Here is a 107,550-nt window from a genome sequence, read left to right as displayed (position 1 = left end):
GCATTGTATTTCAAATAAGTAGAAAATAAGTTAGCAAACCATTTTTGAGACACCACCAATGAGTAAAGAAGGACCGCTAGCTAGAAGGTGCCTACAGGAATTGGCAAGAAGGGTAGCCGCCCCCCCCCCTCCGTGCACAAAAAATACATAACAGACTTAAAATACCTTATTTAGAAAAGAATCTGACACTTTTTTTATGCACAAACTGAATGTTCCCCTCCCCCCAACCCTCCCTAAAAATTATGGTGCTCTTACTGTTCTTGGTGTTAGCCATAAATCGTGCGACTGACTCATAGAATAGAATTTATTGACTCAAAAGCCCAAAGGATCGTGGTCACAAGAACAAAGACACTTTCATACCAGCATAAATTGGCACAAAACTATAATCTAAGCTAGTGAGTTATCACCCTATTCCCTAATCTTCAAAAAAAATAAACCTTTCTCTATGCTCTATACCCATCGTCAGGAACCTTCCGAGTCTCTTTATACCTCCCATATCTTTTCGTGCTAATAAATCTATTATCTCATCTCTCTCCCAAACTTCAACTCCAAACAATTCTTTCCTTAAATCTATTATTTCACTACACTTCCCCACAAAATGAAACAAATCTTCCTCTTTCCCGCATATGGGACAGAAGTAAGGACCAGAAGCTTGCCTAATCCCTCCCAGATACTTCCTTCTCTCACCTAGTGGTAACCCATCTGACCTAACACAAATAATCAACTTGTTGCCTCTTTTGAAGCTCCGCCTTAAAATACAATTCTTCTCCTCACTGCTCCTTAGCCTTTGCATATAACTCCAATGATCGAGTCTCATTCACTCGTGCATGCCACACCTGGATCTCCTGGTCCCTTAACCTCTCCCTGACCCTATTTGCAACTGCTCCTTCCTTTATTCCAATCCCTAGCCCACCAGTCCATAGCTCTGTAAATCCCCAATCATCCAATATCTTCTTTATATGAGATGGTCACGTATCACTCTCTGGGATCCTCAGACTTTCTAAATATGCTGTTTTTGTTATCCTTACTACGTGCATACTTACAATTGTCTCCCATAGTCTTATCATCCCTACTAGCCTATTAATTCTTAAAGAAAACAAACCTAGATCTCCTCTCGATACTAAACTATTCGTTGAAAAATGTAGAACTAAAACTCTTAAAATACTGAAGCTGAATCTTCTCCATCGTCTCACCAGGTATGTATCCCCAAACTTCAGATCCATAATGCATAGCCGATTCAATCTTTACCTGAAATATCTGCTTATGCATCTTCAAGCTCTGTATGTTTGCGAGTTGGCTAGCAGTCACAGCATAGACGCAGGACTTTCCTTTAGCAAGACTTAGCTTCAGCTGCTTTCCAAACTTACCATTTGACGAAAACTTACGTCCTAAGTACGTAAACCCATCCCTACAATCTAAATCTATTCCCTCCCATTTTACTCTCTCCCTACATGTAATCTTACCCCCTTTTCTAAAAACAATAACTACCGACTTCTTTACATTCAGGCTTAGTTGTTTCCTATCTATATAATACTTAGTTCTATCCAACAAGAACTGTAAATCCTCTCTAGACTTCGCCACTAGTGCCAGGTCATCTGCGAACATCAGCATGCATAGTTCACAGACATCTAATGACACCATTGGGGCTGCTTACTTCCTAAGAAAATCCGGCAAATCATTAATAAACAACGAAAATAGCCGCGGTGACAGGGGGCAACCTTGTTTAACCCCCTTTCTAGAACAAATTATATCTGAAAATTTTCCTGCAACCCTACTAACAGACTTTGCAGCTTCATACATACTTATTAAAATCCGTACAAGTGGGTATGGCAGGCCAATATTTATACAATCCTTCATTAACAGTTCCCTCTTTACATTATCAAATGCCCCTTTTAAATCCAAAAAAAGCAACACACAATTTACATCCCTTCTTATTTATAAATTTATCACCTAAACACTTTAATATAAAAATTTGATCAATCGTTCTATGTCCCTCTCTGAATCCTGACTGCTCCGAGGGTAGCCTTTCAGTTTTCTGGAGCCAACTTCTAAGTCTGTTATCTAATACCTTCGCCATTAGCTTTCCTAGTGTGTTACCTAAATGTATACATCTGTAATTTTCATGTAGTTTCCTATTCCCTTTCTTAAAAATCGGCACTCCTACTGCCAGGTTCCACTCACTTGGCCAAATTTCAGATCGAACTTTTCCAAATTCCAGACTTTTCCATTCTTCTTCTACCCTAACTGGCTCGATTAAAGCATCATCTTCTTCCTTCATAGGGCCATAAACTTGATCTTTGATACTCTTCTTCCAATTATCTTCAAATACACTCATTTTCCGTTGTCTCCTGCCTCTTTAATTCAATCGACCAGGTGCCCGCGGGGGGGGGGGGGGTATCTTGGCTTGTCTCCCTTCTGGTAGAACTTGAAACCTTCCAAAAATTTTTCTATCCTTATCCTTTAATGCCTGCTCTATCTCCTTAATATTTTCTTCTTCTTTAATGTTCTTACACTTTCTTACTACTGTCTTATGCTCTCTCCTAATTATTGGGTATGCCAATAACTTAGTATCAAAAGTTACTGGTCTCTGGAGCCTGACTACATCTTACGCTTCTTGTAGCCTAGCTTTTAACTTTTTCCTTTCCATATCCAATTCCCTCTCCTCTGAATCCCTACCTTCAATTTTATCACTTTCTCCTGCTCCTACGCAAATATCATACACTACCTTATTCAGTCCCTTTATACTCTCCTCCACCTTTGTTTTGATTTTGGATTAAAGGTTTCTCTTGAGCCTTTAAATTTAAAAGCATGACTACGAAGTTATCCCATAAGAGAGATTCAGACACAGTCGTTTGTGACAAGAGAGCAGAAGAGACAGAAACAAAAGGATCCATGTCAATCTTTGCATAATTTGTCAACTGAGCGAAAGTAAGTATCTTTTTTACTTTTTCAAGGGACTAATTTTGTTCAAGGTTTTTAATTAACGACGAAGTAGTAATAATAATTCTGTAAAAATTACAGTGTGATGGTAAATAATGGGGCTTTAATGTGGTATATAGCGTCTAAAAATTATGTGTGCTTGCTTCTGAGCTAAAGGTGCGCTATTTTCAATATTACAATTATGGCTAGTCTCCTCTATTCTTAAGAAGTATATTCACCTGTCCAAGTTCAAACAGTGGGTACCTCTAAGGGAGACCTATCTCACTTTCGAAAAATTACATTCTAGATATGTCGTTTCGTTTTGAGCACAGTGATGTGAAGCAAATTATTCACAACTCCAAAATCAATTAAAAGTTAAATAATCAATAAACATGTTTTATTACCGTGTATTATTGCGTAGCCATATTCACGTAGTGAGGTGAGAACCTCCTCTGTAGGATTTTGCTATTTCCTGCTTGGTTAGTAAGCACCATCATGCATCATTACGAGAACAGAATCAACGGTATGACAAACGAACCTAGTATCCTAATGCAACTAAATTGTTTGGATCTCAGGTTTGTCACCAAACTCTTTATCACCATTGAATGCGTCGTCACAAAGCCAATAAAATATTTCAGGAAAAACGATTTTGGGCAAATCTTACGATATGAGGTTAGGATGCGGAAGTGTCGATACATAATTCTTCCTCAAGCAAAATTGTAGCGATAAGCCATATGTTTCACACTATCTAATAAAATGTGGCTTTACGCTTCAATATCATTATAATTGTTTGGAAACTCTAATTCTTTTTTTAGGGGGAGGGAAGATACTTGGCGATCATGGTAGGTTGTAGTTATTTGTTGTAAATAGGATTGAATGGTAATTGGGGAGTATAAACAAACGTTTATGATTACGAAGGATGTAACAATAATGTGTTTTACTATTTATTGCAAAAAGCCACACGACCATGACAAAAAAAAAGAACAATAAAAACAATGGTAGGCTGAAAGTAGATGTTCCATATAAGTTAGATTTTTTTGGTTTGTAATAATGGGCTGTTTTGCAATTAACGAAGTTGATACAGTTTGAGTTACAACTTGTTCTTTTCATCAGTTGAAGTACTTTCCCACATCAGGAAAGATTCTAAGTAATTGCCCCCCCCCCACCTCTTTAAATTTTTTTGCGAGTAACCCTGTTGATAATCAAAGCCAATGAAGTATGCCACTTACAAACTTTGTCTTTCATTAATAAAATCAAAATTCATATGTTGTACTTGTACGTTTCATCATCATTGGATCAGCTAAATATCACATAGTCGATGTTTTCAACAAGTCCTAGTCCTTCTATGTTCCTTTCCAGCTCTCCATTGGTCATATCCTAAAAATGAATACAGAATTGAATGAACTAAAAATCGTCTACTTTTTTTCCGGTAGAAAGGGTAGCGTTTGAAAAAGTCAATTCAAAACAGAAATGAAGAGAGGTATTTGAATAAAAAAATTCAGTCACAATATTCGGAATAAGGTATAAAGCCACCTTCCTTCTCCCTCCCCTTACTCTTCATCTGAACACGACATTGAAAGGTTTTCTAAAATGGTTATTGCAAAAAAAAAAACAGGCTTCCTTCTTCGATTGATCTCTAACATTTCAAGCTCTAGTAACTATCAATTATATTATTAATCAAAAGTATTTTTAATACTGAAGCAATGAAACCAAATTTTAGCATGGATTAACGCTATATTGAAAATTGTTAATGCTAGATTGAATTTTGAATCTGTGCCAAAGAGAAATACTTTTCACCGTTTTGAAGAACAAGAAAAAGTTGAGGTAAAAAAAAAGTTCCCAGGCAAGTTTTGAGACTGATATCCACTATAGGTACACCCTATTCTTAGTCCACTGAAACTTCACGCTTCACATTTTGTCTTTTTCACGAAAAGAAACAAATTGAAGCACTTCGGGGGAAAACGATTTTTAACAACCCAGTGTTTTATCTGACTGAAAGCTAGCGGAGGACAGATTGCGCTGCACTCCATTTTAATGCTGGGTGAACACTGAAAAGGAAAAAAAAAAAATTCTTGGCCGCGAAAGAGAGGCTTCTGACTTAACCTAACTGTAAGTAGAAGCTTTGCAGTTTGCAACTGTACGAGCAGATTGATCGAGATCTTTGATGCCAGAGGATACTACTACTGCTGTTAGCTCATCGTAAAATCAAGCTGGGTGAGGAAAACACAGCTGCGCACTCTCCATTCTATTCTATTCATGGCTTCACTCTTTATTTCCTGCCAGGAATTTTTATTCCTTTAAATGTTTCCTTATTACCTCATTTCACCCCATTTAGGGACGTCCTGCTTTTCGTTTTACCGTAGTTGGATTACCAAAAGGAGAAATTTTGACAACCTGTCTTCCGTAAAGTGAACCAAATCATGTTGATCTTTCTTTCGTTATAGCCTCCTTGACATCAGACTGAAATCGCGCTTTTCATATAGCTTTATTTTTGACGTACATCGGTAAAGCTATCCTTATACAATTCCTCTGAAAAAGTTATCCGCACCCGTCTTCTAGCGTTCTGCGGATGAAGGACGACTGATTCCCAAAGATTGTGTTTGTCGGCCAACCAACTAGGGGTAAACGAAAAGTAGGTCGTCCCCGAATGGGGTGAGAGGATGTCGAAAGGAAAGATTTAAGGGAAATAATTTTTCTATTGATTCCAATTTAATTATTATAAGGAGCGGCTTAATTTCATCAAAATCCTGGGGTTGGGGGGGGGGGAAGCTGGAGCCAATTTTCCCAAATCAAGTGAAAATGACAGTAACAAATGAAAGCCATATAGTACCACACAAGCAAAGGTATACTAAAGAAAACTGACCCGTTTTTTTCGATGCCTGAAATCGCAGGCTTATCTTAGTATTGACAAGATTTTTGAAGAAACAAAGTTTCAGCTGGGGAGGGGGGGGGCAAACTTGGGTCTGAAGGGGGTAGTTATCTCCCCCTGCCCCGTAGAAAATTATGCCCCTGATTGTCTGCTCTTGATTTCGACTTACACTTAAAATCTTGCCACAAGGCCCCTCATGCTTACCTCTGCCCCGTAGCAAATTATGCTCGTGATTTCGACTTACAGTTTAAATCTTGTCATTAGGGGCGTCCCAAGGCTCATTTTATTGGGGGGGGGCGATCTACTTGAATTTTACCGAATCGCTACCTGATTTATGCCAAATGTTCTGCAGAAATCAAAAATTTCTGCCGATTTTGCAAAATTTCTGCCAAAATTTTCGCCATCGGCGAAAATTATACTAAATGCCAAAAAAGTTGGGGGTGCGCCCCTCCCTGCCCCCCCTCGGGACGCCCCTGCTTGTCATTCCAAGGCCCCTCGCGCTTACTTTAAATGACAGATTATAGCATATGTTTTGAATCTAGCCACGAATTTACTTCAAGGGTCCATGATGATTTTATGATGTGATCTCTTAAAACGAAAGACTCCAGAGGTAATGTGTGCCACAGAATCTCGTGTGATATATTATTCTTTTCCTCAGTAACAGACACATTGATCCATATCGGTCGCATTGTGGTTCAACTATTATGTTTTCTGGAAACTCAAAATCTCAGAAACTAAGACAAAGAAAGAAACTCAGAAACTACAAAATCTTACCAACTTAACACAAATTACAAAGGGTGGCTCCCCATCCTTGAAGTGAACAATTGGTATTTTGGGCCTAGGTATTTGTTTCTCTGCTTCAAAAGTGTAATAACCTTGTGCAATTTTCCTGGCATCTACGTCACAAAACCCTTTGACCTGAAACCCATGAAAATACAAAAACAAAGAAAATATAGCTATGACTATGCAACCAGAAAAGACATGGTAGACTGTATTTTATTCAATAGTCTAATTATCGGAAACGATGTTATAGTTGTCACAGTATCTTAGTAATCGATAATGAATTGTGATTAATGTGTTCCTGTTATTTTATTTTTTTTTTCCTTTTTATGCTTTCTATAATACTAACCAAAGTGTCAAATCCTTGAACGAAGTTGAGATGGCAACCTTATAATTTTCTCATCTTCTTTTCCCCCTCCCAGCGTTAAGGCAAAATGCAATTAAAAGTGGGTGTGTTAAGGCACACCGTGAAGAGAATTTGAAAAAAAAAAAATTCTGTTCAGATTTGCCGATTATAGCCTTGTAAATAAAGAAGAAACTTTCAACAGAAAATATCGTTGTAAGTCAAATTGACCCAACACCACCTCTGAAGTTGAGTATAGATTAATACAGAGGCCCAATATTAGTTTATTTTCGGGTTCACATGCCTGAAATTACCGTTAAAATCAAAAGTATGCCAAAATTATAGATCTTTTACCTCGCTCTTTCTTTCGTTTAAGATAGAAATGGCGAAATGAATGATGAAATGTTTTATTGTGTCATTTCCAATCCCCCTGGGCTTGAATCAAGTAGGAAGCGACCTACAAATCTAGAAAATACGGCACAAATAAAAATTTTGATTTTTATCCAGTCATATGTTACTTGAAATAATTTGGCTAACTACGAATATCAACATTGACCTGCGCACCATAACGTAATTATAGAGGAGAACGCAAGCCAATAAGAAAAAAACCTGGCGTCACTTGTCCTCGCTTACCCTCTTGCAAAACTTCTGTGCTTAATTAATCCTTTCATTTGTCCATCATGTCTCAGGTTAGCAGCACTTTTAAGATTTGACGTTATCATTGCATCTGAAACGCTGAGAAAAAGCTACTCGGCGGCAGCGTATCCAACGCGGTACGATTGTACCGTTTTTGGTACAATTTAGAGGTCCTGGTACAATGCGGTGCTTTTGAAATTTTTTTGGTACAATCCAAATTTTAAGGTCGGTCACATTTCGTGAACGACGTTATTGTGAAGTTGGTTTCGAATATCTGTGTGAAATCATCAAGAAGTAGAAATTCTCGATGATAGTTGAGGAAAGCACAGACTTGTGTAACAAAAAGAGCCTGGTTATAATTGTTCGCTATCTTGATCTGAATGGTGTTGATCGAGAAGATAGTTTTCCTGGAAGAGACTCCTTCTTGAGACTTATAAAAGTTCAGCAATGTGCAGCCTAAGACATTTACCGGGCGATAACTAAACTACTTTTTTTTTTAATTGGAGCTCCATAGGCAAACCTAATAGGATTTTCACAGGCAATGCTTCGGTTATGATGGGGGAGCAAGGTGGTGTTTAGGCGAAGCTGTCAGAAGACTGCTCAAGTTATTTTGTACTTGGTTGTTCATGTCATTCCCTTCACATATGTGCTCATGCTGCCGGTAAACGATTGCCAAAATAAATTGAAGATTTTTGTCAGGATGTAAACGGCTATATTTGTCGCAGCCCAAAACGGGCCAGTGAGATTTCAGAATTGCAAAAGTAAATGGAATGGAAAAAACATCTAATTTTGATACATAGGTATAGCAACTCGATGGTTGTCTAGACAAGTTGTTGTAGCTCGATATTTGGGGCAGTGGGATTGCTTGACTTTATTCTTCCGTGCTGAAAGTTTTAAAGAGACCAACAAACCAGGGAAGGCCACTGCCATACTAAACAATCTGCTGTCAGCAGTTTTCCGGGCTTACTTTGGCTTCCTGATGTATATTTTGAAGTATATCGAAGACCTAAACAAGCAATTTCAGGCACAATGCACCCAGATTCATCTTGTCTATAATTGTTTTTCTGAAGTGTACAAGACAATAGCATCCCACTTTTTGTTGTCTAGTTATACCTAAGAAAGTGATTCCCGCTTCGTAAACCAACATGACACCAACAACTACGTCAATTTCAAGGACGTAGATTGTGGGGGTCGAATGGAAGTGATTTTGCCAAAGAAAAGGTATCTATCTGCTGCAGTTGATTTTAAAAAAGAGTGTAGGAAGTTTTTGATCGTGCCCTGTGATGAGATGAGAAAGCGTTTTTTTCCACTCCAGGTATTCATCGGTAAGGAACTTCGATAGGCTTCATCCCCGCTATGCTATGGGAGTTGAGTAAAATCAGCCAAACCTGGCACCGCTTCTGGCTCAGCTTCCAAATTTCCTGAGTGACAATGATCTGTAAGATATCGTCCAAGAGTGGAAGATTACCATTTTGCTCTGAGCTTGGTACTTCGATTGACTCAGATCCAGCCGTGTTTTGGACTTTGGTTTACAGGCAAAAAGATGTTAATGCGACAAAGCGTTTTCTTCTGCCCTGGCGTTTCACTTTAAGACTACTTGTTCTCCCACACGCTTCCGCTGCTGCTGAGCGACCTTTCTCAGCTACCAATCTGAACAAAACCAGCATTAGAAATCGTCTTGGTTTCACCACCTTGAAGGGGCTTCTCAGTGCAAAACTTATTGTCTCAAAGAATTGGAAATCAACTTTGAAAATGGTTCTGCATCCAATGAGGAAAAACTGTGGAAGAGGATATGAAAAAGCTGAGCTACAAGAAGAAATAGCGGAAAAATGACCTAGCAAAAATGTTCCTCTTTTTTTAATGTTACAGTTTTATTACCTTTGTACGGTTTAACCTGATTTAAAGTGCAATAAAGTCGACATACCTCTGTTAAATTAATTTAGTTGTGATTAGTAGAATTGATCAAGAACTTATGTGAATTATGTGTTCAACGCGTAACTCGCCAGTGGGTTGCCTAGTCCGTGGACCTATGGGATTCTGTGGGCTTAGCCACTTTCATGGCGTGATTGCTGATATGTTGGTTGTTTTTTTTTGTAGCTTCTGGTGCTCGTTATTGGCTTCCTTACTTTATCCATTATTCGCCTTAATGCCCAAAATTTCGAAAGAAAGGATTAATCCCAACAATCAGCTTCGAGAACGCTTTCAGAAAATTTTACTGAAACCTACTTCTAAAATGCTTTTAGCGGTTTTGGACTACTATTTTGTTAAGCTGAGAAAGTCTATAGAAGCATTCTTCATATTTCAAGATATGAGGTTGCTATTGCTTTGGGTTTATTTTTCCTGTTCTTGCCCTAGAACTTTTTTTCAGTTTTCAGCGAAATCAATTAAACATAACTACCGGCTAGCGTCGCAAAGCGACGTGAGCTGCGAAATTTTAACCTACTGTTCAGATCTTACAAATAAGTCTCTTGTGGTACAACTTTGGTCGGAAAACTGGTACAATTTATCTCAAAGCGTTGGCAATGCTGCTCAGCGGAAACGTTGCATAGGAGACTGATATACTCAGCGTTATGTAATTAAGTTAACTATAATAGGAAAAGTTAATTAATTTCAAAACTTAAACCAGATATCAGAACTTAAATTATTCTAAGAGATATAATAGTAACTGAAAATGGTTGACCAGGGTGCCATGTAACGCAGTGCCCTTTTGATATATTGAATTGGACTTTTCACAATTGCCTAGTGCTAGTACAACAAAAAACGTTTCTTTGATCCCAGTTACAAAAAAAGGTTTATGCGATAAACTGCGCTCCTAAAATATGATCTTTAGGTCCAAAATTACCAACCTTTTTTCTTGAAATTTCAGAAATTGATCTATACAACTGCCGGCCTTGCTTTCCTGCATTCCAGATAAAAAAAGATTCCCAATTCAATATAAAATTTTCTTCCAGACGCTTAACTCGCAAATTCCAAATTGTTTTTCTAGAAATAAAAAATTTGTCATTTGTGTTAACCAAACACAAAATTCAGCCTAAATCAAATCTTTTGTGTTTTTTTTTTTTTGAAGTCCCACAAGTAAAAAAAGAAAATATTTAAAACTGCTAGGCCAATCAAGCATAGCTCAATAATAAACGGACATGGAAAAAGAATAATATAAGTTGACCACTAATTGGTACAGGCAGAGACACAGGGGTGGGGTGCAGACTTTGGCGTGATCTTTCGATTCTACTATGATTAATAATACTTCCAGACGACTTGCTGTTTTTGCATTCTTTTTAAGAGCTCCGCTCTCATTCAGAAACAAGATCATGTGTCTGAATGAATCATATTTCTAGTTTTTTTTGTTTTGTAGGATAAATTTAATGTTTAAATGATGAAAATGATTAATATTATAATCCAAAAAATTTAGTTTAATGCGGTTGAATGATTAAAATATCATAGTCCAAGTAGGTATGTACACAGGTAGTCATTTCTGGGGGGGGGGGCATAAATAAAAAAAAAAAAACGTAGGATCAGGTGAATAATAAAGAAAACTTAGATTAAAAGAGAAAAGCCAGGCAACTCCATATCCAGTCGCGTCAATTGGAGGGGGGTGCCCCCCACTACATTTCTGTGAATTGGTGGCACTGTTCATATAGTCTCATCAATCCGGTCATTCAAAATTAAAGGGTCGTCCAAAATCCAGTTTTAAGTAAATTCACTATCCTGATATACTTAATACCGGCAAATTGGATATGACGTAAATACAGAATATACAGACCAGTTTAATAATCTATCCTAATATACAGATTGGTGAAATCGAAAGTATCACTGGAACGTCCTTTTTTATTTACTCCTGCTCAAAATAGGGGCCGGAACCGTTTCGTTTTTGGCCAAACTAAAAACAAATTTATAACGAACAGAAATATACGGAATTGCGTTTCTGTTGTTTGCTCTTTTTTTTCGTCCATTTTAACAAATATTCCAATTTTTCAGTTTGTTAAAGTATATGCGAGTAAAGAGCACATTCTAGTTAATGAAGAAAAGATTAATAATAAAATGACCACATAAATTAAAATTTATCACATAAAAACATTTGGAGTTCATGTGACTTGGCAGTCATTCGTGAGCACTGCTTTGCTAAATGTCCAGCAATGCTAAATGTGCTCTCACTTGTTACTGAAGTTGCAGGCACTGAGAACTATATTTATTCAATGCCACTTAACTGTGCGTAAGTGCAAAAGAAGTCAGTACAAAATTGTAGTGGATCAGAATGATTTTTCTTGATCTTTATCTCTCGTTTAAGAAGACAGGGCCTCTCTCCTCATATGCTCTGACAATATTTGCTGCAATATGGGCAATGTTTAAATTAATTAAATTGTTCTCATTTTGCCTGGAAGAGTTAATCCGTTGGCCAGTCGTGTCGATAAACTTAACAAAAAAGCTGTCTTCTTGATCAGTAGTCTGATGATCCATTTTTGTTAGTCCCCACCTGAGTAGGAGCGACGTCAATGGGGAAAGATGCAGAGCTAAATTAGATTTGAGAAAGTTGTTCTGTACTTCTCTGTTCGGAAATAGCTGGAGAAGTGAGAAGATGGATGGACACGCTAACTCTCTGTCTATATGGTTCATTTTTCAAAAATTCCAGGACCCAAAAAGTGAAGAGCATCTTATCAAACTTATGACTAGCCGAAAAATATCTACTGAGCTGAACAGCTTATAGTTCCTTTAGGCCATTGATTGACTCAACCATGATATCCAGAGTCTGAAAAAAACAACTATAATGCCTTGATTATCAGCATAACTTTGCTTGCCGAAACATAATTATACCCACTAGCTATTACCGTTGCTCGTTGAACAGGCGAAGAACCTCAATGACAATTTCCACGATGCTCATTGATGTGAAGTTCGAACACTTATGCAATTAGTCGTTCCAGACATAATGCAGATACGTGTCACGAAGATTTCGCTGGAAGAAGTCGCACAATAGCTTATTTTCGGGCACAATCCATTTCTACCATGGTAAGAGTTCTGTTCCATTGAACATTCATGTCCCTTTTGATGGATGGACTAAAATTATATGTCTTGTAAATAGCTTCAAAAAGATCATGCGATATGGAAGATACTTTCAGCATCCGTATTTTTACCAGTAATCCTGCGAGTGCAAATAAGAGTATAAAAGAAGAACAATTCAAGGAAAAAAGACACTTCTCTTACAGAATACAATTTTATTCCATAAGCAAGCTGCCCCCTCCCAAATCCAGGATCTGCCATTGCTTATAAGGTGTCCAAATGAGAGAAATATACCTTTTAATGAAAATATTTTCATAATTTCTAGTCACATGGAGGTCAAAAATTTTCCAGTTGAACAATACTAACTTATCTATTCCCTCCTGGGAGGTTAATTAGGTTGATACCCAGAAAACACCATAAGTATAGCCTCATTTGCTGCAGCAAATCAAGTTTTATCAAAATCCAAGTGTTTATCGTGAGCCCTATAGATATGCTGAACGAAGATTTAGGGACGATCCGCATACACCATAAGTATATCTACCAAACTTGGTTCCAATCTAGGCACTCTCAAAGGGTTTAGATGAATTAAGATGACCTACTGAATTTTTTTTTACCTATTTTGTTCATTACAAACACAGGCTTCTTTGTATATCCTTCAGATTTCTAAGAGCTCTGTAATGGCTGCCCGAGGAACCCTTAGGGTAATGGAAGTTTGCCAATATCCCTGGTAACACAGAAATACTATTTAAGATGTTCATTATTTATGGCAAACGAACTAGAAATTTTGACTCAAAACTAGCTTCTTGCAGCTATCTTATAAAAATTCTTGGAAAAAACAGTCCTTTTTCTCAGTGACCAATTATGTTAAAACAAGCACAGTTTGTAAGTATGGTTGATAAATAAATGGCACTGGGTTGACGTCTGCGGTCTTGCAATAGATTTTCTCTGTACGTTGAGCTTCTCTTTCAAAGACGCAAAAACAAGTAGAAGTGAAATGCTCACTTGCCAAAAGAATTAACTCCGAAAAACAAACAACAAGAAAAATAAGCAAATACACACTACTAAATTTGGATCGAACAAACTGATAATCTGTTGGAACTCATATTTTGAATTATTTTGTGTTTGTTTATCTTTTAAAGTTCAGAGAAAGTTTACGTACAGATCAAAACATACAATTAGTCAAATTCGTATGGCCGGAATTTTGATCACTTGGGGATATATAAAGCATAGCAGTCCATCAGGAACACAGAAGCTTTAGAGCCAATCGAATGCTTTGACAGTTTCACCACATCAAACTAAAATGCTACTAAAATCAAATTATCATCTTTCCAGGTAAGTATTATGATAGATTGAGCACTTTATCAAGCAGTTGACAAGTGATGATTAGCCAGTGGTCGGTCACACAATACAATTGCATGTGTATATGTAAAGTTTTGGCAACACAACGGCTATCTTTCATTTCCATTTGTCATCAAACAGTTCGTGGTAACGAACTGTAAGTAAGGAGCGACCCGGCTCAATAGTAACCAAAACTCTAAAAACCGGAATCTTGATACCAATAGATACATCAATAGAATTTTATGCTGATTTCAAATATATAAGTTTCATTAAGTTTAGTCTTACCCATGAAAAGTTACCCGCCTGAGAAAATTTGCCTTTCCTTTATTTTCGAAGAAAAGAGGGAAACAACCCCTAAGTCATAAAAATTTAACGAAAATCACACCATCAGAGAACCCTACTATAGACTTTTCAAGCTCATATCTGCAAAAATGTGGATTTTTTTTTTTTTTTTTTTTTTTTTTTTTTGCCAGAAGAAAGATCACGGATGCGTGTTTTTTCTTCTTTTTTTTCCCAGGGATGATCGTTTCGATCCAGTAGTCCTAGAATATCGCGAGAGGGCTCATCTGAACGGAAATTAAATGTTCTAGTGCCCTTTTTAAGTGACCAAAAAAATTCGAGGGCAACTTGGCCCCCTCCCACGCTCATTTTTTCTCGAAGTCACCCTATCAAAATTTTCAGATAACCATTTTGTTCAGCATAGTCGAAAATCTAATAAATATGTCTTTGAGGATGACTTAATTCCCCACAGTTCCCGGGGGAAGGCCTGCAAGTTATGAACTTTGGCCATTCTTTACATATCGTTTACAGTATTGGTTAATGGGAAGTATAAAGACGTTTCAGGAGGACTTTTTTTCTGGTGTGTGTGTGGGGGGGGGGGGGTCGGAGGAGGGTGTTACGGAGGAGAATCTTTCCATGTAGGATGTTTCCTTGGGGGAAGGGACATTTCTATGAAGGGGGCGCCGGATTTCCCAGCATTATTTAAAAAACGATCAGAAATTATATAAAAAAACAAGTTTTTTCAACTGAAAGTGAGAAGCAATATTAAGACTTAAAACGAACAGAAATTATTGCGTATATGAGGGGGTTCGCTCCCTAGTCAATACCTCGCCCTTTACGCTAAGGTTTTTTTTTTAGTACTTCAAAAGAGCTATCTATTCTAATTAACCGGCCTTTGTGATTCAGGGGTTTGTGATTCGAAGAAAATTCGAACTTTAGCGTAAAGAGCGAGGTATTCACTAGGGGTAAACTCCGTAATATACGTAATGAAAACATATAAATATAGAAGTTTGTTCGTGCCCCCTCCTCAACGCCTTGCTCTTTGCGCTAAAGTTTGACTCTGTCAAACAACTTTATTTTTTAAAACAATAAAAAGCCTTAGCGTAAAGAGTGAGGCGTTGAGGAGGGGACAACCCCTTTCATATACGGAATAATTTCTGTTCGTTTTAAGTTGGAATGTCGCTCCTTACTTTCAGTTAAAAAAAAAACTTGTTTTTTTTTATTTAATATCTCCTAAATTCAATCCCGAGGAAGCTCATGAAAATCTAAAAAATAATACATCTTGAACAGTGGTGGACCATGGGCAACATATGGACCCTGGCTTAGTAAATTTTTGTCCAAGATGTTATATATTGATAATAAAGATTTTAAAAAAACACCCAAAACAAGAAAAGTAAAACATTTTGACAGGATCGAAGTGTATATGTAAGACTATGCATCATTTTTTTGGTTGGACTGCCTCCCAAATCGATTCCTGAATACATCAATGATGGTATGATAAGTTAAATGTCCAAAATAATGGTGACCTGTCGGTGGACCAATGGCAATATATAATCTCCAGCTTACCACACCATAGCCCGTGATGTCCTTTTTCATAATAAAAGAAAATACAATATAAGGATTATTTTGAATAAAAACAAATTAAACACAGCCTTTAGATCCCTTGATAATCTTAGATCCTTGATGTGGTATTTGGAATAGAAAAAAGCCCACAATTTTCTTGGAAACGAGCTTATGTTCCTGCACAAATTGTTATTAGCTTTTTATGCCAACTTTGAAATATCAGGTTCACTCTTTTCGGCATTCGAATACTAAGAAGCACAATTAATTGATTAGCTCAGCAACAACAAACACAATGAGTTTCTTTCTAGTTTCATCACTTCAAAGTGATAAACTTGTCTAAAAATAAACAAAATCTACAAATAAACTTGTATTACTCTGAGATTCCGAAAGTCATAGCTCCAGGATGATACCTGTAAATTAGCAAAACTTCATCGACTCGACGAATATGTCCTCCCAAATCCAAGTGCTTGTAAAAGAATACCAGGTCTTCAGGATGGCTTTTGCGAACTTCAGTAAAACCACCTACTCTGTAAAATATTCAATAGTATATGCAGGGTCAGACGAAGATTTAACACGACGTCTAATGACCAATTGTACTTTTTTCTTTGGGGGGGGGGGTCTTAGGTGCAAAGGGGAAATGGTTTAATTAATGTACTTGAATTTTTGATATATGGCTTTTGAATATGGTTGATCACAATATCTAAGTCAGCATATACGGTACACAGGACTGAGACTCCTGATTTGAAAACTAGGATTTCAGGACCTTTAAGCTAAAAAATTAGTCTCAAATAAGGGGCTGAAAGTTGGAGCACTTCTACTGTAGATAGTTTTCTTCCTTAAGTAAGCGATTCATTATATTTTAAGGGAAATTTTCGATTCTCTAAAACTTTACAACATTTTATTTATTTCTTGGAAACTTATAATTGTGTTTAAAAGAGCAATGGTCGACCCCTCGAGCTTGAAGACAGACTACACTAGCCTTTTGGATGCTACGATCCTAAGCCCCTGACTAGAAGACCTGAAATAAAAGAAGTATATTGATTGGACAAAGTTACCCCCCAAAAAATAATAGATACTGTTATTAAGAAGAGAAAGCATATTTTATGTAAAGAAATTAATAATGAAATAAAAACAAAAGAAAAAAAAATTACGTCATTCCCGTTTGTACCAGATTTTAATCAGAATTTTAAAAGGGAAATAAAAAAGCAGAGCCATAGTATAAATTTGAAAATAAGACCGACAATAAAGCCACTTATGAACCAAGGAAAGCCTCAAATTACAACGCTTTAATTAAGCCGTGCAACCAAATACCGTGTGGTTGTGTAACTTTTATTTTGGAAGACCTGGACACAAATTTAGAATGAAGAATCTTTCAACTTAAAGATTAAAGAGACATATCCTTAAAATCTAATAATAAACCTGAATTTTTCCTGAAAAAAAAACTTTCCTCGTCGCAATATTCTATTTAATGAAAATACATTGATAAACGCAGAGAATTGGGTACTGTGAAATAAAGGGAATGATAAAAGTAGAAGAATCGAGGAAAGGTATTTGAAAATAAACAAAAACGAGGGGATTTCAAAATGAATTCTAAAATAAACCAGTAACTACTATTCGGGCATCTCAAAAAATTACGTCAATCCCTAGGTAATTTGAAGGTAAATTCTAATATGTTTTATTATGATATAGCCCAATGTTTTATGACACTTTTTATCTTTGTGCTTTTAGGATGGTTCTATTTGAGATGTGAATTTCATTATCTTTTTTTTCCTTTTTATTAAGAAAATTGAAAATAACTGATAAGTTTCTGAGACCCACCTGGCTAAGCATGATAAAATGAACAAGTTTGCAACAAACAAAAAGCGAAGAGAATGATTCCAGCCATTTAAAAAAGGAGAAAGCACGGTATGCAAATATTTTGAAACCTCGGCTAGCCACCCTCAGTGCAAAAATGGAAGTGGTCAGTAAACAATACAGATAAAATTCTGCCGAAAAAAAATAAAGCAAGACGAACCTTTTAAACAAACACTAAAATGAAAGAGGCCCTATCCAAGTAATGGTGTACGGGTAACCTAAATATTTGCATACTATTCTTCTTTTTCTCACTCGTTAGAACTATCCTCGACTTTTTTTCGTTACACGATTTTTTCATTTTGTCTTCCAAATAACAAAAATTGAAGTATAAAGAAAAAGAAAAAACAATATTGACAGCAGCATACAAAAAACTGGCAAAAAATGCCTGAAGCTTTTTAGGTAAATAGAAAAAAAATTTCAGCATAGCCGCATGCACAATCTAAGAAACAGGGAACTACCAACGGATGTTACAACAACGGCTTATATAAACGAAGAAACTTTAAAAGGACTATAGCTTTTTGAGCCGGGAGGACGATTGGGTACGTGCCAAACAGCCTTAACATTTTATCGGAGGCCAAGTTGACAAAGTCCATTCTGAAATAGCCTTAAAAACATTCTTTATACACTAGAACAGAAGCATTAAAACAGAATCAGCAAGGAATCTCCTATTTAAGTTCTACTATTTGTTTATGGATTTACCAATTTAGCTTCAGAGTCTGTCATTTATAATAACGGTAATGCTAAATTTAGAGCAAAAGCTAAGAACAGCAAACCAAAACAAAGTCAGTGCTGCCCTGACAGAAAATCTGGCATTTTTACAGGACTTAAGTAATTGCTAAAGTATCCGGTATCCTGGGAATTACTTAAGTTCGCAAATGCATTGAAAAATACCCGAGCTCTAGCTATTGGGTACTGACACTTCGAAAATGTCGACAAGTGGTTTTGCTTCATGTTACGACTGGATCTTCCAGTTATTTGTAAAGACATCTCTTTACCTGTCGTAAACAGATCTGTGGCAAAACCATGTTGGCATGATAACAGTCGGTCCATGAGATGTCAGGACCTGAACTTCCAGTTTGTCAGAAGGAAGGGAATTAACCCATCGAGTGTAACGCAGTGTGGAATTATACGGGTGACGAGAAAACTGACAGCCAATAATCTGTAATAGACAAGAAATCTGTAACAGATTTAATAAACCTAAAACATCAATAGAATTTATTTAATTCGAGTTAAATTTAAGTAAATAATTTATTTTTAAGCACACATTTTCAATAGTGACCTAATTTAAAGCGATACAAAAAATATTTTGGAAACTCCGTATGTCCTACATTTATGTATAGTGCGCTGATTGCATACGTGTGTCATGTCTCAAAAATCATGTATTTTATTTTGTAGATTCCAGTGATGTATGCCACCATTCTAAAGTGGAAAATAAATCGGAATAGAAGGAAATTTCATCTAATCCTTTAGAGCCTTTTTTGATGGAAAAAATCTTGCAAGCAGATCTGCAATTCATTTTTTCTTAAACAAAAGTTTTAAATTCCTTCCCTAGTACAAACTATACAATATTACTGAAATACTGAATAGATTCCCTTATTATGAAATCGTTTGTATTATTGTTATGATGACAAATCTAGCTTTCCGCACTACCTTTACGCTTTACAGACATAAAACAACTCTAGCGTATACTATTCTGTGAAGAATGGAGAAAAAATGTCTCCCCCCAACACGAAATTCCAGGTCACCTTGCCTCAACCCCCCCCCCCCTTCCTCAAATACACAAAACTATCCTTAAAAGGTTCAACTCAGTTTTAAAGTCGTGAAACAAAACAGGATGGAGTTACCAAGACTATAGGTTCGGAAAACTCATTTACGACCCCCCCCCCCCCTAACTTTTCTTTAATAAAATTATTTTTCCATTCGCAAGCGTAAAATAGTTTAAATTATTTTCGACGTAACACCTCTAATTAGGTGTTACGGTGTTACGTCGAAAATACGTCGTATATATGGGGAAATGATACCAACCCACTAAACAACTATAAACTCAACATATGGTTTGCAATTAGAAGACACGGAAGGCTTTGCCACCTTCATTGGAAATTTGTTTTACATTCGGATAAGATTAAAGAAGAAAATTTACATCCAGAACATTGAATGAACTTTGTCAATGAACTATCTCTGAAAATGATCTAGTGAATAATCCGAAAGTTCATTATTTTGTGAATGACCCAAAAAGTTATTTATTTTGTTGTATATAAATATGCTAGTTTTAATTTTATTATTTTAGTATTTCTACTGAAGACGGTCCCTGTATATGTAATCGAAATATCTGGACTTTTGTAGCCTACCTGTTTTTTTTTCACTGTCTAAATAAATGGATTTATCCCCATTTGAAAGTTTATTTGTTCGTCATAGTTTAACTTCGATTTTTACTCTAAAGATATAGCTTCTACGTAAAATAAATAAATTCACAATACCCTACTTTTTACCAATGGAAAAAGCCCATAAAAAAGCTCGAACCCATGACTCCAACAAAAAGATTGTTTCCAGAGTTGTCCGTCGCCAATGTCTTTATTTTGAGCCACCAGGCCTAGTAACGCAGCTGTAATAGACACAGTTGTCAGGTGCAAAAAAGACACCTGCGCTTCCCCTTATAAATTTTTTTTATAGATATTTGTACATTCAGATTTGTTGAGTCACTTCCATGCTCACATTTTGTAGTAAATATTTGAAAATGACTTTATGAATGAAGCAAAGAAGACAGGAGACTCAATAGAAAGGAACCTTCGGCATCTACAAATAGGCTTAATAGGAATGAAAACGACTAGTGACATTAATAATAGAATGTTACCGAGCAGAAATAGTAAAAATTCAAAAAAAAACTTAAAAAGAGTCTAATTTTATTTACTAAAATTAGAACTTTAACTAAAAAACTAATTTTATTCGGATTCTATCTAAAGTTTTCTAAAAGTAAACACATTGTTTATATTTTAAACACTTTCTAGGTCATAAAATATTTGGGGCTGTGTTAGTCAGCAGAACATCAAGTAATAAAGAAAAGTTCATACATGTAGTTTTTCTTTCTATTTAGAAAATTTGAATTTTTTTTGGCCCAACGTAAAACCAAGTTATAGATAGAATAAATAAAACTAAAGTTTTTATTTAGGTTTTCATTTAGATTTGAGTAACAAAAGATGAGGCTAGTTTTTTTTCTCACAGATGAAATTGAGTTTCCTCTCAAAGAACAGGGGCGCAGCACCAGCATTTTTATTGGGGGGGGGGGACAAGAATATTACTCAAGCACTACTGAAGAAAAGTTGCCATTTACCGAAGACACTACTAGGTTAAATTCAAAATAATTACACAATACATAATAAACAATAAACACACATTAAATAAACGTAAAATTAAGTACTGGTAATCAAGCTTTTACTAAGATTATCAGCAGTGAGTTGCTGCAGGCGACAGTAGTATAGCTTAAAAAAGGTTTTGCGTTGGCTAAGGTGAATTTCATATACATTCGGCTTTTTTTCAGCAGGCTTAACCACTAATGTTGCAGAACCTATCCCCCTCCACTTCCCTAACCTCCCATCCGAGCACAGGATGCTGTGGCTTATAGTTGAACCAAGCACCATTCTAACAGCCCCGTGTATTGCACTATTTAGTTGCACGCAATTTTGAACAGATTTTGACTCAGTAAGATTAAATTTGTTGTGCTACACTTTTACTATGCGTGATTCATTGAAATATTTTTTATGACTTTTTATTAAATTGATTTGGTGGTGTGTTCACTGCTTTATATTGATAAATAGCATTGAAATAAGCGAGCCACATAAATCAAATGCAAAAATAAAGGATAATTCCAAGTTACACAGACTTGTTACGAAGATTGTAATCCTCTATGTTTTCTCTTTCAATAAACAACAGTGCAAGTGAAGATCTTTCTTGGCTCGTGGCGTTGCGGCAGTACGTCTCCAGTCCAACCATCGAAGGTAAGAATATGGTCTTTCGCACGACGCAGAAGTCATAGGAATAGAGAAGTACTGTTTAAATAGATCAAATATCAGAGGAAAGACACATTTCAAGCGCTTCTCAGCAAAAACAGATACTCTTTCTGGAATGTTTTTGTTTTTTATATCCTCAACTCCGTAAAAACACTGTAGCTCAGTCATGCAGTGTTCAAAATCGAGCTTATAGCATTCACACACAAAGCTTACACTGTCTTTGTTCATTTCGTTTGCACCTAGCATTACGCTTAAGTTGTTCAAAACGTCCAAACTGTTCTCTTCAAGCCTACTTTCAATTTCTGTAGTTAGAACATCAATAACAGGATACAACACTATTTTTTAGAAAAACTCTTGCGCTGTCTCATATGGAACTATTGCACTTTCACCTAATTTCACTGCAGCTTTACGTTTCCAGAGCAATTCAGAACCTCTAAAACCACATTTATTAGCTAATTCTGAGCTGTGAAGGCAATCATAAAGTGCCATCTGACACCCACAACGCGTACTTCTGTTTAAAAATAACTTGCTTTTCTTATTTAATATTTATCTTTAACATAGCAGCTGCAGTCAAAATGTATTAAGTACAATCATTCTACACAATAAGAAGTAGGTCTAAGAATTGTTTTTTAACATATTTCCTTCTCAACCGCCTCAATTCTATACTTATAAAAAATCTTAGGAGGGGAGTAATTTTTTTTCGCCCTTTTTCCATGAAAATACCAAATAAAAATTTATTTTTTAAATCAAAGGATGGGGAAAATCCAGGAGACCAAATACACCCCCCCCCCCAGGATTGGCGCCACAGGAACTAGTTTCAATAGCAACAAAAGCGTAAACGCATTCAATACTCGGGATTTTAAGTTCTTAGATCTCTGTAGTTCTGAATTCCTTCGGCACTGCCGTATGGGATAGCCTAGACTAAGCATCAAATAATTGCTTAATCTAGCTTAAAACGCAAAATTAACATACCATAGTCTAATTCAGATATTGAAAACAGTCGAAATTGTTTCTGACTATAATATATTTCAAGCACTAGACCTGCCCTGCCAACAAGAGCGAAATCCTCCCTAGTTGATGTTACGCTGAGCTTTTATAAGAAGTAGATGACCCATTTCCTTAATGATAAGACATAAATGTCGGCCTATTCGAATAAATATTAATGAGGAAGCGCAATGGACCGCTATTTTTCGCGTTTTTTACATTAAAAACGAGCTGGGATTAATTTTAAAAAAATATCTGGTCGAAGTAAAGAGCAAATTTAAAGCTTAAAACGAGCAACCGTTTTAAAGTTACTTAATGAATTATAGTTTTTTCTCCAAATTATTTGTGGGGAGGGGGGGCAAGCCCCCCCCCCTTTGATCCCGCCCCACACGACGCCACTGTCAATGGAAGAGGGTATTTTCAAAGACTATACTGCCTTTACATGACGCATAAATACCAGTTTTATTTCTATTAACAGTTAAATAACGGTGCTTCAAATTTTAAGGTTAACTTTCATAGACAGCGCAATAGCGCTGCCTAAGTAAAGAGCGATGTGGGCGCAATGTATTTTTCTTGTACCAGGGCACTTCGTATCGAAGGAGTTGTCATAAAAGCTTCGACCCTACCCCGCCCCCCACAGCCCCCAGGGCAAGAGTTGTAAGCGATGCCCTGGGGGCATTTAAGGTTCATATAGAAAGGTGATCGTATAAACTTCACAGGAGGCTTATTGAAGGGCTAATCAGAAGTTCTAGTGCCCTTTTTAAGATTCAGAGTTATGGAAAAGAGACTGGAGGAGAACTAACTCCCCTCCCACGCCCACCATTTCCCCAAACACACCCAATAAAAATTTTTAGATAGCCAATTTTGTTCAACGCAATTGATTGGTCTGGAAATTTTGTCTTTGAGAATGACAACACCCCCTCCCCAGCCCTCAGGGTAAGGGTTGTAAGTTATACCCTGGGGGCATATAACGTATATATAGAAAGGGTGACAGTATAACCTTTGGAGGGGACACATTGGATTGTTAATCAGAAGTTCTAGTCCTCTTTTTAAGATTGAAAGTGATCAGAGGGTGGATACCACCCCCACCTCGTATTTTCCCAAAATGCATCTGATTTTAATTTTGAGACGGCCATTTGTTGTCGTAGAACCTTCGAAAACAGCTCATTCAATTGGAAATTGAAAGGGACAGTGCCCTTTCTAATAGTCAAAAGTGATTGGAGGGCAACTAAAGCCCCTCCCATCCCACCATTTTCTCAAACACATCCAATAAAAATTTGAGATAGCCATTTTGTTCAACATAATTGAAAGGTCCAGAAATTATGTCTTTGAGGATGGCAGCCCCCCCCCCCATGCCCCTCAGGGCAAGAGTTGTAAGTTATGCCCTTGGGTATATTTCTAAAGGGTGATCGATAGAAACTTCGGAGGGGGGCTTATTGAATTCGTAGTCCGAAGTTATAGTGCCCTTTTTAAGACTCAGAGTGACCGGAGGGTGGATCTCACACCTCGTATTTTCCCGAAATGCATGTGATAGAAATTTTGAGATGGCCATTTGTTGTCGTAAATACTTCGAAAAAAGCTCATTCATTGGAAATTGAAAGGGACAGTGCCCTTTTTAATAGTCGAAAGTGATTGGAGGGCAACTAAAAGCCCCTCCCACGCCCACCCTTTTCTCAAACTCATCCAATAAAAATTTGAGATTGCCATTTTGTTCAACATAATTGAAAGGTCCAGATATTATGTCTTTGAGGATGCCCCCCCACGGCTCTCAGAATAAGAGTTGTAAGTTATACCCTTGGGTATATACAGAAAGGGGGGTCGATATAAACTTTGGAGGGTGCTCATTGAATTCCTAGTCAGAAGTTCTAATGCCCATTTTAAGATTCAGAGGGATCGGAGGGTGGATCCCCCCCCCCCCCAAAAAAAACTCATTTTTCCCATAATGCATCTGATAGAAATTTGGAGATGGCCATTTGTTGTCGTAGAAACTTCAAAAAGGCGCATTCGATTAGAAATTGAAAGGACTATTTCCCCTTTTATTAGTCAAAATTGACTGGAGGGAAACAAGCCCCCCCCCCACCCATCAATTCCCAAAACATGTCTAATAAAAATTTTGAGACAGCTATTTTGTTCAGTTTAGTTGAAAGGTTTGGAAATTATGTCTTTGACAACCCCCATACCTTCTCAAGACCAGAACATAATTATCACTTTACTGAGAAAAAGATGGCTGTGGACTGTCAGTTTAGTATACATATACTGATATATATTCCTTAAAGTTTTAATAATTTTTAATTTATGAAAGTTAAAAAAGTTAAAAAATTTTAAAGGTGTTTTGTTTATTTAAGTCATACAATACATAACCGAGTAAAATTCAAAACGAGCAAAAATTAATATGAGTAGGGCTGAAAACCCCCATGCCTTCTTCAGACAAGAACACAATTTGCACTTTACTGAAAACAAAGTACATTTAAAATGTTTTCAGTTTGTTTTTACTGGATATATGAGGGGGGAGTCCTCCCCCTTGCACTCCAATTATAGCACGAGTGTCTGGTGCCCTTTTTAAGAGTAGCAAGAGATTGGAGGACAAGCAGTCCTTCTCTCAAGCATATTCATTTTCGAAACACATCCAGTCAAACTTCTGAGACAGCCATTTTGTTCAGCATAGTAGAACGGTCCAGCCGTTATGTCTTTAGGGATATTAGGCATGTCAACCCCCCAGAATCATGCAATTGGGCGATTATTCTTTAAAACTAAATGTTGCTTTAAAATAAATTAAAAGGCATTGATTTAAATGGTTGCCAATAAGACACTTCAGCAATGCATCGAGAACCACTGGGGTTATGAAGTCGAAACTTTTGGGGATACTATACTACTTCTGCTCTTACAATTTAAATAAATAAAAAGATTGTAAGAGCATCCAGGTTGTGAAAGAGCATAGATAGAATCCTTTGAGAATGAAGTTACGTTTTATTTTTCAGGTCAACTTCTGAAGCTATAAAATTAAATTAAATATTATTGTATGTGTCAGGATTAAAAACTGTTGAAAAGGTTTCTCCGACGTAAAAATAGTAGCCCTTACCATGGATTTTCCTTGAATAAAACTGAAAAGATATACAATATCATTTTTCATGGAAAAAGACTATGTCAATAAAAAACGAATAGAAATTAATTTCAAAAAACTTTTTCCTCAAAAAAGTTTTTCAAAGAAACGTAAAGAGCTCCATTAAGCCAAGAATGAGCAAAAATAAAGTCAAATAATCTTCCAATCGTAAAAGTACCACAAATCACAATCAATAAATAAATGTAACTTAAAACGAACAGAAATTACAATTAAATATCCGAGTCAAACCCAAAACGAGCAAAAATTAACATGAGTAGGGTTGATAACCCCTATGCCTTCTTAAGACCAGAACACAATTTGCGCTTTACTGAAAACAAAATACGTTTGAAATGTTTTCACCTTTCTTTAGAAAGGTGAAAGAATTATCAAAACCCTAACGAACAAATGTCAGTATATTTCAATTAACCTGACAATCCACGGTCATTTGTTTTTTGTTTTTTTTTTCAGTAAAGCGCAAATTTTGTTCTGGTCTTGAGAAGGCATAGAAATTATCAACCCTACTCATATTAATTTTTGCTTGTTTGGAGTTTGACTCGGCTATTTATTGTAGTTTCTGTTCGTTTTGAGTTTCATTTATTTATTGATAGTGGTGTGGGGTAGTTTTTGCTCATTCTTGGCTTAATGGAGCTTCTTACTTTTCTTTGAAAAACTTGTCTCGTGAAAAGTTTTTTAAATTGATTCCATAAGAAAACAACTTGTAATTTGGCTTATTAACAAGACATATAAATATTTAAGCTAACAGATTGGTTTCAGAATCCAGATGACAGTGCCTTTCCTCTTTTTCACCCTTCGAAGTGAACAGTTCTCTTAGTTGAAAGCTTTACTAACTTCACTTTTATTAGTTCATATTGCACTTCAATTTTAGCAGTCGAACAATTTAAAGCGAGGGCTCCCCGCCAAAAAGCTAAAGCCAACAATGGATTAAAGTGAATTTCCATAGAAAATCGAATAGCTGACAAAACAATAGTTTTCTAGTAAAAACAAAGTGCTTAAGGGGACAATTAATAATTGCTTGAAGAAAAACATTTTTCAGTAGTCCGCCTTAGAGTTGTTCGTTATGATTAGCCACTTGGTTTAGAAGCTAGTCTAAACTCCTAACGTTTGTTCAACTCAACAGACTAGATACGTCGAAAGGGTACCTAAGGCAGATGAAAAGAAAACTTACTGCATCCTTGTACTCTGAGGCTGCTTTCAACTGTTTTTCTATTCGTTCTGGCTTCATAGTATCATCCTAAAATATAAAATAAAACTATATATCTTGTTATAAAGACTATAAAAGAGGGAGGAATAAAACAGAGGAGGGAGGAATAAAACAATCACAAAGAAAAAGACATTTCTAGCAAAGTACAAGTGCGGATCCTTTCATAAAAATTACTGATAATGTCCTCAAGGAAATAAAATATTGAAAAATCCGACAGCCAAAACTTCCCTTAAGCAAAAATGAGATGGATTCTCCCTTATTGCTCAGATAGTTTGTCAGAAAAGCTTTCTTAACTCCTAATTTTTACGTAGTGAACTGATTAATACTTTTTCCTGAAAACTGCTGTCTTAAAAGTTACAGATGAGAAAAATCCTCAAACTAAATATCTCACTTGACTAATAAAAATTCTGGCCTTACGATGGCACCATTTATTTTGGAAATTAATTGTCTTTTAGGAACGGCTTTCTAGGAGTCACGAGGCTTTCCAGTTTTGTTCATCTTATGCACTTTGTTTAAGCTAGCTAAGATTTCTTAAATAAAAAGAAGACTTTGTGATAAATATATAATACATATTTTTTACGTAATGTTTTAGTATTTATCAATTTTAACTAATATATATTTCAACTATTAAGGTAAAACAATGCAGTTTTTTAAATTGTTTTAAACTTTCTGGACTTGATTTCTTTCTAGATTAGACAGAAGTAAATTAATTGTACATTGAATACCACTTTATTTTAATCACCTCCTGGATTGGTCAGAAGTAACTTTATTGCATATTCGGTTTATATATTTGTGATTTTTTTTTAAATAAGATTTCAATATTGTGACGAGAGAATGCCTTAATATATTTTAGCATACACTCCTCCAAAAGAATTTTTTTTAAAAAAAAAAGGTGCACCTTTATGGCAAATCTGGTAGCATAATCAAGGCCACCGTGTTAAATATTATATTATACTTCATAGATTTAAATTATTTGAAGCACGGATCAAGATTGATCATAAAAGTGAACACCTCCTGCTTTAACAGAGATTCTAAGAAAGGAGCTTACAGCTTAAATAAAGGGATGCCTTTGTTTCGACAATTGTTCTAAAGATACCAATTTTCTTCACTAACTAACAAAAGTTGCCCTTTCAGAAATTCTACATCCAAAAGATTAACCAGTTTTAAATTCTAATATAAATTAACAATATTATAATCAACTTGAGAGGAGTCAACACAAAGTAGATTTTTACAGGAATAAAGATATAGTATTTGTAAAACTATCAAGATTTTCGAAGTTCGGAGGTCTTTCAGCAAAAAGCAGCAACGAACCAGTAGCATTGTAGAAAAAAGAATAAATCAGTGTTACCAAAATTCCGATCTTCCGGAAATTCAAGTAAATGGGCATTCCAATAAATGACAAATATATTCGTGTCAGCAGCAAAAACTGCCACTAGAATCGAGAAAGAATCGGGCAAATTTTGAAACTCCCATTGAGAAACTTCTTCGGAATCCTGATCCGAAATCGATTTACAAATCGGCTATTAATTAACGCAATTTTATACATTCCTGAAAAAGGCTTATGCCAGCTGGGCCTCTCACTCATACTATCTGTCTTGGCTTTTTCTCCTAAGAACCATGGATTGTTGGCAACTTGAATTTGAAGGACTCTTAACTGCTTGAGTTCAAAGAGATCCCTTAGAAATGAGGGTTAATATTTCAAAATGACAAAAAATATTTTGTCCATTGAATACTAGATGCATAGGCAGAAGTTTGTGTCAATGCCTCAGGGCCCAGAACTACCTAAAAAACCTTCATTCATCGGTCATTCCCCTATTCCTTTATCTCATAGCCTATTAAAAGCTCAAAATAGTTTTACAGTATATGTGAAATGTTCACTTTTAGTAAGCTGCAATTAGTTCAATCCAAGAAGTCTCCCCCCAACAAAAACCTTGCAGGCATGACCCAGTGATTTTTTTTAGGAAGTCAATTTGGCTAACAGAGCATCTCCATTTTCGTATTTGCATACAAATCCAGTCCCTGGGTGGCAGTTTTGAGAATTATTATCAGGACTGAGCTGTCAAACACAAAAAGAATACGTTCTCAGGCCACAATTCTAATTATTTTTCCCATGAGGCGCGTCTTTGAACATAAAAAGTACATATGAAAGGTCATAGATGAGATAAATATTATTTCAGAGTTTCCAGCCGAACCTTGCCAAACCAATAATTATTTTTGGCCACATATTTGATATAACAATGAAGTCTTCAATCAATCCACATGGACAGTTTTTCAAGGATTCAGGTAAGACAATAGATTGATCACGGGGCTATGCCATATATGTTTGATGCTAATCTTAACCCCAATTCTCTTAATAAATCGGTTCTAATAATATGCCTGATTTTGATTCAAAGAATATGTATCATTTTTGTTCGGTTGTTTTTTTGATTTTGTTTTTTTTATATGGCACAAATTTTACAGACTATAGGTATAAGACTATTGGTATAAGATATATTTCTGATGTTAACTATTGTATTATTCAATGGCCGTTTCCAACTTTCTGAGTTAAGAAGTTATACTGAAAATCACGCTCAAAAGTTATTCGAGTGTCAAACCGTCCAAGTTTTTTTATTTTTTTGCGTCACTTTCATAGGAAAGACCACAATAAAGGTCTTCTGAGGGCTATATTTTTGGCACAAACCTATATTTATTTTTCCATGAAGAGAAACTAAAGATAAACATTTCTATGTCGGTAGCACAGCAAATATAGAGAAAAAGAAAGATTCTCTAGTTTTTTCTGCCATATGTCATGATTCATAGCATAGCTTTTGTTGTATATTAAAAGTGTAAAATTCCCGTAATAACTAAATACTCTCTTCTATAACTGTTCCATCGATTCAACAGAACTTACAATTTGCTTACTAATAGTTAACAAGGGACGTACGAAGGGGAAGAATCTTTCAGGTCCATAGCCACCCCAACATTAGGATTCCTGCCATTTTTCTACAATATTTTCCATATAATTCGCCTCTATTTTGTGTGGTTTTTTTTCAGTTGCGTTCCTGTCCCAAATGCTTCCCCCATTCGAGATATAGCCCTGTTTACGCGCATTGTCGTAGTTATATAAATTTGAACATTTATGAAAACGATTCTAAAGTGCTGTCAAGATACATTAGAACATAAATTAAGCGAAAAAAAGGTACAACCACAAAACCAGACTAGATTTATGTTGCCGAGGCTACGTGAAGAGTTGCAGGGCAACATTTGTTGGCTTCGCCAACAAGTGCAGCATCAGCGATAATTTGGTCAATAATCCAAGGAAGGGATCTAAAAATATTATATTGACTTTGCAATCAGTTGAACCTTTAATGCATATATATAATGTACTCTCAAATGTATCAGAAACGAAAAAGTCAAATGTAAACAAACTGGCACAGTTATCTAAGCCCTTGCTTTGGTTTTTTTTCTTCATGGCCGATTACCTGTACACAGGACATCCCAAAGCATCAGCTCATAAAACTTATCAATTTTCAGCAGGGTCGATACGGTAGTGCCCTCTCAAACTTCAACCATCGAGGTCAAGTCCCGCCGGGACACTAAAACAAAGGTAGACTAATTTCCACAGGTTTGTAACGCCCCATTCTTAAAAATGACCGTCCTCTAACAATGTATCCTAGGTTGCACGTCCCTCTCCGCAGTGGACAAGGAATCGAACTTTCCATAACCTCCGATGCATCAGAAGCCAATAATACGCACACTCACTAGCAATAGATGTCAACCCCTCATCGCCAAAAACGGACATGGTATACGAAAGTATTGTAAAGAGATATATATTGACCTTATAGCCATTTGAACCTTATACTTTTTAATCGTTGAACTCGTTACGGATTACAAATTAGGATATTATTTTGCAGAGCCTAACTAATACTATATATCTATCCCTAGCTATTCACGATCATATTGCTACAGCTATTTTTTTTTACTAAAACCCCATTGTGATAGATTTTGTTTATAATCGCTGCGTAGCGGCAAGAAGAAAAATTTTCTTACCATCAATGTATAGGAAACAAAAAAAAATATATAAAAATGACCTGTGTTAAAACACATACCCGGAACTAATAATAGATACACTAACTAGGGAAGTGTGCAAGAGCCTCAGCGACAAGGATGATCAGAGTTTAACAGCCGAATCTTATTTTAAAGTTTCTAAACTGTCTCTGAGTTTTAATCTGGAACCATTATTTCAATGTGCAAATTAAAACTGAAGTCGCTAATCCCTGGAAGCCTTTATATATCTCATGAAGAAACTCAAAATTTACAATATAATGTTATCGAACCTATTTGGTGCTATAAAGCAATTCGTCATTTTTCATAATCATGCTATTATAGATAGACATAGCTAAAAATAAAAGATAGGTATACCAGTCAGTAGAAGTAAATAGCCCTGATTCCTGAAAACAACCATTGTCTAACAGCCAATTCTTAACTGAAACTCCCTTACTTGTCTCTGAATCGTGTTTCCTGATTCTTTTGAATTCTTGTTTAAATCTAAATATAAATTCTAATAGAATTTATAAATTCTTTTTTAAATTTACCTCAATTTTCTCTGAATTCTGTTTTCCGGAACATATAATAGGCACATCAACTAGGGGTGTGCACATGGTCTTAATTAAAACTACCTCACTTGTCTCTGAATTTTGTTTTCAGGAACCAATAATAGGTAAGCCAACTAGGGAATTTTGCAATCCCCTCAACAGCAAAGATGAACACGATCTAAGAGCCAAATGCTATTTTCTAGCCTCTAAATTGTCTCAGACTTTCAATTCGAATTCTTTCTTTCAATGTGTTCATTAAAACTGAAGCTGTTAATCCTTTGAAAACATTTAAACGGTGTATCAGCATATCTCATGGAAAATCTCAAAATTTACAATATAATCATTTTGAACCTAGTTCTATAAAGCTATTTCTGATCATACTATTATAGATAGACCCTGCTAAAATTAAAAATACTTATACCAGTCATTAGAAGTATATAGCCCCTCATCATTGAAGACGACGGTCGTCTAGCAATCAAATATTAATTAAAAATCCCTCACTTGTCTTTGAATTGTACTTTCCCAATAATTTTGAAGAAACATAAGATAAACTAACTTATAGAAGTTTCAAACCCCTTAACCGAGAAAATAACCAACCTACATTTACTTGCACGTCCCGTGCTCTGTAGCGAACACGAAATCAAATTTTTCAGACAGTTTCACATACATCAGAAGTAAATAATAGCCACACCAATAGCAAAAGATACCAACCCATCAACGCTAAGATGACCGATGTGTAACGTTCAATTACTACCTACAATTTCCTCCCTTGTATTAGACTTTCAATCAGACCTTTTTTTTACAAGTATACCACAATATTAAAGCAATCAACTCTGTAAACTTTAAAAATGTCAAGAAAAAAATAATGTCGTACACACTGATCAGATCATCAAGGATTACTGATTAGCGTCGAAAAAAGGAACCTATCCATCTTCGTTCACAAATTTAATCTTCTTGCCGCGGGCCAAATTTCTAATATCAAGACTAAGAGAGAAAAGGGACAGCTCGAGTCTCTTATGTGATGGGCCCAGGTAACCGTCGCACATCTTAAGCACTTTCCGATTTTAGTTCAATTTTAATGTGAACCAGGTACCTGCCAGATTGCCTGCTAGAACTCAGCTTCCAGTCAAAACTACATAAGCTTACTTGCATTTAGCTTCTAAGTTTCATACTATACGTAAAAACCTCGGAGTTTTGACCCTTACTACTTTTCAGCAATAGTGTGAAACCAGGTGAAGAGGAAAAGAAACAGGACAAAACCAAAGTATCGTTCCTACAACACAATAAAGATACCGAACTTCATTAACGGATTGAGTAAATAGAGCTTTCTTAACAAAGCAAAAAAAATTTATATTCATATAAAAGAATTACCCTTGAAAAAATTGTTTAAGAAACCAGAATAATAAATAGAAGGTAGTTCATTCAGTTCAAACTACCAATACGCTGAATACTAAAAAATAAAGTTGGAAATTAAATTTCTCAAGTAAAACTAATCAAAATAAAACAGATAAAAACAAGCCTTTATTAATTTATGTGTTTCACAATAAGGCTCAAACTTCTGCAATAATTGCCAAAAATTTTTTGCTGACAGTTTGCAAAGGGAGGATCAGCAGGGTAGTGTAAGCTCAACCACACTTCGACCCTGCTGATCTACATTACGCTCCTGATCCTCCTTTTGAGAACAGCTGAGTAGCCAGTTTTTCAAAATTACCTGAGAAGACTGAAAATATCGAGAACAACCTTTATGTGTAACAACAATGATGTTGTTATGCTGCAGAAGCCGGTAAAAATTAAAGCGAGAAACTAGAAAGGAATTAGGATTCGCCTAGGCAGAATATTTAAGCTTTCGTTTGTTTCCTTATTTATGTTGAACTTGAGCTCATTGAGCTTTCACACGTGTTATGTGCCATTTCCCATCAAATAGAGATATTTCATATCGAATTCCCTTTAACTGAACGTTTAACGAAAGACTTCACTGGGCTGACTTCGTTAGCAACCAGACTCTCCTGTCACGTACCGCTCAAACTCCTTTCTCGACGTAGCTCGCCCAGCGTATTATTCGATGGTAAGACCACCTCCTTCGCATGCCGCGCGGCGCCCACGCACAGGTCACCGTCGATTTTGTCCCAACCCGCCACAGATGGCCGCGTCCTAGAGGACCTCCCCCCACTAGTTGTAAAGACAAAGCCGATGAATTCCTCACCCAAGCCAACATCCCAATAGAAGAAGCTACGAGCCTGGCAATCGATAGGTCAACCTGGAGGCGCTTAGTCTCATCGGTCTCTACGCCGAACCCTCGGCAGGAGTCTTAAGTCAAGTAAGTCAAGCCTTTAACTAAAGACTTCATATTGTCACTGTTACGCCTAAAGGTCGTATCTGACATTTCCAAGCTTCTGAAATAATCACCAAAAATCGTTTTCTGAGCTGTTCGCAAAGGGAGGATCAGCAGGGTAGTGCATGTTCAGCAACACTTCGACCCTGTTTATTTCTCTACATTACTCCCCTGATGCTTCTTTTCAGAACAGCTAAGCAAACATTTTTTGGGAATTAATCGAGAAGATTTAAAATATCAAATATTGCATTAAGGGGTAACAGCAGCGATACGTTAATTATTTTCGGGATCCATGAAATATGACTCAACATATAAATTATGGTACTTGTCTGTTATAGCACCTATGTATATAGAAGCTAAGTAGAACCGGTTTCTCTGACGCTCATTCCTAGTGAAATATCACAAAATATACAATGTAGGCTATATATATATATGCACATTAGGGGGGTGGGGGTAAAGTATTTGGACAGTATGAAGTTAGAAAACAATCTTTACTTCATAATATGCAGAATAATTGTACCCAACACATTTTGCATGGATACCCACTATACTTTACCCCCGCCCCCTAATGTACAAATACGTAACCCAAATTTGTTTCGAAAAGTATTATATTTTCATCATACAGATCGCAAACTAAATAAATTTCATTCAATACAGATCAGAAACTCAATTTAAAACGGTTCTATTTAGATTCTATATACATAGGCACTATAACATATGCGCTATAAGAGACAAGTACCTAAATTATTGCACACATGGCACCAGGGCATTATAATGAATAAAAACTTACACTATCTAAGAAACACAGATACTCTCCACTGGACTGTTCTATGCATCTGTTTTTTGCAAAGCCAACTGAAAAAAGTAACAATAGAAACTTTTAAAAGGTTACAGGCTAATAGGAAATGAAACTTTTATTAGTCCGTTAGTGCTAAGATTGATTTGTGAGAAAATTACAAAAACTGTTGAAGTAGATATGATAAAGGTCATTGAACAGTTTACTATTGTATGGAAATGTCAGTTTTTTTGCTAAAACTAAACAAATGTTTGAAAAACGTTAAAAATGAAATCTCAAGCATTTATATGATTGTACTACTAAATATTCACAATTTATATTTCCAGCATAAATTATTGTTTACTAAGTTAGTCATGGAATTTGAAATTAAAGTTTTACGTTGTCTAACATTGAAAGTTTTTATTTCAACAGTAAAAAAAAATCGAAAAAAGAATCTACCAAGCTAGCTTAACAAATGCTGGTGACCGGGGTTGCCACCACTGGTGATTTATCACTGAATTAGTTTCGTTTTCATGTTTTGTTAATTTTTCACGGAGTTTGCAAGACTAGGTGATTCTTGACGATTTTCCTTCAAGTAATGAGTTAGTTGTCTACATCCAGCCATACTGCATACTCCAAAATTAAAAAAAAAATGTATAAGTCGTCTGTACGTTCACTGTCTGTTTTAAACAGATATGCTGTTCCCTCGGCGTTCTTAAGAAATTATTGTATTCCGACATCCATAAATTATTCTACTTATGAATAGAAAAGAAATGCTAGAAAATCTCGCCACCAGTAGGAGACGAAATAAGAGCCTTCGGTAATAAACTGAATCTTCTACCATTAACCTAGACAGTCACCTGAAAGCCGTTTCATACATTTAACGTGAACTTTATCATCAAGACAAATACGCCAATAAATTGAGTTGATGGTTTGAAAACAGAGGATATAACGATTACCAAACAACTTAACGATTAACGATTAACGTTTAACGATAATGTTTAACGATTAACGTTTAACGATAACGTTTAACGATAACGATTAACGGATTAACGATTACAAACAACTTAACGATTTGCAAACAACTATTGTTTTCTATATTTTAGACAAATACCTCGTAAGCTTTTAACTATCAAGCTGTTGAAACATTTAATACTATTAGTTTTTACCAATGTATTGTAATTATGATTACTGTTTCTTATTCAGAATTATTTTACCTACTGGTAAACTTCTCTCTTCAAAAGGTTTGAAAAGCTCACATATAGATTGTTCAGCTTTATGAAAGTGAACTTCCAAAATCGAATTGAGCTGTTTAACAGCAGAATTGGAGCTTGGGCTGTTTCGCGTAACAGATAACAGATTTGAATAAGACCATACTCGAGGGCTATTCACAGCAGTTAACGAAATGTAACTTCACAGAAAAATACAGTAGACACCAAAAATGCTTGTGATAGTAGCTTCTTCTTCGATGTCCATGAACTATCTCGAATTTGCCACGTTGTAACAACACGGCTGAAAGAATTTTTTCTGCAATGCGAAGACTTAGAACTACCTTACAAATTCCATGACAGAAACTAATCTCTATGAAATTGCAAATCAAACTACTCACAGAGATAATCCTTGTAACACAGAAGAAATGATCCCAGCAAGAATCAACAAAGGAAACTAAATTTACTTTTGTAAAATATAAAATTGAACCTTAGTGCATTTCTATACTCGAACAAAACGCTACAATTGTGTATTTTCCATAAAAGGTTGGATTTGCTTCTTCTGGGAAGTCCTAATCCTTTGTATTTATTGTAAGTGCTGGCGTCTTCAGTACTATTTGTGCCAAATGTAATGAGCTCATTGAATTATAAATGAAAAAAGAGCAGCAAATATCCAATTTCAGGCATCTTTAAAGCAGTTATTCATAGTGCTTTACAGGTATTCTATTGATCATGATGAATAAAACCCTATAGACTGTTTCACCAGGGCTCTTGACAAATTCAGGAGGTTTTAAGTTAGGAGTTTTATACAAATATTTCTCTTTTCCGGCTTCATGTATCATCAGTGGTTTTCAAGTTGATGTATTGTTATTATTATGATTTATTTCTAACCCACACTATACAGAGGTATAATACGTGGAGTATCACGAAGAAAAACACCAAAAAATGCAACGCAAACCAATATAGAAATCAAAGAATACCAGTTACAGAGTAACACATAAAATTTAAAAGAAACTAAAACAAAAGGTGAATAACATAAAAGGAGGGGGAAAAGAAGAAGAGAAAAAAAATTACAAATTTCAGAATCTAATAAGCAGTAGCATACAGAAATATTGACACAAACTGCTATTATCGTTATCATTATTTGATTTTTACTCACTCTTTACGGTACTAAAAAAGCTGGACTGACCAAAGAGAGAGAAACAAACAAACAAATTAAGGAAAAATAACTTACGACAGAAAAAAACCTGATAAAATAATGGTGCGGAAAAAAGCGGATACAAGCGGTATTTGAAAGCTTTCTGTGTAGTGCCTCCAGTTTTGCAGAATACCAGGAACAAGAAATTTGTTAATAATTACCCAGTTTTAAGTCCAAGGTGGAAAAACAACAAAAAATTACAAAATCTAAAATAATTATTCCAGATTCTTTTTAACTCTTTTTCTTAAGAAGGGGAAAAAACCAGAAGCAAAAAGAATTGAATGGTCACAAAAAGTTTAGTAGAGCTTGGCCAACGCGAGTTTATTATATTTACCTCTATTGGCAACAATCTTAGCATATCCTAATTGAATTTTTTTATTAGTATCAGAGACTATGCGCTGGCGCAAGCTCGGAAGACTATTAGTAATAGAAATACTGAGCCATCAAAGAGAATCTATGAGAGGTATAGTAAAGCCACTACAACGAAGGGGAGTACTATAATTTTTGTTAAAAGAAAGAAATTTACATTTATCTACATTAAGAGAAAGGCCTACATCTGAAAAAAAAGTAACAATACGAAAAACCATGTTATAGACAGCAGTTTTAGTACGGCTTATAAGAAGCAGGTCATCAGCATAGGCAAGATATGAATTACTATCCATGCATAGATGGAATAAATGTTGCTGCTATTAAATCAAACAGTATTTACTACTGACTTAGCTACCAAAACTGGTGGTAGCTGTATGTATGAACCAGGAAAGTATTTTTCCTCGCTCCATTTTACTTATCATGTATTTTTTTTTCCTCATACATTCACTTTGCTCATTTGGTTACATATGTTCCAGTATTATCTTCAATCTCCAAGTTCTGCAAAATTATAAAAAAGTAATTATAACTGATGAGTATAGTGGTGTCTACATCAGAGCATCAGAGCAGCATGATTAAAATTATCCCAAATTAGTTTTTTTTTTCAAGCAATGATGAACTTGTGCACTTAATTGTGAATAAATTGGAAATTAATTTTGTTCATATTTCTTTTTGTCATTGATTTTCACAACATTAATATACCAAATTTTTAGCATTGATATCAAAAGATCAAGATACCAATATCATTGTCAGAACGTTTTGAGTACAGTCCCAAATGATGATCCATAGTTTAGGATGGTACAAGTCATATTGCGACATGGACCAGAGAAGGGGGGGGCAATATTCCCTGCCCCAGAAACAAAAATACATAAAAATAGGAAAGTAAAAATTTTCCTGTTTAAATTTTGGTAGAGAAATATCCATGTAGCACTTGCTCCACCCCACCCCTGGAAATTCCCTAGCAGCATTTGTATACTACCAGCTTTAATTATTTTAAACAAAGCTACAAAAAGATAATGCTGCATTGCATTTGATGGTTCCACTCCAGGGTTTTCCTTTGTATAGTAAGAATTTAAGTTATATTGTGAGCGTGCATGTTTACAAACTTGAAAGTTTAGAAAAACTGAATTGCAGGGCTATCAAAATCTTTAAACTTTGAATTTTTTTTTTATTTTATTTCAAGTTATTTGCTTCTTCGGCCACACAGCCTTTTGAGAGCCAAATGGATATTCATGGTTTGGGTTTATGTTCCTTTCATTATTAGGGACAAATTATAGTCCATACGCTTCAAAAATACCTAAACAATTACAGAGAATAGTGAAAAAAACATGAAATTCTTTGGGTGATTGGACCCATGGCCCCTATTCTCTTATATTTGTAATTGGTTATAATACTAGACGTCTAAGATAAAGATAGGATTTCAAGTTAATTTGTGTGAAAATGAGCAAAACGTTACCTCCCCCAGGTTCTAACTCAGTGTTTCTACTTAACTTCATTGGTATTCCTTCAGTTTCAAACTTCTTCTTCCATGATTCCAACTTTAAATAGCTACCGTCTGTGGAGACATCATCGTAAACACAAACTTCTAGGCTAATTGCACCTCTAGCAGTTTGATTTAAAATTGATTCAAGACAGTCATCAATCCATTCAATTGAGTTTCTCACTGGAACAATTACTGACTAAAAATAAAATCATGCTTTATTCTGTATGTGTTCCAACTATACACATAATTAAATATTCTTCAAACTATATGCACAAACAGTGTTTGGAACATAGAGTATGCTTGAACAAATTTAACTAAAATAAAATTGAGAAAAAAACTAAATTGTTTGATTAATTCAACACCTAGTTTTATTTGAACCCAAATTGGTGTTTTTCTTAAAAGTTTTTACCTATATATTCCTGAGAAATAAGAGGGAGCATAAAGAATCTAGAAAGTGTCTTTTATGGCTCAAGAGTGCTTTGAACTCATCTTGGGGGCCATTTCCACAGCAAGTGTAGTTCCTGTAAATAGCAAACTATTTACAGCGTGATCTTGAGGAGTAGCGCCCTTCGAGGAAACTATAACCTATTAAACAACATAACACTGCACTGGATTCTGATAAATGGTTTGTTTTGGTGGGCTTTTTTGGGCTGACAAACCTCTTGCTAGTTAAGTTATCTGTCATGGGCTGATTCCCCATTCTAGTATAATGCTTGTAGGCATGAATATATAATGAGTCCGAGGTAATTGACTTCAGATCACTTGTACAGACCATGAACTCTTATTGATAGAAGAGCTTCATAAAATGTGGAAAATAATGTCATGAGCAAGATGGGCCAAGGATTGCACAAAACCTCCATTCAACTGAAGGTCCCAGCAACTTCTGGATTTGAACTGGATCTGTGAGGAATTTATATATATATATATATATATATATATATATATATATATATATATATATATATATATATATATATATATATATATATATATATTTATATTTAATTTTGTTTTTAAATATATATATATATATATATATATATATATATATATATATATATATATATATATATATATATATATATATATATATATATATATATTATTGTTTAAAAAAATAGAGTTGTGAGAAAGTCAAACTTTAGCGTAAAGAGCGAGGCGCTGAGGAGGGGACAGCCCCCTTCATATACGGAATAATTTCTGTTCGTTTTATGTTATAACGTCGTTCCTTACTTTCAGTTAAAAAAAATAGTTTTTTTATCTAACTTTTGAACGTTTTGAATTCAAACAGGTTTTGATCTTGGCTCACGGTACATTAATAATTAAAACAAAATTTATATATTAAGTTGACTTTTAGTTGGTTAAATGGCTTTCTCTAAAGTTGGTTAATTTTATTTACGAACGTTTTTCTTAGTTATAAATATACGTAAATTACGAATTAACTTACGTAAAGAACTTCTATATTCATAAGTTTTTAACACGTATATTAGGGGATTCGCCCCCTAGTCAATATCTTGCTCTTTAAGCTAAAGTTCAAATTTTTTTTCCAATTCTTTAAAAATGACCCCTTAATCACAATCTGTTGATCAGTTAAAAAACTTGTTGTTTTTTATTTAATTTCTGATCTTTTTCTTTAATAATGCTGGGAAATCCGGCGCCCCCTTCCTAGCAATGTCCCTTCCCCCATGAAAACTTCCTTCATGGAAAGATACTCCCATATAACCCCCGGCCCCCCCCACCTACTAGAAAAAATCCCCCATAAAAACGTCTGCATACTTCCAAAAACCAATACTATATGTTAACATTAAGTAAAGTTCATAACTTTCAGCCCTCCCCCCGGGGACTTCGGGGAATTAAGTCATTCTAAAAGACATTTTTATCATATTTTCGACCATGCTGAACAAAATTGCTTTCTCAAAATTTTGATTGGGTGACTTTGGAAAAAAAATGAGCGTGGGAGGGGGCCTAGTTGCCCTCCATTTTTTGGTCACTTAAAAAGGGCACTAGAAATTTTAATTTCCGTTCCAATAAGCCCTCGCACGATATTCTAGGACCACTGGGTCGATACGATCACCCCTGGTAAAAAAAAATAAAAAAAAAATAAAATAAACACGCATCCGTGATCTTTCTTCTGGCAAAAGATGCAAAATTCCGCATTTTTGTAGATAGATGCTTGAAACCTCTAAAGTAGGGTTCTCTTATACGCTGAATATGATGGTGTGATTTTCATTAAGGTTCTATAACTTTTAGCGGGTCTTTCCCCCTTTTTTCTAAAATCAGCCAAATTTTCTCAGGCACGTAACTTTTGATGGGTAAGACTAAACTTGATGAAACTTATATATTTGTAATCAGCATTAAAATTTGATTCTTTTGATGCATCTATTGGTATAAAAATTTCGTTTTTTAGAGTTTCGGTTACCATTGAGCCGTGTCGCTCCTTACTTACAATTCGTTACCACGAACTGTTTGATATAAGCATTTCTTATGACATTATATATGACTTCATATAAGCATTTTCTTATATGATTTTATGCATAGCAAAAATGAGATTGGTGAGCTTCCAACGCATCAGTTATATACATAATATAATGTCTGTTGGAAGGCTTAAAAAACGAAAATTTGCATCTTCAATTGCGACAACACCTTTACGGGCAGCTAAAGCAAAGGCTATTGCTAAATTGTCTGAAGTAATAAAAATCAAAAAACGTGTCAAAAATGAAAACGAAGAGCAAAGACATGGGCGGTTAGAAGACATGCGAGAACGACAATTAGAGTGTGTCAAATATGAAAATGAGAAGCAAAGACACACACGGTAAGAAGGCATGCGACACCGAGCATGTGAGCGAGTCAATGAAAATCAACCTGGACAGAGAGAATCAAAACGCGTAAAAATTGAAAATGACAGTGATGATGATTGGATGATTGGTAAAAATCAAAAACCTGGACTAGATAAATCTCCAACAGAAAAAGAAGTTTGTGTCCCACCACCTGAACAATTAAAAGAAACAAAGGTTCGGCGATATGTCTTTGATAATGACAAAAGACAAGCCGAGGCAAAAGAAGAAGTTTTTTGTCCCACCACCTGAACAATTTAAAGAAAAAAGCTTCAGCAATATGTCTTTCATAATGACAAAAGACAAGCTGAGGTAAAAGTTGAAAGTACAGTAACAACAAATATAATTTTACAAAGACACTACTTCTAATTTAAGGTCCATTTGGATGTCATGGCATCAAGAAAAGTTCAAATTGTCTGCGTTTAGAAGACAAGCGACAATGAGAATCCATATATAGAAGCCTGCCATGACCCGAGTGCCGGGGCTCAGCGGCGAGACCTGGCCCTGGCACTCGGCCCGGTCCTATATATATATATATATATATATATATATATATATATATATATATATATATATATATATATATATATATATATATATATATATATATATATATATATATATATATATATATATATATATATATATATATTATGTAATATAATACATGATTGCTGTGCTTATGGTTCTAGTGCTCGTATATGCTTGCAGTTGCTTAATATGCTTTTTGCTCTAGATGCCTGGGTTTAGTGCACTAATTATCTGGTAGAACACTGCATGGTGTCAGAAGATGGAAACGAAGCCATCAAGTATTGATTGGGATTCGGCTTCCCTCGCTGATGAATGGAAACGTTTTGAACAACAAATAAAACTCATGTTTCTGGGACCCCTGTCTGGAAAGACACCGGAAAGCAAATTTGCCTACCTTTGGGCAGGTAGGCTCATTTGGGCAGGAGAAAAAGAACACCGGATATCCAACACTTTTCCGCTCACTGTTGCAGAAACAAACAACATAGACACTGACCTGCAGAAATTCCACGAATATGTTGCACCAGTCACCAACAGTGTGTTTGCCTGACACGTTTTCCGTAAACGTGACCAATGTCAAGGAGAAAGTATAGAAAATACATCACAAAACTGAAAATTATGGTGAAAGCTTGTAACTATACTAGTGCTGATGAAATGATTCTAGACAAAATAATAAGTGACAACAGAGACCCGAGAATGAGAGAGATACTTCTTCTAGAAGGTGACACTCTAATATTGGTACTAGCTGTTATTAAATGTCGTTCCTACCAAACAACCCACGCACAGCTAAGAACATTCAAACAACAAGAACCACATCGAATAAAGAAATCGATTGATGCTATCCAGAGGTGCAAATATCCAGTCAGGAAATACGAAGATGCATCTGTATCGTCCGGAAAAACTAAGGAGTGCTATTTCTGTGGAGGTACATACTGCCCTAGCCACATTTATCCTGCAAAGGGCAAAACCTGCGCAAAGTGCAAAAAGCTAAGTCACTTTACACGTGTGTGCAAAAGCAACAAATCAGTTAATGATGTGACTGAATATAACGAGAGCCCAACTGACAACAGTGATAAAGATGACAATGTCTTCATATATGCCATAGAAAACAAAACCCATAAGGACAGGGACGAGACTCTTATTACATTGGAAGTGAACCAACCCCTACCTATGAAATTCAAAGTTGACACAGGAGCACAAGCAAACATTTTACCTGCCAAGTATTTTGGCGCCTTACCACATCCGTCATCACTGTAACAAAGTACTCAGAAACTCACTAGCTACTATGGATCCGAAATTCCTATTAGAGGCGTATGCCAGCTGAGATGCAAGCACAAATCAAGTAGAGCTGAAATCTTAGCAGTCTTTATTGTTGGGACTGACTCAGTGTGAATTCTTGGATTCCAGTCAAGCATTGATCTAAACATACTGAAACTTGTCCTGAATGTCAGTAAAGTCGAGGAAAACACTTGCAACAACATACGTGCATTTGACAGGACAAAAGGGAATGATATAGTAAGCAACTACAAAGATGTTTTCCAAGGAATAGGAAAACTAGACGCAGAGTGCCTTTTGTACCTGAAGGACAATACAGTCTCTTCAGAATACACAGCAAGAAGAATTGCATCATCACTTTAAGGAAAGCTAGAAGCAGAACTTAATTGCATGGAAGAACAAGGTATAACTGAAAAAATCTCCAAACCAACTGACTGGGTTAATTCGATGGTCGCCGAATAAAAAAAAACGGCAGTCTACGAATACGTATCGACTCTGTTGATTTGAACAAATCAATCCAAAGACCATTCTACCCTATTCCCTACCTGGAAGATGGAACATCCAAACTCCATAGATTAAAGCACTTGAGCAAGTTGGATACAAGATCGGGGTATTGAGCGCTAGTCTTAGATGATGAATCTGCGGACCTAACCGCATTCAACAGCATCTTTGGCAGATACCATTTCAAACGGATGCCGTTTGGAATCATATCTGCCCAGGATGAGTTCCTAAGAAGAATTGAAGAGGCTTTTGAGGGACTAGATGATCTCACTGTCATCATTGATGATCTTCTATTTTTTGTGTCAACCCTCGATGAACATAATAAGCGATTGACAGCTATACTAGAAAAAGCCAGAGAAATAGGCATCAGATTCAACAAATGGAAATGTCACTTTCGTGTGACAAGTGTGACCTATTTCGGACATGTTATTAGTGAACAAGGAATGCAGCCAGATGCTGATAAACTCGAAGCCATCAACAACACACCTACGCTATCAAACCAAGAAGAACTTTTATGTTAAACTACAAATGGAAATGTTAAACTACCTTGCAAAATACGTTCAAAACTTATCAAAACAGAACAAAATCCTGCATGAACTTAGCAAATCCACAGAATTCACATGGACCAAGGAACATGACGAAGTCTTGAAAACCATCAAATATTCAACAGTTTCGAACTTAGCATACTCTGACCACTCATGCAAGTCCATCGATATCACCGTGGATGCTTCGTCACATGGTCTAGGAGCATATATCTAGCCAGATGGTAATGTCATGCGTCATGCTCTCTTAGCAAAGCTGAACAGACACACTCACAACTGGATAAAGAGCTATATGCAATAGTTTTCGGTTGCAAGCACTTCTACCATTTCATATATGACAGGCATGTAAAAGTAACAACAGACCACCATCTACTTGAGACTATCCTCCAAAATATACTTCAAAAAGAACCTACCAGAATTCAAAAACTTCTGATCCTTGCCATATTGATATAAATAGTAACCTAAATAGAATCCTGACAATAGATTTTAAGTTTTGTAACCTTCTTTTTCATATTTCACTTTGGACAAAAAACTAGTTTCTTGTGATAATTCCGACATTTCTTATACAGTTTTAAAGTTAGAGACACGCAGAAAAGCGGAGGAAACTCTCAAGTAAAGCTTATGCACACTTACCCCATTTCCCATTCACCTTTATTTAGAATTGTATTATATGGTTTCTGAATAAATGAACCAATTTCATGTGCTACAGATATTGTTCTCCAGTAAAGCAGACAATCATAAAAAATCATTGCATTTAACTCAGATATTTGGATTTATAATGTATTAGAGAAGATACCAGGCTGGCATTGGCGCAGAGACAGAAGTTTTTGGCTATGACACACTGATGTCTCGAGATTTTTAAAGGCTGTCTCATCATTCCATTTGTGAATAGCATAATTGTTCTGTTTTGTTTGGTTCCATTCGAATCCCTCTCCCCACTATGCATGTTTTCTGCCTCAAAATGCATTTGAGTACGAGTGTGACACTAACTTATTACGGATAGTAGCACTTAAACATTAATTCTCAAACCGTGGGTTCAGTGAATTTACTATTTTCAAGGCATTTTGATAAAATCTAAAACAGTCACTTTATCCAAAGGACGTGTTTTTTCTTCTTCTTTTTTTAGGGTGGTAATGTAAAAAGAGGGGTCACCTACCCCAGGTTGTTCCGGTATTGTGAGATGGTTTGGGGCCTTCGCTTTGTCACAGGCTCTTTCTTCAATCCCTATCTAAAGGTAAATCCGGCTTACGTAACGTCACAGTGGCATAAAGATGAACGTTTCACGAGTTTGCCTAACTATAACATTGACAGCAAACGACAGTGTAGGGTAGCATTGAGGAGGGGCGCTTCCAGAGAAAATTATAGCCTAGTAAACCACACAGAATTGCACTGAATTCTGATAAATGGATCATTCTTCTGGGTTTTGTTTATTTAGGTGGGCTTTTTAGACTGAAAAAACCTCTTACCAGCTAAGTTATCTATTAGTTATCTATTTGGAGCTGCCTCGCTTTTATGCTCCAATATTTGTAAGTATGAATGTAAAACAGGCAGCGCAATAGTGTTGCCTAAGTAAAGAGCGATGTGGGCACAATACATTATTTTGTTTTTGGGTTTTTTCCTAACCAAGGCACTTCGTACAAGGCACTCAAGGGTCTTATTACAATATGGTGACGCTACGCAAACTGCCCTAGTTTGGATTATCCTTTCGGCTAACCGTCTAGGATTAAATGGAAAGCAGGTCGTCCGCGGTTGGGATGGAAGAATGTCAAGAAAAAAGATTTAAGGGAAATGGGAACGTCCTGGGAGGGTGTAAAGAGGGAGGCTCTGAATAGATTGGGATGGAGAAGGAACGTGGTTAGCTGTGTTAGCCTCAGGCGGCTTGGTGCTGCGGTGATTTGTTAGTAGTAGTAGTAATTATGCCCAGAATTTTAGTTTTCAGCTCTCATCTCTATTCTTTCTCTATCTCTAAAGCTTAGAAACAGCAAAGAAGGCATGTATTGCTAAACTTTGAGTTTTTTCTATTACTCAGCTACGTAGAAGGTAAAGACACCACTCAATCCATCTTTTTATGCTTTTTGTAAATACATTAATCATTTCCTTTGCCAATTTTTATTTTGAGCCCTGAAAGGAACCCCTAAAATGAAACCTTGTTCCTTATTGTTTCCGGTAGAAATGGTTACCAAAATTCTGAAAACTACCTTACAACAATTATAATTATTTACTTGTCTCTTTCTGAGCTATTTAAAAACACTTTACGAAAAAGAAGTTTTACAAAGAAAAGTAAAGATCATATTAAACTTAAGATCAGCAGAAACAATCTATAATAATTCAAACTCCAAACGACCAGAAGCAACTATCAAAGAATAAATAAAACCCAAAACGAACAGAAACTAAATAAACAATCGTAGCAAACAAACATACAACAGGTACCACATAAATGAATAAATAAGTCTTAAACTGAACAAAATTTAGATTGAATAAGCAAATCAAGCTTAAAACGGACAAAAATATTTTACTGTTAAAGAATAAATAAAACCCAAAACGAACAGAAATTAAATAAACAATCGTAGCAAACAAATATATAACAGGTACTAATATAAATAAATAAATAAATCTTGAAACGAGTAAAAGCTAAATTGAACATGCAAATCAAGCTTAAAACGAACAAAAATCACTACAAACAAAAGTTTGGCTACTGTCCCCTTCCCCAACGGTAAAAGTATAAAGCCAATTGCGTCATTGGCACTTCATTACAAACATTTTCTTTTGTACTTATTACAACGTTGAAAATAAAACGAAAATTACAGTATAATGAAACAATGAACTGATGAGCTTTCAGCAATTAATATCATTATAAATCAAATATTGAATTTAATTTTATTAATTTCTTTCCAGGAATGTTCGAGACACATATAGCTGTAACTACAAACAAGATTTTGGCTATTGCCTGTTTCCCTAGTTGTAAAAGTCTAAAGCCTACTGCGTATTTGGCGCTTTGCTAAAACAAATTTTATAACAAATATTTTCTTGTGTACTTATTACAACATAGAAAATAAAACGAAAATTATAGTGAAATAAAATCTTGAGCTGATGAGCATTCAGTAACTAATATCATTTTATATCAAATATTCACCTTAATTTTATTGGTCCTTTCCAAGACTGTTCAAGACACATACAGTTTTCAGTAGAGCACCGATGCTGCAAGAGGCTTCATTCTTTTACAGTTGTAAATGAAGAAATAAATCTTAAAGCGATTAAAAATTAAATTGAATATTCAAATCAAGCTTAAAACGAACAAAAATAACTACAAACAAAAGTTTGGCACCTGCCCCCTTCCCTAACGGTAAATTATTAGTTCTTACCAAGACTGTAGAAGACAGATATAGTTTTCAGTAAAGCACCAATGACGCAGTGGACTTTATAGTTTCCAAGTTAGAGAAGCGGGCAGTAGACAAACTCTTGTTCGTAGGGATAATTGTTCGTTTTAAGCATGATTTACATATTAAATCTAAGCTACTTTCACGATTGATTTATCCATTTATATTAGTACCTGTTGTATGCTTGTTTGCTATGATCGTTTGTCTAATTTCTGTTTGTTTTGGGTCTTATTTATTCTCTAATAGTACAAGGTTTTTTTTTGTTCGATGCAAGCTTAATTTAAATATTCAATTTGAGGTTTACTCATTTATTCTTTAATAGTAATTTCTGGCCATTTTGAGTTTGAATTATTATAGATTTTTATTTCTTCTGACTTTTCCTTGACTTTTCTTTGATAAACTCCTTTTTCAGTTTTTTGTATTCATTTCTGTTCGTTTTCTATTGCCAAGATTTCAGGTTTTTAAAAATTCCCTATCTCAAAATCCAATTTTGTTCAACATCAAAGTTTTATCGAAGTATCAAAACTAGTATCAAAGTAATAATATCAAAGAAACAAAGTTTCAAAGTAAAGAAAGAATCAAAGTAAACGAAGTATCAAAGTAAACAAAGTATCAAAGTAACAATAAGCAACTTGCATAACTCACAGCCCTTTCCCTAGAGGCTGGGAGGGCGGTTCAATGTTGGAAGTGTAGTAATTTGGCCTTTGGACTATTCTGAACAACATGGCCATCTCAGAATTTTGATTGGATACTTTTGGGGAAAAGGGGGCGGGGGCGGGTACTGGTTGCCCATTGATCCCTTTTGACTCTTAACAAAGAAACAGAAGTTTCAATTTCCAATCAAATGAGCCCCTCCAAAGTTAATACAACCACTCCTTCCACAAAGACCTTATAATTAGCAATGGGCAACTTGCCAAAGTTACAAACCTTGCCTTGGCGACTATGGGGGAAATTTTAACCCCTAAGTTTTAGTTATTTGAATTTTCAACTATTTTCAACAAAATGGCTATTTCGGGCTTTAACCAGATGCATTTGGGGAAAAAACACGGGAGGGGGGGAACAGATTACCCTCTGATCACTTTCGACTCATAAAAAAAGCAAAATCATTTTCGATTTACAATTGAATGAGCCTCCTCCAAAGTTTATACAACCACGCCTTCCATAAAAACGTAATACGTTAACAATGGGTAACTAACATAATTTATAATCCTTTCCCTGAGGGCTGGAGGTCAAGGGGATTCAAACCCAGAACCATAGTTTTTTAGCTTTGGACTATTTTGAACAAAATGGCTATCTCAAAATCTCAATCCGATATATTTAGGGAAAATAGGTCATGGGAGCTTGGGGGAGCTATTTGCTCTCCAATCACTTCTGACTCTTAAAAAAGGAACAAGAATTTTCAATTTTCAATCAAATAAGCTTTCTCCAAAGTTTATACATGACCACCACTTCCAAAAACACCTAATATGCTCCTGAGGCATAACTTACATCCCTTGTTCCAGGCTCTGGGGATTTTGTCAATCTTGAAGGCATTGATTTACAGTCTGTTGACTATTTTGAACAAAATGGCTATCTCAAAAGTTAGGTTAGATTCATTCGAGGAAAAGACCGCGTGGGGGCTTTTAGCCCTCCAATCACATTCGACTTTTCAAAAGGGAAATAGAACTTCCAATTTCTAGTCAAATGAGCCTCCCCCTAAGTTTATACAACTACCTTTTCCATAAAAACCTTGCATACCTCCAGGAGGGTATAACTTACAACCCTTGCCCCAGGGCTCTGGGGGTTTTATCAGCCCCAAATTTATTGTTATATATTCTTCGGATTAAATTGAACACAATGGTTATTTCGAATTTTGATCAGATACAATTAGGGAAAAGAGGACGTGAAGGGAGCCTGGTGCCCTCTGATCACTTTTGGCTCTGAAAAAGGGTACCTAGTATTTTCAGTTTCCAATTAAATGAGCCTCCTCCAAAGTTTGTACAACCATTCCCTTCCATAAAACCTTATATGCCTCCGGGGAATAACTTACAATCCTTGATCCTAGGCTTTGTGGGGTTGTGTCAACCCCAAAGACATAGTTATATGTTTTGTTATCAAAGACCCCAATGTTTTTGTTACCTGATCATTGGACTATTTCAAACAAAATGGCTGTATCAAAATTCATATCAGATATACTTGGGGAAAAGAGGGCATAAGGGGGGGGGTAGATGCCCACTGATAACATTTGATTCTTAAAAAGAGAACTACAACTTTCAATTTCCAATAAAATGAGCCCCCTCTGAAGTTTATATGACCACCCCTTACATAAATCCTCATATTCCCCCAGGGTACAAAATAAAACACTTGCCCCAGGCTCTGAGGGGTGGTGTCAACCCTGGAGTTTTGTTATCTGATCTTTGAACTGTTTTGAACAAAATGGCTATCTGAAAATTTTAATTGGATGCATTTGGGAAAAAAGGGTTTGGGCAGGGGCTAGTTACCGTCTGATTACTTTTGACTCAGTAGAATAGGTCTATTGAATTCTGAGCCTCCTATGTACCAAACAGGTTTTTCTAGTAGTTACAGAGCAACACACTCTTTGCCAAGAGGGACGACGTAGTTTCAAAGTTCACTACCTTTTTGGTGATAAGCTCAAAAAACCAGCACGTCTTGTTTCATTGTTATGCAATTATTTTTGTAATGAAAAGGGTAATTACTTCTTTAGTTTACGAGATTTGCGAATTTTTTGCGAAAAGATATTTGCGTAGACGCTTACAAGGGACATTGCTAGAAAGTATTCAATAGCTTAATTGAAAAGTAACGATAGAATGAAATTGTGACTTTACCTAGCTTTACCTCGCCGATGTGGTCTTTATAATACGTAATTAACGTTGTAAAAATATTGTAAATTTAAAAGTAAATGGCTTAAACGGGGTCGGCGGGGGGTGGGTGGCAGAGCGGGGGGAGTTGCACGAGGGGTCAGTTACAGGGGATACAGTTGCACGGAGGGTTTCGGTTATACACGGGTTCAGTTACAAGGGGGGTTCAGTTGCACGGGGGGTATCCCTTTTTTTTTCGTAAATCGGGCTCCCTGTTTTCAAAATCCCTTTTTCTTCTGAGGCTTGGAGCATTTGGTGACTAGATATACGGGGTTTCAGTTATACAGGGGTTCGGTTACATGGGATTGGTGGTTGTTATAATACACAAGTTCTATTTGAACAGTGTTGTGAGATCCCCTACCACACCCCCAAAGGACTCCGATTCCCCCATCCCGTGTATTAGCGAAGTTACTCTGTGGTCGTTATAATACACAAGCTTTAGTTTACGAGATTTGGGGACTTGAGTTGCACGAGAGTTCAGTTACATACGGATTCACTTACACGGAGGTTTAGTTAAATCTTCGTCTGAAAAATAAGAGTTCACACTTAAAAAAGTTCTATTAAGAGCTATTTTTATGGAAGTGGTTCATTTTTGAACCAAAACTATGCTTTTCTGACTGAAGATACACATTTGAATCAGAAAAGGTGAAAATGTACACATCTAAAACAGAAAAGTGTGTTTTGACTATATTTTCTATAATTTAGTCTGAAAAATAGGACTTCACACTTAAAAAGTTCTATTAAGAGCTTTTTTTATGGAAATGGTTCATTTTTGAACCTAAACTATGCTTTTATTACTGAAGATATACATTATAATCAGAGAAATTTTTTAAAAATATGCTAAAAGATGATTCCCGTGAAGCTATTTTAGTTTTCTATAAAAAATAAATTATTTTCAAAATCAAAGAAAATGGCCCCCCCAGCGTTAGCAAATATAGACTTAGCTAGTTAAAAATGCTCATAAATTCTTGATTTTCAATCTAACTTAACTTGTAGGAATAGGACTTCATTCAAACAAGTAAATCGGCTTTATTTAAAATATATTAATTGCACAAAAAAGACTATTATTTTTCATTGTTTTTCCTTCCAGGTGCTAAGGCTTCCATCTCGCTTTCAGTTAGTTTTTTTCTAAGTATACGATAGTAACGATTATGCCATCTCCATACTTCATAGTAGCCATCATGAGTTATATAATAATCATCATCCAATTTAGGCTCCCGATCTAAAAAAAAACAAAAACAATTCAAAATAGAACTAGATCTTAACTAACAATTGTTAGTGGTAGTGTTACAATTGTTACCATGTAGAACTACAGAATGATTTAAAACTGTATTAAAAGTTCAGAAACACATCTATACTATTTGCTAACAAACAGGGGTTCAGTTACATGGGGTCGATGGTCGTTATAATACAAAATTTATAATACTTAGACGCGCGCGTCTAAGTTAACCTAGATTAATCCCAAAGGGGGGGGGGGATCCCCTTCGTATACGGAATAATTATATGCGTTCTAAGTTTTTTAATTTTGCTCCTTACTTTCAGTTTAAAAAACTTTTTTTAATTTATTGCATTATAGTTTTATAAATAATTACAGTAAATCTGGCCTCCATCTCCACTGAAAAATCCCCCCCTCCCCCTTCAAAAAAAAAGTTAGTCTGAAGTTGATTGTCTGAAAAGTATTTTTTCGGGGAGATACACGATTGGCTGAAACAATTTATTGTGTTCGTGGTAACGAACTGTAAGTAAGGATCGACACGGCTCAATAGTTCAGATTTTTCTCAAAGAGATGAAAAAATTTAAAGTTCTGTTCCAAATATTTTCCTGGAAGAAGAAAAGTTCAACTTTGATTCTGAATTTTCTTAATGAAAATGAAATAAGTTATTGATCAATTCTATTTTCCCAAAATAATATCAAAAACAAAATTGGCTTAAATAAAACCGGAAAAAAAAAGCACTTAAACGAACTTTTTAATTTTTACGACCTATTTTACCCAATATATTCGCTAAATAGTCCCGGGGGGCCCGGGCGGGGGGAGGGGGATCCCATGATGATCATTAAAAAGTAACGGCTGTATAATTTTTAATTTTTATAAAAAATTTAATTTTACAAAAATTTTTTTAATTTATTTATTTATATTTTTATAAATAATGCAATTAAATATGGCCTCCATCTCCCCGTAAAAATCCCTCCCTCCCCCTTCAAAAAAAAAAAATTTTTAATGTCTTTTAGTTTCTGACAAGTATTCTTTAGGGGGGGATACACGATTGGCTGAAACGATTTATTGTGTTAGTGGTAACGACCTGTAAGTAAGGATCGACACGGGTCAATAGTTAAGATTTTTCTCAAAGAGATGAAAAAATTTAAAGTTCTGTTCCAAATATTTTCCTGGAAGAAGAAAAGTTCAACTTTGATTCTGAATTTTCTTAATGAAAATGAAATAAGTTATTGATCAATTCTATTTTCCCAAAATAATATCAAAAACACAATTGGCTGAAATAAAAGCGTAAAAAAAAGCTATTAATAGAACTTTTTAAGTGTGAAGTCCTATTTTTCACACTAAATAATAGACCCAGTCCCTGGGGTCCCTGGAGGGGGGGGGGATCCCCTAAGTATACGTAAAAAGTATCTTCGTTCTAAGTTTTAATTTTGCTACTTAATTTCATTTTAAAAAACTTTTTTTAATTTATTTTTTTATCTTTTTATAAATAAGGACATTAAATATAACCACCAACTCCCCGTAAAAATCTCTCCCTCCCCCTTCAAAAAAAAAAAAAAAGTTATTCGTTATGGTTTGTACTTTAATTAATTTTTTCGGGGTAGATAAACTATTGGAGGAAAAGATTATTGTTTTTATTGTTACCGACAGGGACGTAAGGATTTACACGGCTCACAATATACCGAAAAACTCTAAAAACCAATAACCCTACTTCGGAAGTTTCATGTTCCTATCTGCAAAAATGTGGAATTAATTTCTTGAAGTGATTGATGCTTAATGGAGAAAAATGTTGAAAATTATAGTTTTTATGAAAAGGTGTTATGGATTTGTCAAGATTTAAATGTTAAGAGTGATAACATTTTTTGTGTTTGTGCTAACGAAATGTAAGTAAGGAGTGACACGAGTCAATAGTTACCGAAACTCTAAAAACCAATAACCCTACTTCGGAAGTTTCAAGCTCCTATCTGCAAAAATGTGGAATTAATTTCTTGAAGTAATTGATGCTTAATGGAGAAAAAGGTGAAAATTATAGGTTTTATGAAATTGATCATAAGACTTAAATTATTCTATCAGATACGTTGGCACTTTAAGATGAAATAATGCCAGTAAATCTGGCCTCCATCTCCACGGAAAAATCCCGCCCCCCCCCCTTCAAAAAAAAAAAGTTAGTGTGTCGGTGATTGTGTGAAAAGTATTTTTTCGGGGGAGATACACGCGTGGCGGACACCATTTTTTGTGTTAGTGGTAACGACCGGTTAGTCAGTATCGACACGGCTAAATAGTTCAGATTTTTCTCAAAGAGATGAAAAAATTTAAAGTTCTGTTCCAAATATTTTCCAGTAATAATAAAAGTTCAACTTTTATTCTTAATTTTATTAATGAAAATTAAATAAGTTATTGAAAAAGTATAGTGACCAACACTAATAACAAAAACATACTGGGTCCCTGGAGGGGGGGGGGGAACCCCTGCATATCCGTAATAATTCTATGCGTTATAATTTTTAATTTTTATCATTAATTTAATTGTAAAAAAATTTTTTTAATTTATTTTATTATCGTTTTATAAATAATGACAGTAAATCTGGCCTCCATCTCCCCGTAAAAATCCCTCCCTCCCCCCTTCAAAAAAAAAAAAGTTAGTCTGAATTTGGTTGTATGAAAATTATTTTTTAGGGGGAGATACACGATTGGCTGAAACAATTTATTGTGTTCGTGGTAACGAACTGTAAGTAAGGATTGACACGGCTCAATAGTAACCGAAAAACTCTAAAAACCAATAACCCTACTTCGGAAGTTTCAAGCTCCTATCTGCAAAAATGTGGAATTAATTTCTTGAAGTAATTGATGCTTAATGGAGAAAAATGTTGAAAATAATAGGTTTTATGCACAGGTGTTTTGGATTTGTCAAGATTTAAATTTTAAGAGTGATAACATTTTTTGTGTTTGTGCTAACGAACTGTAAGTAAGGAGTGACTCGAGTCAATAGTTACCGAAACTCTAAAAACCAATAACCCTACTTCGGAAGTTTCAAGCTCCTATCTGCAAAAATGTGGAATTAATGTCTTGAAGTAATTGATGCTTAATGGAGAAAAAGGTGAAAATTATAGGTTTTATGAAATTGATCATAAGACTTAAATTATTCTATCAGATACGTTGTCACTTTAAGATGAAATAATGCCAGTAAATCTGGCCTCCATCCCCACGGAAAAATCCCTCCCTCCCCCCTTCAAAAAAAAAAGTTAGTCTGAAGTTGATTGTCTGAAAAGTATTTGTTCGGGGGAGATACACGTTTGGCTGAAAAGATTTATTGTGTTCGTGGTAACGAACTGTAAGTAAGGATTGACACGGCTCAATAGTTCAGATTTTTCTCAAAGAGATGAAAAAATTTAAAGTTCTGTTCCAAATATTTTCCTGGAAGAAGAAAAGTTCAACTTTGATTCTGAATTTTCTTAATGAAAATGAAATAAGTTATTGATCAATTCTATTTTCCCAAAATAATATCAAAACACAATTGGTCCCTGGAGGGGGGGGCGGCCCCGGCGTATACGTAAAAATTCTCTTCGTTCTAAGTTTTAATTTTGCTCCTTACTTTCATTTGAAAAAACTTTTTTTTAATTTATTGTATTATCGTTTTCTAAATAATGCCAGTAAATCTGGCCTCCATCTCCACGGAAAAATCCCTCCCTCCCCTTCAAAAAAAAAAAGTTAGTCTGAAGTTGATTGTCTGAAAAGTATTTTTTCGGGGGAGATACACGATTGGCTGAAACAATTTATTGTGTTCGTGGTAACGAACTGTAAGTAAGGATTGACACGGCTCAATAGTAACCGAAAAACTCTAAAAACCAATAACCCTACTTCGGAAGTTTCATCCTCCTATCTGCAAAAAATGTGGAATTAATTTCTTGAATTAATTGATGCTTAATGGAGAAAAATGGTGAAAATTATAGTTTTTATGAACATGTGTTTTGTATTTGTCAAGTTTTAAATGTTAAGAGTGATAACATTTTTTGTGTTTGTGCTAACGAACTGTAAGTAAGGAGTGACACGAGTCAATAGTTACCGAAACTCTAAAAACCAATAACCCTACTTCGGAAGTTTCAAGCTCCTATCTGCAAAAATGTGGAATTAATTTCTTGAAGTAATTGATGCTTAATGGAGAAAAAGGTGAAAATTATAGGTTTTATGAAATTGATCATAAGACTTAAATTATTCTATCAGATACGTTGGCACTTTAAGATGAAATAATGCCAGTAAATCTGGCCTCCATCTCCACGGAAAAATCCCCTCCCTCCCCCCTTCAAAAAAAAAGTTAGTCTGAAGTTGATTGTCTGAAAAGTATTTTTTCGGGGGGGATACACGATTGGCTGGAACAATTTATTGTGTTCGTGGTAACGAACTGTAAGTAAGGATTGACACGGCTCAATAGTAACCGAAAAACTCTAAAAAACCAATAACCCTACTTCGGAAGTTTCAAGCTCCTATCTGCAAAAATGTGGAATTAATTTCTTTAAGTAATTGATGCTTAATGGAGAAAAAGGTGAAAATTATAGGTTTTATGAAATTGATCATAAGACTTAAATTATTCTATCAGATACGTTGTCACTTTAAGATGAAATTTGACCCGCATATGCTTGTGGGTATTAAGCGTTTGAATCTGATAAGAGAGACTTAATTTCAAAGATATAAGGTATAAAATACCTTAAGAATGGGATGATATACGTTCAGTTCCTTCTTACAATTTGGAAGATGAAGGGGATTGCTGCAAATAGACGTTTTTATTTCGCTAAACTTGGTGAGCAGCTTTTTTAACTTAAATTTATAGAAAATTCAATAGTTTAAACTCAAATTTTTCTCACGGAGATGAAAAAATTTAAAGTTCTGTTCCAAATATTTTCCCGGAAGAAGAAAAGTTCAACTTCGATTCTGAATTTTCTGAATGAAAATGAAATAGGTTATTGATCAATTCTATTTTCCCAAAATAATATCAAAATTTTCCACTTCAGTTAAAAAAAAAATCTGGTTAGTCTGAAGTTGATTGTCTGAAAAGTATTTTTTCGGGGGAGATACACGATTGGCTGAAACAATTTATTGTGTTCGTGGTAACGAACTGTAAGTAAGGATCGACACGGCTCAATAGTAACCGAAAAACTCTAAAAACCAATTAATAGCTTGCTCGCTTGCTGTTACAAAACTCATGGTTAATACAAAAATCGCGAAGACTAAAAAAGTTCAACTTCGATTCTGAATTTTCTCAATGAAAATGAAATAAGTTATTGATCAATTCTATTTTCATAAAATAATATAAAATTTTCCACTTCAATTAAGATTTTTCTCAAAGAGATGAAAAAATTTACAGTTCTGTTCCAAATATTTTCCTGGAAGAATAAAAGTTCAACTTTGATTCTGAATTTTATTAATGAAAATGAAATAAGTTATTGATCAATTCTATTTTCCAAAAATAATATCAAAATTTTCCACTTCATTTAAAAAAAAAAATTCTTGTTAGTCTGAAGTTGATTGTCTGAAAAGTATTTTTTGGGGAAGATACACGATTGACTGAAACAAAAGCAGAACTTTTAAAATCACAACAACTGAAGATCAGTAAATAATTCCATTTTTTTTTTTTTGTTAAACACAATTGGCTGAAATAAAAGCGTAAAAAAAAAGTCGGAGTCCTTTGGGGGTGTGGTAGGGGATCTCACAACACTATTCAAATAGAACTTTTGTATTATAACGACCATCGACCCCATGTAACTGAACTCCTGTTTGTTAGCAAATAGTATAGATGTGTTTCTGAACTTTTAATACAGTTTTAAATCATTCTGTAGTTCTACATGGTAACAATTGTAACACTACCACTAACAATTGTTAGTTAAGATCTAGTTCTATTTTGAATTGTTTTTGTTTTTTTTAGATCGGGAGCCTAAATTGGATGATGATTATTATATAACTCATGATGGCTACTATGAAGTATGGAGATGGCATAATCGTTACTATCGTATACTTAGAAAAAAACTAACTGAAAGCGAGATGGAAGCCTTAGCACCTGGAAGGAAAAACAATGAAAAATAATAGTCTTTTTTGTGCAATTAATATATTTTAAATAAAGCCGATTTACTTGTTTGAATGAAGTCCTATTCCTAAAAGTTAAGTTAGATTGAAAAACAAGACTGTCTGCACATTTGTAACGAGCTACGGATAACTTATCTAAAGATGGGGGGGGGCCAAATTCTTTTTATTTGAAAATAATTTATTTTTTTTATAAAAAAAAAAAAGCTAAACTGGAAAAATATTTTTTAATATTTTAAAAAAATTTATCTGATTATAATGTATATCTTAAGTCATAAAAGCATAGTTTCGGTTCAAAAATGAACCATTTCCATAAAAAAAGCTCTTAATAGAACTTTTTAAGTGTGAAGTCCTATTTTTCAGACTAAATTATAGAAAATATAGTCAAAACACACTTTTCTGTTTTAGATGTGTACATTTTCACCTTTTCTGATTCAAATGTGTATCTTCAGTCAGAAAAGCATAGTTTTGGTTCAAAAATGAAGCATTTCCATAAAAATAGCTCTTAATGGAAATTTTTTAAGTGTGAACTCCTATTTTTCAGACGAAGATTTAACTAAACCTCCGTGTAAGTGAATCCGTATGTAACTGAACTCTCGTGCAACTCAAGTCCCCAAATCTCGTAAACTAAAGCTTGTGTATTATAACGAGCACAGAGTAACTTCGCTAATACACGGGATGGGGGAATCGGAGTCCTTTGGGGGTGTGGTAGGGGATCTCACAACACTGTTCAAATAGAACTTGTGTATTATAACAACCACCAATCCCATGTAACCGAACCCCTGTATAACTGAAACCCCGTATATCTAGTCACCAAATGCTCCAAGCCTCAGAAGAAAAAGGGATTTTGAAAACAGGGAGCCCGATTTACGAAAAAAAAAGGGATACCCCCCGTGCAACTGAACCCCCCTTTTAACTGAACCCGTGTATAACCGAAACCCTCCGTGCAACTGTATCCTCTTTAACTGAACCCTCGTGCAACTCCCCCCTCTATGCCCCCCCCCCCCCTCATAACACTTTTCAGCCATTTCGTTTTAAATTGACAATATTTTTCAAACGTTACTTACGTATTATACAGACCACATCGGCGAGGTAAAGCTAGGTCAAGTCACAATGTTATTCTATCGTTACTTTTCAATTAAGCTATTGAATACTTTCTAGCAATGTCCCTTGTAAGCGTCTACGCAAATATCTTTTCGCAAAAAATTCGCAAATCTCGTAAACTAAAGAAGTAATTACCCTTTTCATTACAAAAATAATTGCATAACAATGAAACAAGACGTGCTGGTTTTTTGAGCTTATCACCAAAAAGACAGTGAACTTTGAAACTACGTCGTCCCTCTTGGCAAAGAGTGTGATGACCTGTAACTACTAGAAAAACCTGTTTGGTACATAGGAGGCTCAGAATTCAATAGACCTATTCTACTTGACTCTTAAAAAGGGCACTAGAACTTTCAATTTCCTATCGAATGAACCCCATCAGAATTATATATGACCATCCCTTCCATGAAACTAATATATACCCCTGGGGATAACTTACAACACTAGCCCCCAGGCCCTGGTGGATTGTGTTGACCCTGGAGATTTTGTTATCTGGCCTTTGCACTATTTTTAACAAAATTGCGATCTCAAAATTTTTGTTGGATCCATTGGGGAAAAGAGGGCATGGAGGGGGGGGCTAGTTGTCTCTGATCATTTTTTACTCTCAAAAAGTGCACTAGAACTTCAGATTTACAAACAAATGAGCCCCCTCCAAAGATTACACAACCACCCCTTCCATTTGAAATGCCTCTAGGAAAAATTAATAAATAATAAAACAATGAAGCTAATAAACTTTACTACAGGCAATGCTATAGTGTTGCCTCTGAAAGTGTAAGCATAAAAGTGAAAAGTTGCTTTATCCCCCCCCCCAATGGATGAATATAAACTCAACTATACATATTCAAACTACATTTTGTCCATAGTGCAACTCCATTCTACTTTACTATTTTATGGCAATTGCTAATCACTTCGCAGTAAGCAAGAAGTCATGCTATTCTAACAAATAGCATGAATATTTATAGTAGGTTGTTTATCCGGGTTGCAGCGGTAGCTAGCAACCTAGTAGGAGACGATCACATCCCATAGTAAAAACTAAAATAACCCATAACTCCTAAAAATGAGTCAGATCAAAATAGGAAGTAAACTATTAGAACCGCCTTGTAGAATACCCCCATATACAAATTTTACCGTCTCTTGGCTTGAACAACAAGGAAGTTATATTGGCTTGAAAATCAAGAAATTTGGCTGAAACCAGGATATTCTGCATATACGGCATCTATTTTTTTCTTTCCGATTTTTTCTCTCTCCTCAGCTAGCTGGGCACTGGAAAATCATAGAGAGCTGTACAATGGCTGGTTTTAAAGAAAATTGCTACATCTAGTGCCTTTTGTAATTAAAAATATATTTTATTTATTTTAGTTTTCGTTTCAGAATTGTTTATAGTAAAGAAAGAACTCTAGAACAAACCACGGCACATAGTTACTAAAAGTTAAGGCAATACAAGCATCTTTTGAAAAGTTACTTTTCTGGGGCATATTGCCATACTGAGGGTCGCTTCTTACTATTAATTAAAAAAAAAAAAAAAACTTTCCTAAAAATAAGTTGTTAAAAGAAAAGTAAAGGTCATTTTAAACTTAAGCTCAGCAGATACAAATACCTGTTAAAACTCAAACACAAAACGACCAGAAATTACTATTAAAGAATAAATAAAACCCAAAACGAACAGAAATTAAATAAACAATCATGGGAAAAAACATACAACAAGTAATAATATATATGAATAAGTAGATCTTAAAGCGAGTAATGCTTAGATTAATTACGAAAATCAAGCTTAGAACGAAAAAAAATATTTTGCTATTGAAGCATTAATGAAAATTAAAACGAACAGAAATTAAATAAACAATCAATGCAAACAAACATACAATAGATAGTAAGGTAAATGAATAAATAAACCTTATAACGAGGGAAACTAGAATTGAATATGCAAATCAAGATTAAAACAGACAAAAATCACTACAAACAAGAGCTTGGGTATCGCCTCCTTCTCTCATATTCATGAAGGGCGTGGGGGGGGAGGCTAGGTGCCCTCCATTCTCTTTTGACTCTTTAAAACTGAACTAGAACATTCAATTTCAAGTAAAATCAGGCTTCTTTGAAGTTTATACGAGCATCCGTTCAATGGGAGCTACATATGCCCTTAGCGCATAACTTACAACGCCTGCCCCGGGGCCCTGGGGGGTTTTGTTGACACTGGAATTTTTGTTATATGATCTTTGAACTATTTTTAACAATATAGCTATCTCAGAAATTTTTATCGGATGCATTTGGGAAAAAAGGGCGTGGGGGGGGGGCGGGGCTGGTTACCCTCAAATATTTTTTGACGCTTATAAAGTGAACTAGAACTTTCAATTTCCAATCAAATGAGCCATCTCCGAAGCTTATAGGAGCATTCCTTCCATAAGAACCATATATGCCCCCAGGGCATAACTTATAACCCTTGCACTAAAGACCTTGGGGGAAAGTGTCCTGCTCAAAGTTATAATTTCCAAAACTTTCTACTACATTGAACAAAATGGATATCTCAAAATTTTGATTGTATGTTTTTGGGGAAATGATGGGCGTGGAAGGGGTGTTAGTTTTCTTCCAATCACTTTTGACTATTAAAAATGGCACAAGCCATTTAAATTTCCAATCGAATGAGCCCTTTTTGAAGTTTCTACGACAACACTTTCTATAGAAACTTTATATGCCCAAAGGGCAAAACTTAAAACCTTGCCCTGAGGGCTCTGGGGGACTTGTCATCCTCAAAGACCTTAGTTTCAGAATTTTCACCTATGTTGAACAAAAAGGCTATCTCAAAATTTTGATTGGATGTGTGTGGAGAAAAGGTGGGTGTGAGAGGGGGTTAATTGCCCTACAATCACTTTCGACTATTGAAAAGGGCATTAGCCCTTAGAATTTCCAATCGAATGAGCCCTTTTTGAAGTTTCTACAACAAAGTTTTCTATAAAAAGCTTATATGTCCCCAGGGCATAACTTACAACCCTTGCCCTGAGGGCTGTGGGGGAGTGTCCTCCTCAAAAACATAATTTCGATCTGGAAATCAACTACGTAGAACAAAAGGGCTAACTCAAAATTTTGATTGGATGTCCTTGGGGTAATGGTGCGCGTAGAAGGGGTGTTCGTTGCCTTCCAATCACTTTTGACCGTTAAAAAGGGCACTAAAACCCTCGATTTCCAATCGAATGAACCCCCTTTGAAGTTTTTACGACAACCCCTTCCATATGAAGTGCCTCTAGGGAAAAAAAATAATCATAGGCAGCACAATCGCGCTGCCTAAGTAAAGAACAATGTTGGCACAATGTATTATTTTTTTTTGTTTTTTTCCATACCACGGCACTTCGTATCGAAGGAGTTGTCATAGGAACTTCGAAAAGGGCTCATTCGATTGGAAATTGGAGTGGCTAGTGCCCTTTTTAATTGTCGAAAGTGATTGGAGGGCAACTAGCCCCCCCCCCACGCCAATCATTCCCCCTAACACATCCAATAAAGATTTTGAGATTGCCATTTTGTTCAGCATATTTGATTTCCAGATGGAAAATATGTTTTTGAGGAGGACACTCCCCCAACGATGTTGGCACAATGTATTATTTATTATTTTGTTTCCTTTAAAGCAGGGCACTTCGTATCGAAGAAGTTGTCATAGAAACTTCAAAAAGGGCTCATTCAATTGGAAATTTAAATTGCTAGTGCCCTTTTTAATAGTCGAAAGTGATTGGAAGGCAACTAAAACCCCTTCCATGCCCACAATTTCCCGAAACACATCCAATCAAAATTTTGAGATAGCCATTTTATTATACGTAGTTATAAGTTCTGAAAATTAGGTCTTTGAGGATGACAAACACCCCACAGCCCTCAGGGAAAGGGTTGTAAGTTATGCCCTCGGGGCATATAAGGTTTTTACAGAACACGTTGTCGTAGAAACTTCAAAAATGGCTCATTCGATTGGAAATTGAAATGGCTAGTGCCCTTTTTAATAGTTGAAAGTGACTGAAAGGCAACCAACACCCCTTTCACGCCCACCATTTCCCCAAACACATCAAATGAAAAATTTGAGATAGCCATTTTGTCCCACGCAGTTTAAAGTTCAGAAAATTCAACCTTTGAGCAGGACACTCCCCCCCACAGTCTTCAGGGCAAGGGCTATAAGTTATGCCCTGGGAGCATATAAGATTTTTATTGAAGTCTTTGTCGTAGAAACTTGAAAAAGGGCTCATTTGATTGGAAATTCAAAGGGCTAGTGCCCTTTTTAATAGTCAAAAGGGATTTGAGGGCAACTAACCCCCCTCTCATGCCCACCATTTACCCAAACACATGCAATCAAAATTTTGAGATATACATTTTGTTCAACGTAGTTAAAAGTTCTGGAAATTAGGGCTTTGAGGATGATAATCCCCTCAGAGCCATCAGGGCAAGGGTTGTAAGTTATGCCCTGGGGACACATAAGGTTTATATAGAAAGTTGTTGTAGAAATCATAGGCAGCGCAATCGCGTTGCCTAAGTACAGAACGATGTTGGCACAATGTTTTTTTTTTTTTTTTAATACCAGAGCACTTCGTATCGAAGGAGTTGGGCAAGGGTTTTAAGTTATGCCCTGGCATAACGATGTCGGCACAATGTATTATTTTTTTTCCTTTAGACCAGGGCACTTTGTATCAAAGAAGTTGTCGTAGAAACTTCAAAAAGGGCCCATTCAATTGGAAATTGCAGTGGATTGTGCCCTTTTTAATAGCCGAGTGATTGGAAGGCAACTAACACCCCTTCCACGCCCACCATTTCCCGAAAGACATCCAATCAAAATTTTGAGATAGCCATTTTGTTCAGCGTAGTTGATTTCCAGATAGAAAATATGTTTTTGAGGAGGTCACTCCCCCACAACCCTCGGAGCAAGGGTTTTAAGTTATGCCCTGGGGGCATATAAGAACGATGTTGGCACAATGTTTTATTTATTATTTTTTCCTTTAGACCAGGGCACTTCTTATCGAAGAAGTTGTCGTAGAAACGTCGAAGAGGGCTCATTCAATTGGAAATCGGAGTGGCTGGTGCCCTTTTGAATAGTCGAAAGTGAATGGAAGGCAACTAAGACCCCTTCCACGCACACCATTTCCCGAAACACATCCAATCAAAATTTTGATATAGCGATTTTGTTCAGCAAATATGAGATTTCCAGATAGAAATTATGTTTTTGAGGAGGACACTCCCCCAGAGCCCTCAGGGCAAGGGTTGTAAGTTATGCCCTGGGGGCATATAAGGTTTTCATAGAAAGCGTTAGAAAGCGTATTCAAAGGGTTAGTGCCCTTTTGAACAGTCGAAAGTGATTTGAGGGCAACTAACCCCTTTCTCACGCCCACCTTTTCCCCAAACACATCCAATCAAAATTTTGCGGTAGCTATTATGTTAAACTTAGTTGAAACATCTGGAAATTATATCTTTGAGAATGACAACCCCCCACAGCCCTCAGGGCAAGGGTTGTAAGTTATGCCATGGGGGCATATAAGGTTTTATAGAACGCGTTATCTGTGTCGTAGAAACTTGAAAAAGGGCTCATTCGATTGGAAATTCAAAGGTCTAGTACTCTTTTTAATAGTCGAAAGTGATTTGAGGCAACCAACCCTCCTCTCACGCCCAACTTTTCCCCAAACATATCCAATCAAAATTTTTAGATTGCCATTTTGTTCAGCATAGTTGATTTTCAGATAAAAATTATGTTTTTGAGGAGGACACTCCCCTACAGCCCTCAGGGCAAGGGTTGTAAGTTATGGCCCTGGGGGCATATAAAGTTTTTATAGACAGAGTTGTCATAAAAACTTCAAAAAAAGCTCATTCGATTGGAAATTCAAAGGGCTAGTGCTCTTTTCAATATTCAAAAGTGATTGGATGGCAACTAACCCCCCTCTCACGCCCACCTTTTTCCCAAACACATCCAATCAAAATTTTAATATTTCCATTTTGTTGAAAGCAGTTGAAAGCTCCGGATATTAGGTCTTTGAGGATGACAACCCCCCACCCCACCCCCACAGCCCCCAGGACAAGGGTTCTCAGTTATGCCCTTGGGGCATATAAGGTTTTTATAGAAAACGTTGTCGTGAATACTTCAAAAAGGGCTAATTCAATAGGAAATTGAAATGGCTAGTTCCCTTTTTCTTAGTCGAAAGTGATTGGACGGCAACTAACACCCCTTCCACGGCCACGATTTCCCCAAACACATCCAATCAAAATTTTGAGATAGCAATTTTGTTCCACGCAGTTAAAAGTTCAGGAAATTATACCTTTGATTAGAACACTCCCCCCACAGTCTTCAGGGCAAGGGTTATAAGTTATGCCCTGGAGACATAAGTTTTTTTTGGAATCTTTGTCGTAGAAACTTGAAAAAGGGTTCATTTTATTGGAAATTCAAAGGGCTAGTGCCCTTTTTGATAGTCGCAGTGAGTTGAGGGCAACTAACCCCTCTCACGCCCACCTTATCCCCAAACACATCCAATCAAAATTTTTAGATAGCCATTTGATTCAACGTAGTTGAAAGTTTTGGAAATTGGGTCTTTATGGATGACAACCCCTCCCCCACAGCCCTCCGGGCAAGGGTTTTAAGTTATGCCCTGTGGTCACATAAAGTTTTTATTGAAAGAGTTGTCGTAGAAACTTCAAAAGGGCTCATTCAATTGGAAATTGAAAGGGCTAGTGCCTTTTTTAATAGTTCAAAGTGATTGGATAGCAACTAACGCCCCTCTAACGTCCACCATTTTCACAAACACATCAAATCAAAATTTTGAGACATCCATTTTGTTCAACGTAGTTGAAAGTCATGGAAATTAGGTCTTTTTTTCCATACCAGGGCACTTCGTATCGAAGGAGTTGGGCAAGGGTTTTAAGTTATGCCCTGGGGCATATAAGAACAATGTTGGCACAATGTATTATTTTTTTTCCCTTTAGACCAGTGCACTTTGTATCGACGAAGTTGTCATAGAATTTGAAGAAGTTGTTGTAGAAGTTGAAGTACTAATCTTTTTCACTCCCAACATTACTTTACGACTTTTTGCATACCACAACATCAAGCAATACTTTTCAAAAGGCTTTATTATACTATTTCAGAACAAGTTCTTTTCTTAATATTCCTCCTAAGAAATTTCAAAAAGGGCTCAGTTGATTGGAAACTGAAATTGCCCTTTTTGATAGTCAAAAGTGAGTGGAGAGTAATTAACTTCACGTCAATTAATTAATGAGAGTAATTAATTAATTTCACGCCCACGATTTCCCTAAACACATTCAATCAAAGTTTAGAGTTTAGTGAGCCATTTTTTTCAAAGTTGAAAGTTCTGGAAATTATGTATTTAAGGATGACAAACCCCCCAGAGCCCCCAGGAAGAAGGTTGTAAGTTATGCCCTGGGGACATATTAGTTTTTTATAGATAGAGTTGTGATAAAAACATCAAAAGGGGCTCATTCAATTGGAAACTGAAACGGCTAGTGCCCTTTTTAATAGTTGAAAGTGGTTGGAGGGCAACTAACCCCCCTCTCACGCCCAGTATTTCCCAAACACATCCAAAGAAAGTGTTGTCGTAGAAACTTCAAAAAGGGCCCATTCAATTGGAAATTGAAAGGGCTAGTGCCCTTTTTAATAGTCGGAAGTGATTAAAAGGCAATTAACTCCTCTCTCTGCCCACCATATCCCCAAACACATCCAATCAAATTTTGAGATAGCAATTTTTTTCAACGTAGTTGAAAGTTCTGGTCTTTGATGATGACAACCCCCCAGCCCTCAGGGCAAGGGTTTGAAGTTACACCCTGGGAATATATAAGGTTTTAATTGAAAGCGTTGTCGCAGAAACTTCAAAAGGACTCATTCGGTTGGAAATTGAAAGGGCTAGTGCTTTTTTAAATAGTTGAAAGTGATTGGAGAGCAACTAACGCCCTTCTAACGCCTACATTTCCCCAAACACATCCAATCAAAATTTTGAATAGTCATTTTGTTCAGCGTAGTTTCAAAGTTCTGAAAATTAGGTCTCTGAGGATGACCAGCCCCCTCACAGCCCTCAGGGCAAGCGTTGTAGTTTTTGCCCTGGGGGCATATAGGGTGTTTATAGAAAACGTTGACGTAAAAAATCAAATAGGGCTCATTCGATTGGAAATTGAAAGGGCTACTGTCCTTTTTAATAGTCGAATGTGATTGGAAGGCTTGACATTTTTATAGTAAACATTGATGTGGGTATAATGTATTATTTTGTTTTTGTTGTTTAGACGAGGGCACTTCGTATCAAAGGACTTGTCGTAGGAACTTCGAAAAGGGGTCATTCGATTGAAAATAGAAAGGGCTCGATGCCCTTTTTAATAGTCGAAAGTGATTGGAGGGCAACTAATCCCCCTCCCACGCTCAACCCTCCCATTTGCTCTTTATGTTTGAAAACTAAATGTTGCCTTATGATTAAATCAAAATGCACTGTGTTAATGCTATTTCCCAATAAGGCATCTCAGCAGTATCCCAAGAATGCCAGAGGGTATTATGTCCAAACTTTTGGGGCTACTTCTGCTTTTAAAATTTAACCAAATCAAAATAGCGTAAGTGTATCCAAGCTATCAAAGAAAGTCAACAGATTTGTTTGCAAATGGTATCAAGTTTTCTATTTCAGGTTAACTAGAGGAGGTATGAAACTAAATTAAATACTACTATATGTGTCCAGATTTTTATATGGGTGTGTGTTGTTAAAAATTGCTGAATTTTTTTTCCCAGCTTACAAATAGCAGGCCAAACTATAAAGTCTTACAAAAACGAAAAGATTTAAAATATTATTTTCTTTTTCTGTGAAAAGACTATGTCAATATAAAAAGAACAAAAATTAATTGAAAAAAAAATTTCCACAAAATAAGCTTTTTCAAAGAAAAGTAAAAAACTCCATTAAACCAAAAATGAGCAAAAATAGAATCAAATAATCTACCAAGCGTGAAACTACCTCAAATCAGCATCGATAAATAAATGAAACCCAAAACGAGCAGAAATTACAATAAAAACCGAGTCAAATTCAAAACGAGCAGAAACTAACATGAGTAGGGTTCAAAACCCCTATGCCTTCCCAAGGCCAGAAAATAATTTGCACTGTACTGAAAAAAAAATTAATGTGCATTGTCAGTTTACTGTGCATATACTGATATTTATTAATCAAAATGTTAATATTATTTTATTTATTAAAGTTATAAAAGTAAAAACATTTATATTATTTTCAGTGAAGTTCAAATTATGTCCTGGCCTTTTGATGGCATAGTGGTTTCGAGCCCTTCTCATGTTAATTTCTGCTTGTTTTGAGTTTGAATCGGTTATTTATTGTAATTTCTGTTCGTTTTGGGTTTCATTTATTTATCGATGCTGATTTATCGTAGTTTCATGCTTGGTAGATTATTTTACTTTATCTTTCCTCATTTTTGGTTTAATGGATTTCTTTACTTTTCTTTGAAAAACCTATTTTGTGGAAAAAGTTTTTTTTTTAATTAATACTATGTAAATACCAGCTTTGCTCCTGTGTACACTCTGTGTCAGGACTTAGATTGTGATTATACCGATGCAATCTGTAGTTTAGACTTATTTCATTTTTGTGCAGGGTCAGAATTTACCTGGATTTACATGGAGTCAAGACGCAGCTTGTCTTTGTCAGAGTCAGGACTTAGCTCACCTTTGCACCGAATGGGTGCGTGACTCTCTTTGCCCCGAGTAATTCTGTAGATAACTTAGGTTGCCTGGTACCTAGCCAGCGTCCAGCTTGACCTAACTCCTTTTTCTTACCAACTCAGGACTTGGAGTGTTTCTGCGTCAGTAAGCTGCTTGGAATTGCTTATATTTACATTGGGTCAGGACTCAGCTTGTTTTTCTACCAAGTCATGACTTAGCGTCTTTATGCACCTAGTCTCTGAATTAGCTCGTTTTTACATAGATTCCGAAATCTATTTATTTTTATACTGTCATAACTTAGATTGTCTTTGCTCTAGATTACGCCTTTGCTTGTTTTGTACCAAGTCAGCCCATAGCTCAAACTTAGCTAGTTTTCAACCGAGACTGCAAATCCTTTCTTGATCTCAGTTTCAACAAAGTGAATATGTTTTTTCTAGAAAAGGATTGTCTTTTTATAAAGGTGTTTGCAGCTAAAAGAAGGCTATCTGACCCAGTAATTGGCCTGATTTGCATCAACGATCATACTTGTTTAAATTTTTTTGTATGGCCTTGGTTTGAAAAAGTAATATCATTCTTACCAATTCTTTTAAAAAACACTTATAGGAATAACAGGTCATTTTTATCATTCTTGATCCTTGCCGTGGGACTATGGTATCCATATCCTACCCGAAGGCCCGTTTTTGAACATTTTAAGTGAGATAACTATTTTTAAATTTGTGTTAAATACCGTTTTGGGTTACATACCGATAAGGCTCCAGGTGCTGACAGTGTGGTAAATGAGTTTTTTAAATATGATGGCTCTGAGGTTAGAAATAAGTTACTGAAGATTATGAATAGCGTTTTGAAAAAGGGGAAGTACCTAGAGATTTTAGGAAAACCTTAGTTAAACCACTGTATAAGAAAGGTGATAAGAGTGAGTGTGATAATTATCGAGCCATTAGTCTGGTCTCAGTAGGTAGTAAATTATTTAGTAATGTGATACTTTTTAGACTGAGAGATGCCGTAGACAAAAATTATGAGAAGAACAGTGGGTTTTTAGAAGATAGGTAGAGATAGTAACTCGAAAATTTCTTTTGGGTAGAGGACACCCATTCCAAGGTTAAAGATTTGCAGGGGAAAAAATTCCCGCAATGGGCTTTCTGAGGGGGAAGCTTAGAGGATGTGTCGACTAAATTTTCACTATCAGAGGCACGCTGTAGCGTTGCCTATAGTAAAGGCCATACGGCTCCAATGTTTTATTATTTTTTTTTCCCCAGAGACATTCATATAGAAGGGGTCGTCGCAGAAACTTCAACGGGGGCTCATTCGATTGGAAATTGAGAGTTCTAGTGCCTTTTTTAGTAGTTGAAAATGATTGAAGGGCAACTACCCCCCCCCACGCCCATCTTTCCCCAAGATACATCCAATCAAAATTTTTAGATAGCCATTTTGTTCACCGCAGTTGATTTTCAGATAAAAAATATATTTTTGAGGAGGATACTCCCCCACAACCCTTAGGGCAACGGTTTTAAGTTATGCCCTGGGGGCATATAAGGTTTTTATAGAATGCTTTGTCGTAGAAACTTCAAAACAGGCTCATTCGATTGGAAATTGAACAGCTAGTGCCCTTTTTAATAGTCGAAAATGATTGGAGTGTAACTAGCCCCCCCCCCCACGTCCATTATTTTCCCAAACACATCCAATCAAAATTTTCAGATAGCCATTTTGTTCAGCGTAGTTGATTTCCGGATAGAAAATATATTTTTAAGGAGGACACTCCCCCACAACCCTCAGGGCAAGGGTTTTAAGTTATGCCCTGGTGCATATAAGGTTTTTATAGAAGGCGTTGTCGTAGAAACTTCAAAACAGGCTCATTCGATTGGAAATTAAAGGGCTAGTGCCCTTTTTAATAGTCGAAAGTGATTGAAGTTCAACTAGCCCCCATTCCACGCTCATTATTTTCCCAAACATATCCAATCAAAATTTTGAGCTGGCCAGTTTGCTCAGCGTAGTTGATTTACAGATAGAAAACATGCTTTTGCGGAGGGCAATCCCCCGAAACCCTCAGGGCAAGGGTGTTATTTATGTCCTAGGGGCATATAAGGTTTTTATAGAAGGCGTTGTCGAATAAACTTCAAAAAAGGCTCATTCAATTGGAAATTAAAAGGGATAGTGCCGTTTTTAATAGTCGAAAGTGTTTGGAGGGTAAATATCCCCCCTCCCCCCCTACGCCTTTCATTTCCCCAAACATATCCAATCAAAATTTTTAGATAGCCATTTTTGTTCAGAGTAGTTGATTTCCAGATTGAAAATATATTTTTGAGGAAGACACTCCCCCACAACTTTCAGAGCAAGGGTTTTAAGATATAACCTGGGGGCATATAAGGTTTTTATAGAAGGCGTTGTCGTAGAAACTTCAAAAAAGGCTCATTCGATTGGAAATTCAAAGGGATAGTGTCCGTTTTAATAGTCGAAAGTGATGGGAGGGCAACTTCCCCCCCCCCCCTCCACGCCCATCATTCCCCCAAACACAACCAATCAAAATTTTGAGATAGCCATTTTGTTCAGCATAGTTGATCTCCAGATAGAAAATATATTTTTGAGGCGGACAATCCCCCACAACCCTCACGGCAAGAGTTTTAAGTTATGCCCTGGCGGCATATAAGGTTTTTATAGAAGGCGGTGTCGTAGAAACTTCAAAAAAGGCTCATTCGATTGGAAATTCAAAGGGCCAGTGCCCTTTTTAATAGTCCAAAGTAATTGGAGGGCAACTAACCGCCCTCTCACGCCCACCTTTTCCCCAAACACATCCATTCAAATTTTGAGATAGCCATTTTATTAAATGTAGTTTTAAGTTCTGGGAATTAGGTATTTGAGGATGACAACTCCCCCACAGCCCTCGGGGCAAGAGTTGTAATTTAAGGATTCTCCGAGTCCTTCCCATTATTTCTTATGGAAGGGATGCTTACATGAACTTTGAAGAAGTCTCATTTGAGTGAAAATTGAAAGTTCTTGTTCACTTTTTAAGAGTCAAAAGAGATTGGAGGGTGACTAGCCCCCCTTCCCCCTCCTCCACGCCCTAATTGTATTAGGTAAAAATTTTGAGATAGACATTTTGTTAAAATAGTTCAAAGTTCTGATAACAAAAACTCCGGTGTCGACACAGCCCACCAGGGCCTGGGGGTAGGCGTTGTAAGTTATGCCCTGGGGCATAACTTATTAAAGGGGTTTTTAACTTATGGGAAGGGGTTTTGTATGGGAAGAACACATAGGAAATCTATTATAATTATCCAATTATAAGGTTAAAATACATACTCTGAGATAGATGTAAGATTGCTTTGGCACACAGAATCCTATTAAGGTCAATTCCAAACAGACGTGATCCCTTTTTGTCAGCAAGTGAAATGGTCTAAACCCCCTTATTGGAGCTATTTTTCAATGCATTCATTGTTGTCAATTGCTGTCCACAATTTATGCAAGTTGTCTATTGTTCATATATAAGGTTTTTATCAAAGAGGTAATCTTATAAACTTTGAAAAAAGCCTCATTCGATTTAAACTGAAAGTTATAGATCCTTTTTTTTAAGTCAATAATAATCAAAAAATAATCACCCCCCCCCCATGCCATAAAAACTTGAAACATTTTGCAATCAAAACGAACAAATATTAATTTAAAAAAAAAAACTTTCCGAAAAATAATTTTTTAAAAGAAAAGTAATTGCCATTTTAAACTTAAGTTCAGGAGATACAAATACTTGTTAAAATTCAAACAAAAAACGACCAGAAATTACTATTAAAGAATAAATGAAACACAAAACCAACAGAAAGTAAATAAACAATCATAGCAAAATAGATACAACAAGTAATAATATAAATGAATAAATAGATCTTAAAGCGAGTAATGCTTAGATTGAATATGAAAATAAATCTTAAAAAGAAAACATATATTTTGCTATTAAAGTATCAATGAAACTTAAAACGAACAGAAGTTAAATAAGTATCAATGCGAACAAAGATACAATATATATTAATGTAAATGAATAAATAAATCTTAAAACGAGGGAAACTTAAATTGAATATGCAAATCAAGTTTAAATCAAATAAAAATAACTACAAACAAGAGTTTAAGTATCGCCTCACTGCAGAAGCCTAAAACCTACTGCGTCATTGGCTAGAAGACGTTGCCGTAGAAACTTCAAAAAAGGCTCATTCGATTGGAAATTCAAAGGGCTAGTGCCCGTTTTAATAGCCGAAAGTGATTGGAGGGCAACTAACCCCCACCCCCCGTGCCCCACATTCCCCTAAAAACATCCAAACAAAATTTTGAGATAGCCATTTTGTTCAGCGTAGTTGATTTCCAGATAGAAAATATGTTTTTGAGGAGGACACTCCCCTATAACCCAGGGGGCAAGGGTTGTAAGTTATGCCCCGGGGGCAGATAAGGTTTTTATAGAAGGTGTTGTTGTAGAAACTTCAAGAAAGGCTCATTCGTTTGGAAATTCAAAGGGGTCGTGCCCTTTTTAATAGTCGTTAGTGATTGGTGGGCAACTAGCCCCCCCCCTCCCACGCCTATCATTCCCCCAAACACATCCAATCAAAATTTTGAGATAGCCATTATGTTCAGCGTAGTTGATTTCCGGATAGAAAATATTTTTTGAGGAGGACACTCCCCCACAACCCTCGGGGCCAGGGTTGTAAGCTATGCTCTGGGGGCATAAAAGGTTTTTATGGAAGGCGTTGTCATAGAAACTTCAAAAAAGACTCATTTGATTGGAAATTCAAAGGGCTACTGCCCTTTTTAATAGTTGAAAGTGATTGGAATTCAACTAACCCCCGGCTCACGCCCCCTTTTCCCCAAACACATCGAATTAAAATTTTGAGATAGCCATTTTGTTCAACGTAGTTAAAAGTTCTGGAAACTAGGTCTTTGAGGAAGACAACTCCCTCACAGCCCTCAGGACAAGGATTGTAAGTTATGCCCTGGGGGAATATAAAGTTTTTATAGAAAGTGTTGTCGTAGAAACTTCAAAAAGGGCTCATTCGAGTAGAAACTGAAATGGCAAGTGCCCTTTTTAATAGTCAAAAGTAATTGGAAGGCAACTAACACCCCTTCCACGCCCACCATTTCCCCAAACACATCCAATCAAAATTTTGAGATATCCATTTTGTTCAACGTAGTTGAAAGTTCTGGAAATTAGGTCTTATAGGATGACAGTTAAAGTCCAGGAAATTATACCTTTGAGCAGGACACTCCGCTCACAGTCTTAAGAGCAAGGGTTATAAGTTATGCCCTTGGGGCATATAAGTTTTTATTGAAATCTTTGTCGTAAAGACTTGAAAAAGGGCTCATTCGATAGGAAATTCATAGGTCTAGGGCCCTTTTTAATAGTCGAAAGTGATTTGAGGGCAACTAGCCCCCCTCTTTCGCCCACCTTTTCCTCAAATACATCCAATCAAAATTTTTAGATATCCATTTTGTTCAGTGTTGTGGATTTCCAGATAGAAATTATGTTTTTGAGGAGGACACTTCCCCACAGCCCTCAGGGCCAGGGTTTTAAGGTATGCCCTAGGGGCATGTACGGTTTATATTGAAAACGTCGTCATAGAACCTTCAAAAAGGGCTCATTCGATTGGAAACTGAAATGGCTAGTGCCCTTTTTAATAGTCAAAATTGATTTGAAGGCAACTAACCCCCGTTCGAAGCCCACCATTTCCCCTATCATATCCAATCAAAATTTTTAGATAGTCATTTTGTTCCACGCAGTTTAAGTTCAGGAAATTATACCTTTGAGCAGGACAGTCCCCCCACAGTCTTCAGGGCAAGGGTTATAAGTTATGCAATAAGGTTTCTATTGAAATGTTTGTCGTAGAAATTTGAAAAAGGGCCCAGTCGATTAGAAATTCAAAGGGCTAGTGCACTTTTTAATAGTGAAAAGTGATTTGATGGCAACTAACCCCCCTCTCACGCCCACCTTTCCCCCAAACACCTCCAATCAAAATTTTTAGATAGCAATTTTATTCAACGTAGTTGAAAGTTTTGGAAATTAGGTCTTACAGGATGAACCCCCCCCCCAACAACCCTCAGGGCAAGGGTTTTAAGTTTTGCCTTGGGAGCATGTAAGGTTTTTATTGAAATTGGTGTTGTAAATACATCCAAAAGGGCTCATTCAATTGAAAATGGAAACGGCTATTGCCCTTTTAATAGTCGAAAGTGATTGAAGGGTAACTAACCCCCCTCTCACGCCCACCATTTCCCCAAACATATCCAATCAAAATTTTGAGATATCTATTTTTTTCAACGTATTCGAAAGTTCTGGAAATTAGGTCTTTTAGGATGATAACCCCCTCAGAGCTTTCAGTGCAAGGGTTGTAAGTTATGCCCTGGGGGCATATAAGGTTTATATAGATAGTTGTTGTAGAAATTTCAAAAGGGGCTCATTCGATTGGAAATTCAAAGGGATAGTGTCCGTTTTAATAGTCGAAAGTGATGGGAGGGCAACTCGCCCCCCCCCCCTCCACGCCCATCATTCCCCCAAACACAACCAATCAAAATTTTGAGATAGCCATTTTGTTCAGCATAGTTGATCTCCAGATAGAAAATATGTTTTTGAGGAGGACACTCCCCCAAAGCCTTCGAGGAACGGGTTGTAGGTTATGCCCTGGTGGTATAGATGGTTTTTATCTACTGTGTTATTTTAGAAATTTCAAAATAAAATTAGTTGATTGGAAATTCTAAGTGCTAATGCCTTTGTGACGAATCGATCGTGATTGGAGAGCAACTAACCCCCCTGTGACGCCCACCTTTTCCCCAAACACATCCAATCAAATTCTGAGACAGCCATTTTATTAAACGTAGTTTTAAGTTCTGGGAATTAGGTCTTTGAGGATGACAACTGCCCCACAGCCCTCGGGGCAAGAGTTGTAATTTAAGGATTCTCCGAGTCCTTCCCATTATTTCTTATGGAAGGGATGCTTACATAAACTTTGAAGAAGTCTCATTTGAGTGAAAATTGAAAGTTCTTGTTCACTTTTTAAGCGTCAAAAGAGATTGGAGGGTGACTAGCCCCCCCCCCCTCCTCCACACCCTAAATGCCTAAGCTCAAAATTTTGTTTTAGACATTTTGTTAAAATAGTTCAAATGTCTCATCACAAAAAACTCCGGCGTCGACACAGCCCACCAGGGCCCGGGGGTAGGCGTTGTAAGTTATGCCCTGGGGCATAACTTATTAAAGGGGGTTTTTAACTTATGGGAAGGGGTTTTGTATGGGAAGAACACATAGGAAATCTATTATGATTATCCAATTATAAGGTTAAAATACATACTCTGAGATAGATGTAAGATTGCTTTGGCACACAGAATCCTATTAAGGTCAATTCCAAACAGACGTGATCCCTTTTTGTCAGCAAGTGAAATGGTCTAAACCCCCTTATTGGAGCTATTTTTCAATGCATTCATTGTTGTCAATTGCTGTCCACAAGTTATGCAAGTTGTCTATTGTTCATATATAAGGTTTTTATCAAAGAGGTAATCGTATAAACTTTGAAAAAAGCCTCATTCGATTTAAACTGAAAATTCTAGATCCGTTTTTTTAAGTCAAGAATAATAAATAAATCATCACCCCCCCCCATGCCCTAAAAACTTGAAACTTTTTGCAATAAAAACTAACAAATATTAATTAAAAAAAAAAAACTTTCCGAAAAATAATTTTTTCAAAGAAAAGTAAAGGCAATTTTAAACTTAAGTTCAGGATATAAAAATACCTTCTAAAATTAAAAATAAAAACGACCAGAATTTACTATTAAAAAATAAATGAAACCCAAAACCAACAGAAATTAAATAAACAATCATAGCAAAATAGATACAACAAGTAATAATATAAATGAATAAATAGATCTTAAAGCGAGTAATGCTTAGATTGAATATGAAAATCAATCTTAAAACGAAAACATATATTTTGCTATTAAAGTATCAATGAAACTTAAAACGAACAGAAGTTAAATAAGTATCAATGCGAACAAACATACAATATATATTAATGTAAATGAATAAATAAATCTTAAAACGAGTGAGACTTAAATTGAATATGCAAATCAAGTTTGAATCGAATAAAAATAACTACAAACAAGAGTTTATGTATCGCCTCATTGCAGAAGCCTAAAACCTACTGCGTCATTGGCTAGAAGACGTTGCCGTAGAAACTTCAAAAAAGGCTCATTCGATTGGAAATTCAAAGGGCTAGTGCCCGTTTTAATAGCCGAAAGTAATTGGAGGGCAACTAACCCCCACCCCCCGTGCCCATCATTCCCCTAAACACATCCAATCAAAAATTTGAGATAGCCATTTTGTTGAGCGTAGTTGATTTCCAGATAGAAAATATGTTTTTGAGGAGGACACTCCCCTATAACCCAGGGGGCAAGGGTTTTAAGTTATGCCCTTGGGGCAGATAAGGTTTTTATAGAAGGTGTTGTTGTAGAAACTTCAAGAAAGGCTCATTCGTTTGGAAATTCAAAGGGGTAGTGCCCTTTTTAATAGTCGATAGTGATTGGAGGGCAACTAGCCCCCCCCCCCCTCCCACGCCTATCATTCCCCCAAACACATCCAATCAAAATTTTGAGATAGCCATTTCGTTCAGCGTAGTTGATTTCCGGATAGAAAATATGTTTTTGAGGAGGACACCCCCTGCAAAACCCTCGGGGCAAGGGTTGTAAGCTATGCTCTGGGGGCACATAAGATTTTCATAGAAGGCGTTGTCATAGAAACTTCAAAAAAGACTCATTTGATTGGAAATTCAAAGGGCTACTGCCCTTTTTAATAGTTGAAAGTGATTGGAATTCAACTAACCCCCCTCTCTCGCCCCCTTTTCCCCACACACAGCGAATTAAAATGTTGAGATTGCCATTTTGTTCAACGTAGGTAAAAGTTGTGGAAACTAGGTCTTTGAGGAAGACAACTCCCTCACAGCCCTCAGGACAAGGATTGTAAGTTATGCCCTGGGGGAATATAAAGTTTTTATAGAAAGCGTTGTCGTAGAAACTTCAAAAAGGGCTCATTCGAGTAGAAACTGAAATGGCAAGTGCCCTTTTTAATAGTCAAAAGTAATTGGAAGGCAAGTAACACCCCTTCCACGCCCACCATTTCCCCAACACACATCCAATAAAAATTTTGAGATAGCCATTTTGTTCAACGTAGTTGAAAATTCTGGAAATTATGTCTTAGAGGATGACAGTTAAAGTCCAGGAAATTATACCTTTGAGCAGGACACTCCGCTCACAGTATTAAGAGCAAGGGTTATAAGTTATGCCCTTGGGGCATATAAGTTTTTATTGAAATCTTTGTCGTAAAGACTTGAAAAAGGGCTCATTCGATAGGAAATTCAAAGGTCTAGTGCCCTTTTTAATAGTCGAAAGTGATTTGAGGGCAACTAACCCCCCTCTTTCGCCCAACTTTTCCCCAAATACATCCAATCAAAACTTTTAAATAGCCATTTTGTTCAGTGTTGTGGATTTCCAGATAAAAATTATGTTTTTGAGGAGGACACTCCCCCACAGTCCTCAGGGAAAGGGCTGTAAATTATGCCCTGGGGGCATATAGGATTTTTACCGAACGCGTCGTCGTAGAAACTTCAAAAAGGGCTCATTCGGTTGGAAATTGAAATGGCTAGTGCCCTTTTTCATAGTCGGAAGTAATTGGAAGGCAACTAACCCCCGTTCGAAGCCCACCATTTCCCCTATCATATCCAATCAAAATTTTGAGATAGTCATTTTGTTCCACGCAGTTTAAGTTCAGGAAATTATACCTTTGAGCAGGACAGTCCCCCCACAGTCTTCAGGGCAAGTGTTATAAGTTATGCAATAAGGTTTCTATTGAAATGTTTGTCGTAGAAATTTGAAAAAGGGCCCATTCGATTAGAAATTCAAAGGGCTAGTGCACTTTTTAATAGTGAAAAGTGATTTGATGGCAACTAACCCCCCTCTCACGCCCACCAGTCCCCCAAACATATCCAATCAAAATTTTGAGATATCTATTTTTTTCAACGCAGTTGAAAGTTTTGGAAATTAGGTCTTAAAGGATGAACCCCCCCCCCCCAACAACCCTCAGGGCAAGGGTTTTAAGTTTTGCCTTGGGAGCATGTAAGGTTTTTATTGAAATTGGTGTTGTAAATACATCCAAAAGGGCTCATTCAATTGAAAATGGAAACGGCTATTGCCCTTTTAATAGTCGAAAGTGATTGAAGGGCAACTAACCCCCCTCTCACGCCCACCATTTCCCCAAACACATACAATCAAAATTATGAGATATCTATTTTTTTCAACGGATTAGAAAGTTCTGGAAAGTAGGTCTTTTAGGAGGATAACCCCATCAGAGCTTTCAGTGCAAGGGTTGTAAGTTATGCCCTGGGGGCATATAAGGTTTATATAGAAAGTTGTTGTAGAAATTTCAAAAGGGGCTCATTCGATTGGAAATTGAAATTGCCCCTTTTTAATAGTCGAAAGTGAGTGGAAAGTAATTAACCCCCCTCTTACGCCCTCTATTTCCCCAAACACATTCAATCAAAGTTTAGAGATAGCCATTTCGTTCAGTGTAGTTGAAAATTTTGAAAATTATGCATTTAAGGATGAGAAACCCCCCAGAGTCTCCCGGGCAACGGTTGTAAGTTGTGCCCTGTGGGTATATAAGGTTTTTCATGATAGAAATGTCGTAAAAACTTCAAGAGGGGCTCATTCACTCTGAAATTGAGAGGGCTAGTGCCGTGTTTAATATTTTAATGTAAGTTGATGGGACCAAAACCCTCTCTAACGTCCACCAATCCCCCAACACATCCAAACACAATATTCAAATAACAATTTTGTTCCACGTCGTGGTAAGTTCTAGAAATTAGGTCTGTGAGGATGACAACCCCCCCCCAGCCATCAGGTGGAGGGTTGTAAGTTATCCCTTGGGGGCTTATAAGGTTTCTATTGAAAGCATTGTCGTAAAAACTTCAAAAGGGCTCATTTGATTGGAAATTGAAAGGGCTAGTGCCTTTTTTAATAGTTTAAAGTGATAGGAGAAAGACTAACGCCCCTTTCATGCCCACCATTTTCTCAGCCACATCCAATTAAAGTTTTGAGATAGCAATTTTGTTCAACGTAGTTGAAAATTCTGGAAGTTAGGTCTTAGAGGATGACAACCCCCCTCACAGCCTTTAGGGTAAGGGTTGTAATTTATGCCCTGGGGGCATATAAGGTGTTTATAGGAAGTGTTGTCGTAGAAAATCAAATAGGGCTCATTCGATTGGAAATCGAAAGGCCTAGTGCCCTTTTTAATAGTCAAAAGTGATTGGAAGGCTTGACATTTTTATAGTAAAGATCAATGTGGGTATAATTTATTATTTTTTGTTGTTGTTTGGACCAGGGCACTTTGTATCGAAGGAGTTGTCGTAGGAACTTCGAAAAGGGCTGATTCGATTGAAAATAGAAATGGCTGATGCCCTTTTTAATAGTCGAAAGTGATTGGAGGGCAATTAGTCCCCCTACCACGCCCACCCTCCCATTTGACTTTATGTTTAAAAACTAAATGTTGCCATAAGATTAAATCAAAATTCACTGTGTTAATGCTAGTTCCCAATAAAGTATCTCAGCAGTATCCCAAGAACGACTGAGGGTTTTATGTTCAAACTTTTGGGGGTGCTTCTGCTCTTAAAATTTAACCAAATCAAAATAGGGTAAGTGTATCCAAGCTAACAAAGAAAGTAAACCGATTTTCTTGCGAATGGTATCAAGTTTTCCATTTCAGGTCAACTAGCCGAGGTATGAAACTAGATTAAACACTTCTATTTGTGTCCAGATTTTTAAGAGGGTGTATATTGTTAAAAATTGCTGAAATTGTTTCTCCAGCATACAAATGGCAGGCCAAACTATAAATCTTTAAAAAATGAAAATATTTAAAGTATTATTTTCTTGTTCTCTGAAAAGACTATGTCAATATAAAATGAACAGAAATTAATTAAAAAAACTTTTTCCACAAAATAGGTTTTTCAAAGAAAAGTAAAGAAACAAAAAATGAGCTGGGCTCATTATTTAACATAAGTTGGGCTAAAAACACCTTTGCCTTCCCAAGGCCAGAACATAATTTGCACTTTACTGAAAAAATACAAATGAATGTGCATTGTCAGTTTAATATACATATACTGATATTTAGTAATCAAATCTTAATATTATTTGATTTATTAAAGTTATAAAAGTAAAAAAATTAATATCTTTCAGTAAAGTGCAAATTATGTTCTGGCCTTGGGAAGGCATAGGGGTTTTGAGCCCAACTTATGTTAATTTCTGTTCGTTTTGAGTTTGAAAGATTTAAAGGAATGAGAACTCCCTGGGAGGGTTTGAAGAGGGAGGTTTTGAATAGGTTGGGATGGAGGAGGAGCGTGCACAGCTGTGTTGACCTCAGGTGGCTTGATGCTGTGGTGAGTTGTTAATAGTAGTAGTAGTAGCAGTAAAAAGTGTAAAACAAAAACCACTATACAAGACTTAAAAGCACTACGATTGGAAACTTGCCCGTCTCTATTGTAATTTAGGTCCGAATCTTAGATAAGATAATTGTTTGTCTTAGAGAAAAGTAAAAACTTTTCAGTCTTTGAATCTTCAATGTGACTGGTTGGAATCTTGAATCTGATTTTTCAAAATTTCAACAGTCCTGTGCTTGGAATTCGATTTAGCACTTTAGCTAAAAATTAAATCTTGTAGCGAACAGGCTTTTGGGTAGAGGCGGTTTCGATAAAAGGACAGAGGGGGCACTCACCCAAAATTCAGGGAATTTTAGTGGCGCAAATTTTCAAATAAATAATATTGTCGTTTTGTATTTTTTAATTTCATTTTTATTAAAGTGGCGTTCACAAGCATGTCTAGCTAGAATCCCATGTCTAGACACTTGTCTAGCCAGAATTGAATGTCTAGGCAACGACCGTTTACAAGTAGAATTCGGTGCTGAGCTGAAACTACAAATTCAGTTTCAAATTGTTATTTCTGGCCAATCAAGAGAGCTTATGCGGGCAAAATTTTCAAAATTATAATATCTATTTTTACTTTCACAAGGTAATGGATGGGATAAGCGAAACAATCGCCTTAGTGTGCTTTACTCTTATATCTGGTGTTGCTTATTTGACTAAAATGAAAAAAAAAACTATTATTGAGAAAACAAACATTGAATTTCAGTTTAAAAATGTAAACATAAATGATGAAAATAGTGGAACTTGACGCATTCTGATTGGCTGTAATCGAAAATCCTAGACATTGAGCTCTAGAGTCTAGAACTCAATCTCTAGCCAAGCGCCTTGTCTAGGGTGTCTAGCTAAGCGCCGAATTTTACTTGTGAACGGTTGTTGCCTAAAAGAATTGAAGTTATCAAGTATTTTGCAGTAGGTTGCATCAAGACATGCCTTGTTATAGAAAGTGAAAAGCCAAAACACATAGTCCAAGTAATTGAGAGGCAAATGTTTAAATGGCTGCGGACACCTACTTGTTTGTTAGTATTTGGAAAAGCATGCCTGCTTAGAGTTTCAGGCATGTTGACCAAGAACTTAAAATTGACATAGGACCGTTAGATTGCCTGTAATAAAATAAAGTAGAAAGTGCAGTCGGTAGTATTTATAAGTGCATTAAATCCGAAATTTTAAATTTTCCAATATAAAGTGAAAAGAAATTAGATTTAAATAAATGAAAAATTTTGTTACTAAAATTTGGCCTGCAAATTTTAGGAAGAAAAAGAGGGGGGGGGGGATGCTAATCAAGATTTTGCTATGGGCGTAAGAGAGCCCAGAACCGCCACTGCTTTCAGGCAACCATGCTTTATCGCAAAACGGTCGAAGATTTTTAAACATGACTCACCTTGGATATCTGCTTCTAAGTTTGGTGATAGTTAAAGTAAGTTATAGAAACCACTGGATAAAGACAGTTGTAAATTAGGCAAAGCTGTGACCTTTCTAAAAGTGAATGTTAATAATTAGGTGTCCAACCTATGTTTCAGGCTAGGCCTAAGCTAGCCTATATTGTGAAAAAGCTAGGCTATTCAACCTGTTCAACACATCTTTCAGGAATAAATATTTAGACCCAGGTAAATTTCTACCAAATCATATTATTGAGTTAGGAATAAAGTGAATACACCATTTGATGAATTTTTTTTATGCTGATTACAAATATAATAATCATTTCTATCGGAAATGAATTTCAGCCAATAGGCTAATATGATTTGGTAGAAATTTACCTATCCCCAAATTAGGATGATATTGCAAAATATTTCCATTTATAAGCTAGACCCACAACAACAAGAAAATTCTTAGGCTTATGACAATATTCTGAATGGAGGGCTTTTGTCCACCTAGGAAACTAATTGAGAGAGGTGCATAAAACTAGAGAATAAATATAGAGCCTCACTGGTCTCCTGAGAAGGTATTTTAAAGAACCTACTTCCATCCCTTCCTCCTCCAAATGATATTGACATTAGACAACCTTGTGCAATCTTTATATTATGAGGTGAAACCTCAAGAAATATATAGGCTACTGCTTAAATGAGGTGCAAGCTAGTGTTAAGATTCTCATGGCTTGGCTTAATCCTGATTTATAGGGTTTAAACGATTTGAATCTGTTTCTTTAAGAAGAAAGTCTTGATATTGCCAGAGGCATCATTTGGGGGGGGATCAAGGGGACAGTGGCCCCCTCAATAATGCAGGGAAAAACAACTTGCTTAGCCATAACCTGGAGTGCCATCTCTTGAAGCTGTTTTTGTATTTCAACAATAGGAAACATTGGAACAATATCCAGTACACCTAGATAAGAAAAGAGTATTTAATTCAGTCTGCTTCCTATTTTTGACAAGTAAGGAGCTCCCAACAATTTTTCAGGTATGCAATGTTCAAACTGCTGTTACTTGGTTATTTATTGCAAAAAGAAAGTTGGGATTAGCACCAGTGCACCAAGATACATCTGAATTTTAGTCACATTAGGTTTTTCTTGATAAAATTAGATTAAAATGGCAACAAATATTACATTGTCAAAACTAGGTTCAAAGTGTCAAAAATTGAAAAAAATTCTCAAATTTGGGTTGGAAGTTGAACTGCAGCTTCATAAATATAATGCCATTTTCTTTAGTGACAGAAAAACAAGATGCCATATTTTGTTGGATTCTGGAGGATTCTGGACTTTCCTGACAAAAGACAGTCCAAACTAAAATTTTTCAAGTGGATTAGAATTGCAGATCACGCTTTGAAATGGCCAAATGTTGATGACATTTCAACTGTCAACAATGAAAAAATCTTTGCTGGGCCATTAAAACTGACAGGAAGTGGGCCATTCCAGATAGCATTCAGAGATGCTATTCTTTTGGCATATATGGAACACTTAGAAAAAAGACGATTTATGTGATCTAGGTCAAAATATCACACTCCTTATGACTAACCAATTTTGTGGTAGTTTTATTACTTCTGCTTTCTGAATAGTGTTTTATACTTTTACACATTAAATGAAGTCAAAGAAATAATAATATACATGTTGAATACACCAGGTTCTGCCCACAAGTATTCCCTAAGTATTTTGACACATGTCAAATTGGGTTCTCACTTGCATTGAAAACAGGTAACTTTTTTGTTGCATTGAATTTGTTGGTGGAAATGCTCTAATTTTGGAAAATCAGAGTCTTGTACCTTTTAAAGATAAAAATTCAAATTTCTCATCAAACAATTAGATTCCCAGATGTTTTTTCTATATACTGAAGCTCTTTTCAAACCAAAAGTCTTTAAATTAGGACTTCTGGAATAGAAAAACTGGTTTTTTACAAAAACTGTTAAATCATTGGTATCTTTACCCTATCCCATGAAAAATCTCCCCCCCCCTCCAGTTACAGAAAGGGTTTTCATGTACTCTCTGTTACAAATGCACCATATTATACAGGGAAGATGCTTAAAAAACTAGTCAAACAGGTTTCTTTCAATAGACAAATTGGATTGGAAACTGTGGTTTGTCATTGCATTTACAATATTTTAACTATTGTTTTTTGGGGGTTTAAGGGGGAAAATGTTACCTAGGTTAGGCTAGGTTACATATTTAATGTATGCTATACTTTCCACCAACCCCCTGATGTGCATATTTATAGCCAAAATTTGTTTATAAATTTATATTTTTATCCTATTTTGTTTTTTTTCATTAGCATTAACCAAACTTCACTTTTTGCATGTGATACAGATAGTAAATAAGTACCACAGAAAGACACTATACAATTCCAACCCAGTAAAAACTTGTACAACTCTCCTTAACATATCCTCATCTAAAATTGAGTTGGTAAAACAAATAGAAAGTTTTTATCGGAATTCTAGCAAATTCCCTCAATGTAAAATTTCCTCTGGAAATTTACCCCTGTGGAAAATCGCCACAGGAGACCCCCCCCTTCCCCCCTGAAAAGTGTCTTTATACTTCTCAATAGCAAATACTATATTTAAACAATGTACAAACTTCATGACTTACAGATCTCTCTCCAAGGGTGGTGAGGGGTCATGTTATCCCCATTAATAACAATCCATTTTCCATTCACCTAAATTTACATAGCAAAATTTTTGTTGAACATTTGTTTAAAAAAACAACTATTGCTGTTTGAAAAAAAATCTGAATATTCAAATTTTGTCTAAAATTTCAGTTATAGTTTAATATCTTAATTCTTAAGTAGAAGAACTGAAATCTACTTAAGAAGTACTCTTAATAATAACGAATACTTTAGCTATGTCATACAAAATCAAACTATAACTTATTAAAAAAAAGTTTCCCAAAAAGGAAGTTTGCAAAGAAAAATAAAGTCATATTAAAGCTTATCAATAGCAGAAGTAAAGTCATATAATAATTCAAACTTAAAACAAATAAAAATTACTACCAATTTAAATTAAACTAAAAAGAGATTGAAATTTAAAATGGATAATCATATCAAGCATAAAGATAAAAGATACTGCAATCAATGAATAAATAAATTTGCAAACAAAAAATATTAAAATGACTGATAAAATGAAACTTAAAACAAATACAAGATAGCCATAAACAGGGGTAGGGCTATCAACCCCCAAGACTCCCAAATGCCAAAGCATCACCTGAACTCTACTGAAAACAAAATATATTTCGAAGTTCTCTGTTTTATAATTATAACACTGAAATTTCTAGGATTTCCAGAACTACTGGGAACTCCAAGCAAGGCTCTTATGACATCCATTTATCCTCATTATATTTAAGTCATAATTTCAGCCTGATTTGATCTCTTTCAAGGGTGCAAAGGTCAGTAAATCCTGATTCTATAGAATCTAGACTTATATTTGTGTTTGACAAGAGTAACTGCAGCACCAGCTTTGTTTTTTCAGCTTTTGGATTTTTCTGCTCCTGGCATAAATTCACCGATAAATTTATCCAATTTAGTCACTGTACATTTTTCAGTAGAATAATTTTTTCTGTTGATGCCTAAAAAAGTGAATTATTTTTTTTCATGCCATAATTAGTCTTTGTGTTTGTATTTGCATATCAATTTTTTTTTTCCTAGGACCCCTTTATCACAAAATATATTCCCCTTGGGGGCGTTAGGCTCTACGGGGATGTTATCCCGTTTTCTAAAATCTGGTTAACTGCAGTGGTGTAATTTCATCAAAATTCTGGGGGTGGACAAAGTTGGAGCCAATTACAAGTGAAAATGACAGTGAAAACTGAAAAATCAGCCATAAAATAACAAAAAAGGTAAAGATATATTGACAAAAACTGACCCGTTTCTGTGGATACTTGAATTGTGCAGGCTTATTGTAGTTTCTACACGATTTTTAGAGAAAACAAATTCCAGCGCGGGGGAGGGGGGACAAACTGAGGTCTGGCCCATAACAAATTTTGGCCCTGGTTAACTTTCTCAGGTTTGTAGCTTTTGAGGGGTAGTTTTAAACTTTTAAATATTAAAAACATCAGAAAAATTAAATTTTTTATGCATATATGTTTAAAAATTCCTTTTTATAGAGTTTCGTGCTATTAGCCCAATTTGCCCCTTAGTCCTTGCATACAGTTTTAAAGCTAAGAAACATAACATTCCTAATGCTAAAGAGCTTAAAAATTGCATGATTATAAATACTTTCTTTGTCAAACATCATCCTTGCCTGAGTAAAATAAATTGTTATATCTGATGCATCTGCTTCATCTTGAACTGATATCTAACTACTATTGCTGTTAAATGCCTAACAGAGTGCGCGTCATTGTCCACATAATCTTCCACGGGAATAATTGTTATGTGAGGGGAATTCTATAAAAATTCTCCACAATTGAGGGGCATTCAGAAATTAAGGAACACAAAAACAACTTTTCAACTGAAAGTATGGAGTCGAGTTGACACTAGAAACAAACAGAAATTATTCCATATGTAAGAGGGCCTGCCCCCTCTACTCCTTGCTCATTACACTACAAAAAACAACAACACTTGAAACGAAATAGTTCAAGCAATAAAGGATGTTGTAATTTAATACCTTCTCAAGTTAAAGTTCTTTTATTTAATAAATTTAAAACACTCTACAATCCAGAAAAATTCCAAAGGGCCCAGAGGCCTGTTAATTGGGGAAAAAATTAACATTACATGTGTATCATTTGCAGCTTACTGAACTAGGCCTAGGTAAAAATGAAGAAGTACTACTCACACAAAGACAACCAATCTCCACATCACCTAACAAAAAAACAAATCACATTGTCAGTAACACCCAGGGCTCAGGAATCCAGAAATCCCAGCTCCTCCACAAACATGCTAACTATAATTTTTTCATTTTTTTCTACATGATTTTTATTAGGCTCTTGATCCACTGGGTCATTCATGATTTTATTAAAATCTTCTCTTTTAATTTCATACTCATCTAAATTGTCATTTTTATTATTAGCATTGGCCCTTGCTTGACAACTGGGTAAAGATCAGGCGATAGTTGAGTAAATAATCATGATGCAGATAAGCTCATTGAAGAGCAATTAATAGGCTACAGCATGAACTTGAAACCTGTATATTGCATTTGAAATTGCTCTTGCCACTGTGGATATGGGTATTTTCAACAGATATCATGCACCAAGTGCATGATAAAATATGTTCTTTGGGAGCTCTTCATAAGCACGCAAGTGACATAGACTGATTTGGGAGCATGATATTTTGAAAATTGAAGCATGATAGCCTATATTTGAGATCCTCTTTAGATAATATAGCTTCTCCACAAATCCGGTTGTACTGAGCTCTTGGTTATGCTATTGCAGATCAGGAAAAAAACAAAACAGTGGGAGCTTTGTCTGCAGCCAAAGTGTTTATTAACTGTTGTAAACATAGGGAGCTAATAACAACACAAAATTAGCCTATATGTTGGGTGGGTTTAGATGGGTCATTGTCTGGTGCTGTTCAAGGATAGAGAGCAACATTAGCCTATTGGATGGTTGGGATGGATTGGTCATATTGTGGTAACATTAAAGGATAGATTATTTCATTTAGCTTCATAAAATGAACCATACCAGTATTAATTTGTTCAAACTGACTTGTATTCCAATGGTACAAATTATGTATTCTTTCCCTCTAAAGGTTAGCGACTAAACTAATAGCAGGTTGAGTGAGAAGAGTAGAGTACCATGGGTGTAATATTCAGATGGTAAAAATCTTGGTACTCAGTGTTTTTCCTGCTGTGTTTAGACCTACTTGTCTTTCAGGTCTTCCAAGTGTATTTAGGAAAGACAATGAGCAACTGCAAATTTTGTTGCTCCTGGTTAACTAAACACGGCATAAGTGGCAGAAAGATAAATGAATGGCTGCACAATATACAAGAAAAACCTTAGCTGTTGCAAAGGATTTTACATTTTAAAATAGCATACTTAGTTGGACAAATGCAAGAAACAGGTTATGATCTGTTTCAATCTGCTACAGTCATGATTGTGCGGATCTGCTAGGCAACAGTCCCAATCAGATGAGTCATCAGCTAGCAATGGAAGTAAAATTTCTGAGATGTTTTGTAACAAAGATGCTGCATACAAAGCAGAAATCATCTGAGTACTCAAGTTCTCACATGCTTGTATGTCTGCAGCTTGGTGTGATGGAATGATTTATGTCTTTGAAGCCATATTTCCTGGTAAGCTACCACCCAAGATATCAATGAGTGTGGAGAAAGCTATGTACTTGATAACTGATGTACATCACCCACGCTGTAAACAAAGTTTTATGAAGGATTTAAATGAAGCTCACTTTGTTCTTAAATACAATGAAACTATAAACAGTTGAGGAAAAAAGAGCTACAGATTAGATCAACTTTTGATCTTCTTGAAGAGATGAAGTTGTGTGCTGCCATCTGGTGATTTTTCCATGGGACATGCAACTGGTAAGGACATTACAAAAAAGCTGATGTCATGCATTGGGAGCAAGAATTTACCTCTTGAAAGACTAATTATGATAATTAGCAATGGGCCTAATGTCAATAAAAAGGTATGGTTGCAAATGAATACATGAAAAAGAAAGTCTTTGAAAGAGGTTTTGAATATTGGAATGTGTAATGTCCATGTTGTGTGCAACACATTCATGAAAGGGATCCAGAAATTTGGTGAGGAGACATTCAATTTTGTTATCATCTTGAGGCATTTTTTTTCCCTTTGGCCTGTGAGAATGCCAGAAAAAGAAATGCGTCCCATAAAATAATTGCATTCAGTAGGTCCCAAGAAGGTAGCTGATGTTGGGTCCTGCTGTTGGTAGCTGATGTTGGGTCCTGATGTATGTTGTCTTGTCAGCAAAGTACCTCAAGATTGTAAGCTACCTAAAGAGAAAGATATCCTTGCAGAACTTAAATTCCCAAATCTATTGTCTGAGCTTTTTATGAAATTTATTGCAGCATTTCAGAAGAACATTGCCCTTATGCACGCTCTTTGTGCCAAGCTGACTTCTTCCTTTTTCTCCCTTTTTTGGTGAGAGTTCTGAAACCCAACCAGGGTCATATCCTGATTTTTTTTTTTTTGGGGGGGGGAGGAGGTTACAAAATGTTTTTCTAGGGGGGGGGTACAATTTTTTTTGTAAAAAAGCATCAAATTTGTGTTACTTTTTTGTGAGTTGGACAAATATTTTTTTTTTGGGGGGGGGGGTCCAACCCCCTAACCTGCTGATGATATTTCTAACAGTTTACTTGATAACTTAGACAACTATTTGCAGGACACTATTGTAGGTGAGCAAGCTGAGCTTGCATTAGATGCTCTGAAACTCACTTGGTAGAAAGACCAGGGTCCCATCCAAGGGCACAAGGGCATTTCAAGGCAGCTTCTAAACACTTGATCAAGAAGCGCTGTATCTTTTCTAATAGCCTTCTCGAAGTGCTTAGGTGCCTGGATCCCATGGAAAGGAAAAGAGCTAGAAATCTATCAGATATAGTTGTGCTTGCTCGAGAGATCCTGGTAGGAATAAGTTTGATGATGTTGGAAGTGAGTAGATATTGCTGCAAGCCAAGAAATCAATAGAACCAACGCCATCACGTCTCTACCATTACTGACATCAAATCTTCTCTATGATGGATGCTTTTAATGGGTAAAAGTATATGCTTTTGTTAAAGCTTGCAAAAACTGCGTTGACACTATTGCACGGCTGCGCTGACGTAGAGAGGGCTTTTTCTCACATGAATAATTCTTCCGTGAGACAGAGGCTCCTTGTTAGAAAGAGTCCTGAATGCAAAGCTGTGCGTGATTAACGAATTGATCACATACGGAGGCAAACCCAAAAGGTATCCTATTCCAAAAGAATTGTTGAAATTGGCTAGGTTTGCATGGTGAAAATAATATTGAAAAGACTATTTGGAGAGCAAGGTAAAAGAGCAAGCTGCTGAACAAAGCGTCAAAGAGAAAGAAAGGGAACTGAACATAGTCGGTATCTTTAGGAATAAAAAAGAGCTTGATAGATTTGAAGAATCGTTTTAAGAAAAGCGGACCTCTGAAAAACAAGCAATTGTTGATGCCCTCTTGAAAGAGGCCACCGATTGCATACAGAGAGCAGAGGCCTCGAAGGATTCCGTGGATATCACCTTGGCAAATTTCCTACTAGATAATGCTATGAAAACGTGGAAAGACGAAAAAACGAAACAGATGAAAAAGAGCTGGGTGAAAAGGACATACAAAAAAAAAAGAATTCAGACCTCATAAACAAGATCATCAATCTTTCAAAAAAGCCAAAGAAATGAATGGGTTAGCTTGCATGCTGAAGTCTTATGATTTTTTTTTGTACTTGTTTCAAGTCTTGAAGTTGCGCTCCTTTTTTCGTTTTAAATGAACATAGCAGTAAATTAAAAAAAGAAGAAAAAAATTGAGAAACAAAGACAACTCACCCGTCTCATGGGAAAATGAGTTCCTTCCAAGGCTTGTGAATATGATGATTCTTAGGGTGACTGGGTCACCGTTTCTGACTCAGAAGTAAAGGAATATTTTAATCATGAATGGCAATCGGAATCTCTTCCCACTTTTGTCCCTTTTTTCAACAATAAAAGTCCCTTGACAGGTTGGCAAGTCCCTTTCTAATGAGCAGGAATTATTTCGAGCCCTCCTTAAAGGAAGAGGGAGGGGAATATAAATTTCGCTCCCCCCTCCTCGTCATGCTGTCAATACTGTAAAAATTGCAATTGTCATTTAGAGTGAAAACTAAATGTATTTTCTAAGAAAATCATGAGGGAACTTATAAGACAGCTGTTTTCTTCAACCATTGAATTTCACCAATGGTTTTGATCAGCTTTGATTGCATCAGATCAGACAGTTTTCGACTTGGGGAAAGTTATGACTCATCTGTGGCAGAGTTACCCTGGGAAGGAGTTCAAGTTGAGGAAATTGCTCAGTTTATGTTTTTATTGATCATTTAGGCTCAAATGTCCCGATCCTCATTTATTTTTAATGATCAGATTAAAACCGTTGATTCAGTCCACCAAGAGTAAATAATCCACCTTACCCTAATCACCTTATTCGATTTGAGAGCTTTAAAGTGCTCCAGACCTGTAGTGCTCTTGAGTCAACGACTCTCAGTCAAACCTCCACTGCTTCTTCTCCCACGCCTTGTCAAGTTGATGTTTGAAAAACTGGATGGAAGGATTGCTGACAGTAGAGTCTTTCAATTCATTCCACTAGTTAATAACTATTCTTGAAAAATACATTTGATAGATTCTTGATATGGAGGTTAATTTCGGTAGCTTCTTTGAGAGTCCTCTTGTGAAATGATGGCTGGTACTGTGGCTGACCTCGAAGATGGTGGAATCTTTCTTTTCGAATTTATAAGTCAGCCTCATATCACTATGCATGGGTCTATAGACAATGGTAGGTAGCTTGAACTGCTTGAGATGTTCCTCATATGAAGCTGTTTTTGGCTTTTCATGCACTTCGTTGCTCGCCTCTGCTTATTTTCGACGAGCCTAACATCTTGCCAGTAAGAAGGACCAGCCAGACACATGTCAAAATCAAGATGGGGTCTAACAAGAGCCTTAAAAAGTCTTATGAATATTGTTGCCTCTTGAGGTCAAGGATAGAGTTTGCTTGGGAGACAACATTTTGGACGTGACTGTGGAACCTCAACCCCTCATCAATGATCACACCAAGTTCCCTTTCTTTTTCTCTTTTCACTAGATTGTCCCTTATATTAGTGATTTGATTTATATTGAATAGGTATCCATTAGTTTATTAGGTTCAATGTGAAATATACAGCATTTGCTTGTATTATATTGGAGAAGCCATTCTTGAGTCCAATTCTGTAGTCTGTCTAGATTATATTGGACTTTATTTGGGTTAGCAATGCCAAAAAGTTTGGAATCATCATAAAAGAAATGCATATTGTTTTCCACATATTTGGAAATATCGCTGATATACATCAGGAAAAGGGTTGGGCCTAATACAGTTCCCTGTAGTAGTCCACTCATTACTATGGCCTCATCAGAGCAGATTGGCTGGCGACCTGTCTCAAATAAACAGACTTTCTGCTTGTGGTTAGTGAGGAAATTCATCAGCAAGTCTATCAGGGATGAGTTGATACCAGCAGCAGATAATTTTGAGTGCATTTGACTATGGGGCCCTTTATCAAAGGCCTTAACAGAGTCTAGCAGCAGTAGGTCAACTGGATATCCTTGGTCAGTCAGGTTTGTAATTATTAGGTATGATTCCAACAAGTTTGTTTCGATTGATTTTCCTGACTGGAATCCAGGCTACTTGGCTGACAAGGTCTTATTGTTGGTTAAATGTTCGGGCAATGAATCATTGACTATGCGTTCAAGCATCTTAAGCACAACTGAGGTTAGGCTGATTGGTCGATAATTCTCAGGCTTGGTGCGGTCACCTGTTTTGAATACCGGAGTTTTGTTGGCTACTTTCCAGTCTGCTGGGAGCTCTATGGTGGTAAGTGATGTGTGGGAGATTCTCATGAGGGGATCTGCTATCACTTCAGCAATTTCTTTTATTAGCATGGTATGTATATTATCAGGTCCTGGTGACTTGCTAGCATTCAACTTTTGTAAACGTTTAAGGACATTTGCAGATGATACTGTGGTACTTTCCATTGGGGCTTTTATATTGTAGTTTGGTAGGGAAGGTAAAGGACCATCAGACTCAGTTGTGAAAACCAGTACACATTGGTGGTTCAGTAAATTAACAAGTTTATTAGTCTCTGTAACTTCTCCATCTTGCTCGGTTATCAGCTTTTTAATACATTGTCTATTGCAGTCTTGGCTAGAGACATACTGCCAAAACTTTTTTGGGTTAGTCTTGAATGCTTTTCGTGGGTAAAAATTATTTAGCTATCAGTGCTTTGAAGATATTACTTTGTCAGGCAAGGATGTGGAAAGGTTGCTAAGAAAGATATTAACCTTAGCTGTGTTTTTCTTTATTATTTTCTCTTATGGAAATTTTAATAAAATCTGTGGTATCAGGAATGAACCTGTCATTAATGCAACAAAATCCTCCAGATTTGTAGCTGAAATAATCCAGATATGTAGCTGAGCTATCACAATATCCAGTGTTGCAGTGAAAGCTTTTACATCAAATAATTTCAATAGATACTGATAATTCATCACAGAAGTGTTTGACAACTCACTTATGCTTAATTTTCTTGTTACAAGTTATGTCCCATAAATGAACAAACTCTTTAGCATAAGCAAGAAAGCTGGTACCGTCCTCTCTTAAAACTTTTAACTCTTTACAAGCACGGCTTGTAAAACTCTTAACTTTCCACAAAATAAGTTTTTCAAAGAAAAGTAAAGAACTCCATTAAACAAAAAATGAGCAAAAATAAAATCAAATAATCTACCAAGCTCGAAACTACCACAAATTAGCATCAATAAATGAATGAAACCCAAAACGAACAGAAATCAAACAGTTATATTTAAAAAATTAATATATTACATATCAAATATTCAATTTGATTTTGTTTATCAAACAGTTCATGGTAACAAACTGTAAGTAAGTAGCGACCCGGCTCAATGGTAACTGAAACTCTAAAAAACGGAATTTTGATACCAATAGATACATCAAAAGAATCAGATTTTAATTCTGATTTCAAATGCACAAGTTTCATCAAGCTTAATCTTACCTATCAAAATTTACGCGCCGGGGAAAATTTGGCTGCTTTTCGAAAAAAGGGGGAAAGACCCCCTTAAAAGTTATAGAACCTTAATGAAAATCACACCATCATATTCAGCGTATCAGAGAACCCTACTGTAGAGGTTTCAAGCTCCTATCTACAAAAATGTGGAATTTTCCATTTTTTGCAAGAAGAAAGATCATGGATGCGTGTTTATTTGTTTTTTTTCTTTTTCCTAGGGGTGATCGTATCGACCCAGTGGTCCTAGATTATCGTGGGAGGGCTCATTGGAACGGGAATTAAAAGTTCTAGTGCCCTTTTTAAGTGACCAAAAAAATGGAGGGTAACTAGGCCCCCTCCCACGCTCATTTTTTTCCCAAAGTCACCTGATCAAAATTTTGAGATAGCCATTTTGTTCAGCATGGTCGAAAATATTATAACTTTGTCTTTTAGGATGACTTAATCCCTCAAAGCCCCCAGGGGGAGGGCTGAAAGTTATGAACTTTACCCAATGTTAACATGTAGTATTGGTTATTGGGAAGTATACAGACGTTTTCAGGGGGAATTTTTTCTGGTAGGGGGGTGGGGGTGGGTCGGGGGCTATATGGGAGGATCTTCTCATGAAGGAAGTTTTCATGGGGGAAGGGATACTGCTATGAAGGGGGTGCCAGATTTCCCATCATTATTTAAAAAAAATCAGAAATTAAATATAAAAAACAAGTTTTTCAACTGAAAGTAAGGAGCAACATCAAAACGTAAAACGAACAAAAAAATATTAGTTATATGATTGGGTTCACCTTCTAGTCAATGCCTCGCTCTTTAAGCCAAAGATTTTTTTAGTACTTTCATAAGAGCTATTTATTCTAATTAACGGCCTTTGTGATTAAGGGGTCATTTTTAAAGAATTGGAACAAAATTTGAACTTTAGCTTAAAGAGCAAGGTATTGACTTGAGGGCAAACCCCCTAATATACGTATTAAAAATATATGAATATAGAAGTTCGTTACGTAAGTTAATTCGTAAGTTACGTATATTTATTACTAATAAAAACGTTCGTAAATAAAATTCAACAAGTATCGAGAAAGCCATTTAACCAAATAAAGGTAAAATTAATATGCAAATTTCGTTTTAATTATTCATGCATGGTGAGCCAAAATCAAAATCTGCATTAATTCCAAAACGTTCACAAATAAAATAAAAAAATACAAGTTTTTTTTAATCAAACAGTTCGTGGTAACAGTTCGTTACCACGAACTGTAAGTAAGGAGCGACCCTCAATGGTAACCGAAACTCTAGAAAACGGTATTTAGATACAAATATATACATCAAAAGAATTAGATTTTAATGCTGATTTCAAATATATAAGTTTCATCAAGTTTAGTCCTACCCATTAAAAGGTACGCGCCTGAGAAAATTTGGCTGATTTCCGAAAAAAGGGGGAAAGACCCCTAAAATCTATAGAACCCTAGTGAAAATCACACCATCATATTCAGCGGATCAGAGAACCCTACTGTAGAGGTTTCAAGCTCTTATCTACAAAAATGTGGAATTTTGCATTTTTTGCCAGAAGAAAGATCACGGGTGCGTGTTTATTTGTTTTTTTTCTTTTTCAGGGGTGATGGTATCGACCCAGTGGTCCTAGAATATCGTGGGAGGGCTCATTAGAATGGATATTAAAAGTTCTAGTGCCCTTTTACAGTAATCAAAAAATTGGAGGGCAACTAGCCCCCCTCCCACGCTCATTTTTTCCCAGAGTCATCCGATCAAAATTTTGAGATATCCATTTTGTTCAGCATAGTCTAAAATCTAATAAATATGTCTTTTAGAATGACTTAGTCCCCTACAGTTCCCGGAGGAAGGGCTGGAAGTTATGAACTTTGCCTGTTGCTTACATATTGTATTGGTTATTGGGAAGTTTACAGACATTTTCAGGAAGGATTTTTTTCCTGGTGGGGGGGATGGAGACGGGCGTTACTCGGGAGAATCTGTCCGGGGAGGATGTTTCTTTGGTGTAAGGGAAATTTCTAGGAAGGGGGCGCCGGATTTCCAAGCATTATTTAAAAAAATATCAGAAATTAAATTAAAAAAAAACAATTTTTTTCAACTGAAAGTAAGAATCAACATTAGAACTTAAAACGAACAGAAATTATTACGTATATGAGGGGATTCTCCCCCAAGTCAATACCTCGCTCTTTACGCTACAGTTTTTTTTAGTGTCCTCAAAAGAGCTATCTATTCTAATTAAACGGCCTTTGTGATTCAGGGGTTTGTGAATCAAATTTTTTTTTAACTTTTAACGTAAACAGCGTGGTATTGACTAAAGAGAGAACCCCCACCTATAAGTAATAAAAAAAACAAGCGATACGGCTCAATAGTAATTAATACTTTTAAAAACAGAATTTTGATGTCAATAAATGAATCAAAAGAATGGGCTTATAATGCCGAGTATAAATATATAATTTTTATTAAGTATAGTATTACTCATCAAAGGCTACGAGCCTGAGAATACTTACTTGATTTTTTAAAGAGGGAGGAAACATCCCCTACAAGTGAAAGAATTCTAGTGAAAATCACACCGTCAGATTCAGCGTATCAGAAAACCCTATGACATAGGTTTCAAGCCCATATCTGCAAAAATCTGCAACTTTGTATTTTTTGCCAGAAGAAAAATATACGAATATAGAAGTTCGTTACGCAAGTTAATTTGTAAATTATATCAGAACGAAATTTAGAGACAGCCATTTAGCAAAAGAAGAGTAAAAATTTTACGCAAATTTTGTTTACTTATTCAATGACGGTGAGCCAAAATAAAAGCTGCATTAACTAAAAAACGATCAGAAATTAAATAAAAAAAAAAACAACTTTTTTTAACTGAAAGTAAGGAGCGATATTAAAACTTAAAACGAGCAGAAATTATTCCGTATATGAAAGGGGCTGTCCCCTCCTCAACGCCTCGCTCTTTACGCTAAAGTTTGACTCTGTCTCACAACTTTATTTTTTAAAACAATATTTTGATTGGATGTGTTTGGGTGAATGATGGACGTGGGGGGGGGGGGGAGGCTAGGTGCCCTCCAATCACTTTCAACTATTAAGAAGGTACTAGCCCTTTGAATTTTCAATCAAATGAGCCCCTTTTGAAGTTTCTATGACAACGCCTTCTATAAAAACTTTATATACCCCAGGACATAACTTAAAACCCTTGCCCTGGGAGTTGTTGGGGAGTGTCCACCTCAAAAAAATATTTTCTATTAAAAAAGGCACTAGCTGTTTAATTTCCAATCGAATGAGCCTGTTTTGAAGTTTCTACGACAAAGCCTTCTATTAAAACCTTATATGCCCCCAGGGCATAACTTAAAACCCTTGCCCTAAGGGTTGTAGGGGAGTATCATTCTCAAAAATATATTTTCTATCTGGAAATCAAGTACGCTGAACAAAATGGCTATCTTAAAATTTTTATTGGATTTGTCTAGGGGAATGATGGGCTTTCGGGAGGGGCTACTTCCCCTCCAATCACTTTCGACTATTAAGAAGGGAACTAGCCCTTTGAATTTCCAATCGAATGAGCCTGTTTTGAAGTTTCTACGACAACACCTTCTAATAAAAACCTTATATGCCCCCAAGACATAACTTAAAACCCTTGCCCTGAGGGTTGTGGGGGAGTGTCCTCCTAAAAAATATATTTTCTATCTGGAAATCAACTAGCCTACGCTGAAAAAAATAGCTATCTCAAAATTTTGATTGGATGTGTTTGGGGGAATGATGGGCGTCGGGGGGCAAGTTGCCCTCCAATCACTTTCAACTATTAAAAAGAGAACTAGCCCTTTGAATTTTCAATCGAATGAGCCTGTTTTGAAGTTTCTACGACAACACCTTCTATAAAAACCTTATATGCCCCAAGGGCATAACTTAAAACCCTTGCCCTGAGGGTTGTGGGGGAGTATCCTCCTCAAAAACACATTTTCTATCTGGAAATTAACTACGCTTAACAAAATGGCTCTCTCACAATTTTGATTGGACGTGTTTTGGCTAATGATGGGTGTGGGGGGTGGGATCTAGTTGCCCTCCAATCTGTTTCGACTATTAAAAAGAGCACTAGCCCTTTGAATTTCCAATCGAATGAGCTTGTTTTGAAGTTTCTATGACAACGCCTTCTATAAAAACCTTATATGCCCCCTGGGCATAACTTAAAACCCTTGCCCCGAGGGTTGTGGAGGAATGTCCTCCTCAAAAAGATATTTTCTAACTGAAAATCAGCTACGCTGACAAAATGCCTATCTCAAAATTTTGATGGGATGTGTTTGGAGGACATATGGGGGTGGGGGGGGGGGCCTAGTTGCCCTCCAATCACTTTCGACTTTTAAGAAGGGTACTAGCCCTTTGAATTTCCAGTCGAATGAGCCTGTTTCGAAGTTTCTACGACAACGCCTTCAATAAAAACCTAATATGCCCCCAGGGCATAACTTAAAACCCTTGCCCTGAGGGTTTTGGGAGAGTGTCTTCCTCAAAAACATATTTTCTATCTGGAAATCAACTACGCTGAACAAAATGGCGATCTCAAAATTTTGATGGGCTGTGGTGGGGGGACTGAGGGGCGTGGGGGGGGCTAGGTGCCCTCCAATTACTTTTGGCTGTTAGAAAGGGCACTAGCCCTTTGAATTTCTCATCTACTGAGCCTTTTTTGAAGTTTCTACGACAACGCCTTATATAAAAACCTTATATGCCCGCAGGGCAGAACTTAAAACCCTTGCCCTGAGGGTTGTGGGAGAGTGTCCTCCTCAAAAACACATTTTCTATCTGCAAATCAACTACGCTGAACAAAATGGCTATCCCAAAATTTCGATTGCATGTGTTTTGGGGAATGAATGGCGTGAGGGGGGGGGGCTAGTGGCCCTCCAATCACTTTTAAATATTAAAAAGAGCAGTAGAACTCTCGATTTCTAATTGAATGAACCCCATTTGAAGTATCTACGATGATCCCTTCTATAAAGTGCCCTTCTTTAAAGAAAAAAAAAAAAAATAAACTGTACAGTGTTCAACATTGATCTTATATGCCCTCAGGGCATAACCTGAAACCCTTGCCTGTGGGGGAGTGTCCTCCTCAAAAAGATATTTTATATCTGAAAATCAACTACACTGAAAAAAATGCCTATCTCAAAATTTTGATTGGGTGTGTTTGGGGGAATGATGGGCGTGGGTGGGGGGGGGGGCTAGGTGCCCTCCAATCACTTTAGACTATTAGAAAGGGCACTAACCGCTCCAATTTCCAATCGAATGAGCCATTTTCGAACTTTCTACGACAACTCCTTCGATACGAAATGCCCGGGTATGGAGAAAAAAAAAACAAAAAAAAAAAAAACTCATTTTGCCCACATCGTTCTTTACTTAGGCCGCGCTAGCGCGCTGCCTATGATATTTGCATACTCTAAAATTTTAGTTTTAAGAGAGAGTGCAAAAATACATTCAGAACATTTCAGGGTATTTCTGATTGCTAATACTCTTTCTATTATCTTTTTTTTAGCTGTACAGAGTAAACTCTGTCAAACACTTCATAACCTTTTTGAACTTATTTCTTAAAGCTAACAGACAGTCATGTATTGGCAACCACCTTGTTGGACATAGAGTTTTTAGAGTTATATTCTTTTGCAGAGCTTTCTTCTTAAATTCTTCGCCATCAGGGTAATTTTTTCTAAAAAACACCTAAGTTTTCTGAATGTAAGTTTTCCCATAAATGAGATTTATTGTTTTCATGCTTGTGTCCAATGAACTAAGGATTAAATGACAATAAATAAACAATAAATGACAGTGACAATAAATGAGATGTATTGTCAGTATCACATCCATTTTAAGTCTCATTTATGTTTCTTTTTCATCGCTTTCACTTGGAGTGGGTTTGGGTTGTTTGACTTTATATTTTGATGATTTAAAAGAAGAAAAAAACTTGCCAGACTCTGAAAGTTTACTTTTAGATTCTTCTTGCTGTTTTTTTATTTTCCTTTTCTTAGCACCAATTAAAAAATTTACTCTTACTTTCAATATTTTAAGCTCTCTGAGAGTCCCTCTTTTTCTGACTCTTTTCAAAATCCAAAAAGTAAAACTAAATGTTAATTCATTGAATGTAAATAGAACTAAATTTTAAAATGAGAGCAGTTTAGAACTCTTATTATGCATAGATGCAAAATACTTTTGAGAAGTGAACTACCTTGTATTTGCACGCTTTGGTATTTGTGTTGTTTGTTGTCCATTTCTTCAGTACCAAGTAACGCATCACACAAACCAGATGTGAATATAGCTTACAATTATTTTTCAATTAAGTTTTCAAAGCGAATAATCCAAATAGCAAACAGTAATAATGTAGGCTAATATTGATTCATAACTTATATTTTATCCTAGGAACCAGTGCTTCAGATTTCTAGTTCCTTTTTTACGAGTCAAAAGTGACCAGAGGGCCACTAGCCCCCCCCCCCCATACCCTCTTTTCCCCAAATGCATCTGCTTGAAATTCTAAGATAACAAGTTTGTTCAAAATAGTCCGAAGATCATATAACACTGACTCTAGGGTTGGTATAACCCCTCAGATCCTAGGGGAAGGGGTTGTACGTTATGCCCTAAGGGCAATAACGTCTTTATGGAATGGATGGTCATTTAAAATTTGGGGGAGGTTAATGTGATCAGAAATTGACCTGCCCTCAGGGCAAGGGCTGTAAGTAATGCAGGCTGTCCGTTTTCATGGATGGGGCGGTGATATAAACTTATGAGAAAGCTTGTTTGATTTTAAATCAAAAACTCTATTTCCCTTTCTAAAAGTCGAAAGTGAATGGAGGGCTAGAAGCCCCCCCCATAACTTGCACACTTTTTACATTTGGACTATTTTTAACAAAATGGCTATTTAAATTTTTTTATCAGAAGCATTTGGGGATAAGAGACATGGGAGGAGGCATGTTGCCCTCTGTTCACTTTTGACTTTTAGAAAGGTAAATAGAGCTTTCGATTTAAAATCGAATAAGCTTTCTCCAAAGTCCATATGACCACCCCATCCATAAAAAAGGATAACCTGCATAACTCGTAGCCCTTACCCTGAGGGCAAGTGGCTGGCTGCCCTCTGATCACTTTTGACTCTTAAACAGGGAACTAGAACTTTCGATTTCAAATCAGTTGAGTGTTTTCCAAAGTTTCTACGACCATCCCTTCCTTAAAAATCTAACAGGGTAATAATAGGTAATTTTCATAACTTACATCCCTCGCCCCCGTGCTTTGAGAGGTTTTGTCAACCGTGGAGGCCTAGTTATTTGACTTTGGCACATATTGAACAAAATAATCCCACGCCTTCAGGGGGGGGTCTGGGGACCCTCCAAACATACCGTGTCAAGTCTAGGTGGTGGGGGGAGGGACTAGAGTCCTCAAAGGGCCACACACCTTTTGTTTAGTAATCTACTTAAAAATTGTTTTACTATTTCAATTTTTTACAATTTTAACTAGTTCGAATTCGGCTTTTTCAGGTCTTGTCTTGTCGCTGCATTTTTTTGAAATAAATATCCATCTTATAGCAATGTAATGATGCCAAGATGTTCCCCGATTCTTGTTTTAATCCTGGTTCTATCTTGACGTCTTGGTTTTGAAATAATCACAAGACCACCTGTGATTTTTTTTGTCTTTTTTTTCACAGTGTTGATAATAATTACAAGACTAAGTTGCCACATTACCTAATCAAGTTGGTATTAAACATAATTCTAAATTTCTAATGCAGCAGTTGACCGTACTTCATTTGCTCTTTCCGAATTTCGGGCTTATAAACTAATACCAAAAACATAGTCCAATCTCAATAATGTGCCAGGGAGTGAAAATTCGTTTCCATGCTTGATATAGCTAGGAAGACCACAAACCAAGGACTGAAGCACTCTAAAATATTATTTTTTTTGGACTTATTTTTTTCCCGAGTAAATGCACTTGTTTGTTATGTAAAATTGTGCTGTGTCTGCTTCTTGTATCAACGATCTTTTCCTTTAATTTGAATTCCCATATTGCAATTTATTCTAGATATAATTTATTTGTATTTCAGGCCTAAGTAGAGATACCAGAGGGTGTGAAACAATTTCCCTTCAAAGATGTAGAACTTGCAGAGCAGTTCATAAAATCTTGTTTTCTAGTCTTAGAGCAAGAGATTTAGTAACTTCTTTTGTATTAGTAACTTCTTTTATCACAGTTGACCCCTGGCTACTTCCTATTATATAGGAGGTATATATCCCCTGTAAATACAAACAAGTTCTGTTTTCAGGCTTAAGTTTCTAAAAAATGCCGCGGAGGTCGAATTGACTGGTCTTTTGGAAATTTCCCCACACTTGTGATACCTCTTTAATAGTTAAAAATACCTTAAAAATTCAGTAAGGATGGCCACCCCTCAATCTTAAGTATCGAAAATTTGTTAAGTGTATTAAACATATCTTTGGAGATTATAAAACAAACGGCTCTGAAATCTTTGAGTAGTCCACTCAAAGAAACCCATTCCCTAACTTAAACTAAATTAAAATCACTTTTAGCAAATAGATAAATTAATTTTCAGGACTTAATAATGATATGCTTCCGTTTTGCTTCTTTTCTCATTTATTAATGAAACACTCCCCCCCCCAAAGAAATCATACTAATGATATTATCTGATCCCCAAAGTTTTTAATTTTATCCTATTCAGTAGTCAATTTTGGTGATTGCTTGCAAAGAACCAGTATTGCACAGCATTCAATAGAAACACTGGTGGCTTAAATTTTGTCAGCCAGTTTTCATTATTCACATTTTTCATTGAAAACTTACATTTTTCTCATCTTTCAGGCTGAATTTGACCAAAATTATGACACGTCATTAGTCGTCGTTTTAAATCATTCGTTTGGCAAGAGAGGTGGTGTTTTTAGTCCAAGAGAAAATATTACTGTAAACAATGTGAAAGGAAACCATTTGATACAAAGTCAAAAACCCATAAGAGATGAAGAGGTGAAAGAGATTAAGGTTTGTAAAAAGAGAAAAATATCAAGCTGGGCTTAGATCTATTTCGCTTGAACAGTACGGTTTAGCAGGATAGTTCCCAAAATGTGAGCATATTCTTAACCAAATTGTTTTATTCTTAGTTTTCAATTCTTTTTATTTATTACGCGTTACTCTAGAATCTTGGAAGCCATACAATTAATAAGTGAATAACCATTAGCTTGAAAATACCTCCTTGGATCCTAATTCGGATCTAATAGGTTCATTCCTGAAAGTTGTTACAACATTCATGAAAGATCTTGATAAATTTATTCCTTTTCAGGATATAATCAACCATTAAAAAATTTTTTTTCCGTATTTTTTCTTTATTTCTCTTTATAATTTTGGCGATTTTTTTCTATCATGGAAGGTATAACCTAAAGTTGTGACATTCTGAAAATAATTTATATTGAGTCTCTTGATACTTCTAGAAGGCGGAAAAAACCCTGTTAATTAATAAATGTTATCTTTTTGTAGAAAATTCAAGTATTTTGGTAATGAAATCATTGCAAAATATAAAATACAAAATATTTTCTCTTTCAAGGTTCAAATTCTCTTTTAGAACCTATTCTAGACTATGAGAGAATAAATTGGGTTGGACATGTTGTAATCCTTCGATTTTTTTTTCATTTTCTTTTTTTTTTTTGCTTAAATCTATTGAAAAGTTCTACTACGATTATTTTAGCTCTTTTAATCAGCTTTAAAAATTCTTGCATGCTTCTAGATTTTGAGGCTTATTATAGAAGCCAAAGCATGGTGTTCGAAGGGATTCTGAACTCCCATGTGAAGAAAAGATGACCTTTAAAGTAATGCTTGAGATTTGCTTCGTGGTCCGAACTTTCGCAGTGGATCATTGAGAAATAAAGATCTGAAGAAAAGAAGCACTGAATATAAGTCTCAATGATTTTAGGTATGTGGGTGGAGAAATCATTACTGCCCCTTTTTCGATAACGATTTTTTTTATTCAGTAAAAACAGTAATGAACCATTGAAAATCTCGTGGAAGGTAGGTTTTGAGTATGATGATAATAATAATAATAATAATAATAATTTTATTATAAGCCAAAAAACAGGCCATACAGAACAGTATTCTTAATCACACTCCACAAGAAAAATAACATAAATATAAAGTTTCACTCATTGATGTCTACGCTTCATTTACATATTTACATAACTGCCTGATTGACCTTTTTACAGTCGTTTTCAGGGTACCCCGGTACACCCACTTAACACCCTCAAAAAAATTTTACCATAAGAGAGAAAGTTGCTGGCACTCGGTGAGAATATGGGCGACATCCTCAAAAACAAGGTTACATCTGGGGCAAGAGTAATCCGCATTTGCATCTGGGGCCACCCTATTTCTTTCAAATACTCTTTTTATATTTTTTAGTGGCAGGCAATTCGCTCGGATCCGAAACCAAGTCCTCAATGTCTCCCCCGGTAATCCTAGTTTAAAATAATATTCGAATCCAAATATCTCTTTTACATGGGAATAAAACTTCATTTTTTCAGATGTTTTAACTGCCTGGGACAACATTTGGACTTCCTGTTATTTTATTATTTCTAAAATAATACCAAAAAACGACTCACCCTGATCTGACGGACCTAGCCCCTCATTCCAAATATATGATAATCCTAATCCATCTAAAACATTTTTTATTTGATACGGCCACGATCTTTTACGTTTCGACCGTAGTATCTCCACATAAGCTGCTTTTGCTAACCTATCTTTTGACAGACTTAGAACCTTTAGACAGTACCGGATCATCTGTGCTAATCTACTCATTCTCAGCGAAAATATACCTAGGCCATCCTTTATAGCCTGATTGTGGGTCGTTACGTGAAGACCAATTAATCTCTTAAAGTGTTGCAGCTGAATTGATTCCAATTGTGGTGCCAGGTCATGCCCCTAAAGTTCAGCTCCTTAATGGATAGTAGGTAAAACTTTAGAACTAAAAGCATATTTGTGCATTTTTAGATCTTTTATGCTTTAAAGCCTTGAATTACGTAAAATGGAAGCTGAAACTGCTTTCCCTCTCTTAATCATCTGTTTTACATGCTCTTTCCATCCTTCATTTGCTGAAAGTGTTACTCCCAAATATTTAAAATTTTCACTCTCTTTTACTTTTTCACCTTTATAATAAAATTCTACTTTTTGATCATCATTATTCACACGAATTCATCTAAAAACCACAATCTCAGTCATTTTTATATTCAACACTAGTTTCTTTCTATCTAAATATTCTTCTAATATACTCAATAAGATTTGGAGCTCCTCTGGTGACTTGCCTATCAACACCGCATTATCCGTAAAAAACAGCAGAGATAACGCCAGGTTCCCTAGTGACACTGTAGGGGCCCATACCTTTTTTAAATGGTCAACAATATCATTTATATACAACGTGAACAACCTAGGCGAAATACTACTACCCTGTTTTACTCCTTTTCTAATTTCAAACGGTGACGATAATCCCTTCCCTAAAACTTTAACTATACCAAATGTGTTTCTATACATATCAGCTAGTATCCTAACGAGAAGTCTTGGTAGGCCTACCTTTAACAGTTCTATGGACAGGAAAATCCTATCAATGCTGTCGAATGCCTTTTCTAGATCTAAAAATACAACGTACAACCTATTCTTCCCTTTTGCATATTTCTCTACAAACGCCTGTAGGACTAAGACCCTATCAATAGCATTGTATCCGTCCCGAAATCCTGCCTGCTCCTCCTTCAAAGTCCTATATTTTTCTTACCACTGAACTAATCTAGCATCTCGTATTCTTTCTAATATTTTGCTAAGACTAGTTCCTAAAGGTATTGGTCAATAATTGCTGTGATCCGCTGGGTATCCCTTTTTGAATAGCGGCAAAATCAAGGATTTTTTCCACGGCGATGGCCATTCTCCGGAATCCGGAACTGAGTTGAAGATAGCCAAGAAGATGGGCATAAATAAAAGTTGGAATTGTTTCAAGATCTTTGTTGGGACTCCATCGCTACCAGGTGCTGATCCACCTTCCATGGCGCTTATGCATTCTTCGATTTCTTCTTCCGATGCGGGTTTTATCAGATCATAATCGTGTTCTTTCAGTGGGAAACTGGTCTCATTCTCTGTATTCGATAATTCGTCGCTAAACCAGCATTCACACGAATAGTCTTCATGAACCACATCCTTATAGTATGTAGCCCATGTTTTTGGGTCAGGTACTTTTGGCTGAGCTATGGAGGCCCCTTTTTTTAGCTTTCTCCAGAAAGACCGCGTATCACTCTTTTCATAAAACTGAATCAGCTCCTCCTTACCTTTTTGAATAGCCAGTCTCTTCTTCTGTTTTAAAAGGCGTTTATACTCCCGGCGAACATTTTTAAACCTTGTTACTAGTCGAAGCCTATTTTCCTCTATTTCCTCGTCCCACAAAATCTCCATTTCTTCAATCGATTCCAATTTGTTTTATTCTACATTCCTCAGCAAAAAATTCTATATCCTTACAACCTCCTTTATTTCCAAGAATCGGGCCTGCTATTTCATGTAAAATCTCCGCGAACTCTTCTATCAATCTATTATGGTTATTTATCTTCTATAAATCGCTTAACCTTATAGCTACATCCTCCTCTGAAAACGGTTCACTTAATTTAACATTTTCCTCCGTAGACCAGTCTCTAGGTATCTGACGTCTAACATGTTTATTATAAATACTAACTTCACTTGAAATATCTCTCATTTAGGGAGCACTCCTTGATCTAATTTCTAAAAATACCGGTAGATGGTCCGATCCTACTAGCTTAAGCACATCCACATTAAGGTAATTCAGATCCCAGCGAATATCCACCAAATCATAATCAATTAAACTTGCTCTAGGCCCAGCTAAGTAGGTAAACTCATCCTGATTTTTATCTTTTCCAAATCTTACATGTCCGATCATCAAACCTAATTCTGCGTTTAATGTCAGCAACATTCTTTCCCATTGAGTTATTCTTCTTTTTTTATCCCTGCTAGCTGTGGAAATCCTTTAGATGGCTGAGACCTCTGACGGAATACCTGTAATTAACAAACCTTTTAATTCAGCTTCATCGCTAGTATAGCGATTAAAATCACCCATTAGTATCAATCTATCGTTTTCAAAATTAACTCTTTTTTCATCTAATTCATTTACCAACAAATTCCACGTATCTTCATTTCGGTACGAGCTATTTTGAGGCGGAATATAAATCGATCCTATTACAATAC

General features: G+C 36.0%; 3 protein-coding genes across 6 annotated transcripts in view; 1 reads left to right on the top strand and 2 right to left on the bottom strand.

Annotated features, from left to right (window-relative positions):
• Positions 1-3,859: 3,859 nt before the first annotated feature.
• LOC148954590 (queuosine-tRNA galactosyltransferase-like) lies at positions 3,860-60,360 on the bottom strand. 4 transcript variants are annotated; one of them, XM_089086616.1, is made up of 9 exons: positions 60,249-60,360; positions 38,793-39,015; positions 34,580-34,644; positions 26,848-26,913; positions 18,569-18,732; positions 16,094-16,246; positions 10,394-10,529; positions 6,563-6,706; positions 3,860-4,296 (listed from the first exon to the last, which is right to left on the bottom strand). In XM_089086616.1, the coding sequence occupies exons 2-9, from the start codon at positions 38,830-38,832 to the stop codon at positions 4,216-4,218; spliced, it is 849 nt and encodes a 282-aa protein (XP_088942742.1). In that variant the 5' UTR covers positions 38,833-39,015; positions 60,249-60,360; the 3' UTR covers positions 3,860-4,215. The 4 variants fall into 4 exon arrangements, with proteins under 4 accessions (XP_088942742.1, XP_088942743.1, XP_088942744.1 ...); XM_089086617.1 differs by having other exon boundaries at positions 16,130-16,246; XM_089086618.1 differs by lacking the exon at positions 6,563-6,706.
• Positions 60,361-82,518: 22,158 nt separating this feature from the next.
• LOC148954589 (uncharacterized) lies at positions 82,519-104,186 on the top strand. Its single transcript, XM_089086357.1, has 3 exons — positions 82,519-82,655; positions 103,141-103,314; positions 104,073-104,186. The coding sequence occupies exons 1-3, from the start codon at positions 82,611-82,613 to the stop codon at positions 104,184-104,186; spliced, it is 333 nt and encodes a 110-aa protein (XP_088942483.1). The 5' UTR covers positions 82,519-82,610.
• Positions 104,187-107,292: 3,106 nt separating this feature from the next.
• LOC148954588 (uncharacterized) overlaps positions 107,293-107,550 on the bottom strand; it is a 26,043-nt gene continuing 25,785 nt past the window's right edge. Inside the window, exon 3 of the mRNA XM_089086355.1 lies at positions 107,293-107,361. Within this exon, the coding sequence (XP_088942481.1) occupies positions 107,293-107,361 (69 nt within the window). The remainder of the gene's footprint in view (positions 107,362-107,550) is intronic.

The sequence above is a fragment of the Artemia sp. Qi Xiang Cuo genome, chromosome 3 (assembly GCF_049724085.1).
Source record: "Artemia sp. Qi Xiang Cuo chromosome 3, ASM4972408v1, whole genome shotgun sequence".
In the NCBI taxonomy this organism is placed as follows: Eukaryota; Metazoa; Arthropoda; class Branchiopoda; order Anostraca; family Artemiidae; genus Artemia; species Artemia sp. Qi Xiang Cuo.
Note: the sequence above shows the minus strand (reverse complement) of the source record. Positions and strands in the feature narration are given on the sequence as shown.

What these genes read in the sequence shown, in the direction of transcription:
- LOC148954590 (XM_089086616.1), bottom strand. Translation starts at nt 38,832, where the DNA reads ATGAAGTTAAGTAGAAACACTGAGTTAGAACCTGGGGGAG. An exon ending in ATCTGTGTTTCTTAGATAGT is followed by an intron (nt 26,914 to 34,579) that starts GTAAGTTTTTAT and finishes TTTATATTTTAG; the next exon opens with GATGATACTATGAAGCCAGA. An exon ending in TTGTAATTTGTGTTAAGTTG is followed by an intron (nt 4,297 to 6,562) that starts GTAAGATTTTGT and finishes ATTCATTTTTAG; the next exon opens with GATATGACCAATGGAGAGCT.
- LOC148954589 (XM_089086357.1), top strand. Translation starts at nt 82,611, where the DNA reads ATGACTCACCTTGGATATCTGCTTCTAAGTTTGGTGATAGTTAAA. An exon ending in TAAGTTTGGTGATAGTTAAA is followed by an intron (nt 82,656 to 103,140) that starts GTAAGTTATAGA and finishes CTCATCTTTCAG; the next exon opens with GCTGAATTTGACCAAAATTA. An exon ending in AAGAGGTGAAAGAGATTAAG is followed by an intron (nt 103,315 to 104,072) that starts GTTTGTAAAAAG and finishes GGCTTATTATAG; the next exon opens with AAGCCAAAGCATGGTGTTCG.